The 113368-nt window shown below is 39.8% G+C and overlaps 7 protein-coding genes across 13 annotated transcripts; 3 read left to right on the top strand and 4 right to left on the bottom strand.

The window, feature by feature from the left end:
• Positions 1–596: 596 nt before the first annotated feature.
• On the bottom strand, positions 597–6155 carry ndufs8b (NADH:ubiquinone oxidoreductase core subunit S8b). Of its 2 annotated transcripts, XM_047352971.1 has the most exons (7): positions 5988–6142; positions 5313–5361; positions 5171–5236; positions 4765–4854; positions 4077–4249; positions 2840–2968; positions 597–2721 (listed from the first exon to the last, which is right to left on the bottom strand). In XM_047352971.1, exons 1-7 carry the CDS (start codon positions 6054–6056, stop codon positions 2590–2592), a joined length of 708 nt encoding a protein of 235 aa, XP_047208927.1. In that variant the 5' UTR covers positions 6057–6142; the 3' UTR covers positions 597–2589. The 2 variants fall into 2 exon arrangements, with proteins under 2 accessions (XP_047208927.1, XP_047208928.1); XM_047352972.1 differs by lacking the exon at positions 4765–4854 and having other exon boundaries at positions 5988–6155.
• Positions 6156–6367: 212 nt separating this feature from the next.
• On the top strand, positions 6368–16758 carry tbc1d10c (TBC1 domain family, member 10C). Its single transcript, XM_047353169.1, has 10 exons — positions 6368–6447; positions 6642–6889; positions 9200–9299; positions 9492–9599; positions 11029–11135; positions 11348–11462; positions 11962–12027; positions 12443–12632; positions 12865–13022; positions 14072–16758. Exons 2-10 carry the CDS (start codon positions 6753–6755, stop codon positions 16634–16636), a joined length of 3546 nt encoding a protein of 1181 aa, XP_047209125.1. The 5' UTR covers positions 6368–6447; positions 6642–6752; the 3' UTR covers positions 16637–16758.
• On the bottom strand, positions 16742–26278 carry rad9a (RAD9 checkpoint clamp component A). 2 transcript variants are annotated; one of them, XM_047353173.1, is made up of 12 exons: positions 25991–26278; positions 25806–25876; positions 25584–25657; positions 25447–25495; positions 23716–23830; positions 23447–23546; positions 23216–23322; positions 22738–22844; positions 22569–22633; positions 22380–22475; positions 18628–18856; positions 16742–17165 (listed from the first exon to the last, which is right to left on the bottom strand). In XM_047353173.1, the coding sequence occupies exons 1-12, from the start codon at positions 26022–26024 to the stop codon at positions 17049–17051; spliced, it is 1164 nt and encodes a 387-aa protein (XP_047209129.1). In that variant the 5' UTR covers positions 26025–26278; the 3' UTR covers positions 16742–17048. The 2 variants fall into 2 exon arrangements, with proteins under 2 accessions (XP_047209129.1, XP_047209130.1); XM_047353174.1 differs by lacking the exon at positions 22380–22475.
• Positions 25585–37787, top strand: zgc:113229 (uncharacterized protein LOC550612 homolog). Of its 3 annotated transcripts, XM_047353171.1 has the most exons (9): positions 25585–25883; positions 29728–30144; positions 30241–31083; positions 31191–31321; positions 32236–32238; positions 32584–32983; positions 33072–33207; positions 35354–35571; positions 35986–37787. In XM_047353171.1, the coding sequence occupies exons 3-9, from the start codon at positions 30241–30243 to the stop codon at positions 36223–36225; spliced, it is 1971 nt and encodes a 656-aa protein (XP_047209127.1). In that variant the 5' UTR covers positions 25585–25883; positions 29728–30144; the 3' UTR covers positions 36226–37787. The 3 variants fall into 3 exon arrangements, with proteins under 3 accessions (XP_047209127.1, XP_047209128.1, XP_047209126.1); XM_047353172.1 differs by having other exon boundaries at positions 29728–31083; positions 35357–35571; XM_047353170.1 differs by having other exon boundaries at positions 29728–31083.
• A 3863-nt stretch (positions 37788–41650) lies between these two features.
• On the bottom strand, positions 41651–53955 carry p2rx3a (purinergic receptor P2X, ligand-gated ion channel, 3a). Its single transcript, XM_047354102.1, has 12 exons — positions 53698–53955; positions 50526–50661; positions 50335–50406; positions 49789–49858; positions 49275–49359; positions 49102–49179; positions 48826–48952; positions 47533–47666; positions 47354–47447; positions 44473–44538; positions 44312–44389; positions 41651–43466 (listed from the first exon to the last, which is right to left on the bottom strand). Exons 1-12 carry the CDS (start codon positions 53829–53831, stop codon positions 43347–43349), a joined length of 1194 nt encoding a protein of 397 aa, XP_047210058.1. The 5' UTR covers positions 53832–53955; the 3' UTR covers positions 41651–43346.
• Positions 53956–59710: 5755 nt separating this feature from the next.
• Positions 59711–77903, bottom strand: ssrp1a (structure specific recognition protein 1a). 2 transcript variants are annotated; one of them, XM_047354564.1, is made up of 19 exons: positions 77827–77903; positions 77212–77291; positions 75356–75541; positions 72700–72805; positions 71831–72024; positions 71627–71727; positions 66689–66818; positions 66486–66589; positions 65468–65596; positions 65158–65379; positions 64734–64806; positions 64621–64626; positions 62819–62954; positions 62696–62741; positions 62475–62607; positions 62212–62379; positions 62001–62098; positions 61728–61908; positions 59711–60257 (listed from the first exon to the last, which is right to left on the bottom strand). In XM_047354564.1, the coding sequence occupies exons 2-19, from the start codon at positions 77263–77265 to the stop codon at positions 60189–60191; spliced, it is 2136 nt and encodes a 711-aa protein (XP_047210520.1). In that variant the 5' UTR covers positions 77266–77291; positions 77827–77903; the 3' UTR covers positions 59711–60188. The 2 variants fall into 2 exon arrangements, with proteins under 2 accessions (XP_047210520.1, XP_047210521.1); XM_047354565.1 differs by lacking the exon at positions 64621–64626.
• A 2189-nt stretch (positions 77904–80092) lies between these two features.
• clcf1 (cardiotrophin-like cytokine factor 1) lies at positions 80093–101625 on the top strand. 2 transcript variants are annotated; one of them, XM_047352709.1, is made up of 3 exons: positions 80093–80295; positions 97936–98087; positions 100351–101625. In XM_047352709.1, exons 1-3 carry the CDS (start codon positions 80277–80279, stop codon positions 101620–101622), a joined length of 1443 nt encoding a protein of 480 aa, XP_047208665.1. In that variant the 5' UTR covers positions 80093–80276; the 3' UTR covers positions 101623–101625. The 2 variants fall into 2 exon arrangements, with proteins under 2 accessions (XP_047208665.1, XP_047208663.1); XM_047352707.1 differs by lacking the exon at positions 80093–80295 and adding an exon at positions 94529–94663.
• The last annotated feature ends 11743 nt before the right edge of the window (positions 101626–113368 follow it).

Below are 113368 nucleotides of genomic sequence, written 5' to 3'. Positions count from 1 at the left end.
GTGAAGAGAGAGCTGAGCCGAAAAGCAAAGCTCTCAATTTACTGGTCGGTCTACGTTCCTACCCTCACTTATGGCCATGAACTTTGGGTCATGACCGAAAGAACGAGATCCCGGATACAAGCGGCTGAAATGAGCTTCCTCCGTAGGGTGGCCGGGCACTCCCTTAGAGATAGGGTGAGGAGCTCGGCCACCTGAGAGGGGCTCGGAGTAGAGCCGCTGCTCCTCCACATCGAGAGGAGCCAGTTGAGGTGGCTCGGGCATCTATACCGGATGCCTCCTGGACGCCTTCCTTGGGAGGTGTTCCAGGCACGTCCCACCGGGAGGAGGCCCAGGGGACGGCCCAGGACACGCTGGAGGGACTATGTCTCTCGGCTAGCCTGGGAACGCCTTGGGCTCCCCCCGGAGGAACTGGAGGAGGTGTCTGGAGAGAGGGACGTCTGGGCGTCTCTGCTGAGTCTGCTGCCCCCGCGACCCGGTCCCGGATAAAGCGGAAGACGACGAGTACGAGTACTTTCAACATTGAACCAGCAAGCTGCATAGCTTTGATGCTTCATAAATCAATACATTATTTCATATTACCAATTCAAACTGTCTTGATTTATTTTATCTGCTTTATTTCTACATAACATATTTATATTTCTACTAAAAAGCTTTGGTACTTTAAAATTACTCACGTATAGTATCTTCAAGTTATACAATCAATATGCTATCATTGTGTCACAGTAATTGGTCTATTACAGACTGCGCAAAATTCGACATTAAACAATTCAAAAACAGAACACTGCCAGGCCAAAAATTGTCACTACCCCGATTTATCTGTGGAAAAACGTAAGAGTTTTGCACTGAAAAACAAACAAAACAAATTTAGATGTTCAGGGTTCTAACTTCCTGGATTTCACCTTTAATGATAATCACTAGCTTAATAATTTTTAACCATTTTTTCCAGTGTTTGTACAAAAGATATGACAATAGTTGAAGGGTCATATTTCAGATTTGCGTCAAAGAAATAAAAAAGGAAAATGCTTAAACCAGTAGTGTCCAAACTTTTTGACACTCGTGCCAGGTTCCTCAAGTTAATAGTGGTCATGGGTCATAAAAATGTAATTTTTTTTCTTTCTCTAATCAAAAAAACAAAAAAATATTTTTTGAAATCTTAAAAAATATACTTTTTTCAAATCTAAACTAAATGCAATATTTTTATGAAACAAAGAAGTCTGATTTTTTTTTTTGTTTTTTTTTTTGAAAAGGGGTGCATAGATTATGGAAGATCCAACACCTAACAAGGTTTTTTTGCATACTTGCCTTATTAAAAGATAGGCATCTGATTGTTTTTTATTCTCTTGGCCTTGAAAAAAATGCTTGCTCTACTTAGCCAAATTTAATGAATGGCTGCTTCCAAATCTGCTTTTGAGTAAAGGTCACCAGATGTTTGTGGTCCTGTTTCCTATGAGCCTACAATTAAAGAAAAAAACATGGTAAATACGAGACAAATAGTGTTTGCCGTACCTTTCCATTTTATGAAGATTTTAATTTGTCGGTGAAAATATTGTCCTAAATATGTTTAAAAAGTGTTTGACTGCATCAACCGCCAGAGTTGGCGGACCAAATTTGTGCCATTTTAAAATTTTGTCCGCAGGCCATAAAACATAATTCCAAGGGCCACATATGGCCCCTGGGCCACACTTTGGAAAACCCCTAGCTATATAAGATACCGATTAACTGTGAGATGCTTTATTAATAAATGGGTAATTAATGCAACAATCTACCATTCTACCATAGTAAAACTAAAAGTAAAGAAATATGCAATATGGATACTACTCTCATTAATTGCACTAAACTGCATATAAATAGTCTTAATAAAAAACAATCAGTAAAGCTAACAGTGGAAAAAAGCTTGATAGAAAGCATAAAGATTATATTCCGGAACAATGGCAAAAAAGTCACGTGGTCTAATGAGTCCAAACTGACCCTGATTCAGAGTGATGAGTGCATTAGTTTAAAAAGAGCAGTGGACACATTGATGAATCCATCATTAATAGTGTCAACAATACAGGACTGTGGATCGGTGTTAATCCATAGGGTTGCTTCAGGAAATGATTAATGCAAAAATAAGGTTATCTGCCTACCTGAATATGTTAGCTGACCTTTTCTTTTTCCATAAAATGATTATTTCATCCCTGATGGCAGAGGTATGCTCACACATGATAACGCCAAGACAATTAGACAAAATTTTCCAACACGGGTGGCTCAGCAGGCTGTAGGTCTGGCGAGAGATGTGCTAAAGAAGACTTTAAGCCACAGTTCAACCGTACATCAGTGTAAAGTCTTAAAACTGCTACTTTGGTTGGGAATGGTTTGTAATAACCTTGGCAGAACAACACTTAAATTATTATCAGCCACAGTCAAAGATGACGGTGATCCAGTAAAAAAACATGACATTTTTCACCAGGCAGTGTATAATTTGTACAATTTGTACATGTCTGCAGCAGGACTTCAGTTCTTACCCCTAATTCACTTTTGCATCAGTAAGGCTACATTTAGCTATTTATTTAATGCATATATTCAATGGTGTATCTCTGACACAGCAGTTTATCTGTAAAGATAATCTGCCTGTATGTTGGCTGCTATCTCAGCCTCCCATTGGTCTCCGTTGTTGAGCAGCTTCTCTTTATTGTACAGCAGCTCCTCGTGAGTCTCTGTAGCAAACTCAAAGTTTGGACCCTGGAGAAAAGAATCGAAAGTCTTTCAACCAAAGATACTGCATAAAGGAAAACATACTTTTTGTCACAGGTTTGTTCAATGCAAAAAAAATAAATATACATAAATAGCCTTTGCTCACCTCAACAATGGCATCAACAGGACAAGCTTCCTGACAGAAACCGCAATAGATGCACTTGGTCATGTCAATATCGTAACGTGTAGTTCTCCTGCTGCCATCAGCTCGAGTCTCAGCTTCAATAGTAATGGCCTTAGGAGAAAAAGAAAAAGGCTCATAGTGATATAAGCAGTAATAACCGTCTAGCAGATGGTATAAAGAGGTATTTTATAGATCTGGGATTATGTATCTCCAGAGCCAGTTTGACGTTTACATCATCATCAGAAATGTCATGTTAATTTGTGGTTGTTAATTATTTCTTTAATTATAAAGTGGAACTATTATAAAACAAACAACTTCAATGAATTTCCCAAACACAAGTTTACATTTGTTGTGGCTTTGCTCTTATTCAAACAGGGTCTAAATTAGACATAGAAGCTCAAATATACAGAAGCAAACCTCACTAATAATTAGCTAATTGTTCCTCTGCTAGCTACAGAAACAAACATGTAGTTTTTGAAGCCATTAACAAGCTCCTGGCATAATTCTGGCTGGATGTTTTTAGAAGAAATGGTGGAGCTCATTTAAATTGGTTGGTTTGCTGTCAGAAACCTAGCTTTTAAGCAAAGTCCCTCCATTTACAAACAGGGTTGAGGTCTAGGTAGGTTCAGAGGCCTAATGCTAGCCTGCTATTGATGTGTATTTGGTATCATTGTTCTACTGGAACACACGATTGTGTCTAACTTTCAAACAACTAGCTGCTGAATTTAGGAAAATGTAAAGATTTTGGTGGTAGTCCTCATCCTTCATTATCCCACCCACTTTGTGCAAGGCACCGGTACCACTGGCAACAAAACAGCCTACGGCATGATGCTGCCACCACCATGACTGAGAGTGGGTTCAATCGTCTTAGATTTGAAAGTCTCAAATTGATACCTCAGAACATGTTTTTTTTTTTTTTTTTTTTTTAGACAAATTGCTCAGTCTCTGCCTTTACATTTAGTTTCTCTACAACTTGCTAAGGTACATTTATTCAAATATTACTGGGGGTGTTTGTATAAATTTAAGCCTGTATGTAATTGTTTTACCTGTGTGGATTAGTTTTCAGAAGTCATGAAAGCTATTTGTCATCTTCTACGCTGGACAAAAAGGTTTAAATGCATCATTAGAAATCCAAAAAATAACATGACATTCATGCTGATGATGAGGGATGTAAACTTTTGACTGACACTGCATAATTGAAAACATGTATTTTGTTCACCTGAGCAGGGCAGATGGCTTCACACAGCTTACAAGCAATGCAGCGCTCTTCTCCATTGGGGTACCGGCGGAGGGCGTGCTCTCCACGAAACCGTGGCGAAAGTGGACCCTTCTCAAACGGGTAGTTGATGGTGGCTGGTTCACGAAACAGGTAACTCATGGTCATCCCCAAACCTGTAGGGAGTTGTTGCGTCGTTGCCAAACAGTCAATTACAGATAAGTGATGACTTCAATTGAAGCATTTTTTTTAATCAAAAATTGTATAAAAAGAGAAAATCTAAGATTACCACTGTCTTTGTCAACAGACTTGTTTCATTTTTATAAAAAGCTCCACAAAAACCTCCAAGCATTCAGCCTTGAAAGTCTGTGGCGGCATGCCATTTGCTGTCCTTCTCTGATCGAGTCAAATGAACTGAAATCAGTTTTATATTAAAATGCATTGGGTATTTTAGGCTACAAACAGCAGGTGCATTTGGAAATGATTCATACTACAGTGACTGTGTTCATCATAGAGAAGGAACATGTTGCTGGGCAAAAATCTGTAAGGTATAAGCTATCAGCTTCGCCCACACAGTGAGCAGTTGTTCAAATTAAATGTTGGTCTTCTCATGAGCTTTGATAAGAAAATACAGTTTTTAGCTTTTACTCTATGCATGAACCAGGCCATCTGAAATAACATTAACTATGACCTCTTAAAAGCTCTGTCCATAAGAGGGTTGTTGCAGCTCGGTCAGTGATGGATCTCAGGTCAGTTGGCAGCTCCTGAGCATTTACATACTCTGCCAGCAGGGTAAAGAAATAATCTGTTAGATGTGGTCATTTTTCCTAAACATGAAACATAGATGAAAAGGTATACACACCCTTAGGAACATTTTGAGTTATATTTTGTCACTTTATATCCACAAACTTCAATGTATCTTCATGAGATTTTATGACATAAAGCAGTTTCTTTCCAACTACAAATTTTGCACTACTTTTCTATATGTTGCTCAGTCACATAAATCCCAGTAAAATACACAGAAGTGTGTGGTTGTAACATGACAAAATGTTCAAAGTTGAAGGGATGTAATGCACTGTATTCAGTCCAGTACTTACTGTAGCCTTCTCTCAGTGCACTAACACTGAATGTGCGCCTGACACCAGAACCAGGTCCAAATGTGCCTAGGGATGCAGAAACATGAAGTGAGCCGGCATCATTTTGCACAAATACGTGTTACTATAATGTTTTTTTTAGTACCGTGCTTCGAGTAGCAGTGTAGCAGACGCAGACTGAGTGCAGCAGACATCTGATTGACAACAAAGAGAGCTCAGACAGAACATACAAACAATAACAATGCAAAAACCCAGAGAATGTAAGGAGACTGCCAGTTGAGGACTGCTCTACTGTAATCTGGCGCCCCAAATCCCTGCTGTATGACACATTCACGGAACGCCGGGAGAATGGGAAAAAAGAAGAGTGTTCCTTCAAACAATTATCACCATGTAACAATTTCAAGTAAACACAAAAGGCAGCGGAACGGCAGAAAAGTCTCTTTTTTTTTTTTTTGCGTCAAACAGCAGTTAAGAAGAAAACAGCAGATAATATAGTTGTTGTAGCGGTTTAACCCGGGGGTGGGATGGGGTCGTTCTTTTGAAGACGGAATTAACGATGCTCTGAAACGCATAGCACCAAATGGTGTCCTTACAGCATATATTATAAGGTTTTAAGTGTTTTTCTGGTAAAACCTATTTGTTAGTCTACTCCAAAAGGATTATTTTGCTATTACGTCGCTTCTTCCTTGTTGACGAGCTGGTTATTTTAGGGTAATTCCAGAGAACGGCACAATAAACCATATATGTTCCGTTTTTTTTTTTGGTTAAAGTATCAACTAACAGCAATTGTTTAGCTGTAATAATCTTTTACGGCACATACCTCTGAAACGAGTTCCCTGAACTGCGCAGTTTTATAAATGCTGCGTTCAAAGCGCCTCGTTAAACCCATTTATCTATGAGCTACAATGTCTCGACCCTGTTAACCTTTTAATATTTCCTTCTTAATTTGCATTACTTTGAACACTGTATATTTGCAGCACAGCTCTTTGGCAATACAGTACAATACTTTAAAAAGCACAAAAACATATTAAATATTTAACACAAATGTGTCATGCTTGCAAAATAATATTTAAACTTCTACAACTATCTAAGATCTTTATTTAAAAAGACGTTATTACTGGACCACAATCTGTAATAGTGACAGACAAGGGCGGTGTAACGGGTGCAGTTGAACAACAGCAGAGAGAGAGAGGAAGTTTATCTTCTACTTCCATCACTGGAGGACCTCGCGCTGCACCTCTTCGGCAAACAAATAAGCAATAATGAAGGGAATGTAAAAGGTATTTACATTTAAATTAAATTAAATTACATTTGTTGTTGCTTCTGGTTGAATGGCAGGAAGTTAACACTCTCGTAGCTTCCTGTCAATACTCTCCCAACCCTAAGACAAGTGTGTCTCAGAGAAAGAAATAACAGCAGAATAAAAAAACAGGTTGTGAACAGGTTGACGACTAACTACTGTTGCTTGGTTCAGATGGGATTATTACTCCTCAAGATGCACAGCCAGATTATCTTAAAATCTTCATGACTCGGGACACTTTTAAAAAGTGAACCACAAGAGCCACCCTTCTTCTGTGCTGCAAAGATGTTGAAACAATCGAGTCAAGCCCAGAAGCATCTGAGTAAGGAGGACAACTCTGGATCGGATGCCGGATCAGAGGTCAGTCTAGAACCAGAAACGGACCGGTTTGGCTTCATTCTGACCAATGGATCAACAGCTGGGTGAGTACATCTGCAGGATCATGGAACACTGCTACTATCAGAAGGGTTGGTCCTGCTATAAAAACCACATACATTCCTTAAGGAAATAAAGCACTTTTAAAACTCAAGATCACACACAAATGTTAAAAGGACTGAAGATATAAATTCAGACTGAGCAATTTATGAATAATATACAAAGAAATATCTCAGTGGGTTGAAGACGCTATTAAACCCATGCAGTTCATATATTACCATACGGTTGTAATTTATAGCTTCTAATTTAACTGATGTCAAATTGCCATTTTTTAAACAGGGTATAATATGGGTTCAAATGAGCAAAGTCAATGTGAGAAAATGTGGATAAAGGTAGCCTGCAGCAACAGACACATTTTATTTTTGTCTTCCCATGACGAGACCAGGAAGTTATACGCGGCCACATATCTGAAGACCTGTGTGTTAATGCCGTAGAGCGACATGTGCATCCTGCACATAAAGGCCAAAAGGGTAAAAAAACAAAAAAATGGCATGTGTTTTACCAAACAAAATAGGACAAAAAAGGGGCGAAACTTAATGAAGATGAACCTTTTAAGCTAATTACCAAAGAGAGAAAATGCACCAGCTGTAAACAGAGCACAAACATAAATAATGTGTGGTATTTTATTTAAATCTGTAATTAAGATTATTTTAGGCACTTGTTAAATTGTTATTTAAATGTGCATATTTGCATATCCACACAACATTTTCATCTGGATCATAGCCAGAAAAGATCATTTCTTCCACATTTTGTTTATTTTATTCGTTTATAAATAAAAAACTAAAAAGACTGGTTGAACAACTCTGTCAAGCTCCAAAATTATCTCCCATAAATCAGAGAAGAACATCTAAATATTTACGCCAACAGTAACACTATTCCTTATACTCTAGTGGTGCAAGGTCAGCACGCCTCACTGGGAGATTTCCTCACCATGTTAACATTGAGTAAAAACGATGCCACAAATTCACAGTATTTACACGATGTTTTTAAACAAAAATGTATAATATAATTTAATTGGTATGTGCTTCATATACTTTCTAAACCATGTGTGTCCATGTTATTTGCCACTGAAAATATTTCCAGACACTGCCTGTCAGCCTTCTTTCAGCCAGCTGAGCGTCAGTGTGAAGCAACAGGTGGGGTAGGAGCAGCGCTGCATTATCTTACTTTTAAAAGTGGAATTAAACACGATGTAAAAGCATAACCCCAACCCCAGACAAATTTAGAAAAATGCCACCAAAGTGGGTGGTGTAAAGAGACACTGAGGGGTACGGCCAGGTGTGGCGATGAGTGGCGGAGGTTAAGCAAGGTCATGAGGGCAAGGGAAAGTGGCAGCTAGCTTAATCTGACTTATTGAAACATGAAGCGACGCTGGTAGTTTCGGCATGGACAAATCTTATGAGGGTTAGGATTTTTCACTCCCCTCGTCACCAGATTTCGAGGTTGGGGGACGATTTATGGAGCCCAGCGGGCCTGAGCCTCATCAGTTCAAGGTGCTCAGCGATGCCTGAAGTCGGTGCTGCTTAGGCAGCAGAGGACAGAATGGGGGCGTCTCTGAGTGAGATAGTTTTATACTCGAATGCGGGGATGTGACGTAAACATGTACCTGGCTGTACCATTTGAACCAATTGGAAAGTTCAACTGCAGTAGCCACTGTTCAACCCAAAGAGGGCAGCACTAAGACGGCTTAGAACTAATATCGCAGAATTAAACAAGCTTACATGAAAATGTAAAAAATTGCGCAGTAAAATAAAGATAGCAATCTTAAGACCAAATTTATACAGTTTATCTGCAAAAAAGTTGATTTGGGGATTAGTTCCTCTTTAAACAGCTAGAGGCATCGTCGGTGAGTCTGACACCTTCAGATTAAACAGAACATTTGAGCAGTTTTGAACTTTTTAAAACCTTAATATACTTTCATACTTGAAGCAGCCAATGCCTGATGCATATCCTTATAATTATGTGGCAAAAGCTTTTACACACTTATTTACACAACAATAAGTGAACACTGAACACAGTGATGGCTGCAGATGAAGCTGTATTAAATCAGAATAAGAGAGGCAAAACAACCTGCTACCTGTCATCTTCACATTTTCCCCATTGATAACATCCTGACCTGTTGCCATGGAGACGTGAAACTGCTAGCGTGTGGTTTTCCTGTTTCCTGCCTTGTTTTTTGTAGCTCTGCGTCTCTGTGCAGTAATGGCACAAAGCAAAATTAGTCTATAGGTTATCTTTGTAAACAATATGTGATGAAATTACTCTCTTGGTGTTTTGTTTGCTGTGTTGTGTGTCAGGAGTGTTGGCCCATCCCCTGAGGTGGTCAGGCAGCGGGAGGCCAAATGGATCAACATCATGAGCCAATGGGACTTCATCTTGTCTAAGAAGAGCAGCAAGGTTCGTCCTGATGGAGATGACAAGCAAATCAACTCTTCTTCAGTTTAGAGCCTTGATAAGCTAAATAACTATTATAAAAATGTTAAAAGAGCAGAATAACCTTATTTTATTTACTGTCATGACGAGTCGTATTGTTTGCTTAACTTGTGTATGACCATTGGAAGCTCATTCTGGGTCTTGATGTCTCTGCAGGTCAAGCTTCAGTGCCAGAAAGGAATCCCTGCTTCACTCCGAGCGAAATGCTGGCCTCTGCTGTGCGGAGCAACGGACAGAATGGCACAAAATAAAAAACTCTATGAGGCAAGGCCTATTGAATTTTCACGGGGTTTATGGATTGTAGCAATTTCCAACTGCATAGATTTTGTTGAAATACGACTTATAGTTCAGCTGAATATTTAATAAATAGCTAAAAATAATTTTCTCATTAAATGCAAACATGTTTGTGCTACATGTAAAAAAGTTAGTATAGCATTGCAAAGTTAATTTAGTTCAGTAATTATTGTATAGATTAACAACACACCCAGTGCTATATTTCAAGGGTCTATTTTATGTTCATTTTGATAATTATTACTTTCAACAAATAACAGAAATTTGTAATTTTACATTTAAACAGGATTTTTAATACAGAAATCTTGTGTTACACAATGATGGAGGAGACTCCTGACTTGACAGCTGTAGCAGAAATGGTTATTGCTAGTAGGTGGCTCTTTACAGAGTGCCATTTTCAAGAATATTAATGGAAAGTTTGGTGGGAGGAAAAAATCTGGTAGAAAAAGGTGCACAAGCAACAGGGATAACCACAGACTGAGTGATTTGTAAATCTGTGAACCCCATTCGAAAATTTGGTGAGACTCACAAAGCGTGGACGGTGGCTGGAGTAAATGCTTCCAGAGCCAAAAGACAAAACTGTTGCTCAGTGGTCCAACTGTTATCTCTTCAGATTAAAGTAAATTATGCATTTCATTTGGAAATTATGGTCTGGAGGAAACATGGAAAGGAACAGAATCCAAGTTTCTGGAGGTCCACTGGGTAGTTTATTTAGCCTTTGATAGTTTAGGTAGCCATGTCATCTGCTGGTGCAGTGTTGATTCGTTCAAAGTCAGTACAGCTGTCCCTCTGCTAGGAAGCTTTATGGAGATGCTGATGTAATTACCCAAGATAACTTGGCACCTGCCCACACTGCTAAACATACCAGAAACTGGTTCAGTGTTCATGGTGTTACTGTGGTTCATTGACCAGCAGACTCTCCTGACTCACACCCCACAGAGAATCCATGGGGCATTGTCAAGAGGAAGATGATAAAACCAGAACCAGCAACAAAGACAAGAGGAGGGCCACCAGCTACAGGCTGATCAGCTTTATGACACACTGCAGAGATGCAGGAATTAATGCAAAAAGAGCACCAACCAAGTATTGAGAGCATGCATTGTTCAGTATATGGGCATACTTGTCAGAAAATCAACATTTATGTGCTAAAAAATGTTTTCATTGGTTTTATGTAACCTTATTTTCTGAGAAATAAAATTTTGGGTTTTGAGTGTCTATAAGAGATGACCATCACAACTAACATTTAAACACATATATATCACTAGGTGTGCAATACATCTATATAATACAGTATTAAACCTTTGGATGATATTCAAGATGAGTTGCACCTGTAGAGCAGATCAATTATTGTTGCCATTTTACCTCTGCATGATTTGGGAATATTAATGATTCATTTTTTTAGTTTCTAGACTCACAGCCAGGCCTGCAGAGCTGGGTGGATATAATCGAGAGGGACCTAGATCGACAGTTCCCCTTCCACGAGATGTTCCTCTCTAAAGACGGACACGGGTAAGCATGGTTTCTACACTGTTTTTGTCAACAAACAGAGCACAGTACGTTTTTTGATGCTTTTAGTTATCGCACCTGCAAGATAATTCTTTATTTCTTTTATTAAACACCGATAAAATGTTTCTGAACTGTGAGATCTTAACTTAAGTTGGCGGCTCTGTATGTGCTGTGTGGTTTATTACTGTGGTGTGTTTGTGTATGTGTGTGTGCAGGCAGCGGGGCTTGTTCCGGGTGTTGAAAGCTTACACTCAGTTCCAACCAGAGGAAGGTTATTGCCAGGCTCAGGGGCCGGTGGCTGCGGTGCTTCTGATGAACATGCCTGCTGAGGTTGGACCAATAACATGTTTCTGTTCTGCAGACTGGTTGCATGTTCATGTCGAAAACAATCATTGTTTCTGTCAAACTACAAAGTTTAGTTTTTACTCATGTGGATCAGCTCTTTTAAATGGCTTCTTTTCAGTGCAATACGGGCTTTTATATGTGCTGTTAAATACAATAATTTAACAGCACATATTGACTGAAAAACTACTGGCAGAAAGATGCAAAACACATTCATACAAATTGAATGAATTTAAGGGTACCATAAAGAATGAGCTGAATTTGGCATATAGTTGTGCCTTTGTAGTTTAGATTATTGTCTGTGTTTTTATGTTGATAACATAGATACTGATAAAAAAGTAAATTCAACAGGAATTAAACAACTTTCTCAGACACTGACAACCTGTTACATTGTTCGTCTGCCTGCTTCACCACTGAATACTCGTTCTTAGGGGAATATTCATTATAGTAGCCACTCAATCCCTATATACCTGTTCTTGTCTGGCAGGAGGCCTTCTGGTGTTTGGTTCAGATCAGTGAGCAGTACCTGCCTGGATACTACAGTCCTCTGCTGGTGAGTCCACACTTAGCTACATGTTTCCATGGTATCCACCTTAGCTTGGATGAATAGTAAGGTTTCCTATTGGATGAATGTTTCCTTCACATTTTTCTGTCAAAAATTCTATATCTTTCCAGATTTAAATTCCAGACTGTTTTTTGAAAAGTATAGTATATTTAAATGTTAAAATAATAATTATTACCAAAAAACAAACAAATAAAAGAACAAACTGGATGGATGGATGAAATACACCTTTTTTTCCTTACTCCATTATCTTTTCAAATACTTTTTCGTAGCTGGAATACTTGATCATATTCCATGTTGTTCTGTGAGAAAATCTTTTTCATTTACTGCGCCAGCTATTTCGAGGAAGCACATATAGCCAGAGTTTAGAAGATGTAGCTGTCTAACAGAGTGGTGTTTTGTGTAGGAGGGAGTCCTGTTTGACGCGGCCATCCTTTCCTGGGTCTTGAAGAAGATGTGCCCGGCTATACACAAACATCTCCAGCAGCATGGGGTGGAGCCACTCATGTTCGCCACCGACTGGTTAATGTGTCTGTTCACACGTCACCTGCCATTTAACACACTTCTCCGAGTCTGGGACCTCTTCTTCTGCTATGGTGTGTCTTAGCATGTGTTTTTTTTTTTTTACACAGAAAACTAAAAGTAAAGAATCTATTCTTTTAGAAGAATTTACTTAAATACGGAGTGAAAAATGTTTTAGGTGCAGCAGATAACAGGTATGCGTCTCCTCCACAAACCCTGTGGAATGTGTGAATGTATCTCATATTTGACGCTGCAGCCATTGTTGTGCATCCCTATCAACGAAGTTCTCCCATCTGTGCTGTCCAGGTGTGAAGGTGCTGCTCCAGGTGGCGGTGGTGCTGGTGCGGTGCGTCCTGGGTCGGGCCGAGCAGAGGAAGCAGTGCGCAGGCCAGATGGAGACTCTGGAAAGGCTGAGGGGTGTCAGGGAACATGTTCAGGAGGAGGAGGAGTCATTCATAGCAGAGGTAATGCTGACACATATTCAAAAGTTTTGAAATGTTTACATTCTGTCACACCCACAAACATCTGTGTATCTCATTCGAAGTTTTTTGAGATAGACCAACACAAAATAATGCATAATTGTGCTGCATTTACAGCTGAAAATCTTTTGGGGTCTCTTCCAGCTTAGCACATAATAATAATATTTTTGCCCATTTGTCTTGCACAATAGCTCAAGCTTAGTCAGATTCAATGCAGTGTCTGCGGACACCACTACTCTATTCTTGCCAAAGATTCTTAATTTGAGTTAGATATGGACTTTGACTGGGCCATTCTAACACCTTGACGTGCTTTGATCTGAATAATTTTATTGTAGCTCTGGCTGTATGTTTAGAGTTCCTGTCCTGATGAAACGGTGACTCTCCTTTCCCGTGTTAAGTTTTTCCTGCCTCAAATCAGGATTACCTTGTCTTTCACTTCATCCATCTTCCAGTCCACTCTGACCAGCTTTCCTGTTCCTGCTAAGGTGACGCTTCCTCACAGCTTGATGCTGCAACCACCACATTTTCACTGTGGGATGTGAAGCAGTTTTCATGTGGACCAGAGCACTTTCTTCCACCTCACCCTCATGGCATAGGGCAACCTTTAAACTTCCTATGGCTTTCATTCAACAATTGTCTTCCTCTTTTCAGATTGCAGTGTTTCTTTGTCTTCATTTAGGCTGTTTGTTCACAAATGCTTGTTAACAAACCTCTGAGGTTTACACAGAACAGGTGGATTTATACTGGGATTACATCACACAGGAGGACTAAATTTACTAAAAAGATAACTTATGAAGGCAACTGGTTGTATTTTAATTAGGGGTTAACAGAGTAAATAGGGGCTGAATACAAATGAACTACTTTGTGATAGTCTATTGTAAAAAGTCTACACAAAATACATTAAAGTATGTGGGTATATCATGGAAAATGGTTTAAAGGTGTAGTGGTATAAATACTTTTAGAAAGTTCTGTATGGAGGAAATATATTTTGGACAAAGTCACTGTCTGAATTCACAGATATATTATCTTTTCAGGTTTGCGCCGTGCCACTCTCAGGTAAAGACCTGAAGAGGCGGATGGAGAAGGAGTTGCAAAGGTGGAGGACAGACAAACCTTCGTCTACATTCGACCCCCGGGGTCGCTGCTATGGGTATCGGATGGCGTGTTTGAGAGTTCGACAGTGGGAGGAAGAACGTGAGAGGAAGGAAAGAGAAAAGGGGAATCTGTCTGTCCCTCTTGCTCGTTCTGCCTCTACTCTTTCGCTGTCACCTTCCCTCCTTCACAAGAAGTTTAGGAGAGGAAAAGTCAATGCTGGCGAGAGTGGCAATAAAGTTGCAAGGCATCTTTCAATAGAAGCAAAGGAGGATTGGAAAAGCTGGAGTGATTTAGATTTTAAAAAGATTCAAGGTGTCCAAGAAGAAGACGTAGTTTCAGATGGACATAAAACAGAAACTGAGACAAAACTTGAAGAAGAAAATGAACAAGAAGAAAACAAAAACTCACCAACAGACCACAAAGAAAATACAGTAAGAGTAGAAGAACAGCATGAGCCTTTGGAAGCAGGAATATCTGAAAAGGATGAAAGCAAAGAGATGGGAGAAAGCAAAATAGTTTTAGAAAAGACAGGGCAGTTTCAATCGGTTGAAAATAATTCCCAAACTGCAGAAGACTCATCTCAATGTGAGGAGAAAGAAAAGCCAAACCAACCAGAAGTTCTGGAGGAGGAGAATCACAAAAGCAATGAGGAGGAGAGCGGGGCAGCAGAAATTAATGGGACTGAGAACCGAAAAGATCTACAGAATATGGGCCAATCACATGTTCTGGAAGAACAAAGTAACAAAAACGAGGAGGAGAGTGGGGATACACAAATAAATAAGGAGACAGAGAACTCAGAAAAGCTGGAACATCTGGGCCAATCACATGTTCTAGAAGAACAAAGCAATGAGGAGGAGAGTGAGGCAACAGATATGCATGAGGAAGCAGAGAACCCTGCAGCAGAAAATAAAAACAAGACCACCGTGGAGAAAAATCACACAGAGATTCAGAGAGAAAACACAGACACAAACACAGAGGTTCAGATTCATATTCACACAGAATCATGGGAGGAGCCAACCACACAAGCTGGCATGAAACCAGAGGCTAGTACAGAAACTGAAAACTCACAACCGCTGCAGATGGACGCGGCCAACAAGGTCTCAGAGACGAGAAGTGAGACAAACCAGGACTCAGAATCTCATCGAGACCTGGATCCTAAAACTGACACACAAGAGGGGCAAGAAGAAGTGATCACAGAGACACAGGAAAAATGCTACAGCAATGAATCATTCATAGAAAAAGAAAAAGCAGAGTCCCACACCCAGACAGAGACAGAAACTGATGTCCTGGCAGAAAATGCAGCCGTGCAGGACGACCTAAATATTAAACTAATACAAACTGAGCCAGAAGAACTGACAGAGGAACAATCACAGATACCATCTGCACCTGAAAGCACCTATCAACAGGAGGAGATGGAAATAAAGACCATGGCAGTAGGTGGCACTGCACAGGAAATAGAGGACATAATGCCAAAACATCTAGATACACAAAGCGAGGAATGTGTTTCTGATCAAATAAATTCAGAGGAATCACAAAAAAACAATCAGACATACGAGGAGGCTGCCGAGTGTGCATCATCTGCAGAAAAAGAGGAGATTTTAACACAGGATGAGTCAGTGAAGTCTGATAAGATACAAATAAGCACTTCTGACATTCAAGCACCCGAACAGTCAGCATCAGGTACTGTGGAGGATGCAGAAAGCACAGAAAATGTTCCAGAAAGCAAAGCAGGAGAGGAAAATGTCTTAATTTCTCCTGGACCAACAAGTGAACCAAATTCTGACAGCTACAAAGATATCCAAGAAAAAATTAATCAGGATGCAAAAGACCTTGCTGAACTCAGTGACAGCAGCCAGAAGCAAACATCTGTACGCCGCAGTAGTCGCTCCTCTGGTGATTTCTGTCTGCGGAAGTCCTCCAGCTCACGTGGCTCCAAGTTAACACGCAGACTTTCAGAGGATCTCTTCAGCTATCCTGAAAAAACTAACCAATCCCACTTCAGCCCTAGTCAACCAGAATCAGAACCGAAAGAAGTAAAATCAGAGCAATCTGTTTCTGAAGTGGCTGATGATGCGGCGGTGCCGCAGCAGGAGCAACAGCCCGACACCTCCAAGCGCTTCAGGCTCTTCCGCAAACTAAAAGGAGAGCAACCCAAAAAGGCCAAGCCGAATAAGAAACCCAAAATGCAGGTACCCAAAATCTTGATTCAGGACTTCAGCGACATGACGCCAGCAGATGAGCCAGTCCAGGATGACCCGGAGGAGAAGCTGAGCTCCAGGGAGAGGAGGAGGAGGCGGAGGGAGGAGGAGAGAAAGGAAAAGGAGGAGGAGAAGCTGAAAAAGAAAAAAGAGAAGGAACAAGAGAGAGAGAGGAGGAAACCACAAACCAGGGGCAAAAGTTTTCAAGCCCAGAGGGAGAAAGTTAGCGACGGTGTTGCTCAGTCTGCAAAGACGGGCTCACAGATCCTCAGACATTCTGATTCTTATGCTGAATGTTACTTTTAACAAAAACGGCATCTGATTTTAGGCTACATCATCTCCCTTTCTTGTCTGACCTCAACCTTGGTTTATACTTGGACCATTTCAGATGTAAATAAATAATAAATATTGTTTATATAATATGAAAAGCAAATTTATTTTCTTTGGTGCAACTGCTTCTCCATCAATCAGACAGACTGAAAGTAAAAACAAACTGAAGTGCTTCATGTTCAGCTTCACATCATCACAGTTTTTAGGTTCAACATGAACATCAGAAGCCTCTGATTGGGATGCAGTAAGAAAAGCGCAGCACTGTCCGTTGAAGGAGGTCTGTGTAGTCTCTGCACTGTCCAGTAAAAACAAAAAGTAGGATCCAAAGTTTCAAGTAATCCAGGTGCAGTGGTGTAACAGCGCACTGATCAGTCCGTGTCTCTGAGCGTCATTCTGCTTCAGTTTCACCCTCGCTGTCGCTGGCCAGCACCTCCTGAGTTGTAACCGGCTGCGTGCTCATCTGAGGGGATGGAGGAAGTACTGATCCAAAGAACAGGGAGCAGAACTGTAGGAGAATACGGAAAGCTGTTACAAGGCCGAATTATAATCAGTGTATCTACTAGGCATGGGCTTGTTACTGACATCAAGGTACATTTACCAACATACAGCTTTAAAAACATTAACATTTTCCATCATACCGTTCCTATGGTTTGGTGCTTTTAATGACATGTCAGAAATAGCCCCGGAGTGACCGAGTTTTCTCCAGCTTTGTGGATCATAGAGTAACAACACCTCCCCTCCCCCACTTGGTGCTGTGCAGTTGGTCAGCTGGCTGAAAGAAGGTTACTACACTTTTCCCTTGCTTACAAGAAAGACAAATACAACTATATAAAGCCAAAATCTATTCATATAACTGGCAGATATAAATTTCAAATTATTTTCATTCATCAAGAAGTTTGTCTCGGATTGGAAGTGATACAGACATCTCCAGGATGAGACAATGGACATCATTTTAAAAATACATATTGTCTCTGTCTTTATTTATTTTTAATTTAAAAAAATGGGATACTGAAAAACCTTTAATACCCTTCTAAATTATCAGTGGAGTTACAGCAATCAAACCTTTTCCATGCTTCCACTTGCATTTTGATGATTTAACTTTGAGGATACACTCTAAATTCCTGAGATTGGAAGGCCTCCTTGCCATCACCCTAATCTTTAGCTCCCACCACAGGTTCTATATCAGATTCAAGTCAGGACTCAGACTGGACCTGAGGAAGCATGTTGGTCAAATCAAAAGTTTACTGTAAATCTAAGTCTTACGGGAATATGAATAATTTTGGGCTTTACTATATTGGTGGCCACAATAAATCCGGACAGTAATGCTGTGGAAACCATACAGCAGGACTGCCTTTTGTATTGAAATCAAAATAACAAGAAACCTGTTACAGGTAACATTGGAGCTGCAATCAATGTTTTATCAAATAATTTCAGTGGGTTTAACTGATGACTTTCAAATTATAATAAAAGCAATTAGATCTATAATTTCATTGCAAAAGACAAAGTGATGGGAAAAAGTTGTATTTTCAGTAGAAATGCGTGAGTACATTGGCATCTAGCCAATTTTGCCCTGATCTGCAACTGGCAGGTCAAATACTGAAATATCTGACTTTTTCCACCATTTCACTAAAAGCATCATAACCTAAAACTCCTATAATTTGGGGTCCATAAATGACCTTTTTGTGTGATGATGAGTCTATGTAAACCTCTGACTAACTCTGTAAGATTGTGGCACTTAATTTCCTTCATTCTGTAGGTCAGAAGACCAGATTTATGCTTGACATTAAATGCACCATTAATATAAATACACAATGAAGGTAATTGTTATTATTTAAACCCCTCGAATAAAATTAAGAACTTTTAGTATCAACATCAAAACAATCGCACTGAAGCCCTGATATGTGCTGCATGTGTTTAAATAAATAAGCCCAAACCTGGAAAATGTCACATCTTCTTTTAAACTTTACCTTTTTATCTGGTGGTCTCCCTGGATCTTCTACCCCATTTTCCTCCTCCTCACTGTATGTTCTGGTCCTGTAATTGGGTGCCGGGGGCTTTCTGGATGTGGCTAATGAGGATGTGGGCGGGTCTGCGGTGGAGGGACCTGGTGCTACGCTGGTATCCATGGCGATCAGATAGGCATCCATGTCGTCATTCATGAAGTCATCAGGAGGCTGCAGCTGCTCTGCGTCGGCTCTGAGGAGATAGTCAGGAGGAGTGAGTCGGGGAGAATAAATCTAGACTAAAATCAAACTACCTTAAGATAAACAGAAGGCAACAAACCGTGATGGAAAACTGACCTTTTTAAAATATTAATAAACCGTCTAAATGAGCCTATGTGATTATCCAAAATTTGTGATATGCCAGAATATTTACCACTTCCTCTGACAGGCAGGAAACCTTGTTTTTATTTCATGTGGATTCAATAACTGAAGGTTAAGTGCTTTTACTTGTAAGGTACCAACACATTTCTCATTTTAAAATGAGAATCGGTGCGTTTTGGTAACACTCTGGAGACCTAAGGACTAAACAGTCTGAATGCTCCTCAAATCTTGAAATACTGTTAAACCAGCTTTATTCAACAGAAAAAGATTGTTTCTCTGGTATGCCAGGGATGGTACCATGGTATACTCTTCAGATTTGAGCACAATATCTTGTTTTATTGCAATAACAACATGCGTGTTGAGAAAAAAAGTACTTTAAAACCAACAAAATCCCCCACAAAATTGATTTTTGCCCACATTCAGAGACCTACTAATACAAAAACTGTCCTTACAATAAAACTTAACAGCAAAACAATAATTATCACAATAAATCACAGTTCTTATCGTGACGTTTCCCCACCGATACTGATAAACCATATGAGAAATATCCGTCCCTAATCTAAATGTACTGAAATCAGTACAAGTAATGATTAGATTTCTCAAATCATGCAGGATGGACTTTTTTTAACCACAATTTAAGAGCTGTTTTTTTATTGGGTTTTTAAAAACAAAGAAAAAGACGTTCTATTCTTTGGCATCTTAAGATAATTCCTACGTTTTTTATTTTATTTTAAATTCCTACATTTAAGAACCACGCTTCCTTGGATGAGGGGCTTAAAAAAGCAAATAAATTTATGATTGGTTAACGAGCGTGTATTTATCTGTGGGTCCCCTAACCCAGAACATTTTATAAAAAGGTACTAACATATCTAAAATAGTAAAATTAAGTTGTGATGCAGAAAATCAGTAAGATATTTAAACAAAACCAATGAAAATAAGCCCTTTAGCCTTCGGAAAATCATATTTGTGTATTCTAGAAAATGGGTGTTATATCTGCAAATTTGGACATTTTCCAAACTCAATTTTCCTTTTTTCTTACTTATCCAGACCTGGAAATTTCTATTAGCAGATTCCACACTTAGAAAGACACCCTGTACTTGTAAAGAACAACAATCAGCTCTGGTAACAAGGACTAACATGCTTTCAGCCAGGCCCCACCAGAGTTAATATGGTGCTGCCGGAGCTTGTTTCATAGAAGGACAAATGATCCATCGTTGACGGTAAGCTAACCCTCTTTCAGTGTTTCACTGGTTGTAAGCATAAAACACAACTTAATGCAACACATTCCACCATATCATGATTTATTCAACTGAGATGAAGCCAAAATGGAGAAGCTGAGTATGTAAAACTAAGTATACCCCATAATTTAGTAGCTTGTAGAACCACCTTCAGCAGCAAATAAGTAGTTATTCACCATTTGATTTTATCAGTCTTTTCTTCTGTGGAGGACGCTCGACAAACAAGTTGCTCAACAGCGTGAATGATCCAGTTTTGGCCAAGCTTAGATGTCAGCCAGGTGACCTCATATTTGACTCTAGAAAACTTTACAGAGTAATATGTGGTGAATTTGGTGGTTGCAAGGAACCCAGGAGCTGTTGCTGCAAAATATGTCCAAATCATCACCCGTCCACCATTGTGCTTGACGGTTGGTATGAGGTGTTTGTGCTGATGTGCCGTATTTGGCTTTAGTCATGCATGGTGACGTGCATTACGATCAAACATCTCTATGTTTATGTCTGCTCAAAGGGCATTGCTGCAGATCTCTTGTGGTTCATTCAGACTCACATTTGAAGGTCTAAGTTGTGTTGCCAAATTCTTTTTAAAGTAAAGAGGGTTTCTCCTGGCAGTCTGGCAGTTATTCCAAATGTACATGTATGGCATATGCAGCATATTGCCAAAGGTATTGGGGAGCTTGCCTTGAAACATAAATAAACTTAAGAGACATTCTTAACCCACAGGGTTTAATATAATGTCCACCCTTTAAGCTACAACAGCTTCCACTCTTCTGGAAAAGCTTCACACAAGGTTTTCTGGTGTATGTTCATGGAAATGTTTCATTATTCTTCTAGAGGAGCATTTGTGAGGTCAGACAATGTTGTTGGGCGAGAAGCTCTGGCTGACAGTGTCCACTCAAAATAGTCCCAAAGGTGTTCTGTTGGGTTGAGATCAGAGCTTTGTGTAGGCCATTCAAACTTACTTATCAATGTCTTTATATACCTTGCCTTGAGCACTGGTTGGAACATAATGTTGGGGGAGAAAGTGTGGGAAATATAAGAATTTGTCACCAGAAATGTAGGAAATTGGTACGCTCAAGTATGAAACCTCAAACGTCCGCCTACAGTGCGCACAGAGTCCTCGCTGCACACAGTACGCCCCACTATGTTCTGGCCATAATTTTTTTAATAGCACTATCCGTCGGCACACCGCTTTAGTTACATCCTGTGGTGGTTTACAACTTTCATCTGGTTTAAAACCAAAGTAGTCCCAAATATGCAACTTTGTATTTTTTGTGATAACAAGTTCCTCCATTTTTGGACATTTGTGTTCTAAATTGATAAATTGGTAAATATGTTGAAGCATTAAAAGATCCTTTCATTGGAACAAAGAGGTTGAACCCAACAATTCAATGATTCGGAGGAGTGATCAAACTTTTGGCAATACATTGTTCATCTACATTTCTTTTAATTGTACTGTTAGTAAGTTTAACACTTAAATATACTAACTGATCCCCGTGTAGTTAGACATGTAGCTGCAGGTTGCCAGATTGGACCTAGGGGTGAACTAACTCATATCGGCTCCTGGAACATGGCAGCTATCTGAAATGTTTTCCACTTGTGAGTAATCTTTCTGTATGACCGACATCAGATTGTTTGGAAAGGGCCTTATAACTTTTCCCAGGTTGATGGGCACAATAATGAAACAACTGCTTACCTAGGATCACTGCTGTTCTCCTGAGAAAGATGGACAGCTCTTAATCTGGGACACACTGAGCTATTGACCGCAGCAGTCCCACAATTTTTTCTGGATCTGACAGATCCAGAAAAAATAGCTCTACAATTGTAAGTGTTAATATGAAGCAGAAGACTGGTGGATTACCTTTAACTAACTAGCAGGGGCAGAAAAACATTGTCTCAAGCACAGCTGACATAAATCCCACTCACATCATCCACCAGGTGGCATAAAGGAGCAAATACTCAGGACTTCCTGCCCATCTCTGAAGTGACTCAGACAGGAAACATTAGCTGAAAGTTAAAGTACTGATCTGATTTTCATTTTGCAATCACTTGAGTTTTTTTTTTCTTTTTACCGAAAGCTGACTGTTTTTTTTTTTTTATAGCTTTTATAGTCCTTCGCAGAATCATTAACACCAAGGTCTGTTTGTTAGTTTTTTTTACCCTCTGTTGCTCTTATGAAGACTGTGATCATCTGAAAGTGTTGCCAGCACAAAATTCCCCTCCAGAACGCTGTCTGTTACTGAAAGCACCACAGGGCTGACACACACACACAGAAAATACACAGATCAGTTCCCAAAAATGGAAAAATCTTAAGATGTGTACCAAGTAAAAAAACATAAGTATGCTCACCTGCCTGGTTCATCAAGGTACATGGACACAGGGAGGCCGGTGGACTCAGCAAACAACAGCAAACCCTTGAGGAGTAAAAGAAAAATATTTATCTCAAGTTTCTGGACTAAAACAAAATTCAGTCCTTTCGCCAAAATGGATTACTGTTTCTCTCTCTTATCTGTCGCACCCGAAACTCCTTTAGACAAAATGTGATGCTGTTGTGAGATTTGACGGCAAAATGGTCGAACTCATCTGCAGCCAGACACAGCTCAGTTAGCATGGCCTTGGAGCGCTCTGAGAGAAAGAAATAAAACAGAAAAGAAGTGACGTTTGCAGACAAGGTTCCAGATTAGATTAAAATCTAACATTTGGTTCTGTTTAACACAACTACTTCATCTACAAGAGCATCTTTAGGTTTAGGCTTTAATTTATCTTTCTGCGCCATTTTCTGCATCATTCCAGGTAGCACAGTGTATCTTTTGTTAAATGTTCTAAACTATGGAGCTCCTTTAAACTAACTCAAACAAAAACACGCCGACTCAAGTGGCGGTAAGTGAGAATTAATAATGAACGTCCAGGCTCTGAGAGGAGTTTTCAGCTTGTTATGCTGTGATAATAACCAAACTAATCAACTGGCCTAATTGTCGTGGGACTAATTTTGTCACCTGCGTCGTCCTCCACATGATTCCTGACCCACATCCGTTCATCACTCACTGTCACGGTGACTTCTTCCAGTGACGTAGTGAAGTGCACGACCGTGTCCACCAGCACTCTGAAGAACAAAGACAACAAAACAAAACTGAAAAAATACATCATTTCAAATGTAAACCAACAGTGATGAATGTATTACTCAGGCTTAAAATCAGCAGCTGGATGAGGAAAGCAGATTTAAAGACCTGGGCTGGGCTCTGAACACGTTGGCACAGTTGTCTTTATCAAACACTGCCTCCAAGCTTTCGCTGTCCTGGTACGACAGGTTATGTGTCTTCAGAAGGCCTGGAGAGAACGTCCCAACAAAGAAACCCTTAGAGCTCACAAAGACATACAATGTAATGAATGCACAGCTAAAATTACTACTAAATGTGTCAAAATGAATGTAAAGTGTCCCCTGTGAAACCCTCATTGTACAGCAGTATAAATCTGATAGGGAAGCGGGTGGCGTTACCATGTTTGCAGTGCAGCGTGAAAGTAAGGCGGTCTTTTTGCTCATCAAGACTGATGTGACATTTTTCCACCGTTTTCTCTAAAGTTGCAAGAGATCTGAAGACGGTCAGCACACTCTGGTAAATTAAAAAAACAAAACTGAAAGTTAAACATAACACCAACCCTAACTGCAGGAGTTGTTTTCAAGTTAATCTGCAGTGAAATCATCTTATAGCCATTATGTCTCATGTAAAAATACCCACTTTCGACATGTTTCATATCACGCACATAAGTGTAAAATGGAAGGTTGTACTCTGTGAGATTAGCTGCAACTATCTGGAGCAGGAAGCTCAGAGGTTTCACACTGATAACCACAACCTCCTGGTACCAACGTGGCACAGAAAACAGCAAAAAGAAAAAAATGTAGATGTATCTATTTTCCCTCTTTTAACTGAGAATGATTTACCTGGGACCAGCCATGAACAACGGCATTTAGATATGGTATGGAGACGTAGCGTTTATCTGGGCATGGGTCGGCATGAATTTCTCACAGTATGATAAACTTGAATAAAAATGCTGCTTTATATTTAAACAGAAATTTAAAACAAAATAAAAAAATGTATAATGTGATCTACTGCTTTCCTTTAAAATAGAAAACTAACTTTTCCTGCTGCTGCAATAAAATAGCATTTATATTATAACAGTTTGAATAATTTCACCTATAAAATTTATGGTTAATTTGAAGAAAAAAAAAAAAAAAAGATAATAGTACTTTTCAGATGTCAGTTGAGCAGAATATTAAACGATTTTGCTGCTCTCATTTAGTAACATCTGCTAGTCTGCCTTTTACTGTTAAACAGACATGGCACTCTTTTCTTGCCAATTATACTTTTAAACAAGTTTCTTCAATAAAAGTGCGACTGCCAAACAACAAAACGTGTCTTTCTTTTAACAAGAAAAATGTAGGAGCCTTCCTTCAGCCAGCTGACTGGCAGTGCAAAGCAGCAGGTAGGCAAAAAGAAGTGCTCCTTTCCTCCAGGCTCCACGCAGTCAATGGAAAACTCCAGTCACTCCATTAACTTTTGTTCATGAAAAAAAAGAAAACTTTAATCCCTAGGAGTGTGAGGACGTTAAATGTTTGCAGTTTTGAAACAAACTTTTTTTAACCTCACAGGCCAAAAAGTTTAATACAAACTTCAAGTTTCTGTTTACAATGCCTTGTAAAAAAAAAAAAAAAGAAAAGAAAAACAAGTATTATGAGTTGTGTGGATTTTGGATTGATTTACTGCAAGATATGTTTGCTTTTATTGTAAGCACCATTGTTCCAAATTTACCTTTAGGTATACACTCGGGATTCGCGATCATTCATGGCTAAAGGTTTGCAAAACATAAGGGTTTAGTTTTGGAGGTTGAGAGGATTTGCAAGAGACACACTCTCCGTGCAAAAGTAAAAAAGAACTAAATCAGAGTTTGCATACCCTTTGGCCTCCTTGATACCAGTAACGGCCCAATGTCTTCTAACATCTGAGGCAGTCTTTTTAAAGAAATGTACATCTGATAAAACAATATATAAAGCTGTAATTATACATGACGAAACCTGTTGTAGGAACTTATTCATTATGTCTTATGTAGGAAAAATGGAAATGAAGATGAGGCCATTTTTGGTGGGCTTTATGGTTGTATAGCTTGCAAATCAAATTAGAAAACCACTGGCAAATTTCTGATTTTTAACTGTACATCTGTGCTCTCACACCTTTATTGCCATCTTGCAGCGGAAGTTGAGCCCACTGGGAACAGAGTACCTGCACAGAAACGTAGCATTTAACAAGTCTTTGCATAAATGTGACGTTCACTGACCCACTCAGAAAGACCGGAAAATAAAACCTGCACCTGCTGAAGAAGAGTGGTGCGAACAGGAAGCAAGCATATGCCGACCGAGAGGAGTTCACAGACCGCAGGGCCAGCTACAAGTGAGAGAGAGGGGAAAAAATACAACAAAACTAGCACTGTTCATTGACGCAAGGTTTGCACTAACAGGAAGAAACCAGACTGCATGCTCTGCAAGAGGAAGTGTCGCCTGTATCTGACAGCAGAAGCAGCAGAGCAGCTCACCCCGTCTTCCTGAGGCTCCACATACAGCTCGTCTCCGATCCGGGACAGAGAGTGGAGGGCTTTGCCGAGCACTGGACGGTACACACACACCCACACGCATAAACACAATCAACGACTCAGTCGTCACTAACGTATGTTTCTTAAAATCTAGCTACAGAAAGCGGCGAAGCGGTAATAAACGTTACCTTTCACGTTTCCTCCCGTCACGACACATTGCATTTTTTCCAAAGTTATTTATCAGTTAGATGAGCAAACCGTGCTAAAGGTTTCACTAACTACCAAACAGCCATATAATCAGTTTGTTGAGTTTTTAAAGTTTCCAACCAGAGATTAAAACCTTTTACAGAACACATAGTTATTTTAACTGTGGCTGTGCTTGTTAAGTTTATTTGCGATGACTGCTTCACCAAATAACCGACCCTCGCCTTGTTTACGCCGCCATAATCCGCTTCCTCACTGTGGGCCTATCAGAAAGAAAGGAATCAAGCGCATGCGCACTCATTACAATGTCAGTAATGGCGGGATTTCCGGCTTTTTTTTGGGGATTCTGTGGATTTGGCTCAGATCTCCAAAAGAGACTTTCGGCTCGTTCACTAAGAACCTCTTCTAGCCTTTATAATAATGTCAACCTTTGACTTTTTACTTTTATCTAGCTGTCCCTTGATATAACAACAGCATTATAAAACTCTTGAATTTCTGTTTTGGTTTTGGTTTGTCCCACACGATTATCAATGGTCACCATTGATAATGGACAAAGTAATGACAATTATTCGTAATGCAATAAGTTAACCTTATGTTTGATTTAAAAGTAAATATGAATACCTAAAACATAATTATATACTGTATGTAATTGTATGGTCATAGTTTGCTTTGTGTGACAAACCTTAAAACGTTTGAACCCACTGGATTATTCTTTTTTTGTCAGTGCATCTCACTGCATTACATCCATGCATTTAGTAAAAGCATTCAGCTGAGTCTTTCCCAACCCTTCTCCATGAGGGCCACAGCTCTGCATGGCTTAAATGTTTCCCAGCTTCAACACACCTGACCCCAATTCGTGAGCATTTGACAAACTTTTATAAAAATTTCACAGGGTAACGCAAGTGTCTACTTCACCATACGTAGATAGACGCTTAGCTCTCTCAGATTACGACCTAAACAATTCTAACTACATTCACTCTCTCAATATGAACCACGTCATGGTCTGTCAGTTTATTTTCTTATAAAGGTTTTTTAAAATGAGTTGTCTAATGCTGCAAGATTCTATTCACCAATAGGCATGTCTCTATGTCTCTATCACGTTCCATTTGCAATCTGCACACTGACATCTTACAGACTTTTGATTCTCTCATAATTTTTTGCAGACATGCACTTTATTATAATTTGGCAGAATTCTCAATTAAGCTAATTTCTTTTTTTTTTTCCTGTTCCCAAAGTAAAGCCTGTTAAAGAAATGTACATGCAGAACAGTGAGTTCTGTTCAAGTTCCTCAAGTAAAACCAGCCTTGTTAAGGTTAAGATTCACTGAAAATCATATCACCATCGCCATGAACTTGTTCACTTCAATGCGCTCATGAACAGGAAGGGAACTTTATGAACAGCTATTGAGCTCATTGTTTGCTTTGAATCAGGTGTGTTGGAGCAGGGATATGTCTTAAAGTTGGCAGTTGCTGTTTAATTAAATGAGGTACGCTGAGTCTGCTGATACATCAGATAGCTATGTCCAATATGTCTTTAATATCTGAATTGATGTTTGATTGCTCATTTAGAGATCAGGGGTCTTTTTACAGTTAGGGTTAATTACTTTGTGGCAGAAATTACATTATTTAAGTTAAGACAAGAAATATTTGTTTAACTACTGCCTCTTTGAGTCTATCATCTCAGTGTTTAGTAGTAAGTCATTTATTGTCTATTTTGCAGAACACGTTTTTAGATGAGAAGGAAAGACAATTACATATTCTTTATTAAATAAGCATTCTCACCTTTCTGATTATGTCATTACTGTTCTTTAATACATGTGTACTGGTAGATACAATGTATTCACACTTAAAACTTCAACCTTATTTCACTTTTGATTTGCCAATAGTAAGCTGGACTTTCTGCAGCATTCTCTAGATGTTTGCTCTGTACTGAACCTCACTAGTTGTTTGACTAGATTCTTGCTCCAAATGGGAGGTTATACTTCAGAGTCGACCACAAAAACAGCAACTTTGTGTAAACAGTATCAAGTGTAAGTCTGTTATCCTCATTTCGCTTATAATCTGATGCTCATTGTGATGGCTTCATTTAAACTTTAATGATGAAATCATATGTCAACAGAAACATTTATTATACTACAACCTCAAAGATCACTTAACTTTACTAAGGTGATAGATCAAAGAAAATAATTTTGAAGTGAAAGGTAAATGATACATGGTTTACAGAATGGTTTACAAATAAAATCTGAAATGCGTGTATCTGCATTTAGCCAAACTAGTTCAATAGTTTTTAAAACCAACTTTTCGCTGCAAATAAAACTGAAAGTCTTTTGGGTTATGTCTCTACCATCTTTGCATATCTAGAAACAAAAATCTTTGCCAAATCGTTTTTGTAAATTAAGTCAATCTTAGACTGGAAGAACCTCAAGTTTCAACTTTTGCCTAGTTTGTCAGTTGGATTTTGCTCGGGGCTTTGACTGGGCCATTTTAACACATAAATATACTTTGATCTGAAACATCCTATTGTAGCTCTGGTTGTATGTTTAGGGTCAGTGTCATCTGCTGGAAAGTGAGCCTCTATCCCAGCCTCAAGTAATTTTTAGCCTCTAACTGATTTTCTGGCCTTGTATTTAGCTCCATCTTTCTTCTCATCAACTCTGACCAACCTTTATGTCCCTGCTAAGGAAAAGCATCCCCACAGCATGATGCTGCCACCACTATATTTCATCATCGGGACGATGTGTTCAGGGTGACATGCAGTGTTAGTTTTCCGCCCCATATAACGCTTGCATGTAGGGCAGAAAGTTCCATTTTAGTCTCATCTGACCCAAACATCTTATTCCACTTTGTTCCCTGCATTGCTTGTGTGAGTCTGCAAATTGCGCTTTCTTGCCATCAAAAAGTTTTCATTTCTTGTCAGTATTTCATTTTCATAAAGGCCAGATATAGAAATGCATAACTAATATTGGTCTCATTAACATATCCTCCTGCCTGAGCTGTGGATCTCTGCAGCTCCTCCAGAGTTACCATGGCTGCATCTTTGATTAATGTTGTCCTTGCCAAACCTGTAACCTCGGGTGGCAACAGCTGTATTTACACAGAGTTTAAATGAGGACAAATTTGGACCAATTAGTTGATCCCTGAAGGCCGGTGTTTGCACTGGACTTTATTTAGAGGTATCAATGTGAAAGACAATGAATACAAATACATTAATCATTTTTTTAGATTTTTATTTATGAAAAAAATTTAAAAATGTGTCATAGAGCTGTTATGCGCTTAAAGCAGTTCTAAACAATTAAGTTTTTAACTGAGCTTTAAACAAAATAAAATCAATAAATAAGCACTACTTTGTGTTGCTCTATCAAATGAAATTCAGATAAATTATGTGTCAGTTTGTGGCTGTGACAAGCCAGGCCTAAAAGAACTCCTGAGTTAAGACAAAATGGATTGCCAAAAACATAATTGCTTACTGTAGAACTCTCTCAATCTAAAGACACAAACTGTAAAAATAGATGCCACTCAAAAAAAACAAAAAAAAAACTCCCTATAATTACCAGTGGAGGGTCACTGTGGGAAGAAAGAGGGTGTGTGTGCACATGTGTTTTACTCAGTGAGAAATAGGAAGGAAGGGAGATTTAAAACACAGAGAGACACACGCAGAGGGAGCGTCACTGTGAAAGCGAAATTATCTAACCTCTCTGGTTTTTCTTGTTTGTCTGCTACAGTGCACAAGATGTGAGGAACGCTGCCGTGAAGTCACTCTCCTCCCATCAGAGGTGATATAAGCAGCTGCTGAAGAAGAGGTGTGACTAAAACAAGTTTGTGTGCCCAAACTGTGGACGTTAGTTTTTTCATGAGAGAAGGACTTTTGTTGCAAAGTTCGAGGACTGTTGAATGGGTGGATGTAAAATTGCAGCGAGGCACATTTAAGAAGCAGCAGGAAGATCGGCGGTAAAATGTGGGCCTTGGTTTGCTTTTGTGGTGAGGAACTGTTCGCATGATGGAAAGAGATCAAAAAACTCAACAGGAGCAAGCCAGTCCCTGAAGGAGTCTTTTGAACCAAAGCTGGACAAAAGGAGTGAAATGATTCTAGCACAGGTCCATTTTTCTGTCCTGATATCCAGCCCCAGCCAAACACAGCAGTGAGTGGAAGCCATTTCTAATTAGCTGGTTGTGCTGCATTGTTCACATGTATTTCAGTGACACCAAAATTTGACACACAGACTTTTTGTTCCTAGATGTCTCAGTCACCTCATACAACAGACAATCAGGCCTTGCTGCAGTCTATGCTGCAGAGACTAAAGCTTCAGCCGGGAAGAGATGGCCAGAGTGTTTTTCAAACCCCTGTATCCCCTTCTGTAGCTCCTGCTCTGGGGCAGAACAGTGAGAGAGGAGAACCCAGCCTCCAGGAAGTTGACAACAGACCTTTGAATGTGTTTAGTTTTAATGGGAACCCTTCAAAGGAGTTCACAGTTCCGTCCACGAACAATACTTCAGGCTTCAAAAGTGTTGAAAAACAGCAAGCAAGTCCTGCGTTTGAAGGGCGCAGGAGTCCAACTTTCTTCCCTTCGCAGAAAGTCAGCACCGATGGAGAGTCAGGTGAGAAGAGGGAGCTGGGACACGCTCCAAAGCCTGGGTTCTCGCCAACAGGTACGAGGCAGCTGTTTTCTGCTAAACCACAAAAGGAGGTTAAACTCACTTTCTTCAAGAGGACTGATGTGGAGAAAGAGAGCATTGGCAGATCTTTGATGACGGGACAGATCGCTGCTAATACTCACACTGTTTCAGACATGACGCCAAACCAGAACCATGTCCCGGTGTTGATGAGCACAGATTCTGGCCTGGCTGGTGGGGAAAACACAGGATTTCTTGTTGGAAATGGAGGAATCAGCAGTTTGGAACAAAGTAAAGATGTGCAGGTCTTTTCAAGCAGCCAAGTAACAACAAACACAAGGAGAAAGCGATCATCTGAGAATAAAACGAGAAGATGGACACAGAAGATCAAGGAGAGGTTTAAGGACAGACATGGCAACATTGGAAAAAAGGGAAAAGAAGATGGAGCTCATGAACAAGAAACACAAGTGAGCAATGTTCTCTTATTATTATTAATATAATTATTCCATTATAAACAATAATAAAAAAATAAGTGTAATTTCAACTTCTTTGTCACATTTCAACCTCTAACCAGGTAATAACGGCAGAAACACCAGTCAACAAACCAAACAACGATGCAGAAACAACCTTTTTTCCATTGGATTGCAGTGATTCCAGCAAATTGCATCCTTCACAAATAGAAGGCAACACTACTGAGAACAACAGGTGATCACCAAACAAACTTACCCCTTAAAATGTCAAAACTGGTCTAAGCTAGTTCTGCATTACTTAGATTTTATTTAGTTTTTATTTGCTCCTTAAAAAGAGAGTTATGTGAGCCATTTGGGATCTTTCCAGTCATAGCATTGTGACTACTTTACCTGACACTTTTACATCTAATGTGCCAAGAGCGCCCCTGTCAATCTGTCATCAGACATTGGCAAACACACTTTCAGACAATGAAATTGTGTTGTGTGATTCTTTTAAATACATTACACAAGGAAACAGCGCAAACAACGCAACGCCAACGCAGCTGTTAAAGAAAGGTTTATTGGTTGGAGGTCGAGCAAAATTACAATATTTTTACCTCCGTCTTTAAATTGGCTGGCAGACTCATCTCAAAAGCCCTTATTGTACAATAATAAATATGCAACGAATCATCAAACACCTCTCAGCTCCTTTTTACAAGAGGAGTTGATGAAAAAGAATATGTGAGATTGTTAAAAACAAATTTAAAGTCTGCAGATTTCACAGGAATTATCATGTGGATTGTAAGAAACGTAAGTGACTGTAGTAAAACCCCTGACACATACCTTTAATAAGTTTTTTCAAACAGGTATTTTTCCAAGTACAATACAAACATTGAAAGTCATGTTGACAGAGAATAGATAGATCAATCTCTGTGCTGTTTTTGCAAAGGTCTGTTTAATTAATAGACACCTATTAGAGAAGCAGCACGCTCTTAGATAAAAACCCACTTTAACAATAGATATTCGTATGTTTGGATAAATATGCTGACACTGATTTACCAAATGTTACCTGTGGAGTACCCCAAGGTTCAGTGCCAGGCTCAAAAAAGTTTTACATTATACATTAATTACTTAGGTAATCTATAAAAAGTATACAATTCACCTTATTAGCAGGTGATGCAGCATTATATTGCTCTGGTAAAGGTTTGTAATAACCTTTGAGTACCACATAAAGGAAAACATTAGTTTTAGAGAAATTCATGGACATACACTAGTAAACACTAAATTACAGCACAGCAAAATGTTTAATATTTAGTGATGGGCAAAAAAAAAAGGTTTGCATCTTTGAGATAATTTGTCCATATTTATTGTTCATTTGTAGTACTACATCTCTCTTTGTTGTTGTTTTGTTTTTATTTTACAGAGTAAAAACAGTGCTCTAATATATGTCTGAGTAATTTTAAAAACATTTAGCTGTAATAAGTGTTTGCTTCTGCCTACACATTCTTTCGGGTGTAGCAGTGACTTTGACATCGGCCTGGGGTCATTCAGCCTTCTGGAGGAGATCGTCAAGGGTCAGGAGTGGGCTAAGTTCATAAAACCAAACCTTTCCATAACCTCAGTAACTGAGAGACCGTCAGAGGAGCCATCAAGCCAACCTTATATTCAGCCAAATCCTTACAGTCTTAATCAGTCACCGGGGAGTTTGAATCAGGTTGGAATTGGGAGCAACCAGTGGAGCTGCAGGAGTACAGCGTCCTCACCTGGTCCAATCTTCAGCATGCCAGAGTCAGCCCCTGTGAGCAATGACATTTCAGCATTAAAGCAACACGCTGACCAGTCGGAGCCAATGGAAGATGAGCAAAGCCGATCAGAAATGTTGTCCAGACTTCAGCTTAGGCTTTCAGCATTCTCAGAGGTCAGATATGAAATTAGATATCAAAGAAACAACATAAAATTTTTTGTTTTTGCCGATCAAGCAATGAACGTTATCTCATCGATTGCAGCCGTTGGGCAACCCTTGCCACTCAATAGGGAGAAACAGAATCCAGATGAGCAGAAAGAGGCAACATCAGCCGGCTGAGAGGAGAGAGGAGAGGCTTCAGACTGAAAAAATGAGTGATGGAGAAAAGACAAACAAAGGTACGAAACACCTGATACAGAAAAACTGGGAAAACACTCAAAATCCATTTTTTATGTTGCAGTAAAAGATTGTCAGGTAGTAGCACATAATACAGTCTAGTACTTAAAGGAGACATACGAAGAAGCTACAGGGAACAGGGGTGCTTATAGGGTACCTATGGCATATTGAAGGGCTGCCTTGCGGTACCTGCAAAATACTTACAGGGTATCTATTATGGTACCTATTGGATACCTGCAAGGGACTTAAGATGGTACTTAAAAGTTGCTTTTGAGGTCCTTACAGCACGTTTACACAATACTTAAACTGCAAACATATTAAAAGGGGTTTTTAAAGGGTACGTAAGGGATACTAATGAGCTACCTGCAAAGGTACTTACAGCACCTCTATGTACGGCATACCTACTTGGTACTTACAGGGTCCCTACAGGGTATCTATATGGTAACAAAAGGGGTACTTACAGGGTACTAATGGGATACTTGTGGACTACCTACAGATGTACTTACAGCATACCTACAGGGTACATATAGCGTATACCTACAATTTGATTTGATACAACAGAACTTTATTGTCAGAATATGTCTAAAAATTGGGTTGCATCACACCACCTTTGTTTACTTACATAAACACACACAAACAAAACCAAAGGACCCATTGTAAGATGAGCAGATGATGGTGTTCCAAGCTGGTGAATTTTTCATTTTTAGTTTCAAGATTTACTTCACTAATCTCAGCATATTAATATGGTAGGGTTATGGTAGGAGGATTTGTAAATTATTTCCATTTGTTTTCCTATGATCTTACAACAGATTTTCATTTTCATTTCTTTTTCGTTTTAAGTAATGGGTAGGTTTTTATACCACCTGGTATTACAATGATACAAAGAAAATTAATATTAATTATCACTAAGGTATAAAATAAAGGAAGAGCTTCTTCACTTGCTGTAAAGGATCTTAGACGTCAAAGGAAATATGTCCTTTATTTTGTCTTATAACAAACCAGTTTATTTTGGGTTTTCCGAGGCAACAGATGGTCGATCCTGACACCTAAGTATTTATAAGACATTACCTGGCTGTTTTCCTCTTTATAGATGGCAATGGGAACTTCTCTTAGGTTTTTGTTGTATTTATTTTAAGAACATCATTAACACCATGTTGCTGAAGCACGGGGTTGTCAGAGGCGTCAAGCAGAGTGAGTAACCCTGTATCGTACCGTGTACGGGTTTGGTGTATTTAAACGGCGATTAACAGTGGAAAGCGTAAACAAACCAGCCAAATTCACACTTCCCTGGGGGACTCCAGTGCTGGTTGTGACAACAAATAATAGAGTTTTGTTAACTTTAACTATTTGGACTTTGTCAGGAAAAAGGCATACCAGTGAATTGGAAATGGATCTAATCCCTTTTTGGATCATTTTTGTTGCAAACCTGTAAGTATCCAACCTGTTAAGATAGTGTATCTTCAGGAAATTAGCAGGGGTACTTACAGGGTACCGACAGGGGGCTTACAGGAAACCTTCAGGGTACTTAAGGGAATACTTACTGGGTACTTACAGGATAATTATTGTGATGACTATATCAGTTGCAATATATGCCAATATTTTCTTTCCTCTCTCTGTCATCTGTGCGTCCATCGCTCTGGGATCTTTAGCATTTTCAGCAATGTCATTTGTTTCCGGTGTGAGCATCTGCTGCCGTGATACTGTCCAACTAGCTAAATGTTAAATTAGCAAGATGAATTCATAACATAACACTTATAATATATATTACCCAACAGTTGCACACACAATGGCGATATATTTGAGATTTATTGTGCAGCCCTACTTATAGTAGTGTAAAGCGCTTTGTGGTCTCTGGGGTCTTAATAAAGCGCTATACAAGTGCAGGCCATTTGCGCTTTATAAGGCACTTACAGGGAACCTATGGGACACCTTTTCTGTCTGTTTTTCTCATTATAATCCTAAAAGGTACTGTGCAAGTACCATGTTGGTACCCTTCAATCATTGGGCTGTATTGCTACTGATTTTTATACTTATACTTATCTATATTTTGATAAAATATTTCCTCTACTATAGTCCAACAATAATGGCAAGTTTTTTTCGCAACAGTTTTTGTCATCAAATTGTTCTCTTTTGTTCCTTATGATGAAGCAGGGCCCCTATCTTCATCCTCATCAAGCAGCATCCAAAAGATGGAAGAATCAGTGGAGCCACAGCAGGAAACCGTCTCACCTTCACATGAGCAAAGGTCTCATCCTATCCCTCTGTCTCCAACATCATTTAATATTTATGCTCCTCCTCCCCGGAGTGTCCTCAGACACAGCTTGTCCCATGACTCCGAATCCTCAATGGAAACGATGACAAAACGGGTAAGATGTCGTGGATGACAGCGCCTCCATGTGGTGTAAAGTTTTAATATGTAAAGGCATACACTCTAGCATAATATTTAACAGCTAAAAATGTTAGGAAAAAAACAATACTAAGCTACAGTTTGAGCTCCTTTTTCATTTATACATGTAAAATACAACATGGTGTTTGCATGCAAAATTTATTGTTTCTGATCTAACTACAAAATCCAGAAAAAAACAAAACAATAAACTCACTAAATCTAGAAATGATTATAAAAAACATTTGGAAAGATTAGAAAAGTTATTCAAAAATTGCTGTTTTTTTATGAATACCATACCATCTCTGACATATTATTGCAAATTTGACACTGATTGTTTTTGTGTTTTTTTCTGTCTATGTTCCTCTCTTGTTTCATTCACGATTCTGTGGCTCAGAGACGAGTTGAGGAGAACCGCCGCGTTCGTTTTTGCGAGCAGGTGATCACCATAGCATCCCCGGACATGGAAGATACGGACTCGGAGGTGGATTTGGGAGCAGATGAGGACTCTTTTTTGGAGCCGGACTATGGGGCAGTGCAGGCAGAAATAGATGAGGTGTTGCCAGCCCGTCGTTCAAATCTCCCTGCATGGATACAGGCTCTGAAGAGGATGAACACAGGGAAAAAGCCCAGATAGTGACTGTAGAACAGGAATAATAAACATCTGATCTACTAGATTAGTAATGTTTGAAAATGCATTTTTACAAACTTCATATTTGATGATGTAGCTTGTCTCAAAATTGGATTTATCGCATTCTTAAAGTGGCAGTATTTCTAAACTGACTTTAAACCACTGGTATCTAATTTAAAGAAGTCTTTGATTCTTTAGTTACAGGACTGTCTTAGTTATTTTATGTTTTATACAAGAAATACATAGAAACAATATGAGGTGAATAATCCTATTGTATGTGTGTCGAATATCTCTGGACACTTGAAGAAACAGCTTTGTTGACAAGCATTTGACCATATCATGCTCCTAGCAGCAAAAAGATTTAAACAACTGAGGGAAATGTTACTCTGCCATTTTTCTCCATCAGTCTCCTACAGGACAGCAGCAGATTGCTGTCTGATCTAATATATTTGTTGCTTACTCCCAGCAGATATCCTGTCTCTCTGTAATGATTCTCTGCCAGACTGGAGCAATTGACCCCCATGATGGTTCTCATCAGCATGTGGTCTCTAACTCGGCCATTTGCTTGTACGTTTGAAAGTGAAGCTTCCAAGCCAGACGTTTCTTCATCCTATGAAGAAAATAATGATTATTATCAACAATTGTCAATTTCATAAACATTTAAGGTATGATGCACAAGGACATAAAGTTGGTCAGTGTTCAACTGTTTTGAAAATATACTTGTTTGGCTTCTGCTGTGACTGATGAGAATAACGAGACAATTTACAAATTACTTTATATAAAAACAATGGTTATATATATTAAAAGGCATTTTGTATCTGAGATTTGTTGTATTGTTCATTCATAGAGAAAAGTTATTTATTATTTCGGGGCATTTAGATGTGTTGGAAAGTAAATTGTGTTTCCTTGGGACTAAACCAGGCAAATTATTTACTGTGCCAAGAAAATAAAGAAACCATCCGTCTCCTTGCTGCTTTATTTTTAAATAAAGATTGGTGTACTTTCAATAAGATGTCGAGCTCATATTTGCAACCCTATTCAATAAATTAGAATATTAATGAAAAGCTCATTTATTTCCGTTTCTCAATTCACAAAGTGAAAGACATTATTTAGTTAAATTACACACAGACTGATGTGTCCAAGCCTTTACTTCTGCTAATTATGATGATTTTCATTTCTTCTCTAGAAATTCATGTAACATGATTAGATCCATGTCTGTGGTGTTGCAGCCACTTACAGTTCTTCTGGTTAAAGCCCAAAACAACAACCAGCAGTAAAATAAATGTTTTGGGGTTAAGAAAAGTCTTTAAATTTCAGAGGACGAATGAGGACAACTGTAGATAAGAGAGTTAAAAATGTCCTGTTGGATTCAGCTCATCCCTGGTAGGACATTTTTGATAGTCACAGTGGATCCACATGACATAGCAACACCAATGCTGTTGATTAAAGATCATTCCTAAAATGTGAAATACAAAATGCAATACAAATAATGTTTGTTTGAAAATGAGTAAACAAGCACCTTATGCTGAAGTTGTACTGAATAAAATACTTGTTCGCTCAAACCGCTAGGACAGTTTTGAGTCTGAGTCATTTTAAAAGGTAGAAAGAAGTATATCTGTGAGCTTGATTCTTCAAACTGTGATCATTCTGACTGCTTGCTACTTAACATTAGATTCGGATTACTCATAAGTATTCCGAAAAGCCCACTTTTAAATAAAGAAATAATCCATTTAACATGTCTGTGTGTCATTCCATACCTTTCAAGCTGCTTCAAGTGTTGTATATTATTATTATGAACCAGACACATTCAAATATTTGCCACAGTCTTCAAACCTCATTATTATGTCAGATGGCTCAGAGTTTTGCTAAACATTTGGCCTGACAAAGAAAAAACTTCTGATATGTATGGTGCAGCGGAGACGTCCTCATACCCCTTGAACTTTTCCACATCTCTTCACATTACCACAATTTTATTTGAAATATTTTTGTATGATTTTATGTGAAAGATCAACACAAAGTAGTGCATAAATGTGAAGGGGAACAAAGATGATGCAAGGTTTTTAATATATTTTACAAATAAAAGTTTTAAAAGAGTGATGTGCATTTGTATTCAGTCTTCTTGTGTCAAACTCACAGAGCTGTGCGCAGGTGTTTTGTGTTTGTGGCTCTTCTCTCTTCCTCCTGCAGGGGGTCACTGACAGGCAGATCTCACAGCTGCAGCTTGTTGGAGCAATCAGGAGGAACATTAAGAGGAGCTGTATTCCACAGGCAGATGCCGGAACGTTCACATTCACAGTGTGGTAGCCAGGCCTCAGCTGTTCTCTCTCCTTGTGTCTTATGCCCAGTACTAACGTGAGTCGTGTCCTCCCTTTCCAGGAGTTTCTCCCAGTCGTTGTCTGCTGAAGCTGGGTGTAGTATTACTCGCCTTTTGTTCCAATTGCAGACATAAGTCTTTTGGAGTTTGTCTTACCAAGACACATTCTTTGCCATTTTTTTTTTCATTGAAAAGAGCTCTGACTTCGTTTGGATGGAGAATGTCCATGAACAGCAGTTTCCAAGCCATGTCTTTGTATGCTTGCAGTTGTGCTACATTCTTTCCATTTTCAGGTGTTGAATTGAAACGTGTTAAGTCGGATGTTCAAAGCATAGGATATTGATTTTATTAAATTCTTTACTCACTATGCTGCTCCCAAATTCCTGCCTGCACTTTGGTTCTTCACACAAACCACAATTAAAGACAGGTCTTTGCATTAAATCTGCCACTTGTGACCAAACCAATGAGAAAAACAAGGAATCTCAAAGAATTCGGAAGCACCTTTGTACCATTATATTCCCACATATATGCAATTTTAATGCTTTAGGTGGTGTATTGGGCTTCTTGCTTTCAAGAAAATCTAAGATGAAGTAGCCATATAAATGTTTAAAGGTGTACTGTGGAGTAGGTGATAACATATGTTCAATGCTGTTGTTTTACATGGCAATCCAAATCAAATTAATACTGACCAATGATTAGTGCCAAGCTTGGCCTCCATCAGCATCACTGATGCCTGCTTTGACATACAGGTCCTTCTCAAAATATTAGCATATTGTGATAAAGTTCATTATTTTCCATAATGTAATGATGAAAATTTAACATTCATATATTTTAGAATCATTGCACACTAACTGAAATATTTCAGGTCTTTTATTGTCTTAATACGGATGATTTTGGCATACAGCTCATGAAAACCCAAAATTCCTATCTCACAAAATTAGCATATCATTAAAAGGGTCTCTAAACGAGCTATGAACCAAATCATCTGAATCAACGAGTTAACTCTAAACACCTGCAAAAGATTCCTGAAGCCTTTAAAACTCCCAGCCTGGTTCATCACTCAAAACCCCAATCATGGGTAAGACTGCCGACCTGACTGCTGTCCAGAAGGCCACTATTGACACCCTCAAGCAAGAGGGTAAGACACAGAAAGAAATTTCTGAATGAATAGGCTGTTCCCAGAGTGCTGTATCAAGGCACCTCAGTGGGAAATCTGTGGGAAGGAAAAAGTGTGGCAGAAAACGCTGCACAACGAGAAGAGGTGACCGGACCCTGAGGAAGATTGCGGAGAAGGACGGATTCCAGACCTTGGGGGACCTGCGGAAGCAGTGGACTGAGTCTGGAGTAGAAACATCCAGAGCCACCGTGCACAGGCGTGTGCAGGAAATGGGCTACAGGTGCCGCATTCCCCAGGTCAAGCCACTTTTGAACCAGAAACAGCGGCAGAAGCGCCTGACCTGGGCTACAGAGAAGCAGCACTGGACTGTTGCTCAGTGGTCCAAAGTACTTTTTTCGGATGAAAGCAAATTCTGCATGTCATTCGGAAATCAAGGTGCCAGAGTCTGGAGGAAGACTGGGGAGAAGGAAAACCAAAATGCCAGAAGTCCAGTGTCAAGTACCCACAGTCAGTGATGGTCTGGGGTGCCGTGTCAGCTGCTGGTGTTGGTCCACTGTGTTTTATCAAGGGCAGGGTCAATGCAGCTAACTATCAGGAGATTTTGGAACACTTCATGCTTCCATCTGCTGAAAAGCTTTATGGAGATGAAGATTTCATTTTTCAGCACGACCTGGCACCTGCTCACAGTGCCAAAACCACTGGTAAATAGTTTACTGACCATGGTATCACTGTGCTCAATTGGCCTGCCAACTCTCCTGACCTGAACCCCATAGAGAATCTGTGGGATATTGTGAAGAGAACGTTGAGACACTCAAGACCCAACACTCTGGATGAGCTAAAGGCCGCTATCGAAGCATCCTGGGCCTCCATAAGACCTCAGCAGTGCCACAGGCTGATTGCCTCCATGCCACGCCGCATTGAAGCAGTCATTTCTGCCAAAGGATTCCCGACCAAGTATTGAGTGCATAACTGTACATGATTATTTGAAGGTTGACGTTTTTTGTATTAAAAACACTTTTCTTTTATTGGTCGGATGAAATATGCTAATTTTGTGAGATAGGAATTTTGGGTTTTCATGAGCTGTATGCCAAAATCATCCGTATTAAGACAATAAAAGACCTGAAATATTGCAGTTAGTGTGCAATGAATCTAAAATATATGAATGTTAAATTTTCATCATGACATTATGGAAAATAATGAACTTTATCACAATATGCTAATATTTTGAGAAGGACCTGTACCTCCTATTTCTGTTACCTAAACAAGCTGACTAGACAAACAACTCTTCACCAGTCCCATGTTCCACTGTCAACACTATGTGTTAAAAAAAGGATAGGAAAAAATTAAAGGAGAAAAAAAAAAAAGAAAGATGCCTGATGTATAACCAAGATGAAAAAAACATTTACTTAAATTTACAATCAGTGGAGGTTATCAGCATAATTTGAATGCTGATAATCCAAATGATTATCAGCATCATTAAGAGAGACAGCGGAGGGTCTATATTATTTCTATTGTAATCTGTCAGTAACGTTGCATGGATTAAATTGAATTTAATAGTATTAACTTTTCGTATGGCTCCGCCTACTGTAAACCTCTCAGAATATTGACTGAGAGAAGCATTAAGACACTCTTTAGCTGATTTTGTTTTAAGTGCTCTGGTGAGTTTTAAGTAAAAAGGGGTGGAAATGACAATATTCATTTATGATGAAATAACCAAGAACTGAGCAAATGGCTAAGGGTGTACTTACTATATGAAAAGAAATATTGGGAATAAAGCTAGAGAATAAAATAAGTGTCATGTCTTTTTCTTTAGAATTTCTTCTAATAAAGGGAACTGCATCTGTCCATTAGTGTGCACAGAAGAACATCTCATACTGACCCTGAAGTGCAGCAATTATGGCCAATTTGTAAACTTCAAGCCACACACACACATCCGTTCCTTTCTCCCTCACTCACATGGATGTACACCAGTTTAGCTGCACAGTAAAAGACATCGAATCTTTATTTGAGATTACAGAAATTTTGTTATATTGTGAAAAATGACAACTTTTATAAATTACTATGCCCATAATTATCTTTTTTTTTTCTAAACTAAAAAAACAATACTTTATTTGGATTAATTAAACATAACTGACAAATGAAAAGCGACACATTATTGTAAGTAAAAGGACTTAACGTAAACTGAAATAGCTCTCATATATATATATATATATATATATATATATATATACATATACACACACACACACACAACTTAAAATAATAGACTTTTAAAAATATTCATACCCCTCGAACTGTTTTGCATTTGTCTCGTTACAACCACTGACTTGAATGTATTGCATTCAGATTGCGTCTTATAGATAAGCCCAAAGTAGTTCATAGTTGTGAAATGGATGGGAAATTATTTAAGATTTTCAAAATTTTTAACAAATCAAAAATCTGAAAAGTATGGCGTGCATTTTTATTCAGCCCCTTTCAATCTAATACCCTTAAAGAAATAGTGGGACAATTAATTGTCTTTAGAAGTCACATGATTAGTAAACAGATGCCACATTTGTGCAGTGTACTTCCCCCAAAGTGAAAGGCTGGATCAGGAGAGTACTAATCAGAGAAGCAGCCAAGAGGCCCATTGTAACTCTAGAGGAGCTGCAGATATCAACATTTTAGGGGGAGAAAAATCTGTTGACAGGTCAAATATTAGTTGTAGCTACACTCCACAAATCTAGTCCTCTGGAAGAGTGTCAAGAATAAAGACATTGCTGAAAGAAAGCCATAAGTAGTGAAGGTTTAAAGTTTGTCACAAGTCATGTAGGTGACAAAGCAAAGATGTAGAAGAAAGAAGAATCTCAGAGGTGACCAAAATTGAACTTTCTTACCTACTTGCAAAATGCTATGTGGTGGCAAACAAACACTGCAACAGTATTCCTAAGCTGTCACAGTGGGTGGATTTTTTTTCAACAGGGACATGGAAGTTGGTAAGAGATGAAAGGAAGAAGTTTCACTTTCTAGCAGGACAACCGGAGAAACATTCAGCCAGAGCTACAGTGGAATGATTCAGAACAAAGCCTTATCATGTGTTAGAATGGCCTAGTCAAAGCTCATACTTGAATCTGTGGCAAGGATTGAACGTTGCAATTCCAGTGTACTCTCCATCCAGTCTGACTGAGCTTTAGCTATTTTGCCAAGAAGAATGGGTACAAATTTCAGCCCCTTGATGTGCAAAGCTAGTCAAACCAAATGCCAAAGGACTTGCAGCAGTTGTTGCAGCGAAAGCAGGTTCTAGTGTTAACTCAGGGGAGCTGAAAACTTTGGCATGTCAACTTTTTATTTGTTTTCATTTGTAACAAATTTTGAAAAACCATGTATCATTTTCTTTCTTACACTTCATAATTATACACTACTCTATGCTGGTCTATGACTCAAAAGTAAAATAAATCAAGTTTTTGCTACTAAAGTGACAAATTGTGGAAAAGTCAATGGAACCTTTGTAATGAGGAAGCTTTATCCAGCTTTGTCTACTGTAAACTACACATCGGTCATATTCTTTGTTTCTCACCTTCCTAAATTGTAATGTTTAATAAACTTAAAAAAAACCATACAATCTTGACAGCTGGAGAAAACAGTAAGGTTGTGCTGCAAGAATAAAGAGACAGAAAAACCATGAGGATTTTCCAGTTTCTAAAAGAAACTGGAAAATCAGTAATTGACAGAGAGGGAAATGGCTCCAGAGTCACAGCAGCTATCGTGTCCTTGTCTGACAGACATCTGGCTTCCTGGGCTTGGAGTGATGGAGGCAAGAATCTGAGCTTCTGACACCTGAATAGACAAATCAATTAGAAACACACCAACACAAACAGATCAGACAAATCTGAGTCAAACTAATATCTGGTGTGAGCCACATTTGCCTTTAAAACAGCACTGACCTTTAGAAATGGACTTGCACAAATTGGCATTTTGCAGGAGATTCTGATAATTATTCATTTTATAGGTTGAAACAAAGTCAAGAGCTAAAGCATAAACAGCTTTTCAGAATGAGGTAAAGAAAAGCCATACCTTGCTGCTAAGGTAAGGTTCTAGAAAACATTTAGAAACCATTTATGTCGCAGATTAAGGATACGAACAAGACAAGGAACAGTATACATTCACAATCTGTAATTGACCTTTAACCTTCTTTAGCTTCTTCTCTCTAGGTCCCTTTAACATTTTCTTGTTGATCCACAGGTATAGTCACCCAAACATTCATTCCTCCAGGTAGCGACTAATAATTAATCTCAACAAGTAGCAAAGACGAGGTGTAGTTTCGTTGAAACTCTAAAGTTGTATTTTTGCATATGGAGTTTGGGATTTGATCAGGATAATTGTTGTCCTCAATGTGTGTTATCGCCACATAAGTACTCACCATGACATAACTTCACATTATCAATCATGCCTGAGATTCCATGAAGAGATAAAAGAATTTGATACAGTTTTCATTCACAACAGATATATGGTGAGTTGTCCAAAAGCTTTTAGCCAATTTACCTGCAAGGTTTTCCTTAAGAAATGAATTCAAGTTTGCCTTCGAGAATCATTGCTGGTTTAAAGGCAAAGGGTAAACATCCTTTCCAAAACATTTCTTTTGTACTGTTTATTCTTACTCTACTGCATTTTAAACATGGTACCTCCTCAAACTTCTTTTTTTTATACTGCTCTGCTCCTTTTAAACAGTTCAGTAAGACGAGATCACAGACAACTGTACCCTGTCAACACAGATGAAAAAGATGTTAAAATCACTGGCAATTAAAATAACATTACATTTTAGCCTCAGTGTAGAAGTTCCTACCATCCCAATCGAGGTTAACGCTGCTATCACGTTGATCACTGTTGGAATTAAGCTGAACTTTCTTGCCTGGAAGAAAAAGGGATGAAGAGATATCATCTGCTTTAGACATACTAAACAGTGTTTTTTCCCATAGAAATTAAGTGACCGTGTTTTATGTCTTTGAAAACCATTGCATGCCAAAACTCTACAGTCTCAATGCTAAACAAAAGTAGCCAGATGTGGTGAGTGATGCAATAGCTTAATTATATAGAATCAATACTCATTACGTCTTGATCAAATGACTGGCAACCATTACGTTATCTTAGGTATAGTAGAAACAGCCCACAGTTTTGTATAATAAAGTATGATCTTTGCTTAATTAACTCTTGATGGCAGTACAAAGATCGATGATTGATTTTGTAGTTATGTCATTAAACCTTTAGTGTTATGTCTTGGACATTTGAAAGCTCTCATGCTAAAGAAGAAGTCATTTAGGCTTTGGTTGTTCTTGAGCAGCAGAAAGGCACAGGGTGGCCAAAAGGGCAGTGGCTTCCTTGGGTGCAAAGGTAAAAACTTGAGTGTGGAAGGAGTTTGGAGAGGATTATAAAAAACATCAGTAAACTGCTGAATTATCTGGCTTAAAGGAGGAATATATAGTAAAATCAAAACTGGTCCCAGCATGGAGCCTTGATGAACTCCACATAGAAGCTCTGTAGATTCAGACTCAATCTGGTTTGTAGAGAAACTAAAACTCCTACCAGATATGTAGGATGAAAACCACTTTAGAACAGACCAAGAGATCCCAACCGGATCCCTCAGTCAGTTTATCAGGATAGTATAATTAACTGTGCCAATAGCTGAGGAGCTGTCCAGCACTGTGCATTCTCCAGAATCTACTGACATCATAATATCACTGTAACTTTAAGTAGTGCTATTTCAGTGGAATGCATATTACAAAAACCAGATTGAAAACTATAATAGATTATGTTTTTTTCCAAGTAGGCTATTAGTTGGACAGCAACTGTTTTCTCAAAAAGGCTTTGACATAAAAGTTAGTTTCAAAATTGGCCAATAATTCTGATGAAATGTTGGATCCAAGTCGGGTTATTGAAGCTTTGATTCCACAATGCTGGGGAACACCCCAGTCAAAAGGGAAACATAAAAAAAAGGTTTACAACCCAAGGACCAATAATAACAAAGACTGATAAAAAAGCTTGGTGAGTGGACATCTGAGGGGCTGGAACAAGGCTTTTTTGTATTTATAAAGCCACCATATAATTAAATGTCACAGGTGTAAAAGCAGAACAGAAGTAAGTAGGAGGACCTTCATTAGCAGAAGATTTGGCATTAATTTCTCATTTGAAGGTACAGCAGCAGGAGACACACAAGCACTGTCAAACAAAACTTTAGGATTTCTCTTGTTTTTTATGTGTGTTTAAAAATATTCAGATCTGGCTTTTTCACCATATTATTTAAGCAGGGCATTAGATCTCTAAAATAGAGTCTGTGTACTTCAAGTTTAGTTTTCTTCTATAGTCGTTCAGCTTTGCAAAACATTCTCCTAAAGTTTAGAATAGACTAATTTATTCTATGGCATACATTTTTCTGTGATATAGAACTTGTTTTAATGGTTGCCAATTGATTCAGAATGAATGAACATTCTCTGTTAAAGCATTAGATACGAGTGTTTATAGAATTGTGAAACATAACAGAGAACCTCTCAGCAGAAGACTCAGGGTATTTGCTTAGAGCTCAAATTAAGGTAAACAAAAACACAATTATGATCACTCAATTGTACATCCTCCACAAACACATTGGTAATGTTGAGGCCCAAGGTATGGCCTTTTCACATGGGTTTGTCCAGAAATGTGTTGGACAAAGTCAAAATAATCCGACATTGTGCCCCCATTTCCTGTCTGCCTGCTTTCAGAAAACAATACTGGAAAAGTAAAAGCCACTAGTGCTGAAAACAAAACCCCTCAGCTGCTCAGTTTGATGAGGTATCAATATGAATGTTAAAATCTCCAACAATTTAAACTTTCTCCGACTTAATAATAGAAGATAAAAAATCAGGAAAATCCTTTAGAAATACAGCGGCAAGGCCAGGAGGGCCAGGTTGGCTCTACAAACATTAATAAACATGTTTGTAGAGCCAACCTTAATCATTTGCAACTTGAGGGAGGAATAGCTTTCAGTATGCATACCTCTGCATCTGTATCTGTCCTTAAACACAGTAGCAGGTCCTCCACCAAGGTGACCTAAACAGGGGACCCCCAGATAGGAGCACCCAGCAGGGCACAGCTCATCATAGCTCTGTCATGTTTTTGTAAGAAACAAAAAATTCCACGTTTTTGTGAAACGTTTATTAATGCAGAAGGAGTTTTTGGTGCAGGAGCGAGTGTTCACAAGGGCAACCTGTCTGGATGATAGCAGCACAGGTTTGGCCTCAGCTGGTTACAGTGAGACTGACACCGAACACCTCGTCCTGTCACGTGATCCCTAACCAGCGGTACATTATTTTGTAAATAGATTGAATTTTCTTGCGCATTTACTTTCTGGCCTGGGATGGCTTTGGAATCTACGAGAATTGCTGGGAAGTCTGGGTGGGAAAAGGGATTTCTGGATGGAGTAGGCATAGAAAATAACTGGATGGATGTTTGTATGAAGGGTTATTTGTTTCAACTGTTTCTATGTGAGCAATGATGGACTGGAAGCCTGGGTCTCTTGATCATTGGATCAGAGAGACTGTAGGACCAGGACTAGACAAGCACAGAAAATTAATGGATGGACATTGGTTTTTAAATATTCAGATGTTCTCTGGAAAACTATTTGTTTTAAAAATGTGTTATTCACTGGACATGCTTTTTTTCTTTAGAAAAAACAAATAATGCATGTAACTTACTGTGCCGGTCACCATAACATCAAATCGAACTGCATATGCTTTGTGAAGACTTCGAAAATCAGTTCCATCAGCTGTTTTGTAGTATTTCGCAAATCTGGATTAAACAACAAAAAAATGTTTCCAAAGAACAAGAAAAAGCTAAGAAAAAAGCTCACAAAAATCTCTCAGGCATAGCCTACCTGAAGTTGTACCCTTTGGAGATGTTATTTTCAAATGGAGCATTCAGTTTAATGAAAGAATAACTGGGAACACAGAGGTCAACATCTCGGTCCAGGTTACACCTCCACTCAATAACTATTCCTATTTCACCACCCTGTCAAATATAAAGTAGATATTCAGGCTTACAAAGTATTTAATAAAGTAACTACAGAGTTCAAACAGTCCAACACTGTTTTTATGACTAGATGTTTTTAAATACGGATCAAGATTATAACATAAATGTTCAGAAATTCTGGCTTTGACTTCTTATAGGGTTGGGTTTTTGGTTCTTACTTGTTTTTGTGTTTGGATAATTTTGGGTTGTTATTATTGTCATCAAGGTCGTTCCGTATAGGTTCATTCCTTTGTGTTGATTTTCTCAGTACTTTCTTTAAGTTCTTCTCTGTTTATTTGGTTTTGACTGGTTGGTTCAGTTCCCTCTGCATTCTCTCTGTGTTAATCAGCCACCTTCCCTCAGTCTTGCCTGATCTGCTTCTTCCTCAGCTGGTCCCCATTTCCCTGAATATTTCCACCAGGTTCTCATGTCCATTATTAGCTCTCCCAACAGATAAAGCCATCTCAGTTCTCACTGCCTGCTCACCTATTTCTGTTTTTTTCATGCTGGTTTACAGCATTTGGGTGTTTGTCCTTCATCTCTAAGCCTTTCATCTGTTTAATTCTGTCATTGGCAGCATGTGGTTACCACTATCCTGCCTGCCCTTGGGTCCAACTCCACCAGAGCAACAGTTTGTGAAAGGACCTGTTTTTTCCTAAAGCTTTGTGTCATGTTCTCCCTGTTGTAATGTAGTGAATTATTTAATGGTAATACTAAATGATTTCTGAAATCCTATGTATTCATTCAAACATGTTTTAAAAGAAAACAAATATTTCTCCTGCTACTTGATCACTGTTGATCTGATTTTTATGAAGAGAAAATGAGGTTGAGCTCTGATGTGACTAAAGGTTTTCTGTATTCTAAGAGCCACTATTTTTCAGCCATTATTTTTCAGTAATTTTCCAAATTAAGGTTGAAGGTAGGTCAAGCTTTATAGAAAAAAATTCATTAAAACTTGCAAGTTCTTTCATTCGTTAATTTACATTTCTCTGCGTTTATTGTTTGGAAATCCAGACACAATTCAGATTTTAATTATCTTGTTTCAGAGTTTAGGTCAGTTGGCTTTCCCGTGCATGCAACATAAACTTGACTAATATTTGATCAACAACACTTAGAGCTGAGAATTAGGAAAACTTTCAACTTTAGGAAAAGATCAGACATTGTTTGCCAACGTAGTAACATTCTGGTTGACTTCAGTCAGAATATCCCCCACTCGAAAGATGGGGCAGAAAGGATCTGTCAGCTTGTTATTTGTGCAGTTGTTGATTGTGGAATTAAAATTTCCTCTGAAAAAGAGAAAGAAGGTTTGTGACACAAAAATACTAAAAAAGGTCAGTTTTTGAAACTGTACATATGATTGCTTATATACTTTTGCTTAACACTCATTCAGATTTAAGTTAGAGCACGTATGTTTGGGGGCTTTTGAATGACCTACCTCGTGACGCTGAAGAGGGGGAAGCGAATGCTGTTTTTGATGTAAATAGTGAAGTTCACAAATTCAGCCATTGGCTCGCTGTAGACAGGGATAACATTAATATTTTAAGTGACAGTAACATTACAACTAAGTGTGCATCTGTGTGTGTGTGTCTTTTTATGCCTGAATCTCACATCTGCACTTGGTCATTTTCTGCTGGACACCATCCTTCAATCTCACAGGAACCACAAGATGTGTTGCATACACCTGTAATTATACCTTTTAAAGGAAAAACATAAAGCTGGTTCAAACTGGAGAGTTTGTGTGTGTGTGTCCAAGAACAGCTATCTGGGCCGTCCACAATGAGCACCAGAGGAATTATGAGTTGAACATTACTGTTACAGGCAGTTACTGGACCATCCAATCATGGGACAGAGAAACCTTAGTAGATGTATTAGAGAGCATTAGGACAACTTGAGAAAATTTGATGGTGATTACATTTTAGGATTGGAAGCAATGAGTGTGTGATGACATCCACCACACATCATGTGGTCCTGCACCTGTCCATCATGAAATTACTCATGTGGAGCATGCATTGTACAACATGGTTCTAGGTGTCCGGTCCATGAGGGCACTCACAGACTGGGCACCTAAAAACGGCTCCTTTTCTTCCTTATAAACTTCACCATCCTTGGAAATTAGACTCACCGTTAGCTTGAACGGAGCTAAGATGTTTGGCGCAGTCTGCATTTGTGCTACAATTGAAACTGTCCCCAATCTGAAATGAACACGGACACAAAACATGAGCATCTATGTCAGTTTCTCTTTTAATGGTTTATTAATGTTAAAATGATGTTGACATTTTATGACAAAATAAACTAAATTTCTTTAGGTGCACAAATAACAGCAAGAAGCATGCAAAAGTGATTGATATGAGATTAGGCAGTATGTTCAGACAGGTGTTTTACTCCATAAAGCAGCACAATTTAATACCCATCAACTAACATCTGGTCTATCATTTCAACATGTTGACTGAATGATTTATATGGATAAAGTCTTATGTTATAGGTGTACAATATAATGTTCATCTCTGCAGACTTTCTTGCATTATTCCTTAATCTTCAACAAATTATATGTGTGTCAATTGACCATCATGAGGGTTTAAAATGTGCTAAATAAAATAAAGTTTTATCCAAATTAATTGGTAAGCATGAGGATAATCCAAGTCCAAAATGTCCCAAGATGTGTCCTCACCTCTGAACATGTTCCCTGGAACTGGTTGTGAGTGGTTATGATTTTAGTGATGATGCTAAACACGCCTTCACCCTGAAACACACCACACCATGTGACATGAATTTGTTGTTGTAGGCATATATTCAGCACAAGTAGCTCTCAGTCTTGTGCTTTTTTAAAGGTGTTTAAATGTGTAGTACTGAGTTACACACCTGAGGAGGGTAGATGTAATCAGCCACATCCATCACAACGTTGTTAAGCTTGCCAAAGCCTTTGACCTTAGTTATGACTGATGACTCGATGGCTGTGTCGGCCTCCTGGTAGGCTCTTTCATAGAGGAAGACATAGCTACGGGGGAAATGAAACAACATACAAGGTTGTGCTCAATTTCAGATTTTACCTTTAAATCTAAAACCACTCAACCAAAACGTTTGTAAATTGAGCTCTACATTTTCAGGTTTTCTGGTTAAGTAATTGATTTCTCCGCTACAAGGCAGAGGCTCTCCACACAGCTGCACGGCCACCGCAGACCTCCAGCCACGGCACAAACACTCTCCAGGAACACCAAGTGAGCCATGTCCTGAAGGCTGTGTGAACATCAGGAAGGCTGGTAAACTGAATGGCGTACTAGGAAAAGTACTCTGTGGCTGTGCTGAGTGGCTAGTGGGAGCACTGACTAGGTTGTTCAACCTCTCATTTTCACAGGCTATCATTCCCCAATGCCTGTAATCTGCTACAATTATGACCCTCCACACGACTTTCCTCAGGGCTGTGTGGTGAGCCCTTTCCTGTATTCCCTGTACATGCACGACTGTACACCCATCCATCTTGCCAACACCATCATTCAATTTGTGAATGACAACAGAGTCATCGGCCTCATCAGCGGAGGGGGTGAGTCTCCATACATGGTCATGGTGAACAAGCTGGCAGGTTAGTGTTCTGAACACAACCTGCTGCTTAACACCAGCAAAACTCAGGAAATGGTGATCGACTTCAGGAAACACGAGGGGTTCCTGCCCCATTGAGCATTAACAGAGTCTGTGTTTAGTGGTTTTCCTCATCCACCATCGATGGCTTTCACTCAACCAGAAACGCCTCTCTACTTGGGATTATTGTACAAGTCCGTCTATAGTACCAGCAACTAAGAACTAAGATAATTGTTAAAATGTTGAGAGTTTCTGCTGGGAGGAAATTGCCAATATTCATATGTCTACTAAATTAGCCAAAGTTCAGACTGCCACAATCTGCCTGTGTTAGGTTTTTGGTTTGAGTTCTGTTTACTTTCGTTACACTGCCATGTTCTTCTCTTGCTTTATTTCTGCTCATTTAGGTTTATTAGATTAATTCTGTTTTTTAGTTGCTACTTCCCTGGATTCCTGTGTTAGATGTGTTATTTTACATTTCCTTTTAGATCTGGTCTTTGTTTACTTATTTCTGTTCACTGAGCTGCCTCATATTCCTTCTGATTAGTTCCCCTGGTTCATTGGTCAATTCTCCTACCTACCTCAGTATTTATACTCTCAGATTGCCATTGTTCTCCACTGGTTTCCCCTGATATTTACCATGTATGCTACTTTGTATCTTCCCTGCCATGTTTCGTGTCCAGCCATTCTGTTAGTCTGTTGCTTATCATTATTAAAACTACTTCTCTACTCACCATGCGGCTCCCTCGCTCTGCTCTGTACTTTGGTCCAACCCAAAACCAGCACGTCATGACACAGGTAGAATACTGGAGCTGATAGTGACACTGCGAACACCTCTCAAAATAGGAAGAAAGGGCAGCTGGGTAATTTTGACCCTTTAGCGAAGGTGTCCTGCATGCTTTAGATGTGAGCCTGCTAGTACCCATCTGAATGAAATTAATGCAGGCTCCTGCAGAATTGACCACAGGCGAGGATAAAAGACAGCTATTTAACTGTGCTGGAGCAGGAGGCATCTATAAGACATTAAGTTTATCTCAAAACGCTCAGTGATGACTCATTCCTTTTTTGTTCAGCACCATTCAATCCAGTGCTATGGAAAAGTATTTGTCACAGTAAAGATTTGTTTGTTTTTTTACACGTAAATGTTCACATCATCAAACAATCCTGAGTAATAATTTCATTTATTATGGAAAATAAGCTATCCAAAGCACCCTAACCTTATGTGAAAAGTACTATGGCTTGGCAGTGCCAGCAGCAACTACCATCAAGCATTTACTGTACATTGCATGGCAATGAGTCTCAGGAATTCTTACTCTTCCATGCAAACTTTCCAGAAACAATTGCCTGCTTAAGATCAAGCAGAGCGTCTCAATTGGATTTAAATCTAGACTTAAACTAGGCCACTTCAAAATGTTTTGTCCTTTGAGAGGTGGACTTGCTGGGGTGCTTCAGATAATTGTCCTGCTGAATAACCTACAGTACGTGTACTTGAGTTTAAGCTCACAAACTGATTGCTGGATATTGTTCCTTAGAAATTTCTGACAGAGAGCAGAATTCATGGATTCATCAAATACAGTATGTTGTCCAGTTCCCACAGCCTCCATTTTCACTGATAGATGTCAATGGTTTTGTTGCTTCCCTGGTCTTGAATTTCTTTAGATCAGGGTATAATTTGTTGCTTTTTGAGATCTATTAGCCTGCTTCGTGTAGTCAGACAGGTTCTATTTAGGACGTTTCCTGATTCTATGGGGATGGTAGTGATCAGGCCTGGTTGTGGCTAGAGAACCTGAGCTCAGCTATCCAAATATGGTGGTAAATCACATAAAATTAACGAGTTAACAACGAGGCTGATCACTTTTTCACATTGGGAAAAGGTGGCTGTTTTTTAATTACCGTAAATAAAAGAAATCACTGTTTTAAAGCTACATTTCATACCAACTCATATTTATCTTTGCCTGATCTTAAAATGTATCTGATGATCTGAAACATTTACTAAAAAATAAAAACAAGACATTTGTACGGGAACAAATACTTTTATATAGCACTATATATTTTCTTCAGGTTTTAAAAAAATTATAACTAGGCTGGAGGAAGTAGGAATGGTTTGAAGTGTTTAGATGAAGAGCTGAAAGGGAGGGATGACAAGCTGGGAACATAGTCAAATAGTTTTAATTTAACTGAACAATATTAGAAAACGGTAAAACATGTGGCCACGTTAGTTTTCATATAGTGTTCAGTTTTTTTCTCAAGTCCAAATTTTGAAGTCTTGAACATGCTGTCCACCTGAGTGGACATGTGAAAAACTTCAAAACTATATATTACAAAAAATTAGGGTTCAGGTTTTATTTTTTTCATACCTGAAGATGAATAAAAGCAACATTGCAATATTTCTGGAGTGAGTCTATTTAAACTCCCACATGAGCTAGAACCTAAATAAATAGATAGAAATCTGATCACTGACCCGACAAAATATGACATGATCATAAGCTGCACCAGCCGGTTAATGATCCCAACAGACCAGCTCTTCACCACCACAGACTTGTTGGTCTCGTAGGTCAAGAAGCTGGTCATAAAGCTCCATGCTAGCGAAGTCATGGCTGCAGAAATTCCTTAGTCTGAGAGAAAAGTTCGCTTCTTTTCCAGGCCTAGAACCTAAACCTTTAAACATCCAGAATTCTCTCTCCTGGTTCTATTGCAAACACTGGAACAGTAGTCTTCAGTGTCTCTCCTTGGCGTGTCTTCTTCAATGAAAATCAGTTTCTTTCCCCTGTGTCATTGGCTAATGACATAAATGAGACCTCCCCCTCGTTACTCAAAGGCGCAAGAGGAGGATGTCTCTTTCCTTCTTGACCACAAATCCCAGTCTCCCATGCTGTTCTCTACATCTTCTGGTTTGAAGCAAAACCACAGCAGCCTCGTAAACACTTAGCCAGAGGCACCAATCAATACACCATGTATCTGCATTCATTCACTGCTAGTGTATCAAATTCATTTTATAGGTTTCTTGTATTTTTTATCAGTTCATTCCTTGAATTAAGTGTCAGTTATTGGCTAAAATATGTGTCCAGTTTGATCACAACAACATGGTAATAAAAGAAAGGATACATCAGCTTTTCCCCTTCAACCTTTCTTCATTTTGTCATAACAGAGCCACAAACCTTTATTTATTTGCTTTACAAATAAACTCTGAAACGTTTGTTTTCAGTCCCCAGAATTAATATTTTGAAAAGCCACCTTTGGTTGCAATTTGGGTCATTTTGCTGGAAGGTGAACTTCCATCACAGTCGCAAATCTTTTGCAACCTCTGACTGTCTTTCCTCCAGTATGACCCGGTTTTTTTCCTTCATCCATATTCCTATTATCTCTGACCAGAGTAGCGTCCATGAGCCTGCATAAAAAAATACCCCCACAGCATGATGCTGCCACCACTATGTTTTACTATTTGAAATGTATGTTGAATTTCATGTGACTTGTTAGTCTTCCATAACAAATAAGTTTGGCATGTTTGCCAGAAAGAATCCATTTTGGTATCGGTCAGATACCACAGAGCAAACAAGTAAATTAAGGTGCTTAATTTACTTGTTTGCTCTGTCCTCCACACAGCTTGTATCACACTACAAACAAGACTTCTCATGTCACTGCTTGCTAAAGGCCAGATTTGTAAAGTGTAAAGATGATGACGTGAGTAAAAGTTTTTGATTAATTAGTTTTGTATGGAATAAATTATGAAATTATTAGTAAAATAAGGTTTTATTTCTGTCAATCCATTAACGTTGAATTTATTTATTTGCTGTTATATTTCAGTCACAACACCGAAGTGGGTTTCTTAAGGATTTTTAAGCATACTTTCAAAGTACTCCGCTAGAGAGTGGATGTTGTCAAGTTTGGGGTCTAACCCTTTTTATTTGCTTCATCAAATTATTGCCAGGTTGCTGCTTCTGCACGCAGAAGCGGATACCAGAATTATTCATATTATCTGTGGTAAATCTTGGGTTTTTTTCAGTCTTGCAGACAAAGAGGTCACCTTTGGCCTGGAAACTGAAAAACAAAACCAAGTCATTTCTGTTCAATCTGAAACCTGTGCTAAACAGACAACATGTATGTTAGTAGATTAGATTCAGGTCTGTATAGAATAAAACACCCCCTTCAGTCAAAATGAATGCTGAAATAATTTCCTACACAGGTAAAACACAGGTAAAACTCTTACCAATATGGATTTTAAATAGAAGTAAATATAGTAATTATAGAAAAATGCATCAAATGTTTATGAAGAATGCTGATTTTTTTGTCTAAGTAACTGAAAGATTTAAAGTGCAAAAACTGTTAAATTGGGAAATAAGTTCAGGAAAACGTGATAATTTACATAGATGACAATTAATCATTTAATCTGTTAATGTTTACAATGTAGCGATGGCAAATTTTCACAGGATCTTTTTTCTAAATCTGTTATCAGTTGATGCCTCTTTTTGTCTTTTAAGTAGGTATTTATTGTTTATGAATTAAATAATAATTTTAGAGCCAAGTTGAAGAGCCTCACAGGTTACAGTAACTTTCAAGGAGAACCTTCAATCCTTACAACTAAAGGAAAACCAGTTAATTTGTTTTGTACAGAAGAATAAAATAAATGTTTTTTGACAAAATGTACTTGTAGAAACTTAATTCTCTTCCCTCCTGTTTGATATAAAGATAAATAAATACATTTTAAAAATTAAGGTTTAATTGCTGAAATTAATATTTTATATTTGTTTTTATATTATTAGGCTTATAATTTTTTTATGGATATTGTGATCTTTTTCTGAGAGACATTTCTGTGTTAAAATGTTCTTTCTATTCGTCCGACGTACTATTCTAATCTGAAATGTCACATTAGCTGTGAGCAAAAAGTCTTCATAATAAACAGACATAAAGGCTTGAAAACAGTCTGTATTTAGTAATTACCCTTCTTTCTTTTTCTCTCTCTCCATATATATAGATTTCTATACATGAACTGTAAAGAAAAATGAACTCCACTAAAGGCTTATTGGTTACAAGACCGAATCTAAAAGCACTGTAATAAATTATACATTAATGACAACGGGTCATACGATAGGACCATTTCTAGACACACTCCCAAGAACAAGCAACATTATGGATTCTCACATCACAGAGATAATGTAACAGTAAGTGTGTCTCTCTCTGAGCATTTCTTAAGTGGCCCCCATTATGTTTGTGGTCCTCTAATAGTAATCTAAAATGGGAGCAGAAACACCTAAACATGTGCTGTGAACATTTGAAGAGCACAAGCTTTCAAGATTTCTTCTTATAGCCCGGACCATGAATATGTAGAGCAACAATTCTTTATTAATATTATTTTTTATTTTGTAGATCCAATTTGCCCAGACACTGTAAGGCAATTACAACCGCCATACTGTTTGCTTGAGCTGCCAGGTCAACACGACCTTAGAAAAAGTAAGGTCCAAAGTTTAGGATTTTCTTTTATTACCTAACCCTGCTTTAAATGTCCACAAAACTTATTGTGGGGACTTTCTTGGTCTTCACTGTGCTGGTTGCTCACTAATGTTCTCTAACAAAACTCTGCAGCGGTGAGGGAGCAGCTGCATTTATACTGAGACTAAATTAGACCTCCAAGAAATAGGTTGCACTGGATTTTAGGGAGTTAGAGTGAGAGGGGGCTGCATGATGTGGTGCATCAGTAGAGTGCGCAACCCATATGCGGAGGCTTCGGTCCTTGACGCAGCTGTCCTGGGTTTGAGTCCTGACCCCAGGGACCTGTGCTGCATGTCTTCCCTCTCTCTTTCAATCTCCTGTAATTGGTAGGTTAATTGGTCTCTCTAAATTGCCCATAGGTGTGAATGAGTGTGTGCATGGTTGTTTGTCGTGTATGTCTCTGTGTTACCCTGCGATAGATTGGCGACCTGTCCAGGGTGTACCCTGCCTCTTGTCTGTAGACTGCTGGAGATCCCCCGGTGATCCACTATGGAATAAGCGGTACAGAAGATAAATTAATGAATACAGGAAGTAATTAAAAAAACTGCATTAGGAAGAATCACTAAAACTGTTGAATTTCTATGAAATATTGCCCAGTGTAATCGTTATAATTCTTTGATTCCTATCTTCTCTAGTAAACCAGATGTTTGAACAACTCCATAAACAATCATACTGTATATAATCCACACAGAAGCTGAATTATATATGCAAATGAACACCAGTGGATTTCTGCTGAGAGTTCCTCCTGAAGGTGCCTTATCACTGAAGTCAGCACTCAAGATGAACATCACATCCGGTGACATTTGGCTCTTAAAAGCCACACTCCAAACCACCTTCCACTCAGGCTTCGGGTTGTTGTTTGAAACCACTGTCTCTACAAATTTCACCATCTAACACACTCGTCCTAACCGCCCGGCCTGGTTAAATTTGCTAATGTGCTCCAGGGAGCGCACATCCTGTGGGAATACCTTAAGTAAGACTGCTCTAAAACCTTGTTTTATATTCTCTAGCATAATGGGGTGGAAGCAGTTAATGAGCTGTAGGATTACAGTCAGAAATTAGAGGTCAAAGGGCTCATCCCTTTTCCCTGACAAAAGAAATGTTTTATACGGAACGTGGCAAATTTATCATCCAACCTGCTCTGCTATTGAACTATTTCACTTTTAAGCTCTCGAGTTTAATTTATTAAACTGTCTGACATTTTACAATCATCCTTTTATGCATTTGCTAAAAATGAATCTAAATTTAGAATGATAAATATTTTAAAGAACACGTCTGTAAACACCTCCTCCCTGAGCCGCCACCTTAACGTTGGTGGAGGGGTTTGAGTGCTCGAATGATCCTAGAGGCTATGTTGTCTGGAGCTTAAATGCCCCTGGTAGGGTCTCCCATGGCAAACAGGCTCTGGGTGACGGGTCAGACAAAGAGCGGGTCAAGATGCCTTCATGAGGACCAAAAAAAAAAAACGAGGCACGTGACGTCACCCAGTATGGCAGAGCCAAGGTCCCACCCTGGAGCCAGGCCTGGGGTTGGGACTCTTCAAAGAGCGCCTGGTGACAAGGTTGCACCTCGTGGGAGCCGGCCGGGCCAAGCCCGGACGAGAGATATGAGGGGGTCTGGTTTGGGGGCTACTGGATTTCATCTCTTCTTTTTGCAGATGATGTGGTCCTGCTGGCCCCCTGTAACCAAGACCTACAGCATGCACTGGGGCGGTTCGCAGCCGAGTGTAAAGCGGAGTTCCTGCCTCAAGTGGAGGAGTTCAAGTAACTTGGGGTCTTGTTCACAACTGAGAGGAGAATGGAGCGGGAGATTGACAGATGAATTGGTGTGGCTGCTGCAGTAATGGGGACGCTGTGCCAGTCCATTGTGGTGAAGAGAGAGCTGAGCCGAAAAGCGAAGCTCTTGATTTACCGGTCGGTCTACGTTCCTACCTTCACCTATGGCCATGACCTTTGGGTCATGACCAAAAGAACGAGATCCTGGATACAAGCGGCTGAAATGAGCTTCCTCCGTAGGGTGGCCAGGCGCTCCCTTAGAAATAGGGTGAGGAGCTCGGAGTAGAGCCGCTGCTCCTCCACATCGAGGAGCCAGTTGAGGTGGCTCGGGCATCTATACCGGATGCCTCCTGGACGCCTTCCTCAGGAGGTGTTCCAGGCACGTCCCACCGGTAGGAGGCCCAGGACACGCTGGAGGGACTATGTCTCTCAGCCGGCCTGGGAACGCCTTGGGCTCCCACCGGAGGAGCTGTCTGGGGGAGAGGGATGTCTGGGTGTCTCTACTGAGTCTGCTGCCCCCGCGACCCGGTCCTGGATGAAGCGTTAGATGATGAGTACAAGTACGAGTCTGTAAAAACCTGGTGTAAGTCCTGTTAAGTAGAAAGGTTGTATGCTGCATTTCTGTGAAAACTAAAACCCCCGAGTCCAGGAGATCTGATTGGTCGGCTCCAGTGGCCTGATGGGCCTATCGGTTTGCATTGACCCTGCTAAAATCAAGACATGACATTACACACTCAATGAATGCACTCCCTTAGTTGTATTACAAATCAACTTTAAATTACACTCTATAATAATTAAAAAACTCTAGAATGCCGAGAAGAACCATAAAACTACTTTCCATTGCAGTCCACATAGTGGTGTACAAGCTTTATTCAGAGGAATCATGACTTTGCCTTATGTTTTCAGGTTTTAATGTTTTCTTTAATGAAAATCTAAAAAAAAAGTAGTGTGCATTTCAATTCAATCCACTTTACTCTGATACCATCCGTTGTCTTCCACTCCTCTGAGATTGGGCCACAACTATACTATGGCCCGATAGTATAGCGACACCGTCCATCTCATTCAGGGGGATGCCTCACATTTATTCAGGGGTTTAAGAAGCCCTACAGTCAGAAAAATATCCAATGACAAAATAACCAATAGCGGTTGCAAGTTTACACCTGATTGGTTTAAGGTGCATAGGAGTCGTTACAAAGGAATTTCAAGAGCACAGATAATTGTTGGGTTTTATTTTATAAGAAACATCACAAGGCAGTAGAAGAGCATCATCAAAACACAAAACATAAGAAAAAAAGAGCAAGAATCTGAAAATTCTGTTTTTATTATGACCTGAAAACATGACATTGTTGTTTTTTTTAAAGAGCACTACACAAGAGGAACAAAAATTGATCCCCACTTGCATTGACAAACTATTACCTCCTACAGTCCTCAGTGCCATGTAACTAGCAACCATTCTCATGGGTTGGATGGGAAACCTTTCAAGCATCCCATCATTTCACTGAGCTGTCAGTAGGAGACTTGCTCAAATGTCACCACAGATGAGTTTCCAGACGTAGCCAAAAGACACTCGATTGTACTTTTAAAATTAAATGTGTTGAAGAAAATGGTACAACTCAAGTTTGTGATTGGTCTGAAAATCAACAGAGTAAAAAGAGTTGGTCCTTGGTTTGAGTGCATGATCTGTGTCTCTTCAGTCAGACTCTTCCTCTGAGCTGGCAGGAGTGGATACAGCTTCTTCCTCCTCCTCATCTTCTGACTCCTGTGTAAATAAAGAAAAACATCAATAAGAGGAACTGGGATTGTTTCACCTGTTATTAGGGTAAAGATTTATTTAATCTGAGGCTGAAAGTATACTTCAACTGTACGTTATGCAGTCTAAATGGCGTAGGACTAAAACATTATCTGTTAAATTGATATTTCTCTGATTCGGCTTCATTAGTCCTCACCACACATCTGTTTCGCTGCCTTCAAGATAACTTAAAAAAAAAGACAGCTGTAAATATTGCTCCAATTCTAGCAGACGTTAAAGTCCACAACATAAACGGCGGCTTTTAGAATCGCTTTCACAGTAATGATCCATAACAGCCAATTAAAACATCTGAATGATTTCCTCTTCCCCAGTAATTATTACTGCATTTGATGATCGATGTGGAAGTACGATGATTTGCCGCCACGAAGCTGCACAGCTTGCAAAACTGCATCATAGGTTTTCCTTCATTCTAACAAATCAAGGTTTTCCCTAAAAAGCTAGGGGTTTTTAGGCCCTACATTCAGGGAACGAGACTAATTAGCATGATTTATACATACACCAATGCAGGCTGCAGGATTCAAACGTACAGTAGAGCAGCGCTGCACATTGGTGAACGAACTCCGCCGACAATATAAGAAAACAAGTGTGAAAAATGGGTAAGAGATCCCGGAGCGTGAATGGTGATTGAATTAAGTGGGACACAATGACTGAAGTAATGCAAACCTTGTGATTGCAAGGAAATGCTGGATGTTATCTTACTGTCCTTGAAAGCTAATGGGTTTTAAAGTATATATCGATCAATCAAACTTAATTTATAGAGCGCTTCAAACACAAAGTGACCAAAGTGCTGCAAAAGATATTTAAAAAAATGAAATAAGCAATAAAATCCAATATCTACAGTAAAACCAATAGAATAATAGCAGTTAACACAATAAAAGAAAATAGAAACTGTTAATAAAACACGCTTGATTCAAATGATCAACTGGAATTAAAAGTCAAGTTAAAAAGATGAGATTTAAAATCATTCAAGGTGTTGTCCATCCTTACAGCGAGCATTTATGTAATAAACTTTAATATATAATAGGACTGGAACTCGGTATCAACAAGGCCCACTCTAACATGACTAAGAACAGTATCTGAGTCCAAAAAAAAAAACAAATCTGGACCTCGAAACAAGCGGTTCCTCTGTCATCAGTCACTAATGTTGATTTGGACTGTGCGTTTGGTGACATTAAAATGGTTAATGTAGCTAAGAATCAAGATACTATGTAAGTATGCAGATACTTTTATGTTTCCATATGAACAAAAACCGACTAAGCAAAATTGGCACCCACTAAAAACAGAATCAATCATAAATTAATTTGTAAGAAGAATAGCTTTGCTGTGACTACAGCGAGTGATGTTTGAATTTGCATTTCAGATCTGCATTAATGTCTCTTCCTGCAGCTGCTTTGATTATAATATTTATAACTGGTTTACCTTCTTCTTCTTCTTCTTCTTGGACTTGCTCTTGTGGTCAGAGTCAGAGGAACTATCCTCGCTGGTCTCAATGAACTCGCGGCTCTTGAAGCTGTCGTTGCCTCCCCGTTCCTTTTCTTTCTCTCCACCGCTGGACTTTCTCTTCTTCTCATCCTTCTTTCCAACCGATTTTCTCTTCTCTCTGAAAGTCGAAGGCGTAGGCAGACATTCAGGGATGTGACACATGCTACTTTAACAGAAAAAAAGTAATAGCTTCTGTAATACAAGCCTTACTTCTTGGGACTGGAGGCCGATCCTCCTCCGCTCTCTTTGTATTCCTTCTTTAGTTTGTCGTATTGCTTCTTTGCCTCCCCTGCCTTTGTTTCCCATTCCTAAAAGAAACATAAGTACAAGATATTATGGGTTTTTTGTTGCTTGAGATGCTGCACAATTCAATCTGAATTAAAATATAATAACATCTCCTCCAACAGTCCAAGCTTCACACCTCCTTCTCGTTTTTGTTCAGCTGTCTCCACATCTCTCCGGCCTTCTTGGATATCTCCGTGATGGAGATGCCGGGGTTCTCTGCCTTGATGTGCTCCCGGCTGGAGTTCAGCCAAAGCATGTAGGCACTCATCGGCCTTTTGGGGCCACCACTGTCCTTCTGCTTCTTCTGCTCATAGACAAAGGAGAAATGTTGCTTTTATTGAGGACAATCTGAGATTAAAAAAAAAAAAAAAACGTCCAGTTCTTCAGCTGCTCTCTCACCTCTTTGCGTGGTTTTCTTTCTTTTTTCTCCTTCACGACTTTAGTATTCTTGGCTTTTTTCTTCTTCGCCCTCTCCTCTTCGCTATCATCACCTTCTTCACTGCTGTCGCTTGCAGAGGCATTGCTGTCATACCTGATTGAAAGGAGAAATATAGAAGGAATCTGTGAAAATGCGAGAAGGAGCTTTGATCCAAAGTTTGGAAAATTGAATAGTCACTTACTCTTCTGCGATTTCCTCATCTTCCTCTCCAGGGTTGAAGGACTCATCTACAGAAAATAGAAGCTTTACCAGCTCTTCTGCTCTAAATGATTTCAGGCGTTCAGAGGCTGAAACAGTGACTTACCGCTCCCACTTCCATCTGAATCATCGCTGTCGTTGCCCTCCTCCCTGATCTTTCCCTCAGCCTTCATCCTCTCCAGATAGGCATCATGCTGGTCATCGTCCGAGTCGCTGTACTCGTCGATTTTGCCCTTCATGCCCTGGAATTACAAATCATAGTCAAGAAAACCTCCACAAAACAATACAACGCACAATGAGCCAACATCAGTAGAAAAGAAAACGCAGTCGTATCTAACAGCGAACAATGTTGTCTCTCACAGATGAGCCAGAATATGAAAATAATTCATTGGGATATTATGGCAGAAATTTTGTTGAAAGTTTTCACCTTTATTAAGGTTATTTAATGTAACATTACCTGCATTTGAATATTGTGTCCGATAGTATAAACATGCAACCTGAACACTACAAACTGTAAAAATTCACCATAGGAAGTTAGATCTCTGGTTTGAACCCATACCGTTGGCAGAGATGCTCCGACTGATCGGCCAGGAGTCAGAATCTGAACATTTTTCTCCTGATCTGTGATCAGCAGGTCAAATAACCGAAAAATATGTTTTCCCCAAATCATTACGTACGTTAAAAAAACTCCCACCACTGTTGGTCAATAAACACATCAACTAACAGCATGTACTTTAATGCATTATTTTAGTTTAATAAAACTGAGCGGGCTTTTCCTAACCAGTACCAGTTTTTGTTTTTAGCAATCTTGTCTTAACCCCTCCTCTGTGGGTCACCTTTGATGCAAACTAAATATCAACGTCCCACAGAAGAAAATGTCTCCATCCTCTTTTTGTTAAAGTTTTGTGTTTTCCTTTATTTTAAACCTAAAAAGAGAAATAAAATTGTGATTCTTTTAGAAAAATAACATGTCCTATCATAGATATTTATCAAAAATTAAAAGTTGTCTTGTTTCCCAAAGGTCAGATAACATTTGTGGCTCTAAACGAGCTTAATTAGATGGATTCAGGGTAAAAATGAATCTTTGGACTGTAACCCCTGACCTAGAGGGTCCTGAACCTCTTTTTCTTTTTCCTTCTACATTTTGTTTTTTTCACCCAACACAATTTCTTGCATTGTTAAATTTCTGTGACCCAGACGTTTAATCAGTCTCTGACTCCACTGTTTGAAACAGGAGCTGCAAGCATCCATCCTTATCTTCAGCAAATTAACTTTTTAAATGCCAGTAAAAGGCTTGGCAGCTTAAACTGACGTAGAAACATTATGGAAACCACAGTCTGACTATTTTCCTTGCCCACATGGTGCTTCTCATCTCCATGCATCTTTATCCATGCCCTACTGGCTGACAGAAACAACCAGTCAGGAAGGCTGCCGCTAAAAACACCAACAGGAAATGGAGAGGAGCTCCATTTGTTCTCATTCTCCATCACCATGGCAACAGATGATCATAATGTGTGTGTGGCGAAGGGGGTCGGGGGGGTCTTGTAGATCTCTGAGACGTCTGAGCCAGCAGGAGTTCGTACATGTCAGCCGAACATTACAGGTGACTCAATCAACGCGGTCGAGTGTTAAACACCAAAAGCCCCCAGGCAGCACATTAGTCAGCACAATGCAAACACACACAGGGAGTTATCAGAGTGATCAGTCTCTCTCTCTCACACACAGTCCTCCAATCCGCATAACCCATGATTAGCAGTAAATCACTTAAGATTCATCAAGTAATCTGACAAGATTTCCCCACGAAATCCTGCTTAGATCCATCAGCAGCACACCATGCAACCAGAAATCACGCCACACAAATCAACTCGAGTTCCTTCATCCACACGAGGCGCCCGTAACCAGACCCACCTTCTTCTACAGGAGGTACAAACACAGACACACAGGAGAAGGGCGACACAAATCAATATCTGCAATACAAATCTGCTTCACAAACTAGGGACGAGTTGATTTAAATAAATTACCTCTTTGAACCCTCTGTTCTTGATGTTGAGCTTCTTGGCATTCACAAAGTCAAACAGTTTGCCGTACTCCTCTCTGCAAAGAAAAAAAGAATAATTTTGGTAATGAATCTGGTCATGAAACAAAGTTGTAGAGTGAACATACCTTCATTTGAACCTTTTTCCTGCAAAGACTCTGATTTCCTGCCTAACTTCAGCAGGTCAGCCGGCCTAAGTAAAGCCCCATTCTTAAAAGTACTTACTCATCTGTGACCCTTCAGCGCATTGGTTTAGTTAGGTGTCAATGTCACATTCGCACCCTAGTCTTCTGAATCATAATCTATGGATCTGCCAAAAGATTCCCTCCTCTGTTATTAAGTGTACAACTGGAACAAGTTCCAGAAAAGACAAAATTACGTGAGAGGCTTTAACCCACACAAGAACGCACCTCTCAATACTGCTGAAGGTGTACTGGTTTCCTTGTTTGGTCTCGATCTCAAAGTCGAAGGATCGTGTTGTGGTAGTGCCTCTGGCGAAGTTGACGCAGGAGATTTCCTCAAAGCGCAGGTGAACGGGGGGCTTGTGGACGTAGATGAAGCCCCTCTCCAGAGGGTAGAGGAGACCTGAAGATGCCTTGTAGGAGCAGGTGATGCACTGAGCGCCGGAGTGGCTGGGGAGGAGGTATGAAAAACAAAATGTGAAGCAGATTTTATTCAGATTTCTTTATCATAAAATAGAATCTAGTATGAGATGCATACCCCTGGAAGTTTCCGGGTACAGTGATTTTGCGGTTGACCAGGGCCTTCATCACCCTGCTGACCATCTCGTAGAGAGAGCCAGACATGTTTTTGCTGAGTTTGCCCTCGAAGCGTTTCTCCACATCCTCCCTGTTGTGCAGAGTTGACAACAGAAGAACTAGCTTGAATGTAAACGTCTGATGGGATTTCTGAGAAGCAAATTAAAGAGACGCAAAAACTCTTTTTAAATGCATGAAATCGCACCTTTAGAGCTGCGGTGCCCCCTGGTGGAAAGCACAATTATAGATAGTAAAGAGTCCCCCCCCAAAAAAAGATCAAAATTGTCTCCTTTACTCTGATACACCCCCAAAAAATCCAGTGCAACCAGCCTCTAGAAGCACCAGATTTGTAAATACTGCATCTGTAAATCGCCTTCTGTGCACCAACTTAGTTATCTCAATCACTGGGGGCACGTGTGCGATTGTATGCAGGCCTACCACAAAGCAGGCAAAGCATTCAAGCAGGTTGGAGGCTGAGTTGTGGCATCGTCTCAGGTATGTAGGGGGAAAGCTGTGAGGGACCCAGGGAGCCATGCTTTGCCTCAAGTGTGCCGTTAGGAATGTGTTACAGAACAGCTGCATCTTGTCTTCTGTTTCAAAAACAGTATTACACCCCATGAACTCATTGGGCAGTGCCCTGAGTTGAGCTTGTCCACTCTTATAGCAGGTTGGATGTGACCTATGGGCCTTGAACCTGACATGTCTGCAAGAAAATTCATGGTAATGCTTGAAAACTTCACACAGGCCGACTCAACGGCTATTTTGCTATAAACGACAGGCAAAACTTTCTGGAATTAAACCTGCAGCCACGATCGCAACTTTTCTGACTATTAGCTGAAAAAACCTTTTAAAAACCACATCTAATTTTCCTTCGGTGCTGGTTTGCAATGTAACAACATTTTAATTTTACTGGATACTATTTATCTTACAATTTACCGGAATTAAATCTTTTAGGTGGGTGCCACTCCTAATATACTCACTCGCTCATGTTGAGGGTGAGGTTGATATCCTCTTCCTTAGAAAAAAGCAGAATGAGGAAGTGATAACGCGTCTGACCCTGCTTGATGGGAGGATCCAGACTGATCTATGACCACGGCAGAAAGAGGAAAGGTGAGAAAAGAAATTGAGAGAAGCACCATGATAGAAACACTAGAAACCTGAAAAGGAAGAGACGTTCGCTCACCACGAAGAACATCTGCCTCTGATCTTTGTGCGGCAGCAGGAAGAGACGGAGGACGGTGGTGTAGGGAATCTTGTAGTCAAAGGTCTTACCGTGCAAGTGGAGGAAAGTCGGATAGATGCGAATGTCGTATCTGTAAGAAGAAGCCAAGAGAAATGAAAGGAAGGCAGAGCTTTACAATCAAAATAAGAGATGACTTTTTAAATCCCACTTTTTATCTTGTTCATTCATTAAAAAATCATCTTTGTTGGTTTATTGGCACCATTGTTGCTTTCACAACAGCTGTATCTTTTTTCCCTGCAAATCAGGCTGGAGAAGAAGTGCTGCTAACAACAGCTCTTCTCCACACAGGCCAAAATAACGGCATATTTCTGTTTTTGGGGATTTTGTAAACCTTTAAAGAAACAGAAGGTATACAGGTCCTTCTCAAAATATTAGCATATTGTGATAAAGTTCATTATTTTCCATAATGTCATGATGAAAATTTAACATTCATATATTTTAGATTCATTGCACACTAACTGAAATATTTCAGGTCTTTTATTGTCTTAATACGGATGATTTTGGCATACAGCTCATGAAAACCCAAAATTTCTATCTCACAAAATTAGCATATTTCATCCGACCAATAAAAGAAAAGTGTTTTTAATACAAAAAACGTCAACCTTCAAATAATCATGTACAGTTATGCACTCAATACTTGGTCGGGAATCCTTTTGCAGAAATGACTGCTTCAATGCGGCGTGGCATGGAGGCAATCAGCCTGTGGCACTGCTGAGGTCTTATGGAGGCCCAGGATGCTTCGATAGCGGCCTTTAGCTCATCCAGAGTGTTGGGTCTTGAGTCTCTCAACGTTCTCTTCACAATATCCCACAGATTCTCTATGGGGTTCAGGTCAGGAGAGTTGGCAGGCCAATTGAGCACAGTGATACCATGGTCAGTAAAGCATTTACCAGTGGTTTTGGCACTGTGAGCAGGTGCCAGGTCGTGCTGAAAAATGAAATCTTCATCTCCATAAAGCTTTTCAGCAGATGGAAGCATGAAGTGCTCCAAAATCTCCTGATAGCTAGCTGCATTGACCCTGCCCTTGATAAAACACAGTGGACCAACACCAGCAGCTGACACGGCACCCCAGACCATCACTGACTGTGGGTACTTGACACTGGACTTCTGGCATTTTGGCATTTCCTTCTCCCCAGTCTTCCTCCAGACTCTGGCACCTTGATTTCCGAATGACATGCAGAATTTGCTTTCATCCGAAAAAAGTACTTTGGACCACTGAGCAACAGTCCAGTGCTGCTTCTCTGTAGCCCAGGTCAGGCGCTTCTGCTGCTGTTTCTGGTTCAAAAGTGGCTTGACCTGGGGAATGCGGCACCTTTAGCTAATTTCCTGCACACGCCTGTGCACGGTGGCTCTGGATGTTTCTACTCCAGACTCAGTCCACTGCTTCCGCAGGTCCCCCAAGGTCTGGAATCGGCCCTTCTCCACAATCTTCCTCAGGGTCCGGTCACCTCTTCTCGTTGTGCAGCGTTTTCTGCCGCACTTTTTCCTTCCCACAGACTTCCCACTGAGGTGCCTTGATACAGCACTCTGGGAACAGCCTATTCGTTCAGAAATGTCTTTCTGTGTCTTACCCTCTTGCTTGAGGGTGTCAATAGTGGCCTTCTGGACAGCAGTCAGGTCGGCAGTCTTACCCATGATTGGGGTTTTGAGTGATGAACCAGGCTGGGAGTTTTAAAGGCCTCAGGAATCTTTTGCAGGTGTTTAGAGTTAACTCATTGATTCAGATGATTAGGTTCATAGCTCGTTTAGAGACCCTTTTAATGATATGCTAATTTTGTGAGATAGGAATTTTAGGTTTTCATGAGCTGTATGCCAAAATCATCCGTATTAAGACAATAAAAGACCTGAAATATTTCAGTTAGTGTGCAATGAATCTAAAATATATGAATGTTAAATTTTCATCATGACATTATGGAAAATAATGAACTTTATCACAATATGCTAATATTTTGAGAAGGACCTGTATTAGGAAAACAACAAAATAATGGAATAGTCTGTATTACTCCTCTGGCCAAAAAGATAAAAAATAAGAGCAAACTCACACCTTAACTAAAACAATTAAAGATTAAATGTGATTTTTTGAGCTTGAGAGCTAAAAGAGACTACCAATACAGAAAATCTGATTTAAAATAATTCTGTCAAGTTTAGCCATTTAACTTGAATAAAATGTAACTGAAATAAATGCTTATAGTAGCATTCTGAATTTGCTTTTGGTTTGCAGCTGAACTGGTTTTAAACCCATTCTGCTGTTAAATTATGTCAGGCGATCAGTGTCAAAATGTGCATAAAAATTGTTATCCTCAGATTATAAAAAGACACATTTTTAGCTTCAAAATTGCAAATTCCAAAAAAATTTCTTGGGATATTTTTTAATTTAACAGACATTTGTGTACAAATTATTAACCTTTCACTGTTTGAATAGTTATTGAGTTGTATGCACTGGAAGTTTCTCAAATCATCAAACAAAACTGGCTTCTGATTTTTGGACTGCTGTAAAAGACCCTCACTGATTTTTTGGCATGTGGACTAAAATCAACTTTATTTGAACCTCTTGCACCTGGGAGGACTTACAAATAAGGACCACAGTGTCCCCCACTCAGACCAGCAACGTTCACACGGCGGATCTTGATGCTGAATTTAGATTTTTTTTTGCTAAAATATGATTTTTTTTCCCCTCTTTTGCTTAAAGGTTCAAACTACTAATTAATTGTGACCGCCATCAGATTTCCTTCTGAACGGTTCACGACCCCAAAGCGACCCTCATGCGCAGAAGGAGAACATAAACGTCACACATATACGTAATAATGGAGGTCGGCATCAGTTTTTAGGCTGTGGAGCAACGGGAGCCGGCAATGTTATGACCACATCATAAAACGAAGAAAGCAAATGAAAAGAGAGCACAATTAATTACTGTGGCCTTTTGTGGAGCAGTGCCTGCTACGTCTGTAAAGAGGTCTGTGTGGATGTGTAGTCTGAGCAGGGACAATGATGTAAACGTCAGATGAAATGCGACATGACCGTTCTGAATGCGGACGCTTGGAAAACTATCGCATTGAAACTACTTAGTCAATCACTTAACCTGGATGGCATTAAATTGACCTCCAGTAATAAAGTAAAAAACCTTGGTGTTATTTTTGACCAGGACATGTCATTTAAATCCTATATTAAACAGGTTTCTAGGATTTCCTTCTTTCATCTCTGGAACATTGCCAAAATTAGAAATATCTTATCCAGGAGTGACACTGAAAAACTAGTCCATGCATTTGTTACTTTAAGGCTGGACTAGGCTTGTAATTCATTACTATCAGGATGTCCACAAAATGCAGTTAAAAGCCTTCAGCTGATTCAAAATGCTGCAGCAAGAGTTCTGATGAAAATTAAAAAGAGAGATCATATTTCTCCTATTTTAGCTTCCCTTCATTGGCTCCCTGTTAAATCCAGAATAGAATTTAAAATTCTCCTCCTCACATATAAAGCCCTTAATGATCTAGCTCCATCATACATCAGAAATCTGATTGTTCCATATGTTCCTAACAGAGCACTTCGTTCTCAGACAGTAGGTTTACTGGTGGTTCCTAGAGTCTCTAGAAGTAGAATGGGAGGCAGATCCTTTAGTTATCAGGCTCCTCTCCTGTGGAACCAGCTCCCAGTTTTAGTCCGTGAGGCAGACACCCTGTCTACTTTTAAGGCTAGGCTTAAAACTTTCCTTTTTGATAAAGCTTATAGTTAGAGTGGTTTAGGTTATCCTGAGCTATCTCTGTAGTTATGCTGCTATACGCTTAGGCTGCTGGACGACAGAATGACCACTTTCACCCTCTTCGCTACATTCTCACACTACTCTCGAATTTTGCATTATTTGCTGTTATTTCAGTTTTTAACTTTGTTCTCTCTTTTCTCTTCCTAGAAGCTACACCTGGCCTGACTCGGTGTCTACCTGTGACACCTTTCTGGAGAGGGGCATCGTCCGAGCTTCTGCTGGCAACAACTTAATGCTCTCCTCTACCGATGATCCACATGGCCCTGTCTTTTAGTGTTTAAACCTATTTTCTCCTAGACATAGCTACTGATTGAGCTTTTACTGTGACTATGTGCTCTCTTTCAGACTCTAACCTTGAAAACTGGCTCAGAGTTTATCTGTTCTTTCTTTCTAGATGAAACGACTAAATGAGCTACATCAATTAACATTTATTTTTTCTTCCCATAGAAAGTACTCCTGGATCAGTGCTTCTGTGTCTCTGCTCTGTTCTCTCTAACCCCCAGTCGGTCGTGACAGATGGCTGCTCACACTGAGCCTGGTTCTGCTGGAGGTTTCTTCCTGTTAGAAGGACGTTTTCCTCTCCACTGTGACCACATCTATGCTTAGTATGAGGCCGCTACTTGCTCATCCAGGAGGAGTGACTGCTACAAGTCTCTGACTCAATGCAATTTCCTGGGTTTCCTTAGACAGAAATTTTTTACTAATTTGAATAAATAACTGAATCTGACTGCACTGTTAGATAGTTAGGACTAATTGGAATGTATGTACCCGAGTTGAAATCTATATGATTCGATTGAACTGACTTTGCGAAGTGCCTTGGGAGGACTTGTGTTGTGAGTTGGTGCTAATTAAATAAAACTGAATTGAATTCACCTGCAATGTGAACATATCCTTAGTACCACAGGTCAAGCTCAACCTGAATTTAAGTTTTTCTAGCAAAAGCAGTACCTAAACTATATTTCTTACTTCAAATGCATTTAGTTGGTTTTCTAAAAATGTTAAAATCAAGTTTAAATCTATGTAAATTCCACCGCTTGTATTTTGCATAACATCTTCGTCCTTTAGAGACTAGGAGGGGGAAAAAGGATCCTAGTTATTTAGACCTGATGTTGATCTCCTACCTTCCTCTGGGCGTGAGACACTGAAGCTCCTTGAAGATACAAACGGCGTCTCCTGTGGCCTGAATCACATCAGCCTTCGACAAAACATTCTGGGCAAACGCCTGAAGGAAAAAACCAAACGCGCATGCCGCGTGGCGGCACATTCAACAATAATTCACAGAAACTGCTCAATAAACGTTACAAGTTTAGTGGATCCATCCCCACCTCCACAGGGTCCTGTCGTTCATCGGTCTGGCTGGGTGGGACGTAGAATCGGACCTCCATGAGAGAAACCTCAGTGTCATCATTCTGGTGAAACTCCAGTGTGACTTCGTTCTTCCCTGTGGCACACTGGGAAACGTTGGACAGAGGGATCTCGAACGCTGTGTTGTCATTGACGTCAAACGACAGCTGGGGTCCTGGGAAGACGGAGCAGAACCAAAACAGTGAACCGGGTCCTGTTAGCCTCTAATCTTTAAATAATCAGGAGTCCTACATACAGTGTTCCTACTTATTTTACATTTAACATTTCCATGCTTTTCCACGCTCAGATGTCAAGATTTTTCCGGGACACTTATCAAAAAACAACTCTAGCTTGTTTTATTGTCCAGAAATCATGAAATATAATGTTTTCAGTGAGACATTGTGGTTAAGTCAGTCATTTTTTTAATGCATCGTGCTCCTTTTAAAAACTGATCCAATCTGGATTTGATTATTGTACAAAAAACACAGATTCCTTTCAGTCAGTTTCTGAACCTGGGCCCATTTGTACAGTTACAGAACCACAGGTCCATTTTTAAAACTCTGATCTGAGCAGAGAGATGAAACTTTTAGATTCTTTTTAACAAGTCTGTATTTATCTTTTGATTTTGTCTGTAACTCAAAAGCCAAAGCGAACAATAAGTTGGACAGATACTCTCGAGAAAATCATCTAAAAAGAAGTAAAACCAACCTTTGTTTCGCCGGAATGATTTTTTTAAGTTTGGAACGTCAAACATCTCTCCTTATTCAGTTTTCAATGGGTTTCCAGACTTTCAAAGACTGCGTAGGAAACGTGTGTATACCACTACTTCAGTCTGTGCAGGCTTGTTTACCTGAGAACTTGGCCGTCCCCCAGTTCCAGCCCTTCACAGACAGGTCCTTCTCAGACAGCTCCAGCTTGTAGTTCACCTTAAAAAACTCTGATATCTTGTCAAAGTCCTGGAGAGTAAAAAGAAAAGGCAGCTAAGAAAAAGGAAGCTAAGAAGCACAAACAGTAGACGGAGATGAGAACCACGACAGTCCTGACAGACTTCATGGCAATAAAAGCACCGGCTACGCATGGGTCAAAGCCTATAAAAACACAACCTAAAAGGAAGCAGAGATGGTGGATAATCAATCACAACGTAATTGTAACTGTGCCGCAAGGGAACACAGGAGGTGAATGTAATCCATCCGCCTTGTCTGTCCTCTGACAATCAGCTCGTTTATTTATCCTGCAGGCCCGCTTACGACCGGACTCACACACAGCGACAAACACATGGTCACTGAAGCACACACACGCACAATCCCAGCAGTGCAAACACATGTGGAAGTGATTGTGGCGAGCAAGTGTGCGCTGGGAGGAATCAGCACATTTACGCACCTGGATGTCTCTGACCATACAGTTATTAGAGCCAATTAAAACCTAGGAAGAGAGCATGTTTGTATTGGTCATATGGTGGGGCCCATTTTCTGAAAATATACAATGTTGTGAGGACCCACTCACCAAAGCCTGGTCCCCATGAGGGAAAATGCTGTTCTTGGGTTAGGGGTTAGGTTTAGGACCAAGTTGTGACTTGAGTTTAGGTTTGGATTGGATTAATTATGTACTGTAATGGTTAGGTCATATAAATGAATGGAATTCAACACAAAGCCCCCATAAGGATAGAAAAACCCAAGCTGTGCATGTGTGTGTGTGAACGCTATAAGACATCAGGATTTGTTAACATGGATTAAGGACCTGTTTGGATAACGTGTAAATAAGTGAGTAAACACTTAAAAATCAGGACTTGTTTTGGCAAAGCTCTTTTAAAACGAAACAAACGCACGCACGCACGCACACACACACACACACACACACACACACACACACACACACACACACACACACACACACACACACACACACACACACATCTCCGTTTCATCACAGAACTTAAACATCATCATTACCTGGTCTGGTTTTTAGGTTTCAAACCTGCAGATTCTCAAGAGTCTTTTAAAGTGATTCTGAGCGATACAATTTCTAAAAGTGCAATATATAAACAATTAAACAAAAACAATAGTCAGATGTTTAGCTAATTCTTTTGGGCTCGACTGAAATTTTTTTTGTGTCTATTCTCAGCAATAAGAACAGGAATTGGGTCTCTTTCTTTGGAAATGTAAACATAGCATACAGTGATAATCATTGCAATATGACACTGCAATCTCAAACTCCGGCTCAGATGCAATATTCGGCCGGCCATTATCTTTCAAGACTCGTGCTTTCACACCCTAATGAGTAATAATGTGGATAGTTGGATAAACTTTTACTACTGATGCCCTCAACCGCTTGGAGACTTTAGAGACCAAAGTGCTAAAGCAGATGGACAATGATTGGGACACCATGATGAAGAGGGTAGAGAGGGGAATGTGGGTTAATTGCGATATCACCATGACAACATTTGACAATAGTGCTGCACTGGTACACTGCTCTAATATCAGACAGTAAAATAACCTCCCTGCTAACGTGCAGTTCTTGTTATGATGAAAAGGATGGTGGCAGAGGATGTCTACAACTCCATGCACCGTTTAGTGATGTCGGGGTGTTTAATATGAAATATTGTTTGGGCACATGGAACCAAATACCGTATTTCTAAAACAGAATGACGAGAATCAAATAGGTTTTATAGTTAGGCCTGAAAAGGGATAAGAACAGAAGTAAAGTAAAAGCTGTCAACCTCCTGAAGACAATTACAGCTCAGCTATTCAGCAGAATCTCTGGCAGAGATTCACCATCTTCCTCAAGGACATTTCACAGGGGTAGATAAATCAAATTGTCTGCTCTGCACGCCAGCAGCTAAATCTCTCGCCAATTCTCGATTACCGACACTAACTGTGGGATAATAAACAATGACATCATGGCCTTTCCTCCAGAACCAGAGGATCCATCTTCCCCCAAAAAATATGCTGATTAACCCCAGGAGAGAGTCGCAGCCATCAGGTTGCACCCACACCCTCATCCCTGTTAGTTACGTGCTGACATTCTCCATACACTGACAGAAATTAGGAAAACAATGCAGAGATAATAAAGAACCGGAGTTTTTTTCTCATGTTCTTTGAGCTAAATTGGTCCAGTAAATTGATTTAAACACTGACTCTGAAGGGTCGATGATTGCACTGTTTATGAAGCATGCATACTGGCGATGGTTTCCCTCATTAATCCCATTAGAGGTTTGAGGAGAAGAGCCGACTGGTTCTGACAGAAACCCACACGCACTCATCGAAAGCCACATCGGCGTTTTTCTGAGGAAATAACAGGGTGTGAAAGGGAGCTGTTTATCAGCATACACTGCTCCATATATTAAATGGATCCTTGACCAGAACCAGAGGTTTATCACGTGCAAATATCAAACTATCCTGGGGGACATTTCCATTTCCCAGAAATATTTAGTCCGGAGAAACAAAAGCTCTTGTCAAGCTGAGCCTTTTAGGCACGATTAGTTAAATATGAACAGACGAAGAACTTACCGTGTCCCTGAAACCGTCATATTTGTAGATGTGCCCAGTGCTCGTGCCAAGTTTGATGCCGTGGCCTAAACACACTCGTCTCCACTGAGCCAGGTTGAGCTCTCCGGCTGGGATGCTGTCCACCTTCCCCGTCTTGTTGCTCTTATAAACCACATTCTGTTTGCTGAAACGCAGCCGTCCGTCATTCTGCGGGGACACAACGAAGAGCTGCGTTGAAATACCGAGTACTAAAATTACAACAGTGACTCTATTCATGGTACTTAGGGAGAGACGGGTTGAAAGTAATCAAATTTATTTATGTGTCACTTTTATAAAACAACTTTTGCTGCACAAAGGCGTAGAAAGTTATGACAAATAATAAGGTAGTAAAATATAAGATAAAGACAAATATTTTGTTGGGATTTAATGTGAAAGATCAACAAGAAGAAGAGGAGAGAGAAGAGAAGCAGCCAAGAAGCCCATGGTAACGCTGGAGGAGCTGCAGATATTCCAAGCTCAGCTGGATCATTCTGTGGGAATGTTTTTCTTCAACGGGGACAGGGAAGCTGTTCAGACATAATAGGAAGAAGAGTGGAGCTTAGAGGTGGGCAATATATATTGCCGACGGTAGTATCGTAAACGTTGCTTTGATGATGTGCAGTTTTACATTATCGAGTATTCATACTGTCTCCAAAAGACAACAAATGGAGGGTGCATACACGGTAAAGGAGAGGTGCATGAAAATTCTCATTGAAAGAATGCGTGCCTCAGAAGCCAATCAGCAGACAGGATTCAGTCTCGTGACTCACAGCGACTAAACGAGAACAATCTTCTCACATGGAGGAAATATGCAGCAATATTCTTTCTCAGCGGATGATTTAATAGCAAGACATGGGTCCACGTCCCTAGCCTGGAAATGGTCCGTTTTTGACAAGACTGACGTCAGTCAACATAGCGTTATATGCAAGATATGCGGAAAAATGGTCAACTACAGATCAGTTCCACCACTGGCGAACAAACCATACAAAAGAGTATGAGGACTACGTAAAACTTCGTAACTTCGTGAGCACTACTACCGCCAAAGAAAAGACAATTCAGCACAACACACTCAGCAAATATAAATATGGCCATTGTTGGGCGATGTTTTGCAAAAGGCCATAATATGTTTGTCTGCATGTTTTGCAGAAGATGTATGAAAGCACTTAAAAAATAAACAAGAGCTATTGTTTGTGTTTATCCATAGATGTCCTGGTAGGCAAGTAGGGTTTGACAGCAATTTTCATTAAAAAAAAAGAAAGAAAGAAAAAAGATATTGTCAGATTATTGTTACTGGAAAATTAAAAAAAATTATAGAGATGTTTTTCTTGTTCATATCACCCACCCCTAGTGGAGCTAAATACTGTTCAATCCTGGAACAGACGCTGCAAAATACCAGATACTGGGGCAGAGGTTCGCCTTATTGCAGGACAGTGGCTCTTAACATGAATGAAAGATCAAGCATATTTGTTTGCTGGACGCATCAAGTCAAGACCTGAATCCACCTGAGAATCTGAGGCAAGTCGTGAAAATTGATGTTCAGAGACATTCTTTATCATGAGCTTGTGCTATCTGGAAAGAATTAGCAAAACATCCACCTCTGGATGTAAAATGCTAATACAGATGTACCCTGTAAGACATGCAGCTGTGCTTGCAGTAAAAAGCGCCTCTACAAAGCATAGTCACAGGGGCTATTTACATATGCACATACTTTCAGATTTATTTTGTCTTGATGAGAAATATGAAAGCCACACGTCCTCTACCATTCACTTTATGATTATAAACAGTTTGAGTCGGTGTATCACGTAAAAATCCAATAAAAAGATGGTGCCGTTATGTACCCAGGAGCCTTTGACCTCCTGGTAGATATCGTTGAACTCCAGCATGTCCCCCATGTTGGCGGCAGGCGATGACTGATGCTCTACAGAAAGACAGAATCAGATACACAAATCACTTTAAAATACTATTCTCAAGAGAGGAACCTTATATATATATATATATATATATAAGGCTTTCTCTGTGTGAGTGAGTGAGTGAGTGATTGAAACTTTCACCACTGCATTATCTGCTTTTTGTCCTCATAATATTTCAACTGCCTCAATTTAAGGTCGAGCTGTAACACCGTTCAGTATCTCCCATGAGCAGCATAGCAGCTAAGCTAACTGAAAGTGCAAGAGGTGCGCTTCCTTCGTGTTACAATGGTTGACGGAGTCCGGAAATATTAACAGAACACGACAAACCCAGCCCAGCAGAGGCAACCCGTACATTTAATCGAGCGCCCCTACAAAGCAAGGCCGGCATGGGAAAAACAAATCGCGATTTAAAGGTTTAAACAGCAAACTACAGAGCTTGAAATAAACCACGTATAAGCTTTGCACCTTCCGCTGCTCGACATCACCCATTAAAGACATTTCTATCTAAAAGAGAAAATACCGCATGAAAACTTGAAACCTTACAATCGCTGAGATGCGCCTCTTTTTCCCGCGTGTAGCATCAGGAGCTAGCCCTACGTCACAGGAAGCAGCAAGCGGTGTTTGTATTTACATCCGGTTAGTCGATTTTCTTTTTTTTTCTATTTGTAAATGTATAATTGTATAATAAACGTGTAATTACGAATATATAAAGTAACTATATATAGCAGGTAAATTACTGAGTTACTAAAATTCGAGTCAAAACAGTAAAGTGTGACGGAGTCTGCGCAGACCAGAGCTGGCTGCAGTAAGAACCAATAACCACAGGAGGGCGCACAATGCTATCCATATATTCCTACATTCTCACTTTTAAGAGTTTTAAAAACAAAACGCAACTAGTCTTAATTTATCTTATAATTCTGAGTGAAATGTATTACACCCCAATTCGTTCTGTACACAAATGTATACTTTTATATTTCTAAGTTTGGAAACAGAGCCAGTGTTTTTAGTCAGGATCTGGACAATATTAACCTGCTGGGATATAAAAAATAAAACATTTGTGTGGACAATAGTTTTATTAGTTTGTAGCTTGATTAAACACATAGAAGAATGCAGTGAAAACGTGAAAAACGTAACACAAGCAGTAAAGTAACCAGCTTAATAGAACACGTTCAAAGGAGGGCCTGAAGGCCTGTCTTAAATCATAACCCTTTTAATGCTCCCACCCTGTCAAGTGAGATTATCCTTTCATTGCTGCGCTCTCCCAAATAAATCTCCTGTTACATAAAAAAGAAGAATTGAGTCCTAGGTCCCCTCTGTGCTCCGAATAATCCAGCCCTGGGGACCTCCACTGTCAGCTCAAATAAGTAGGCCACTTTATTCAAACACATTCACCGCTTGACTTTAACGGATTTGAGGATTTCGTCTTAAATAAGGAAGAATTTGACCAAAGAAGTCCGTTGGGATTATTTGCATGAAGACGCAATATTATGCGGGCATCTGACGTCGATAGACTTAATAATAAATTAATATAAACTTGAACAAAATGGCTAAAAAAATTTTTTTTTATTATTTTAAAATTGTGCGGAAATTTACATCTCTTAAACGTTCATTTCTAAATATTAAGGCCCTGTTCATCATTATACAATTATGATTTAAGTTTTATTTTTTTCCTAAACGAAACGTCAGTTATGGATCCATCTAATTTCTATACCGGCCTGGTACTTGCATGGTGGGTGGTGAGGGGGGTTTGTTTTTGCTGGTGTCCATCCTCAGTCAATCTGCGAGAGACGGCGTAAGGTCGGGTAGCTCGTCCATCACAGGCCAGGCGTACACGCACTCACGGGCAAATTACACTGGCCAATTAAATAACCGAATATATTTAGGTAATTTGGACAAAATGCATGTTTTTAGACCGTGGAGAGTACGACAACCAACCGGAGGGAAAGCTCGCATGTACGGGGAAGTGAGCTGCACCATAGTGCAGCCAACGGCTCTGATTTTTCTAAATAAAAAAAATAAAAAAAGAGTCGGGGATTAAAGAAATCGCTTGTTGGCATTATTTATTTATTTTTTTTGAATTTAAAATATGAGGGTTAATATTTCAGTGAGTTTCAATATTTATTTATTTTGGATAGATAACTTAGGTTTATACTGATAACCCCCTAATTTAATGCTTAAAATCTTACCAACTTTACAAAAATAGACAAAAAGTATTTTATAACAAAGTCCTATTTTGCTGTAAAACCATTTCACTCATATCCTTTTTTATGATAATGATTTAATCATTTATGTAATTACAAAACTAAAAAGATCAATACATAAATAAATGGCGTCATTGGTTTTATTATGGTATTTACCTAGAATTTTGTTAAAACGAAACCCTCTATATATACACAAATATAAAAATCTATAATTTAGAGAGGGAATTGCAGTAATTCCTTGTTTCCTGCGCTGTCGGATTTGCCGTGTCCTCCTGGCCTGAGGTGAGATGATCCAGCCGGACTCGTCGCTTTATTAAAGTGCCGCAGATTAAAGATCAAACGGCCGCAGTCAGGTTGCGTTTTGCGGGGATGTCGAGCGGATGAGAGGCAGGAATGAGTTGTGACAAGTCCCGTGGTTCAGCGGCTCTGTCAACTGGTGCGTCAACCCCGGTGAATCACCGAGGAAGGAGGAGGAGGAGGATAACGAGGGAAGAAGAGGAGACAGGGATGGAAAAGGAGGGCAGGAATGGGAGAAAAGGAGGAGGAGGAATAGACTACAAAAAGGCTCCGCCGTCATTCAGTCTGTCACACGGACCACACAACTCAGCGAGAAAGTCCTGAGAAAGATTCATGTGTTGTATAGATTTTTATTTCAACAAAACACACATTTAAAAGACGGAGGGAGGACATCACCTGTTGGCTAATTTTCTCTCACAAAGTTGCGCCAAGACGTCAAGAGAAATTATAAAACATTTTTCATCCTTAAACACGGAATAAACAGAGCTGGAGATAATGAGAGGCTTTTGTAAAGGTAAGACCATTTAAATTTGATATTTGAGCTTTAAAAGCAACTTAATGTCTAGTCTTCAAAACTGTTTGACTTATTCATTGTTCATCATTTATCGAGTTGCAAATTGGCCTTAAACGCAGGTGCGTCTCCAGAAAGTATTGTAAGAGGTGGTAGGGGGGTGAGGGGGGTGGGGCTTTTTAGTTTCCAATGGAAACAAATCTTGAAAAAATGAGTTGATTTGATAGGTTAGAGCATGATTATTCTTCTTAGCCCCGCAATATTGCGTGGCCATGCTTTTAAAATAAAGCAACTCCTGTAAATTCTGACCTACCTTAGCAAGGTAGGAATGAGTGACACACAATCAAGCAGGGCACCAAGGTCAACAAAATATCAAAATCCTGTTTAAACAATTAATGCATCTCTTGTTCCATCCGCTCCTAAATTTGTATTCAAGACTCAACCTTTTGGTCACACCACTGCCTGAATGTTTGTAAAAGCTTTAAGTAAGCTGCACAAATCTAAATTTAATCCCATGTTTGTGCGAAAATTATTCAAAATGACCAGTTCTTTGTGGCAAGTTAACTGCTAATATTTCTCTTTACCTTGTATTTTGTTAACATTGTAAGATTAAATTAAAAAATAATTGGTTTGCTTTTTCTAAAAGTCAGGGTCACCCCAGATGTTTGCCAACGGGGGTGGTCAACAAAAAATCTTGGGAGTAGCCCACCCAACTGACAAATAAATCCAGTTTCAACTCATGTACTCATTCATCTTAAATTGATGTTAATAAAATTTTTTTTAAATAATATCACAATAATTGTATACCAGTGGCCCCCTTTGTTCCCCCCTTGGTGGAGCCACTGCTAAAAACTGATTGAGAAAAAAAATGCAATTAACCACTGAATGAGTTAAATAAAATGAAAGAAAGCCACTTTTGGGATAAAATCTGTTCGTTTAAAATGCAATAAAATCAACTGAGCAGTGAAAAGTTTACGAAAATGAGTAAAAAGTTGCATAAATGATGGAGGTTGGAGGGGGTTGGAGCAGCCAAAGCCTCCTGTCTAGTTAACTGTCACTGATATGAGAAAGTACATGATTCACTTTAGTCAAGGTGTGAAAGGACACACTGAGTGCTGGCTGTGGCTGCACACACACACACACACACACACACACACACACACACACACACACAAAGGATGTGTGTGAAAGAAAGACAGGAGCAGAATCTGTGCTGAAATCATGCACTGGATGCCTTTTTCTCTTTCCTGCCTTTCTCACTTGGCCCATCTGGGTGGCCAGATGGTGGAAACCAGTAAACCATCAGCAAATTCAGTAAAACTTTAAAAGGATAATAAATAAAAGGCTGAGCTGCTTCCTTTGACACTCAGAGCATGGATCTCTCCAGGTACAACCAATACTGACTCTGAATAGCTCCTTTTCTGCCTGATGCTGCTGCTGCACACACACTCTCACGGAGTAAAAACGAGAAAAAAAAAACTGCAGGGAGGCTTGCATTAGACTCGGTGTGTTTCAGATAAAACCTTTAGTGTGTCTTGGATCAGTGAGGTCCAATCAGAAGAAACAAAGGAAGCAAGAGAGACAGAGAGAGATGTGGAAAAAAGGAGGATAAACTGAACCCCTTCACATCTTCTGATTCGCTCAAGACAATTCTTCACGGTGCGTACATGTCAGGACGGTTTGTGGAGCGACGAGGTTACGTGTGTGTGTGTGTGTGTGTGTGGTTATGTGTGTGTGGTTGTGAGGGACAGGAAGGAGAGACAGATAAAAGGAGAGGGGAAACTGGCTGCAGAAGGGTTAATGCAGTACAGATTGACAGAAGTTAGGAGCACCCAGAGGGGAGAAGAGGGAAGGGGGGGCTGATATAAAATGAGTCGGTCACGCTTTGAACAGTTACACATGCTGTTTACATTTTTCCCAAATTAACATGGCCCCTCGCTTCAGAAAACGCTCCATCCCCTCCACCTTTTCCTCTTCCTCTTCCTCCTCCCCCTCCACCCCATCTATCCTACTAGACTCTAACACATCTTTTCCTGTGCAAAACCTAAAAGGTCCACTCATAACACTAATTAAAATGTCTCAATGACTCACACGTGGCTAGTATTTTTATGCTGCAGCCGGTGCTTTTGGTGTTTAAATTGTCAGAGTAACATTCTCAAACAAAAAAAAAAAAAACCTGACAGAAAGAATAAAATAAATTACAATTAAAAAGCAGAAGTGTAAATTTCAGTTTGTCAAAATAAGAAAAGCGAGCAGCAGACAAGATGTTTACTGTTCTCTGCCTTCTGGGAGTCCAAACCCAAAAAGTTTTTGGTTTTTTTTCACATTTCAATTTAAAAAGATGCCGCCTACAAAACTCCTCAGTAAATCTCAGTAACCTTGACTGAACTGCCTAAAACATCACAGAATGCACCTTGAGCTACAACAGAGCAGCTGTGGAGGAATTAATTAAATATGCTATTAAGTAGATTTTTTCCTAATAAACTGACACTGACTGTAAAATGGCAGCTGTGTGGATTTCTACAGCAGGATGTCACAAAATAATAAAAAAGTTTAGCCAGTGTGAGCTTTGTGTGTATTTGGGTTTGATGACATCACAAGAGGCACAATAATCGAGATAATCAACAGGCATTAATTAGTAAACACTATGGCAGACTAGAGACGTTTAACAAATTTCACTTAGATTGCGAAGCATTCAACTTCCCATCCAGTCATAAACAGACTCCTTGTTTTACAAATGCCTGTTTTTTTCTGAAATCCAGACAGTGTTCTCATTTATGGGTGAAAGAATTTTCTGCAGATGCATGGGAATACAAGTAAACAGAGTTCAAGGAGGAATTAGATTTAGAAAGTTTAAATAAAAATGAAAAAAAAAATTACAAATGGAAAGCCTCAAAATAACTCTGATTATGCCTTGTATGATGTCACCAGAGGCATGCGTGCATTGTTTTTTAGGAGGCAGGTTTTATCTTGAAAAATGAATGCTTTACAACTGAAAAGCAAAATTAAAAAAACATGACATGTTGTTCTGTAGACGACAAATTATGTCTTATGTGAGTTTGACTGATTTTACATAGAAGTCCAACTGGTTGCTTTAAAATTCAATAGCAACTCTGGACACCAAAATGTTAACCTCAATGATTTCGCTTAGCAGAAGCTTCCTTTAGGTTTCTACTGTACACAACCTCTCACTGAAGCTTCCAAAGACGAACTTTATCTGAAGCAGTACTGATTAAACTTAATGTAATCTGACTGCAAATGTGCACCGGCAAAAACCAAAAAAGAATATTATAATCGTCTCATAGCACTCAATATTTCAAATTTAGCTAATAATAATATGCTTTCACTTCATTCTACAAGCAGATAAAACATATCCTGAGGTGAATAGACGCTACCAATTTAATAAGAAAAATTGAGTGATGCAGTTTAAAGAAAATATCAGTCTCAAGTACTTATTTTGTTCTGAGTTTTATATAGTGGTAAACGTTGCTTCTTTCTGCAGATTAAACGTTGTGCAAGAACACCAAGTGTGTTAGCTGTGGCCCTGATGAAAATAGTAAATATTGTAAATGAGCAATTTTTCATTTGCTGACATTTAAAGCTGTTTTGAGAATAGAATAATTATACTCTTGGTGTAAATAGAGTTAACAAAAGAACAAGTAGAAAACAGGCAGAGAGGGCATCATAAAGAAACTATTTCTGTTAAAAACACATTTTGTAAAGGAAATTCCCAGAATGAAATTTGTGGCTTTTAGTTTTGGCCCCCAAAAACCCAAGAAGCTGTAAATTTTAAAGAATATCAGAAACAGCAAGTAGAGTGCCTTATAGAAGTTTCATATTCCTTTAGCATATTCCCATTTTTGTCATGTTGCAACCACAACCTTTGGTGGATTGTATTCATTAATTTATTTTGATAGACCAAAACTGATAATTGTGAACTGGAAGGAAAATTATACATTGTTTTCAAAAGTTTTAACTGATAAAAATCCAAATAGTGTGGCGTGCTTATGTATTCAGACCCCCGCGTCAATATTTCATTGGACCACCTTGTACTGCAGTTACAATTGCAAATCTTTTGGGGTATGTCTGTGACCGATTTACACATCGAGAGGCTGAAAGGTTTTGCCCATTCTTCTTTACAAATTAGCTCGAGCTCAGCCAGATGGGTATGTGAACATACATTTTCAACTCTTACCACAGATTCGCCACTAAATTAGGTCTGGGCTTTGACTGCATGGATCAGTCTGACTGTTCTAAACCATTCCATTGTTGGTCTGGTTCTATGTTTTGGGTTATTGTCCTGGTGGAAGCTGAAGCCTTCGTCTCTAGGCTTTTGCAGCCTCTAACAGGCACTCCAGTATTGCCCTGTAATTAGCTCCATTCATCAACAATCACCCATCAACTCAGACCAGCTTCCATGTCCCTCCTGAAGAAAAGCACCACCGGAGCAAGATGCTACCACCACCACGTATGACAGTGGGCATGGTGTGTTCAGCATTTATCATGTTACCTCCACGTCACAATTTTGCATTACGTTGTGTTGTTCAATGACAAAAATAAACAAAATAAAATCCCTAAAAAATATATTGAAATTTGTGACTGAGATTTGACAACAAAATGTGAAAAAGTTAACAGGGTGTGATTACTTTTTCAGTGCACCATAGCTATTTAGGGCCGTTAGAGTGGCAAACATATTAGCTGTGGGGTTGGTAATTGTTGTGCCAATTGGATGCCTTCTGCACGCAACTGGTTGCACTAGATTTTATTTAAGGGTATCAAAGTAAAGGGTGACTAAATACAAGTGCATGCAACACTTTTTAGATTTTCATTAGCAAATAGTAACATTTGAAATCTATGTATCCGTTTCCTTTTATTTCACTATAAAACAACTTTGTGTTAATTTTGAAGTGGGTTTAAATACCTGTACAAATTACTTTAGAGCTCTCTAATGTAGCGACAGATAACGGAACGAGTAAGCTTTTTTTAATGTGGATCAGAGATGTCAATTAGGAAGTTTTAGACGTGCTTCAAAAACATGGGAATGAATGGCACATATGTAGGAGAATGAGTGAAACCCATTTACGACATAAGGTAGCAGATAAGGGGAGGGAGGAGAGTGTGATGTCTCAGGCGGATTTGGAGAAAAGACTGGGACCGATGAGGCGACAATGAAATTGAAACCAAACATGACAATAAAAAAATGAGGCAACAGGAATGTTCCGACTTAAAAAATAAGATCAGCTTATAAGGTGAAGAGGGAGACAGACAACAAGGCGAAAGCGGAAACAAAGCAGAAGACGTGGCGTTTACAACACTGAGAAATGGAGTTTCTGGGAATAAACATAATTTTTATAGGATCTCTTTTATTGGACTGTTTTCTGTTGCTCATTTTTTTGGGTCACTGATGTTTCTGTGAGTGTCTCCATTGTTAGAGGTTTTTATGAGCGAACTCTGTCAAGGAAATCTCCACGGAGAAGAGAATGGAAAAGTACACTGATTAGTGCTCGTATGTCAATCTTTAGATGCATTTTAGATGCAGTGATGCCTTTGGATATATGGATTTGCTGCACACTCTGAATGCATGTGTGTGTGTTGAGTTAGCAAAGGAATGCACGCTTGATTGAGGACAGGCTGCTCATAAATCTGGCCTTCAACTGTACAGAGACACACAACACTGACCCCAACCCCACATGTATCTGTCCTTTTCGCCTGTGCCTCTGTCACCTCACATCAGTGTCCTCATGCGTTTCTGGGCCTCTTATCGCTCAGCATTCAGGAAAGTGCTGTGGCAGGAGAAAAAATAACCAGGTTATAAAAATGACTGTTTATTCTATTAAAATAAATGTGGAAAAACAGCTTGTGTAAGTTTGGCTCTGATGAGTCGTTCCCAGAGGCAGCCTCCAGCTGCCACGTTAGCTGCATGACAATAATTATGTAAATCAGGACAGAAGATGGGTTGGCTTTCTGAAGAAAGGCATTAAAAAACCTTTTTATGTGTGTACTGAAATATTTAGTAAACACATATGTGGTAGAATATACGAAACTCTCTAACTATATAATCGTCTAAGTGCAACATTTCTATTTATCAAGGATTGGGCAAAAGTTTAAAACCATCACCAACTTCTTTACGTTTTAGTTTCAAGCAGCAAGACGTCCTTGAAATGAGTTTATCTTCATCAGTATCTTTTCCCCTTTAAACTTTGGCTGCGCTTCACTTGTTTTCAGTCAAGTAATTTTCAGTCCAACCTGATAATTTTCAGAGCAATGTTTTGGTTTGTTTGTTAAGGCACTTAACTCTGACCTATGACTCATGCAGGCATGTAAAAAGTCAGACTCCTTGCAGGCTAAACATGGGGTAAACGTGGGATGACTCAGGGAGTTTGCACAGTACGTACATCAGTTAAAGACGACTGTTAAAGACCAGCGGGTGGGAAGTGCTAAATATTTTGACCTTTTCTCATTTCTAGCACTCATCAACAAGTTAAACTGATTTATTAAGCAGCAAATTAGTTAAAGCTAATATGAAACATGCTACAAAGAATTTATTTATTTTACTGCAGTTTTGTATCCTTCCTTTGTGTTTTCCATTAAGCTCACTGTTTTGGTGGCTATGATCTCCTGTAGAGCTCGTTCATCTTTGTTTCTTCACCTCGTTTTTAATTGAAGACTCCGGCTGATCCAAAGTTAGTAAACATAAAAAATAGTAAATTTTCATTTTATAGCTGTTGATTTTTCCCGGAATAGGTTTTTCTTTTTTTTGCTACGGTATTCTGAATAAGTTGACCAAGTAAATGGTTATATCACCTGAAATGCTGCCACTGTTAAACCTAAAACCTCTTCGGTCAATCATATTTTAACCTTTTGGAACATGAATGAAAACAAGGTGTTATGCACACATGAAAGAACAATACTGCCGGGCTGTAAAAGCCTTCTGTGAGAGCGAATAGAGAAAAGGCTTGCATTCTTGATCTGCACGGTGGGAGTAATATTTTTTGAACTGACAACATTTCGATCTGACTTGGATGTTTGTCAGGTCAAATGCTTGAACAGTAAAAAAGGGATTTGTATGGTCTTTTCCCCATTTATCTTTGTTACAAACTGTTATAATTTGCCCTTTCATCACAGTTTTGGCTTTTAACCTCATTTCATGCCTCTGTGTCTGTAATGCAAAAGATGTTTTAGAGAAAGCCTTGCAATTTTCAGCAAGCAGTTTCTGTAACATTAGGCTGAGAACAATCCCAGATTCCAAAACACTTAATCTTGTTTCCATTCCTTAATCCTCTTACTTGTCGGTATGTGTTTGGCTCTGACATTTCTTCGAGTCTTTTTCACCTCTATAACTTGCACCTTTCATATTTTTGTTTCATGTTGTACATCTTTATGTGTGTTTCCTTTTTTCCCAGGATTTCTATTTAATAACTAAAATAGAAATAGATTAAATGGTCCCCTTTGTGTAAAAATCAACAACAAATAAATAAACAAACAACATAAATAAATAAATAACAACATGCCTAATTGATTCTGCCAGCAGAAATATTTATTTATTTTGTTATTTTTTAAAATTACTTATTTATTTGCATCTCCAAGAGACTGAAGATGAGATTAAATATATTTCCCAAAACATTGTTGTTGCTTCTTTCAAGCAGTTAAATGTTTCTGATGTGTCTGATTTTAAATCTCTTCCAGGCCAAAATGTAAAAGTTTGCTTTCACTGTAATACAATTTCAGTCTGTCATGAGAGCATTTTATGGAGTTTTAGGTTTCTTCTGTCAGGTGTGAGTGGGTAGATTTACAGTTTTTTATAATTCAGTTGAACGGGAAATTTTCAGAATAGATTTTTTTATACACTGTATAAAAATACAAACTTTCTTTCACTATCAGACATTATATCAGACTAAACTTTTCCTGTTCTGGGTCAGTTAGGGTTACCTATTTTTAATTTTTTGTTTAATACCATATCAATCAGAGATATTTGGTTTATGTTATGTTTTAAATTTACTTTCTATAAATTGAGATGCTTGTGTACATTCTCTCAGTATTTGTTAGCATTGTCTTTAAAACTGCATGATTGGGTCAAACATTTTGGGGACCTTTCCACAAGCTTCTTACATTATTTTGCTGTAATTTTGGCCCATTGCTCCTGACCGAACTGCTGTTTGTGGGTAGGTTGTGGACTGCTTGCTTACGCTCATCCTTTCAGCTTTACTCACAAATTGTCTATGGGACTGAGATCGGGGCTTTGTGATGGCTACTTTTCTTTAAGGTACTTTTCAGATAATTTGGCGGTATGGTTACAATCATTGTCCATTTGGACCTAAGTTTACCAGTCCATCCTGCAGGAAAACACCACCACAAAACAATGCAGCCACCGCTGTACTTCTTGTCATAATGTTGATGGCCGACTTGACCCACATGCAGAAAAATACGAAGAAACAGAGAAACGTTTAGTAAAACTTTTATTAGGAAATCTGTTGCAGGAAACCGCAGTAGCAGGGAGACGGAAAAAAAGAATGAACGCTGGTGAACAACCCACAACTGAAATTCTCAAATATGTTCTATGGAGAAAGCTTACATTGGGTAGAGTTAAGTCCGCCAGGGAGAGAGGTTGTGATCCTGGCAAGAGGTGGCTATGCAGCACTGCCGTAGCAGATGAGTCCTGAGAGGCTTGGAGGAGGGTGGACAGGGTTCGCATGAAGCTGTGAGAACAATCTCTAATCTGGTTGCCAGTGGAACATAAACAAGAATCCAGAGTCCAAAAAGCTATTGGAAAGTTCCTTCAGATATCTCACATGAGAGAGGCTTGGTCAACCTGAGACAAAAACAAAACATTAGTCAAGGAACAAGAATTAGAATCTTCTCAGACAAGCAATAATCAAAACCATGATTTGGCCAGGTAAAATACCACGGAGAGGCAAAACACTCAGGCTCTTAACGCCCCTACTGATGGAAGAGGGTTAGTAGCAGGCAAAAATGACCAGGATCTGACACCACCTTCCCCTCAACGACTGCCTCCGGGCGGTCCAGACGAACTGGCCTGGGACAACCAGAAGTCCCGAATCAAGTTAGAGTCCAAGATGAAAGACCAGGGAACCCAGAGGCGATTCTCGGGACCGTAACCCTCCCAATCCACCAGGAACTGCCATCCTCTTCCCCGTCGACGAGAGGCCACGATCCGGCGGAACGAGTAGGCAGGGTGGCCTTGGAACTCCCAGGCAGGTGGAGGGGGCACGGCCGGAGGGGAGAGCGTGCTGGACTGGACAGGCTTAATCTGAGATACACGAAAAACAGGATGGACTTGAAAACTAGGGGGTAAACGTAAACGTACAGAAGAAGGATTAACCACAGAATCAATAACATAAGGACCGATGAACCTGGGAGATAATTTCTGGGACAGAGACTTAAGCGGAACAGTCCGTGTAGACAACCACACCTGCTGACACGGGCTATAGGCAGGAGTGGGGGTCCGTCGTCTGTCGGCGTAGTGCTTGTTGGCCGCAGCAGACCGCTGTAATGCCTTGGAAGTGGCCGCCCAGATCCGTCTGCATCGCCGGACGTGCTGTCGTACAGAAGTAACAGCAATCTCCTTTTCATCCGCAGGAAACAGGGGTGGTTGATACCCTAGCGAAACCTCAAATGGGGAAACTCAGTGGCAGTGGACACATGTGAATTGTGTGAGTATTCAATCCATGGCAAATGGTCGCTCCAGTCAGTGGGACTGGAGGATGCTGCCCAGCGTAGAGCTGCCTCCATCTCCTGATTAAGTCTCTCTACTTGGCCATTGGTTTGCGGATGGTGACCGGAAGTTAGAGAAACCTTTGCCCCCAATGCTGCACAGAATTCCCTCCATACCTGGGCGGTGAACTGAGGTCCCCGGTCAGATAACACGTTCTGGGGAATTCCATGCAAACGAAACACGTGTTTGACCAAAAGCTTGGCAGTCTGGAAGGTGGATGGTAGTTTCCTGAGGGGTACAAGATGGCAGGCTTTAGAAAATCTGTCCACTATTGTCATAATAGTCGTCATACCATGAGAATCTGGAAGGCCAGTAACAAAATCTACGGCGATGTGGTACCAAGGTCGAGGTGGAACATCCAGTGGTTGTAGAAGGCCAGCAGGCGGTCGATTTGATGTCTTGTTTCGAGCACATGTTCTACAAGCAGATACATAGTCCTTAACGTCCCGATGTAGAGTGGGCCACCAGAAGCGTCTGGTTATTGCGGCAATGGTCTGACTAGCTCCTGGGTGGACCTCAAACCTTGAAGCATGAAACCAGGTAATGAGGCGAGACCGAACGGCGTCTTGCACATACATCCGATTAGGTGGTCCAGATCCTGGCCCCGGGTCAGCAAGGAGGGCCTGCCGCACACAGTCCTCAATCACCCAGGTCATGGTTCCAAACGTGCAACTAGGAGGTAGGATAGGTGCAGCTAATTCCTCCGTCTCATTTGTGGAGAATTGACGTGACAGGGCATCTGGCTTTATGTTTCTGGTACCAGGTCTGTAAGAGATCAACAAATTAAAACGAGAAAAGAACAAAGACCAACGTGATTGTCTAGGATTTAACCGTTTTGCTGACTGGATGTATGATACATTTCTGTGGTCTGTCCAGACCAGCACGGGGTGTTCAGCGCCCTCCAACCAGTGCCTCCACTCCTCCAGGGCAAACTTAATAGCCAGGAGCTCTCTGTCACCCACATCATAGTTTCTTTCTGCTGTGGATAGTCGTTGAGAGAAAAAGGCACACGGATGGAGTCTTGCGTCGAGATCCTGGCGTTGGGAGAGCACCGCCCCCACCCCGGTGTCCGAAGCATCCACCTCCAAAACAAATTGCTTAGCTGAATCCGGATGAACGAGTACTTGTGCATGGGTGAACTTAGTGTTCAAAGCGTTGAATGCGTTGTCTGCTTCTGTAGTCCAGGTGAATGACACCTTAGAGGATGTCAGGGCTGAGAGGGGACTGGCCGTCTGGCTGTAATTCAGAATAAACTTCCTGTAAAAGTTGGCAAAACCAAGAAACCGCTGTAGCTCCTTTCGGGTTGTTGGAATTGGCCAGTCCTCCACAGCCCTGATCTTATTGGGGTCGGCGCGAACCTGCCCACCCTCAAGGACGAAGCCCAAGAAGCTGATGGATGACTGGTGGAATTCGCACTTCTCGGCCTTCACGTACAGTTGATTCTCTAAGAGGCGCTGCAGGACTAGCCGGACGTGCTGATGATGCTCTGCAGGAGTCTTTGAGTAAACCAAGATGTCATCGAGGTAAACAAAAACGAACAGGTTCAAGAAGTCCCCTAACACATCGTTCACAAGGGCTTGAAAAACAGCAGGTGCGTTACATAATCCAAATGGCATCACAAGGTACTCAAAGTGTCCGAGTGGGGTCTTAAAAGCCGTCTTCCACTCATCTCCCAGGCGGATTCGAACCAAGTCGTAAGCGTTTCTAAGATCAAGCTTAGTAAATATTGTGGCACCATAAACTGGCTCAAAAGCTGATGAAAGCAGGGGTAGAGGGTACTTATTCTTAATCGTGATGGCGTTTAGTCCCCTGTAATCTATACATGGACGGAGGGATACATCTTTTTTGCCAACAAAAAAAAAAAAACCCAGCTCCCAGTGGAGAAGAAGATGGACAGATTATCAACCCTAAAATATAAGACACCTTTGCATCATCATAGAGAAAAGACTGTGGGGAACGGTTAAATACTAAGGAGCATTGTAACAAAAATCCACGACAACCTCCCACCTCACCAGAAAATTTCTCCGGGCAGGGGGAAGTGACGTCTCGGCCATGCGGAAGTCGCTGCGTAACCAAAGGCTCTGCAGCGGCTCCCGGTGGTGCGGTAGTTCTAATACTTAAAGTATGCTGCATGAGTGCCGTCATCTCCCCAAGCTGTTGACTAACTTGTCGCTGTTGTTCTAGGAGCGAACAGAGGGTTGAATCATGCGCCTGAATCGTCAGACCATGTTCCGAAACGGTTCTCCGTAATTTTTCTGCGGGGTCAGGCTGGCCTGAGTGTTCTGTCATAATGTTGATGGCTGACTTGACCCACATGCAGAAAAATACGAAGAAACAGAGAAACGTTTAGTAAAACTTTTATTAGGAAATCTGTTGCAGGAAACCGCAGTAGCAAGGAGACTGAAAAAAAGAATGAACGCTGGTGAACAACCCACAACTGAAATTCTCAAATATGTTCTATGGAGAAAGCTTACATTGGGTAGAGTTAAGTCCGCCAGGGAGAGAGGTTGTGATCCTGGCAAGAGGTGGCTATGCAGCACTGCCGTAGCAGATGAGTCCTGAGAGGCTTGGAGGAGGGTGGACAGGGTTCGCATGAAGCTGTGAGAACAATCTCTAATCTGGTTGCCAGTGGAACATAAACAAGAATCCAGAGTCCAAAAAGCTATTGGAAAGTTCCTTCAGGTATCTCACATGAGCGAGGCTTGGTCAACCTGAGACAAAAACAAAACATTAGTCAAGGAACAAGAATTAGAATCTTCTCAGACAAGCAATAATCAAAACCATGATTTGGCCAGGTAAAATACCACGAAGAGGCAAAACACTCAGGCATCAAAGTACTGGCTCGCCTCCTTCTTATAGTCCTCCAGCTGATGACAATCATGCGAAACACCTGACGACCAGCTCCTCAGCTCTTAACGCCCCTACTGGTGGAAGAGGGTTAGTAGCAGGCAAAAATGACCAGGATCTGACACTTCTCTGTTTGGATGGAGTTTTTTGGGGCTTGCAATCTTCCTCCGTTTTCCTCCAAATGCAACAACGGTCAATATGCCTAAGCACCTCCATTGTATTTTGATCTGGCCACACTGCATGTTTCAGAAAATTAAGGTATTTGTCGCTTAGTGCGTTTGCAAACTGTAATCTAACTTTTATGTTGCTTTATGTGGCTTTTTAACCCATGCCAGTCCAGGAAACGTTTTACTGTGGATAATGACACTTTCTTACCAGCTTCAGTCAGCAACTTCACAGAGACTTTTGATTTTGTTCTGCGGTGGATATGCACACAGAGACATGTTCATCTCTTGGACACAGAACCCATCTCCTTATGATGACTGAACATTGTCGTTGTGTTTTTATTTCTGTGTTATTGTTTTAACAGATGAGGCATCTGGAAATGGTACCCATGAATGACTCATCCTCGTGAAAGTCAGCAATTCTCTTCCTGATAACTTCGCTTTGATGATGTCATTTCCAAAGCCATAACACTGCTATCTGGGCTTTCCCAGATTTTTTAAATGCACACCCAACCCCAAAACACCCTAAAATAGCTCTTTTCCATTTGGCATTTAGAAAATACAAATAACTTTGGTAGTCCTATTTGACCTTAATCTAAAGGTTTATTCAGATTTAATGTCAGACAGTGAGCGAAAAGGTAATGCGTGCTTTTAGTGTAGGTAAATATCTGGGTTCGCTGTGTAACTGATTTTACCTGGTTTTGTTCTCCACTGCAGCTTCTCTGCTTCAACAGAATCAAAGCATGTAGCAAATTTAGGTCTGGAAAACACAGCTTGGTCTCGTTTACGGTTAAATCCAGTCTCCAAATTTATACCCACATCATGACAATCTACTTTAGCCTTCCTAATCATTGTCACATGGGAAACAATAAACATAAATTTTGGCCTGATTAACAACATCTTCTGTGCACGTACATTATGTTTTCTCTCTGTTTGGGAGCTCTTTCAAGTGGTTAGAGTGATGGAGGGCAACCTTTTTCTGGCAGCCACTTTTTCCTGGAGCAGACCGGTTACATTTACTTGCGCATGGTTTTCCCACCGTACCAAATTCTCTTTAAGTGCTTGTTTGAAACCTCAAATGGTGGTGCATGTTGTGAAAGATGACATACCAGCACTCTCGGATAGAAGTGCTACAACATCCACAAACACCGGGTCACTGGTTTACCATAACACCATCAAGGGTGTAAAGTATCCTGTCCTACAAGCTTCTTTTTGCCCCCAAACATATCCTTATGCCCCAAATTTCAACTCTGAACTCTGCCCCTGTGGTGATGTTCAATTTAAACCTATTTGGGGGCTCAGAAGCTGTCCATGTTCAGCTTTTTGTGTTGCTATGCAGATGGCAGCCAGACTCCAGAGTGCCACATCTGACATTGCACCAGAGAACAGACCCAAGATAAAAATATGAGGTGCTGTGAATGACAGTTCTCCCTTTGTTTGTGTGTGTGTGTGTGTGTGTGTGTGTGTGAGTGCCTGCAGCTCAGATGTGCATGCACGTAGTGTAGGATGCACAGATGCAGGTCACGGTCAACCATTGGAGGGAACCCCGGTGTTGCTGTAATACAATCCTTCCACGGAGAATGTTCTGGTTTCATCCCTGCCCTGCGGAGTGTGCTTCCACTGCCAGGTACACGCAGTCGGCCTCGAACCTGTAGGGCTCGCCTTGAAGTCAGGCTATATGCCGACTGTACTGCAGTTACTCAATCTAATATTATGTAACAACAGCACAACTTGGAGTCTGAATTATCTCAGTTTACTCGTACAAAGAGGGGTTGTTTTCACTCGCAGCAAAGGTTGCTTTCATAGATGTCAGAGCTCAATCAAAACAACAAGAGCGTTTCACGTCTGGCAATCATCTTCTGAGCATGTGGCGGCAGACAAAAGGAGCCGCTAGAAACACTTTGGGCTGATTTTTACCAAGAAAATTATTCCTTCCTCTTCCCAGGACTCATTTTCTTTGCTACCTGTTTATGCCTTTTTTATGCAACCCACTTACCTTCAAGGCTGTTAACTGTGAGTCACTGATGTTCTGGTGAATTTTGGGGGGTAATGGAGGATGCTTGGTGGCACCATGAGCTCCTGATGAACAGCTGAAAGATGCACGTTGCATCTGACAGGTGATGAGGCTTTTGCAGTTGGGGAGAACGGAAGAGGCTCTGCTGGCAGGGGCTGCCCTGGTTGACTGATTTCGAGGTGTGTGTCTTTGTGGGAACATGCGGGAACTGCATGGCTAAACCTCAGTAATTTAGATAATAGTCTGAGGAGGTTTTTTTAATGTTGTCGACAGCTGAAGGTGAGCAGGTAGCAGAAGCGTTTGCAGCTATATTAAATTTGTGCCTCCAGATGAGCAGTTAGGGAGATGTTTGTTCAGGTTTCGTTCATGTCACTGCAGTGACAAGCGTTTCTAATCCTGTTTTAATTTCAAACTGCCAGCTTCCCAAACTGTCATTCAATCTGCCAGTAAAGCTCATTTACCAAATATGGGTTGGAGTGAGGGCGAGCCTGCTGGGTGGGTTACAATATCTTGGGAAAATGTGTCATCACTGTGACTTTGTCTTATTATTACTACAATTTGTAACAAGTGGATTTATGCTCGGAATTTGTTCTCTTTCTAATTACTTCCCAGGCTTTGTTTTGTGGCATATTAAACAAAACATATGTCGGTGTGTATATGTTTCCCTCTTTAAATGCAATGCCTTGTAAAAGTGTTCATACCCTGTTTTCCACATTTTATCATGTTACAGACCTAATTGTATTTTTACAGGATTGCAGGTAAGGGACAAAAATAAAGTGGTTAATAGTTATAACATGGATGAAGCTAATACTCGGTTTTGGACATTTTTACAAGTAAAAATCTAAAAAGTGTGGCATGCATTTGTACACAGTGCAAAATCACCATAAAAGATTCTGCTTTTGTGTTGTTTAATCTCAGTATGATTCCAGCTGTTCTGTGAAAGCCCCTGAGGTTTGTTAGAGAACATTAGTGAACAAACAACTTGGTGAAGACCAAGAAAGTTATGAGAGTCTCTCAAGCCTGGGAAATCTCACAGGGTTAGGGTTAGCACTGTTCAATCCATCCAAAAATGGATGTAGTTCATAACAGCTGCATACTTACCAAAACATGGCTGTCCTCCTAAACCTACAACCTGGACAAGAAGAGCTGCAATCAGGGACAGGGTATAGAGTTAATGGGAAGATGGAAGCAAAATTCAAGAAGAAAACGCGAGACAGTGATGGAGTTTTACCTTCCAGCAGGAGAACAACCCTAAACATGCAAACTGAACTGCAGCTGAATAGTTTGTACATTTTTGTCCGTTGAGTTGCATAGCATACATAAGAACAGTGAGTTTCTACCCAACCCTGTTTGGGAGTGGGTACCGATACGGGAAATATAAGAGGCTGAGTCAGAGGGAAAATGCGTTGGCTGTTTAAGGTCATTTCTCAGAGTGCCCAACAGCGTGTTAAAGCTAAATGTTTTGAAAGATGTCAGAAGGATTTCCCTTTAGGTCGCTCCTTCTTCTTGTGGGGTCCATCGTGGAGGTTGAAAGAAAGAAAATGGAGGGAGCTGGAGAGCTAATCAGGGTTAATTGGCTGCTGTTTTTTCTTTTTTTTTTTTTACCTGAGGCAGAAAGGAAATGGAGGAGAAATTGTGGAGGGAAAGAGAGGAAGGCTTAAGTACACTGTGACTAATTTAGAAGGAGAAAGGAATTTAATTGGTGGGGCAACAGGATGGCTGGCTGAGGTGTGTCTGTTCCAGATGGAGGCCGACTGAGAGAAATATTGTGCAATGCACTTTTCACACCTAATGAACAGCAGCATGTTCTACAAGCATGAATCACGACTTTCTGTCTGGGCGACAAGAGGATGAAAGGGAGCGCCGAGAGGATGGAAAAGGATGTAAGAGTGCAGGGAGAGGAAAAAGTGCTGCGTTTGGAGAAATATAGAAGAGAAAAAAGTGAAAGCATCCGAATAGTGCAACAAAAAGGAGAGGCAGATGTACATGAAGTCCCTTAGTGTCGAAAACCAACCTTTCAGCTCCAATTTTCTCTGTTTGAAACCAGAGATTTGGGCTCTGAAAGGATTTTAGTGTTACGACCCCCACACCCCCTTCCTCTGATCTCCTCTCTCTTTTCCTCAAACACACACAACATCAGTGTATACATTCACAGCAATGCAAAGTTAATCCACATATAGGATGTCATCTACAAACATTCTCCCAAAAACTCACATGGTAACCTAAAACATCTAGACAAACAGGCTAAAACCTAAACAAGGAGGACGCGCAGCTGATGCAAACCCATCACTGTTTGTGATGGTAAAAAAAGCCATGTCTTTGTTTTTGTGGGGGATTTGATCGAGAATGAACATACGTGTAAGCATGTGTGTGAACCCTGAACACAGCAGCCATTTGTCTGACTGTCTTGAGCTATTAAGCGTGGTTTAATGTAAAGCCGGAATAAACCTGCTTCATTGGCAGTGTCGGGTAACTCTGACCCGACAGGGTGCAAATAGATGGGATCATCACCATATACCGGCAAATAAATAAACCTAATATATATATATATATATATATATATATATATATATATATTTGTTTTTTATTATTTGTTTTATTTTTTATTATTATTTCAATGATGGTAAAGCCTGGAAACTGCTGCTCAATGTTATTTTGTCCATTTAGTCATTACATTTATTACAAAACCCAGTTTCCAGTAGAAATAATCACAAAACATCTGAGAAAATAATAGCTAAAAAAAAGTCTGCCTCTTTGTTTTCATATCAAATAGCTCTGCTGTGCATGCTAACATTTGGACACCTAAGACATGCACGTCATTATGGAAACATCTCTAATTGCCTGAGTTTTAATCAGCCTTTAATCTTTCGATTTTCCTTCCACAGTTGGTCATCTGCTTGCAGTGCTGCTGGCTGCTGCTGTGGCCGCAGCTGTGGATCCTTCCCACAACCTGGCCAGTGAGAGAAGTTCGATCGAAAGCACATATGAGCTGACCAAATACCTGGAGTACCAGCTCAAGGAAATTAAAGATGTATATGTGAGTGATTCTCTGAGATTCTTTCTATACACTGCCATGCAGGGACAAATTAAGAAGCTCACTCTTCATGAAACTTTAACAAACTCACTCAAATTGGCAGCTCCATACAATTCCGATTTTTTAAATGTACACTTTCCATAGAAAGTTGATCAGAATGTCCATAAACTTTTAATTAGCAGACCAGTCCATGACTACCTGTTTCCTGGGGAATAAATATGATGTTAAACAGAGGTCCATTTCTCTTTTGTATGTACAAAGTGAGAAAAACAAGACAGTATCACATTCAAGAGGAGCAGATGCTGAACTTTATAAGTCAGGGAATGGCTACAAGAAAAAAGCTACTCATCTAAACTCACATTTATATACAATCAGAACAATAATAAAAAAAAATCTAACAGCTGGAAATATGTCAAACAAGGCAGTACCAAGACCTACGTTTATCTTGCCACTACACAGTGAGTGGAGTGTGATGTCCTGGTTGTTTCAGGTCTCCATAATAACCATTAGATGCTATTTATAAAGCATTTTTGGGAGGATCTTGTCAGTAAAAAGGCTTTTCTGTCCTACTTTCACAAACATAAACATTAAGTTTGCTCAAATCTACTGGGACTTTAACTGGACCGATGTGTTTTGGCCAGATGAGACTAGGATTTAGTTTTTTCGGAACAAACACTCCAGGTAGGTTTGGTTTGAAACAATTACTGAATATTTCATGAAGCTCTCCATGCTCATTGTTAAGCATAGTGGAAGATCTGTAATGCTGTGGGCTTGTTTCCCTTCTGAAGATCCAATGAGCTTTGTAAGAGTGCACAACATAATAAACTCTTTAAAGTACCAGAACATCATAGAAATTGAAAATAAGTGGTCAAATTGGGTTTTCAGCAGGATAGTGATCAAAAATGAAGGAAATATTTATATGAAAATTGTTTAGGAATTACAAAATCAACAGTCTTCCATAGCCATTGCAGTCCCCAGACCTAAAACACATTAAAAAAAAAACCTGCGGAGTGAGCTGAAGAGAAGAAAGCAATAGACAGGATCCTAGACTTCAAACTATCTGGAGAGATACTGAAAAAGGAATGGACTTCTTGTATATTTATCGCCATTTAGCGACTACACCCCACATGGAAAAGAATACCACGAACTTTCCAAAATTGAAATTTTTAAAAGCAAAATTTATGTTAATAGTAAAATGAGTTGTTTGTATCTGAGCCTCTTCATTTCTAATTCTGCTTTTAGTAATAATGAAAAACTCTTGGTTTTGAACCTGCAAAGCAAATATTTGTAGTGTTGTACTGATAGCTTAAATTTGTCTTAAATTTGTCTTAAATTTGTCGTAAATCCATCTTTTTCAGGGATTAGATCAATATTAGGAAGAGAGAGATGATAAGAGAAGTTAGTTTATTTTAGTCAAACATTTGTCTTCTTTTTTCCTCCCTCTTGCTTCAACTAAAATCCAAGTCAAATAGATCAAAGGATTTAGACACTTCTAGCATTGCCATAAATCCAAAAATTTTAAAGAGGCTTTTATAGCTGATCTACACCATTTATCAACTATCCATCTTCTCCTTTTTCTTTACTTGGCAGCAGCAAAATTCAAACAGGACATTGTTTCTATCAGAAAGAGAATTCATTCAGCTTATTTATTTCTTTACTCGGCTTACAGGCTGGTTTTCTTTTCATTATTTTTGAGTTTTAAAGAATATCCCCACAGGAGTCTAGTTCTTGAAGAATTTCATCTACTTTCAAGCGAGGAAAAACCAGAGATAGGGATCAAATAATGATGTTGTTTATTTTATACTCCAAACGCTGCTGCAGGCTTGCCTGCCTCGCGAGGACTTATTTTCCTAAATAATTTGCTGAGATATGGGAATGTGTCAGCAGAACTCTGTCAATCCAAATCTGGAAGATTTCTATTCAAACAATGTGGTTAATCTAGCTGTTTTGTAACTTTGTTGGGAGACAAAACAAAGTCAAACTGCAAAGTCACCTTCATTCATGACTGTTTAAGCTGCTGTTCGGCTTGTATTAGTGTTATTCTGAACGGGGTTCACGTGTAGAAATGACAGAATCGTTCCCTTTTGGTTTTACAATTGAATAAACTGATATCAATGAAATGTGTGAGCTGTCAATGTCAGTTTTGCTTAATCAGAAATGCATCTCATATTTTATGTATTGAACCAAGGTGAAGCCAGCCCTGTTTGTAACAGAATATATAATATTTTAAACATCTATTAATCTCTTGTGTTGTCTTTTTCTCCAGCTGTCGTATCTGGGCCCGCCGTTCAATGAGAAAGACTTCTCCCCTCCTCGGCCCAACAGTACAGCTTTGACTCTGCCAAGTGCCGCCACCCGACTGGAGCTGTGGCACGGCTTGGAGAACCAAGCCCGCCTCGCACAGAACCAGAGGGCCTACTCTATTCTGCTGGCTGCTGTCAGGGAGCTGGCCCGCTCCACACTCTGCCCCTCTCTTAAAACATCTCTGCTGCACTTTTGCACCGGTCTGGATGGACTGCTGGGCTCCATTTCTGCGCTCATGAACTCCCTCGGTTATTCATCTCCCTCTCAAGCTGCAGCTGGTGAGCTGCAGTACTTGCAGAGGGGCACAAGGGTCAACCGACCAGCTCCGCTCATGAGCCAGACCCTGTACAGATCCAGAGCTGGGTCAAGAACAGAGCCCAGTCAGCATGGCAGCCAGAGAAGGAGTCGGATAAAGATGATCAGAGGAGAGAGGGAGGACGGCGACATGATGGATAGAAGAAGAGGGAGAGCAGGAAAGAGAGCCGAGGCAACCACCCCTGGAGGGCGGAGTGGTGTACTGAGGGAGAAGGGAAGAGGAGAAAGAGTAAGAAGAGAGGAGAGGGAACAGCAAGTAGACACAATAGAGGAGGAGGTGCATGAGCTAAAAGGAAAGATGGAAAGCTGGGGGAGAAGGAGACGGTTGTTGAGTATAGAAGAGAATGAAGATGAGAAGGACAGGGAGCCTAAAATCAGAGTTGAAGTCTCATATCTGGGCACAGGAGAAACCACAAACCATCAACAAATAAACAACAATCCGTACAGCTTCAGTCTGAATTCAGATCACAGAGACTCCCTCAGAGAAGATGGATTTATTTTTGAAACAAACAGGGGATTAGTTTTGAAGGAGGAAAAGCATGCAGATATAGATTCAGCCTCCTCTTCCTCCTTCCACCAGCTCCACCGGCGTTCTCGCTCTCTTCTCTACCCCACCCTCCAACCTCCCCTCTCTACTCTCTCCTTTTTGTATCAGTTTGGAGTGGATGAGGAGCACACCCTTCTCCCTCAGCCCGTCCCGCTCTCTTTACAGAGGGGCACTTCCATTCTCTCCCCTCCGCTGAGTCCGCTGCTCTCCTCTTCCTCCTCCTCCACGTCCTCATCGCTCTTGCCAGCGAGGCCAACAATGAATGATTTCGCTAGGAAGGTGGAGGGTTTCTGGATCCTGCGAGAGTTGCAGAGCTGGTTGTGGAGATCGGCCAAGGACTTTAACCGTCTCAAGAAGAGACTCCGAGGCTGAGACATTTAGCCTGGAATGGACAAGGAAACAAAGACTCATAAAAGTACAGCAAGACGGAAATCTATTGTTTTCACAAAGTCTGAGAGGAAGCAAACTGAGATCTCTAAGCACATTACCACATCTATACTGAACTCATTCATTCATCCCATACTGGAAACGGCGGATAAAGGACTTTTTTGGCTGGTCACCAGTTCTGCTACTGGAACATAAAACACACAAAGCCATGACATAATTGTTCTGACCGCACATAGGAGGTCATTGAGATAAACTCACTGAGACTAGGTCTGAGTTACGTGACTTCACAGCTCATAGATCAACAGAAAAACCACTGTAAGTGGTTAGGCTCGAACAACACAGACACAACCCAGCCGGGTGAGCAGCAGCAAGACAGACAGTGCAGCCATTGAGCACAAATTGATTCACTGACCTCACATGTGTGAATCAGCAAACATTCATTTTCTCTAAAGGAAGAAGGAAAGAAATTTTGAATGGGCAAAAGACAAGAGAGGAGGAAAAATGCCCAAAGGGATGATGAAGGCAGAAAGGAGAAATGAGTCAGAGAGTGATCGCTCATACTAACCAGCAGAAGCGTATTGCTGAGTAATTATTGAGGAAATTGTAATTTACTGTAACCCTACAACAGAGTTACATACACGATCCTGGCAGAGTGGTAAAACACAAAGACATATTTTTTCTGCTGCTTTAGGTGTGGTACTCACAACTTGGGCTTCTATCTTTTCAACTACCACCATTCTTTGTCAGCTTTAGAAATTCTGAGCCTAAAAACCAAAATTAAAATAAAGCATTTTTGCAGTAACGCTACACTGTATTTTAAAGTATTGGAGACACTTTTCCCACAATCACATTTATGCTATCAAAGTAAAATAAATACTGCTTTTTATTGGCCCCAGAGGTCAGAACTCAAACTTGAGAACAATATCACACCAACCTAAGTTGGTGTGATATTGTTCAGAAATCAATATTTGGTGACAGAACTTTGATTTTTTTAGTCACAGCCTCAATAAGAGAAATGATCCATGCCTAAATACATTCAACAGACACTGGGATTGGCTGGTGATTTTATACATAGGGATGCCGATTTCTTCAAAAATTTGGCATGGTCTCTTAATTTTTTCCATAGCTATATTTATTATGTTTCATTTATTTATTTAGATAAACTACTTGGCATATAACTGGTTAAGCCGGATGCAGAAATGAGCGCAGACTTTACACCGCGCTGCATTGTGGGATTAATGGATGCTTCCTTTGACCTCTGCTATACAGCAGTCTATAGGCAGCAGTCAAAAGCCAGATACAGTGATAGAAAGATAACTAAAAAAAATAGTATGGAGAGAAAACACAAAGAAAGACAGTTGTATTTATCACGAGGGAGACTATGGCCCGTTACCAAGGCACACTGAGGCTTTCAGATAAGTCGGATCTACAGGATATTTTGGGAATAAATGATTCCTTCTTACTCTTTTTTTGTCTACAAACATAAAAATATAAATCACAGCTTTTTTGTCTTGTCAATGTGTTTCATCTCTTATTACTGGCCACATGTTTATGCATATGAGGAGGCAAAACAAGTCATCTGATAAGTCCTGAAGGATTCCTATGTACATTAGTTTATCACATTTCTAATTTCATGTAGTTTCAAAACACATGCAGGACATAAAGTAGCCAAAGCTCAGGCATCGATACCATTTTCTTGGAGGAATGTAATGTACTCACCATCACACTGTCAAGTAGTGATAAGTACCTATGGAGCTAACAATGTGGACTTGTTGAAAAGCAGCATGGAGTGACATCACAATCCCATTTATTATACCTTTTAAATGTTTAGCTGCCATATTGAAGTTTGATGCAAGGGAAACCTTCAATTCTCCAACACAGAATTCCAACTTCAAGAGGGAATTCCAGTCGCCTTTTCCGTCTTGGAATTCTGCCTTCTGAGTACAAATGGAAGGCAGTATGAATTACACCAGCAGTTCAGCTTCGTTTAGCTTGTAACAAGCACCAGCAGCTTAGCATTATAACTGGAAACAGGCCATTATTAAAAAAGTGGAAAATATTTCAACATACCAGCTTTGTTAAACAAACTTTTAGCACTGTTTTTAGTTTGTTCAATCCGGATTTTCAGAAAACTTGTGAAGATTTCCATTTCCAGCTTTTAACCTATTAGCTAACAAAACAGAAAACCCTTTTAAAATGTTCTACTTTGTATATGGTCGACAGTTAAAATGTTGAATGAACAGAAAAACACCAACATTGCTCTGAAACCAAGACTGTAATATTTACTGTTAGTTAATCATATACATTTTAAGCAATAGAAGGTGCTATCGGAATTGATTAGCTACATAGACAGTATTAGGCAAGCTTTTCCCTTGCTCTTAGGCTTCTTTTACATATATTGTTTTTTCTGTGGTGATTTGCAAACACAATGTTAATACACCAAAGCTGACACATTCCTCAATTCTACAAAATTGTGAATATCTTTGTTAACTAGATAAAACCTTGAGGGGAAAGTTAAAAAAAAAGAGCAAAACACATAATATCCTTCCACCAATCAACTGCTAAGCATACAAATAAACTTGCAACTCACAAAAGCGGTGACTAGTTTAGGTCAATGCATCCAATCAGTCATATTAAAATTATTAATAGAACATACAGGTCCTTCTCAAAATATTAGCATATTGTGATTAAGTTCATTATTTTCCAAAATGTCATGATGAAAATTTAACATTCATATATTTTAGATTCATTGCACACTAACTGAAATATTTCAGGTCTTTTATTGTCTTAATACGGATGATTTTGGCATACAGCTCATGAAAACCCAAAATTCCTATCTCACAAAATAAGCATATCATTAAAAGGGTCTCTAAACAAGCTATGAACCTAATCATCTGAATCAACGAGTTAACTCTAAACACCTGCAAAAGATTCCTGAGGCCTTTAAAACTCCCAGCCTGGTTCATCACTCAAAACCCCAATCATGGGTAAGACTGCCGACCTGACTGCTGTCCAGAAGGCCACTATTGACTCCCTCAAGCAAGAGGGTAAGACACAGAAAGAAATTTCTGAACGAATAGGCTGTTCCCAGAGTGCTGTATCAAGGCACCTCAGTGGGAAGTCTGTGGGAAGGAAAAAGTGTGGCAGAAAACGCTGCACAACGAGAAGAGGTGACCGGACCCTGAGGAAGATTGTGGAGAAGGGCCGATTCCAGACCTTGGGGGACCTGCGGAAGCAGTGGACTGAGTCTGGAGTAGAAACATCCAGAGCCACCGTGCACAGGCGTGTGCAGGAAATGGGCTACAGGTCATTCCCCAGGTCAAGCCACTTTTGAACCAGAAACAGCGGCAGAAGCGCCTGACCTGGGCTACAGAGAAGCAGCACTGGACTGTTGCTCAGTGGTCCAAAGTACTTTTTTCGGATGAAAGCAAATTCTGCATGTCATTCGGAAATCAAGGTGCCAGAGTCTGGAGGAAGACTGGGGAGAAGGAAATGCCAAAATGCCAGAAGTCCAGTGTCAAGTACCCACAGTCAGTGATGGTCTGGGGTGCCGTGTCAGCTGCTGGTGTTGGTCCACTGTGTTTTATCAAGGGCAGGGTCAATGCAGCTAACTATCAGGAGATTTTGGAGCACTTCATGCTTCCATCTGCTGAAAAGCTTTATGGAGATGAAGATTTCATTTTTCAGCACGACCGGGCACCTGCTCACAGTGCCAAAACCACTGGTAAATGGTTTACTGACCATGGTATCACTGTGCTCGATTGGCCTGCCAACTCTCCTGACCTGAACCCCATAGAGAATCTGTGGGATATTGTGAAGAGAACGTTGAGAGACTCAAGACCCAACACTCTGGATGAGCTAAAGGCCGCTATCGAAGCATCCTGGGCCTCCATAAGACCTCAGCAGTGCCACAGGCTGATTGCCTCCATGCCACGCCGCATTGAAGCAGTCATTTCTGCAAAAGGATTCCCGACCAAGTATTGAGTGCATAACTGTACATGATTATTTGAAGGTTGACGTTTTTTGTATTAAAAACACTTTTCTTTTATTGGTCGGATGAAATATGCTACTTTTGTGAGATAGGAATTTTGGGTTTTCATGAGCTGTATGCCAAAATCATCCGTATTAAGACAATAAAAGACCTGAAATATTTCAGTTAGTGTGCAATGAATCTAAAATATATGAATGTTAAATTTTCATCATGACATTATGGAAAATAATGAACTTTATCACAATATGCTAATATTTTGAGAAGGACCTGTATTTCTAACTGCACACTAATTTAGTGGTATTGCTTAAATGTACACCAATAATGGCGTTTTAGTAAGATGTTCTGCATTTTGCCCCATAGCACATTCGAGTTTACACAGCTAAAGTATTTAAGCCATATGCTGGAAAGAAAAACTCAGTGAAGAAGTAAATCAGTGAACTCAGTGCCTTATGCCTGTATCTAGCCTTCAGACTGGATCACTTAAGACACATGCTTGCACCAGGTGTTATGACAGCCAGTTCAAGACATGCTCACCACTTTAATATTCACTTTCAAAATGTTGAAGTAATGCTGTAAGTTGGTTTCACATTCCTAAACTCAAACCACTCTGAGCTTTCCCTCCAAGCAAGTTTAAACTTTTTGTTTTCAGAATAAATTTGTTGTCATATGTTTGAAATGCGTGCTGTTATGGCCAAAGGTTATGGATCATATAGCCATTATTTATTGAACAAAAATGTTTATTTATTTTTCCCTGTGTGATAATACTGTATTGTAACTTGAGAGAGAATAAATACTAGGTTTTGCACACAACGTGGTGTCATTGGTCATTTGGGATGCATTTATGAGAGAACTGGACTCTGAGGTCTGGGCGTTTTCTGAAAAACAAAGCTTAGTTCCCATTTGTGGTTAAAAGAGGAGGGTGGGGGGTTAACACGGGTTTTATTTGTCTGTCCTTGTGAAAATTTACGACCTTTTTCTTTTCATCTCTCCCTTCACATCTCCTAGTTGCATTATCCCACCTCCCATTTTACTTTCCTTTCTCGTCCCAGTATCTCACGAGGCTCGCCTTCCCCTGACTTCCAAACAACAAAAAAACCATTGGCCATACCCATCACAGACCACATAAGGACAGGTACTAACACACCTTTCCTAATCCGTCCAACAGCCCGGCTGTCTTGTTGTGTCTGTCGTAATGCCGCCACTCGGCTCGCTTCTGTCACCACCTCCGCCTCTTATCGTTTCTTCTCATCCCCTGTCTCCCGGTCTTTTATCGCCTCCACACCTGTTATCTTTTTCCTTCTTTCGTTTTAGGCTCTCAATTACATGCTTTCCCACAGGCCCTGCTCTGTAGCTCTCTGGCTCCCTGTCTTCACATCAGGCCGGATATTAAGGGATCAATGAGAATCTCCTCTCTATTACCATCACCTCCAACGTAGACACCTGAACGCAACCACATGCTTCTACCTTAATATAACCATACAGCCATACAACCATATATACACACAGTAGATACTTGTGCTGTATGCACACTAATCGTTGGTTCACCCATGACTCTCAGACTAAAAGGGAAAGGGTTAATCGTGTCAGACACATGACATATGTATACACGCACACACAAGACAATGTGTGTGTTTTTTACATTCAGAAAGCGCTGACTGAGAGGCTTCCAGTAGCCAACAAAGGCAGCTTTGTGGGCTCTATGTGTGAGTTTGTATTGTTTGCCCCTGTGTGGGCTTGCAGGTCCAGCACGTGTGTGAATCATTATCTCTATGTGTCAGAACTTCGTTGGAATGAGGCTTGTCGTGCATAGCTATCTAACAGCTATCACTCACTGTTGCCCTTGCGGTTTCCCTCTCTGCCTGTCTCTCCCTGTCAGCGTGGCAGAGACAAATCGCTGGAACTAATACGCAACAGGGCAGCTGAGCTCTGTTAATACGACTCAGCCAGCCAGCTCTTTGACGTGGCATCGATATTATTAGCGAGCTGGGTCCACCAGGCTCAGACGGGCCTGTCTGCTTGATTGACACTCAATGATCTCATAAAGAAGGAGAGATGAGCTGTGGGTCATCTTGGTGGAAAGCTTTTATTTGCTTTTGAAACACAATTATCCTCTCTCCCTCGTTCTGTAGCAGAGGCAATAGTTAGGCCATTTTTAAGAGGCCCATCCACCCTAACATTGTGATTTGTTAGTCTACTTCTTAAATCCTAGATCTACCAATAATGTCTTTGCAAATGCAATTAATGGCATCAGGCCCACATAAAGCACTAAAATGTCTGATTTCTTGTGTAAGTCGTATCTAGTTCTGGGTTAGTCCCACCATTCGAAAATTTCTAACCCCATTTCATCCTTTTCTATTTCCGTTTTGTACATGTAAACAAACCATTTTGTGTGTGTGTTTAATTTTCGTCGTAGTAAAGCATTTACATGAGTTATGATAATAAATGGCCATAAAAAATCTCAAACGCTCACATATTATTTGATTAACTTGTATTTTATTATCTGAAAACTATGTGCTACACCCTGTTTTCATTAATTTTGGTTCTGACAATTGTTTGCGCCAGTAGATGATATACTGTGATAGATTAGGACCCCTGAACAAACCAAAATACACTAAATTAGCTCATCTGCCTTCACACACAAATTAATTTAAGTGACATCTCATTCATGATCCATAGGGTTTAATATGATGTTAGTCCATCTTTTGCAGCTATGAAAACTTAAACTCTTCTAGAAAAACTTTCCACAAGGTTTAGGAGTGTGTTTACCATTGATCTTTCTCCAGAAGCCCATTTGTGAGGATAGACACTAATGTTGGATGAGAAGGCCTGGCTTGCAGTGTCTGCCCTAATTCATCCCAAAGATGTTAGGATTATGTGTGCTAAGTCGAAGTCCGGAAAACCAATCAAACATCATAATCACCTCTGCACAAAGCTTTAGATTTGACTCAGCTAACAGTTGACCATGGAATATAGCTGGAAAATATCATGACTGCACCTACTGCATAAATGCCATTGTATCACCAGACAATGCTGGTTTTCGTCGAGCTCTTGAGAGTCACCCATTCTTTCACAACTCTTCGTAGAAGCAGTCTGCATGGCTGGGGGCTGGAGTTTAGACATCTATGGAACCCAAACTCAATGCTTTGGAGGAGGACCTAGTACTATTGTCATTATAGTGTAACTCCAAGCAACCTTCTGCTGGTGGATATTATTTATTGGTCATATAACCACATTTCCTCATTGTACACCATAAGCAGAATAGAGAAAATGACTTTAAATCACTGATTGCTGAAGCAGGTACAAAACATGCCCCTGGCGATTACATATTCATGCATGTCCTTGGATAAACAGCACCAACAACCAAAACTACAGAGTTACAGCAAATTGGTGAAATGACCAGCAGTGAATACATTGAATACATTTGAATTCTGTTTGTAAATACCGACATGCACTTTTATTTTGAAAAACACTTTTATTGCAAAAGTTACATTTGCCATTACAACCTTAAACTCTTAGTTTGAAAAAAATGGAAATTACTGATTTAGTATTTTAGTGCATGTAGAAGGGTGAATCATAAGTAATTATGAACCTTTGTTGGGCAAGCTGCTGCCTGTCAATGTTAACTTATTTTAACAGGACTAAACATGGCAACTCCATTGTTCTGACCAAGATCTCTGTCCTCAGATCCCCAGATTTGTTTTGTTTGTAATTTTGTTTTGTAATTTTGTTTCATTACCTTGATATACAAAACTGTATATGTACTTATCAAGAACTGGTTTCCTTATTGAGAAACTGTGGGCTGACAGGAAACAAAATCCTTATCATTTGCTGGATGTAGTTCAAACTGAAGAAGTTTGGGAGCTTGGAAATCTTCAAATGAATTAAAGCAAATGAATCATTTGCTTTAAGCAAAACATAGAGGAAGTTTGACATGAAACTTTTGACTCTTTGACAAACAGTTGGAAATGTACTTGTGCAACAGAGTTCACTTGTTGTCTCACTATTAAAACCATAGCGTGTGTTTTGGCAAACCAGTGGGGCAGTGGTCAAAAACTGACAGATCATCCAACTTTTGTTTCCAGCCTGTTGGTGTTTTGCTCAGTTTTGCTCAGTCAAACACATGCAAGCACACGTTCTCGTTATTAATTGGCATTTATTCATCAAGTTGAAATTTTAAATATTTTGTGATGGGTTGTGTTTTCCAAAAACCTCTCAGTAGGTGAAGGTTGTAATCATGAAATAAAAATTGGGAAAGACTAACCCTGCTCCCAACGTAATCTGTCTTTGTTTTTTGTAGCTGCCTTCAAAAGAAGTGGCGATTTCCCTTATGTTAATTCTGACACTGACTGTTTTTCTTTAATGAATTTAATGAATGGTTTAATGAATGGTTTTTTATATAAGTTTGAGTGTTGTGTTCGTGAATAATCATAAAAAAGTGCAACTCAAGCCAGCCACGTATTGTTAATAAAAGGTCATTTTCTGATAGATGAACTGATAAAGACAACTAAATATTTGTTACTAATACTGCTGCAAAGATAGGAGTTATATAAACAAAGTAAAATCCTAATTTTAGGCCTTTTACAATTAGCAATAAAACAAAGAAAGGACTGTTATTTTATTGATAAAGACCACATTAATAAAATGATTCACTGAGCCATTTGAAACAATATGGACCTAAAGCGTTTTGTGATACTATTGTTATAATGATAAAAGCTAAAAGTGTTGATATTTATATAGTCTTTTCAGTCTGTTTTAGGTAACCATTCGGCCGAGACTGCATGTTGTAGCAACTATAGGGCCACAAACACAAATACTGCTTATGAAAACTATACCCAGATTTAAATATCCTTCTTCAGAACACCAGTTACATAAAAAATAAAATTTTCATCACTACATTGCACACAGCTACTGCATTTAAACATATTTCCTCATTTTTTGATATTTATTGATGCTTTCAAGGAACAAACAGTAGAGAAAATAACAACCCCGACAATGCAGCCATTTTTTTGATTTCGCGAACATCATTAATTGAAATGTATTGTTGTCATGATAATTTAAAATACTTATCATGATAAGACATTTTTCACAATAAACAGTACAATAAATGCCCACCCCCAGGATAGGGCAACCTTTGTTCACTATAAGTGTGTAGAAAATGTTCTCTTGTTAACTCTAACTGCACTGTGTTAACACACTGGAAGGTGTGGCAGCAGCAGCAGACAGGGGTAGCCAGGTGCACTTCACAAAGTATTTAAGTATGGATGTGCTTCATAATAAATCAATTTAATTCAAAAACACTATTATTTTCAAAGGGAAATTAAATCATGTTTCAACTCCAAGTAATCATAGATGGTGTTAGGTGTAAGCAGGAAGGATCTTCTACAATTGTTTGTATTACAGAAGCCTCTGTTATGGCATTACAGTCTCATGAAGAGGATGCTCAGAGTTGTACTTCATTTAATGAAGCAGCATTCTTTGTACAATTATCTCTAAAGGCTCCAGAGACGTCATCAAAACAGAGCCAGTCTTCTTTATCAACTTGACGTTTTCTTAACACTTGCTCCTTTCACAGAACACTTCTAGATGGTATTAAGGTGCCTTTTAGCCACTTCCACGGATGTGGCGAGAGAGTTGTGTGCAGCTTACATCTTTTACGTCCCTGACTCTCCAAGCAAGGTCTTCACATTCCCGCATCAGCTGACTTGTATTGGAGAAAGCTGGTTTCACGTGTAAGAGAGAGAGACTTCGTGATGACGTATGTAGCTTTTGAGAGCAGCTAGTTGCAGGATTTAAAAGCTTGAATAGAGTAAATTAGATGGAATGCAACAGAGCTACTCCAAAAAGATGGCACCTTGTGTGATTCTGTTCTACAACTAACATCAATATGGTATATGTATTTATGCAACACCATTGTGTTTAAATACAATGCCTTGTGAAAGTACTTGCGAAAGACAACATTGGATCATTCAGAGATCCTCACTGAACTTCTGCAGTGAGTTTACTGCACTGAAAGTAAAGGGGCCCAATAATATTGCACGCCCAACTTTTCAGTTTTTTATTTGTTAAAAAAGTTTGACACATCCACTAAATTTCATTCCACTTCACGATTGTGTCCCACTTGTTGATTCTTCACAAAAAATTAGAATTTTATATCTTTATGTTTGAAGCCTGAAATGTGGCAAGAGGTTGACCAGTTCAAGGGGGCCGAGTACTTTCGCAAGGCACTGTATCAGTAACACAAAGCTACACATCAGCAGGGTTTGCTATGATGCATGCTTTAACATGTATAAAAGGACAATGACTTATTTAAGATCAAAATGTTTTTTGCTTTTACCCACATATGCAAGTTCTTTTTTTCTTCTCTTTTGAATAGACAGTTGGCAAAATACAGCATTATTCCCATCTATTGTGAAAACTGTAGACCTGGGAGTGGATAGCTTTGATCCAAATGATCCAAAAACAGTATGAGCTTCAGCTTGTGCCCAAGGTAAATTTCAAAAGCATTGTGGGTTTGTGGATGTGATAAACACGCAAGATTTATCTGGGAAATCGGGAACTGGGATCTGAGTTTAATGTCCAGTGACATTAACTAGAAAAGCACTCGTAGAGCGCAGACATCCACCAAGGCAATAGGGTAATTGACACATGTCAGCTTTTTTCTATACCAATGAGTTTACTCTGGGTGACTCCTGGCCACTGTATGTCAGCTGCTGACTGGGCGAGGAACTGTGTGGGAATTCCAAGTTGTCTCACCATGGTCCAGCAAAGATAAAGAATCCATAAAAAAATCCTGGATCCAGATGGTGTTCTGCATCACCACCAAAATCGAATTATCTGTTTGTTGTCCTAATACACTCCTTGTCTAAAAATGTCATCAAAATCCATTCATAACTTTTGAGATATTTTGCAGACAGACGGTCTATCGAACCAACGGGGAAAAAAATTTAACCTCCTTGGGGAAGGTAACAAATTATCCCCGAAAAATGAAAAAACAAAAAACATTATGGTAAAGTGAACATTTGGCATGACACTGAGTGAAGTTAAACACATGATTCCCAAGCTAAACATTGATGGAAAAACTATTCTTAGCATGACATGTCTTGTAGTTGGTCACCATGTTTGCACACACTTTAGGATGGATTTTAGCTCATGTATCTGTGCAGAAACTCTTTAGCTTCTTCATTGCCACCTGGCCCTGGCATCTCAAAGCAATAGCTCTCTTTTACAGATTTTCTAAAGGAATAAAGTCTGAAAACTGCTTCACTCTATGACTTTACTTTGTATACATCCTTAACCCATCTTCAGTGTTCTGGTTGAAGGAAGAAGACTATCACCCAAATGCTAAATGGGCTGAACTTATGTTGGACATTTCTATTCCCACCAAACACTTAAATAGCCTTGCTCAGAAGCAGCTTGGTGGGCAACATTGTGATAAGTGCTTTGTTCAATCATATCATACTCACAACTATCTGACTGAAAGACCACTATTCTTCAAACTGATCCTCAGTCACCCAAATGTCACCCTAAACTTAAACAGGTATGCTGATGTGCTTTTATTGCAGGTGGGCCTCAACCACTTAATCCATTACAGCTTAGTGTGTTGGGGACCTTGGTGACTGAATTCCCTTCTGATCATTAACAAACACCTCTCATGTTGCTGTGGACTGGTTTTTCTCTTACCCAAAAAATTACATTTAAATTTGAATTTAGGGAAGATCTATCATGGAGTTCCAGACCAAG

The sequence above is a fragment of the Girardinichthys multiradiatus genome, chromosome 23 (assembly GCF_021462225.1).
Source record: "Girardinichthys multiradiatus isolate DD_20200921_A chromosome 23, DD_fGirMul_XY1, whole genome shotgun sequence".
Lineage (NCBI taxonomy): Eukaryota > Metazoa > Chordata > Actinopteri > Cyprinodontiformes > Goodeidae > Girardinichthys > Girardinichthys multiradiatus.
The sequence above is the reverse complement of the archived record's forward strand: the minus strand, read 5'-3'. Positions and strand labels throughout refer to the sequence as shown.

Excerpts from the sequence above, each read along its gene's own strand:
- clcf1 (XM_047352707.1), top strand. The coding sequence starts at position 94,543 with ATGCACAGATGCAGGTCACGGTCAACCATTGGAGGGAACCCCGGTGTT. Across the intron at positions 94,664-97,935 it reads GAGTGTGCTTCCACTGCCAG|TTGGTCATCTGCTTGCAGTG; the intron begins GTACACGCAGTC and ends TTCCTTCCACAG. Across the intron at positions 98,088-100,350 it reads AGGAAATTAAAGATGTATAT|CTGTCGTATCTGGGCCCGCC; the intron begins GTGAGTGATTCT and ends CTTTTTCTCCAG.
- ssrp1a (XM_047354564.1), bottom strand. The coding sequence starts at position 77,265 with ATGGGGGACATGCTGGAGTTCAACGATATCTACCAGGAGGTCAAAGGC. Across the intron at positions 75,542-77,211 it reads AGGAGGTCAAAGGCTCCTGG|AATGACGGACGGCTGCGTTT; the intron begins GTACATAACGGC and ends GTGTCCCCGCAG. Across the intron at positions 62,380-62,474 it reads AAAGAAAACCACGCAAAGAG|AAGAAGCAGAAGGACAGTGG; the intron begins GTGAGAGAGCAG and ends GTCTATGAGCAG.
- zgc:113229 (XM_047353171.1), top strand. The coding sequence starts at position 30,241 with ATGTCTCAGTCACCTCATACAACAGACAATCAGGCCTTGCTGCAGTCT. Across the intron at positions 32,984-33,071 it reads GGCTTTCAGCATTCTCAGAG|CCGTTGGGCAACCCTTGCCA; the intron begins GTCAGATATGAA and ends CATCGATTGCAG. Across the intron at positions 35,572-35,985 it reads TGGAAACGATGACAAAACGG|AGACGAGTTGAGGAGAACCG; the intron begins GTAAGATGTCGT and ends TCTGTGGCTCAG.
- ndufs8b (XM_047352971.1), bottom strand. The coding sequence starts at position 6,056 with ATGGGTTTAACGAGGCGCTTTGAACGCAGCATTTATAAAACTGCGCAG. Across the intron at positions 4,250-4,764 it reads ATGGACAGAGCTTTTAAGAG|GTTTGGGGATGACCATGAGT; the intron begins GTCATAGTTAAT and ends AACTCCCTACAG. Across the intron at positions 2,969-4,076 it reads AAGCCATCTGCCCTGCTCAG|GCCATTACTATTGAAGCTGA; the intron begins GTGAACAAAATA and ends TTTTCTCCTAAG.
- p2rx3a (XM_047354102.1), bottom strand. The coding sequence starts at position 53,831 with ATGACTTCGCTAGCATGGAGCTTTATGACCAGCTTCTTGACCTACGAG. Across the intron at positions 49,360-49,788 it reads TAGCTCCGTTCAAGCTAACG|GTATAATTACAGGTGTATGC; the intron begins GTGAGTCTAATT and ends TTCCTTTAAAAG. Across the intron at positions 48,953-49,101 it reads CCCCTCTTCAGCGTCACGAG|AGGAAATTTTAATTCCACAA; the intron begins GTAGGTCATTCA and ends TCTCTTTTTCAG.
- rad9a (XM_047353173.1), bottom strand. The coding sequence starts at position 26,024 with ATGCAATGTGTCGTGACGGGAGGAAACGTGAAAG. Across the intron at positions 25,496-25,583 it reads GCACCACTCTTCTTCAGCAG|GTACTCTGTTCCCAGTGGGC; the intron begins GTGCAGGTTTTA and ends GTTTCTGTGCAG. Across the intron at positions 22,634-22,737 it reads TTTGTCTAAAGGAGTTTCGG|GGTTTGCTGTTGTTTGCTGA; the intron begins GTGCGACAGATA and ends TTACTCCTCAAG.
- tbc1d10c (XM_047353169.1), top strand. The coding sequence starts at position 6,753 with ATGTTGAAACAATCGAGTCAAGCCCAGAAGCATCTGAGTAAGGAGGAC. Across the intron at positions 6,890-9,199 it reads ACCAATGGATCAACAGCTGG|GAGTGTTGGCCCATCCCCTG; the intron begins GTGAGTACATCT and ends GTTGTGTGTCAG. Across the intron at positions 11,136-11,347 it reads CTCTCTAAAGACGGACACGG|GCAGCGGGGCTTGTTCCGGG; the intron begins GTAAGCATGGTT and ends GTGTGTGTGCAG.